Source organism: Pinus tabuliformis, chromosome 6 (assembly GCF_031772625.1).
Source record: "Pinus tabuliformis cultivar Carrire ecotype Pingquan chromosome 6, CPIR1, whole genome shotgun sequence".
NCBI lineage: Eukaryota > Viridiplantae > Streptophyta > Pinopsida > Pinales > Pinaceae > Pinus > Pinus tabuliformis.
This window is the reverse complement of record NC_142292.1, coordinates 1,328,523,610-1,328,667,788: the sequence shown is the minus strand read 5'-3', so window position 1 is coordinate 1,328,667,788 and position 144,179 is coordinate 1,328,523,610. Positions and strand designations below refer to the sequence as shown.

At 39.7% G+C, this 144,179-nt stretch overlaps 1 protein-coding gene across 4 annotated transcripts; it reads right to left on the bottom strand.

Annotated features, from left to right (window-relative positions):
* Positions 1–54,390: 54,390 nt before the first annotated feature.
* On the bottom strand, positions 54,391–124,261 carry LOC149263505 (uncharacterized). Of its 4 annotated transcripts, none has more exons than XM_089426373.1 (7): positions 124,050–124,261; positions 121,970–122,469; positions 121,755–121,836; positions 121,592–121,658; positions 55,794–55,979; positions 55,602–55,662; positions 54,391–55,415 (listed from the first exon to the last, which is right to left on the bottom strand). In XM_089426373.1, exons 2-7 carry the CDS (start codon positions 122,097–122,099, stop codon positions 54,796–54,798), a joined length of 1,146 nt encoding a protein of 381 aa, XP_089282499.1. In that variant the 5' UTR covers positions 122,100–122,469; positions 124,050–124,261; the 3' UTR covers positions 54,391–54,795. The 4 variants fall into 4 exon arrangements, with proteins under 4 accessions (XP_089282499.1, XP_089282506.1, XP_089282502.1 ...); XM_089426380.1 differs by having other exon boundaries at positions 121,970–122,465; XM_089426376.1 differs by having other exon boundaries at positions 121,970–122,459.
* Between the last annotated feature and the right edge of the window lie 19,918 nt (positions 124,262–144,179).

The window sequence follows — 144,179 nt, the reverse complement described above, 5'->3', positions numbered from 1 at the left end:
TGATGGAAATATAACATCACTTTCAGAGTATTAATATGCAACTCAAAACATGACCAGACATCATTGTTGCTAACTACGTGATGGAAACACATCATTATGTTTACATTTTAAAATGCAACAAGTGATTTACAAAAGAATGACCATGAAATGACAACATGTCTAGAAACCATTTCTCACTTATCTTTGTGAATGGGTCACCTCCTTGAGGTGGTTTTGCTTGTCGAACAACTGCTTTACCTATTTCACGTACCGACGCTTTGTCTTTAAGGCGTTGCTCTGAATGGAGCTTCTAGCAAGTGGCTCTCTAATGGCCATTTTTGTCATAATGACTGTAGCATGTTTTCTTCCTCCATATCTGCTTAACCTATTTCTTTTCATGTTATTGAGAGGGTCTTTCACGCCTCATGAGTGTTGCCATCCTTTTCCAACACTTAGAAAAGGTATGGTTAGGTAAACCACAAAAGGTGCATGTTTTCTAATGCCTTAATCTTCATTCATTGTTAACAACATGATCAAAATGAACATTTGAAGATCGAAAGTGGTTATACCTTCCTTTGCGGTTTTTGATGTCAGCATGGTGATGAGAGCTTGCCTCAGCTCTCTCACTGCAATGGAAACTACCATGGGATGATGGGGATGTTTTCCCATCATTCTCTTTCCTCGACGAAGTCTCGGACAAATCTAACACCTTTGAGCACTCTCCTTTCCTGACATACCCAAGTCCTACCTGACGGGGTAATTCCTCTACTTGGATGGGATTGACAATGCCTTGGCCATTAACTCCCAAGCCTTTCCCTTCATATCCCATTCTCTTCAGTAATTTGGATCCAATTCCTGTGGTATGATTTTCAAACACATCGAAATCATCATCTGGAGATATACATGAAGATGGAGAACTACTTTTTACCTCACATGGGTCTCGCTGCAGCTTTTCCAAGGCCTCTTCCTTTGCTTGCAGCTATAGTAGCAAATTTTGTTTTCCTCCTCCTTTTCATTTAGGTGCATCTTCAATTCATCATTCTCTGTTTGAAGATTATGTCTGTCTTGCTTCAGTTCTTTCATGGCCTCTTTTGTGGCTTGCAACTGACGCTGCAATCGCTCCTTTTCCTCTGTTTCTTTCTGTAGAGTTTCATACACAATTTCCACTTTCTTGGAAATGTCGAGCATGGTCTCGTACATTACTCTTTCATCCTCTGTCATTGCACATTCCATTGTTCACGCTGCAATTCACATCAACGTTAAGACCTACTCTGATACCACTTGATCCAAGGTCTGGGTGTGAAGAAGGACCTTTCCAAGACCTCTTACTTTCGTGATGTATTACAATTTCTTTTAAAAGAACATTAAGGAATACATCTGCATGCGGAAAAGAAGAGGAATATAATAATCATCAGCACATGAAAACATAAGTCATTGATAACGGAGTTCGTCCAGGAGGGACTACGTCTTCGGCCCCCAGTCAAGGTGGTGTAGGCCGCTACATTATGTGCTGTCAAAAGAAGTGATGTACACAAGAAATGATGTCTCGGTCATACAAGGAAGAAGGCCCCCACGCAGGGGTTTCTCTAAGAGATATTCCACAACTAGAACTCTCAATCAAAACTCCTATCAATATGACACAAAACATGCATGGTGCGCAACCTGCCAACATGGCACAAAAGGGATGTCAAAACAAAACACATGCATGACGACATGTAATAAACAAGAGTATCCCAGCAACATACAACAAGGGATCTCAAAGCATAAAGTACATCATATGAAGATTCCTCATAACATGAAGCAAGGAATCATGACAACATGAAAATAAAGAAGATCCTGCATCAATATCAATCTAGGATCTGCAGCATAATGTAAAAGAAGAAATATATGAATAAACTCACATCAACCACGAGCATTTGAAGATATGAATTACGAAGTGGATAAAACAGTCCACGGTGAACATATGTTCACACTATCAATGCGTAGGTACAGTCCGCTACCAATCTGTCACAGCCTCATTACGAATGACCATATGAAGAAGCAGGGCATCTGAAACAAACTGTCAAAGTGCTGAAGCTTGTTGAATATTGATTCCATAGCATCGATTGCAAGAAGAAGAATCAATCACAGAGAATAATCGATCAAATGAAACAATCAAAGAAGCATTAATCAAAAGATGAATCGATCATAAAGAGGAATTGATCACAGAAGAACAATCGATCATGAAGAGAGGAACTGCTTTGGACTCTCGGCTATCTGGCTTCATAGCGTTATGGCTATGTCGTTGCAACTCTCTGCAGCTTTGTGGCGCTCTAGCTGTCTCTGTCTCTACCTGGCCCTCTCGTTCTACTGCTCTCCATCGGCGCGGCCTCCTCAATGAGGTCTCTCTCACTCAGCACAGGCTCTCGGGCTCTCTCTCTGGTATTCAAGCTCTCTATAGCACAGTCTTTCTCTGGCCTTTTTCTTCCTCTGGCACGCAGCTTCTTGGGATTTCTATCATACCACTGCTACACAACCTTCCACTCTCCCCCTCGGCTCTGTATCACCCATCATGTTTTATACGCATTTGGGACAAGGCCGCATACAAATCGGAGGTCGTTTCTGTTTAGAATAGAAGTCGTTTGCTTAGAAGCATCGGTCGTTGCAACAAAACTTTGAAAATAGCCTTCTTTTTGTTTAAATAGAAAATACTCTAAAAACTAATAAATCCAAAAAAATCCCTTTAAAGTTGGACTTCAAAATATTTTAAATTGGCCCTACAAACCTTATCGGGTCTACTTTAATCGCTTATCGCATCGCATAAAGGATTTGGCCAAAACCAGGAATACACTAAAAAGTCTGAATTCCTGGATTACAAATTTTATCAAATCGGATCTATTATTCCATCGGGTCCACATTATATCGCAAGTTGGAATAGATAATCTCCGATTGCCGATTACCGATGCCTATCGTCTCAATTGTCGATTTAATCGTCGTTGTTGATCGGCTTCCTGATCCGACGACTGAGATTAAATCGCATCTTGTTATCGCATCGGCCCGGGGTCCTTCGCCGATATATTAGCATATGCCGACGCCGATCGTCGATTGTTCTGATCGCCGATATCAGCGATCGCTAATTGCAGGGGTCCCAGTCCTCGACCTTTGGATTTCGCCGATTTGATTGTCGATCGCATAAATAACTCTCCGACATCGCCGATTGCCTGCCCCCGATCCTGATTAATCAAAGATCACTGATCGGGGGTTCCAAAGTCCTGTATTAAGTCTGCCCTTGGCACGATTCCTGTTGCGATTTGCCTTATAAGGCCAAAAATCCATTTTTAAAGGAAAATGCCTCATTTTCCATAGGAACAAGGTGACCTTCTTTTCGTGATAACTTCATCATCCAGACTCGGATTGACGAACCATTTGCACCTCCACGATTAGGAAGACGAGCTCTACACTCTAGTCCTAGTTCAACATCATTCTGATCACTTTGATTTTTGAGCATTTCCATGCCATGGTGTCTAAAGATCCACCTGGATCATCATGAATATTATTCCTTCATAGATGGTTTCTCAGGTACAAGAAAGTACCCATTGCAAAATAAGATCAAGAGAAGAATATGTTTGTTATAGAATTTGGCTCTTTTTCATATAGAGTAATTCCTTTTGGTCTAAAGAATGCAACAACACTTTTTTCTAGAATAGTATTCAATGCATTTCAAGAGTATATCTATAACGCGATGACAGTATATTTTGATGCCATGGACTATGTACACATTGTTAAAAGACCATATTCAATTGTTAAGACTCGTGATATAAAGATGTAGACAAATCCAACTGTCTCTAAATATTAAGAAATGCATTTTTCTTACTCCTATAGGAACATTGCTGGGGCATGTAATATCCAAGGATAGAATCAGAGTGGATATGGAAAAAATCAAAGTGAACCTCAATTTAAAACCCCTTGTTAATCAAAATCAAATCAATATCTCCCTGACGCACACAGAATATTACAGAAAATTTATCAAACATTACTCTGATATCACTTTCCCAATCGATGAATTTCTAAAGAAGGATGTTCCATACATATGGACAAAATAATGTGATGATTCATTTCAATTAATTAAAAGAAAGTTGGTTGAGTCCCCTATCTTAAAATTCCCCTACTGGTCAAGTAAATTCCATGTACATGTCAACTATTCTAACGTCATAGTCGAGGTTGTACTAGCACAACCAAATAATGATTTGATAGACCACCCAAATTATTAGGGGAATTTTGAGGTCTAAAATGGTCCTCCTAAGGAAATTATAAAATAATAGTGGCAACAATAAAATAAGATTAGATTACATCTCCAAATTTTAGAGGGAAAAAATAAAAAAACTATTTTTTCAACTCGTATTTTCAACTTATCTCCCTATGGGTTTACTCAAATTTCGAGCGGAAACACTTGTTGGATGCAAAATTTGATTCCTCATCGAGTACCCATGTTGGATACTTTTGATGGACCCTACTACACGAAAAATGAGAAATACATGAAAAACGTGATTGCAATCACGTTTTTTCATGTATTTCTCATTTTTCGTATAGCAGAAACCATCGAAAGCATGCAACATGGGTACTCGTTGGATGAGGAATTAAATTTTGCATCCAAAGAGTACTCCTGCTCGAAATTTGAGTAAAAACTTAGGGAGATAAGTTGAAAATATGAATTGAAAATGTAGTTTTATTAATTTATTATTTTTTAATCTTTTTACTTTTTTACTCCAAAAATGGTGAATCATCCGCCATGGTTGACATCATTATCTTGAATCCTATTGGTTCTTATAAATTTTATTTTGGTTGTACATTTTTCTTAGGAGGCCCATTTTCAACCTCAAAATTCCCCTAATGGCTTTTGCTATTAGAAAACTAAACAAAGTTGATCGAAATTATTTGATGACAATAAGGGAGGCACTTTCCATGATATTCGCTCTCTAGAAATTCGCCATTACCTCCTAGAAAAACCTTTCATTTTTTTTACAGACCATCAAAGCCTTGAGGTACCTTGTCAATAAACTAGTCCATCAAGGTCAAATCTGCCAATGGTTATTGCTATTCCAAGAATTTGAATTTGAAGTAATAGTATGACTAGGAAAGAAGATAGTTGAGTTCAACCATCTATCCCAACTTGAGAAAGGGGAGGCATCAGAAGATCTCAAGGATGACTTACCTGATACTCATCTATTCAACGTTGAAGCAATCCTTGCAAAAATTGCAAAAATTGCTCATTTTTTTCACATAAGGAAAGCACTTGATGGATTGTGTGAAAAGAAAAAGAAGACCCTAGCAATCAAAGCAACACCATTTTCCCTCATAAATGGTGAATTATATAAACTAGGAACCGACGAGATACTTAAAAGGTGTGTATTAGGACATGAAAGGAAACATATTATTGAGGAAGCCCACAAAGGAGGTGCTAGTGGACACTACCAAAGGGACACAACTACAAGAAAAATTATATAAGTCAAATTATGGTGATTGACCTTATCTGAGAGTATCGAATACAAGTCCAAAAATGTGATGTTTTTCAAAGGCTAGGTCGACCATTTTCATGAAATCATATGTCACTCCATTGTATAAACCCAACTATACCTTTTGAAATTTGGGTGATCCACTTTGTCGGTTCGTGCCCCAAAAAATCTAAAAGAACGGGTGAAAAATACATCATTAAAGCAATGGAGTATTTAGCAAAATGAGTGCAAGAAAATCCAATTGAATCATGTACAAAGGAAGTAGCTATCAAATTCATTTACGAAAACATATATCTTAGGGCTATATTGTTCTTTGCTTTGATAATTGCATTTCTTCATTAACACGTTAAGTTCACCCCATAACATCATAACATTATTCATATTTACATCATTATTCAACAACATATGAAACTATATAGAAAGAACATTATCATCATCATCAATGCAGCAAAACATAAAGGAACAATAGAAGAAAAAAATTCACACATAAAGACACCAGGATTGGTCGAAGACCAGAGCAAAACCCACTATGGGGAAAACCCTTTCAAATTATTCTTCTTATTAGATCGTCATTGAATGATTCAGTAAATGAGAGTACAATAATCCATATCTTCAACCATAAACCTATCCAACAATAATCAACTAAACAATATCCATAAAATGAACCCATCAACGCTTATACTCAAAACCATGATTTAGAAGCCTATAATGAATTGTCATTGTCTACAATCAACTGTTGAACCATGCGGTCAATGAGCGAAAACTTCGGAAAACTGAAATTTCATCATTTAAGTCTCGGTCGCATGGTGGAGGAGTCATGTGTGCGACTAGGAAGGTTCCAGCCACTCGCTGGAGTGTATAAGCCAACGACTGCAGTCTGCAACTAAGACTCAGAAACCCTATATGTCGGTCACATGGAGGAGGTGTTGAGTGTGCAACTGAAAATATTCAGTCACACAGATGAGCCAGTTAGCATGCGACTGTGGTCGAGTTATTCATGTGTCATGCCTGCGACTGAGGCCCAAAACCCTAAAACAAGGATGCAAGCTTCAGAACCTGCAATTTCATCTTCAAGCTAACCCATTCCTCCGCAAACGTGCCTCAAACCTGTGCAAGCCAAAAACCAAGAAAGAGAATAGAATAATGTCTCATGATGATGTCCAAATGAGGTTGAGTTCACTTATATTTATAGCCTTTTAAGGGTGTCCAATTTGCTTTAGGGTCGACCTTATCAAATATGCACATGTGAGATTTTATTCATAAGTACACTTTCCCTTATTTGATTTGTGTGATCTTTAGGTTTATTTTGGTCCTCTTGAAAATAGGAATTCAATGCAATCATTATCTCCATCATATGAGCGATCCAAAGTGAAATTTGACCGCAGTTGCATATTTTAACACTCCCTCTCAACTAGGGAGAATTCTACTTGCATCATGTCATATGTATCTTGTCATCAAATCATATCCAATCTCATCATCTCGTATCATCATTGTTCATCTCGATTCATCTCTTTCTTATTCCTATCTAAAAGAAGAAGAACTTGTCATCAAAGGGGAGCCTAATCTACCACCCTATATTCATCGAGGATCCATTGCTACCACTGGAAATCTCTACCAGTGGGGAGCCCAATGCTACCACTCGGGAGCATTGGAGGGGAGTCATATCTACAACATGCATCAACATCGAAGAGCTTAGCTCAATTCAAAACAACATCAGGAATCATATCATCAGGAAGCACATCTCAACCCAGAATCTCATGGGGGAGCTAAATATATACGACCCCATATTGAGAGATAGGTGATATAGGGGAACATATCTCAACCCATCCTATTTCCTATTGATATTCCCAACAATGACCCTTAAGAGTCATGTGGTAGAACACCTACATCATAATCATCTTGGGTTGTACACCCCCAAGTACACTCTCAACCCATTGGCCAGATGGGGAGCGGTATTCCCAACAAGCCCAGCTTGTGGGTATGATGCCAACTGGGGTATACTCTACAAAGACCAAGATAGGGGAGCAACATCTCCAACCCTATGGGTAACAGATAGGGGAGCAACATCTACGGCCCTATTGTTGAGATATCCCTCAACCCCGTGAGCCCTCTATCTCAATTCCTCACCCTAGGAGCTCAGACAGGGGGGGAAGATTTGGCTCAGTGTTCTCAATCAATCCTACTCTTTGTAGATTAGAAACATGTCATCATGCTCATATCTGGTATCAGCTAAAGCATCATGTCGCAATAGTAGTAGTCTCATGTTCATTCAGGACATAAAATCAAATATCATGTTAAAACAAAAATTTATATATAACAAAAGGATACCATAGTCATCCTCCCTCTCAAGGAGTTGTCAACTACAATCCTAAGCTTGTTTCATACAAAAACATTATCTTAATGAAGGTATTTCATTCCCATCTATACATGGGATTCTCTTCCAATCGATTCTCGCTTTTTTCCATCATAATGTATCTATGTCATATCCAGAACCTACTCATACATCTATCCAAAAAGCTTCTTCATCCTGCCTCATAGATAGTCATGCTAGCAACCATTTTACTCAACCTCGATTGTGCTTAAAGATATGAACCTCACATCCAAAAACATCATGGCAGGTCTCATACTAAGGCATCACTCAGATGTTCTCATCTCATCCATTGTCTGTACATCCAAGTAGTCACATATCACATGAAAAATGTCTCAAACCAAAAATAGATCATCATATACAAATATATTGAAGGGTGCTCGATGACAACTCAATGTCTATGAAGTGGCTCAATCATGAATTTACTCGGGTTCTATGCTCAACAGATGCGGACTAGTGTTCAAACAAAACATTAATGCTTTAATCAATTGTCGGTTTCCAAGTCAAGTTCAGCAATACCCTTTCATAACTTCTTGAAATTCAATCGAAGTGTCCAAGGATTTGCATTTTCACTTTCCATCAATTCTTTAATAGCTTTGCAATATAGATTTTATTTTCCCAATTTTAGAAATTGATTCATCATGTCATGATTCATTATTTTGAGCTTCAGAAGCCATCTCCCTCTTACTTTGATCATCAAAGGCTCATTACCTATTAAGAGTAGATCATCAGTATATATAAAAACCAAAATCAAAGACGTACCTTGGACCCCCTTTGAAGTAGAGGTTTGGATCGACACATCTTCTTGGCTTCACCAGATAATTGTCAATGCAGGCATATTAAGATCAAGGAGCTTGCTTCATACAATGATTTCTACAATTATAACACTTGATCAAAGAAATATGTTTAGCCTTACACAAATCAATATTGTGCAATCAAATCAACTACATTAGCTTATCAAAGTTTAGATGTCATATCAGAACTAATATCAAAATCGTCAATATCATAGTATCAATTCTTTAGACCAGGTAGCAGGTAGAGATTTCATATTTTATCATGTCAACAAGATGTCATCATGTCATCCTCATGATCATAATATAAGTCACTAGATGCAAATTCAGGTTCCATCCATTTATTGTGATATTGCTTCATATTGAATCACAATTGTTTATACTTCAAACAATGTGTCACGACTAATGATGTCAACATAGAATACCAATATAACTCAGTGAAAGTCACTATGCCCATATAGTATTGTCATCATGACAAATCATCAGTCGTCAAATTAGTCATCAGGTCAAATCATACATTTGCTATCACAATGATATCTATAGCCCAAAACATATCAAGTCAAAGTTCTAAATCATTATCAAGTATCATGTCAAAACTCCAAACACTACTTATCTATATCAATCATCCAAATCATGTCAAACTCTTGCAACTATTATCAAATACTATCATACACTAGCCTCAATGGATAAATCACAATATTCATATCTCGGTCACCTACAAACACAACTTTAGCCAACATATTCACATTATAGATGCACAAAACTTCATTTTTGTGTCCTGCAGGCATAATTTCACCCATAGGCCTTCTTTTGTGTGGTTAAGAGGCTACAATCGCATCATTGACCTTACTTATGTGCAATTGAGAAGCTATGGTCACACCTGTAAGCTTGCTTTTATGTGACTGAAGCTTAGAGTAAGGTAAAATTTTCTCTTCTCAGATTAGAACTTTACTGTAGACCAACAATATCATATATTTTTCAATTCATGTCCATAAATAATACTTAAACAGTAAAGAATCTTCTATGTAAATGATAATAGGAGTAAGGATCTTATGGAGAGATTATCCTTCTAATTGAGAAGCTACTTCAGTCATCTTCATTCAAGTTATCAACCTATCTATAATATTGTCATGCATTAGAATATCTTATAGATCATAAATTCAAACATATATCCATCATGGTCATAACATGATACCATCATCTATGACATCAATATTTCATCAAGGGTTAGCTAATAGGAGTATACTTCAAGAATCATGATCACAACATTAATTCTTTTGTCACATAACTCAATCCATCAAGTCAGAGCATTCAATTTTACCATATGCCATAATTACTAAACACATCAAAACATAACCACGGTCAACAAAAGATTTCAAATATCAATCTCATTGTTATACTTCTATCATCATGGCTACCATGCTTTTCAAAAACAATATCAATAGTGTCAAGTTACCATACTAGAATCAAGGTGTTATTTATGGGATCAAGATATTCAAAATGATAGATGTTTGCCAAACATCAAGTACACCACTATATCAAAGATCAATATTAAGTAGATTCATAGAATCAATAATTTCATCATGTCTAAAAGGTAAGATACTTATTTACTACCAAGTGCACTATTTCGTTATAAGAAACATGAATCCAAATCAATTTCATACATTGCATGAACCATTTGTGAAGGATACATTCTCGGACTTACCTTGTCATCAATATTGTAGCTAAAACATAACACCATACATACCTTGTAGTGTTTAGATACATGTGCACCTTCTTAGCTAGTATCACTTTGTCACCTTTTCATTAGGTGCCTCTTTAATTTTTCCAACACTATTTCTTCTCTTCCATCACTATCCATGATCCTCAAGAGGGATCCACTTATCATAACTCATCAGGAGGTTATAAGTATCCAAATGCTCAAATATACATGTAAGAAACATAAGTAATAATCAAAACAATAATTGTATCCATAAGTCAAAAGTAAATATACAAAGGAGCATCATAAGTTGGAAAGTACTTATCTTCAATGAGAAGAAATCATCTCCTGCTTGAACCAGCCTTCAAGAGCCATCACTTTGTATTCTCGATATGACAATATTGCCTTCACTATTTCAACTAACTTTATTAGCAACTAGGACTAATAGAGATTATCCCATCTAGGGCTTCGTCAATTCTAACACAAGTGCTTGAGCATCTTCACATTGACCCTGCTAGGGTTTCTAGATTTCATATCTCAAATATTTTCCATAAACTAGGGTTTCTCTCAAACCCTTCTAATATCCATCAAACCCTAATACACAAATTGCCTAGGGTTTCCTTCAAACCCTAGAATTATTTTAGGTCTCCTCCATCCTCTCTTGCTTCCATCAATGGTGTCATCATAGGGGTGATCTCCATGACTTTTCTTCAACCCAACTCTGAAACCATGTTAATTTTTTTTAGGGATATATTGTTCTTTGCTTTGATAATTTCATTTCTTCGTTAACACATTAAGTTCACCCCATAACATCATAACATTATTCATATTTACATCATTATTCAATAGCATATGCAACTATATAGAAAGAAAAATATCATCATCATCAATGCAACGGAACATAAATCAACAATAGAAGAAAAGCATTCACACATAGAGACACCAGGATTGGTCTGAGGCAGGGAAAACCCCACTATGGGGAAAACCCTTCCAAATTTTCCTTCTTATTAGATCATCATTGAACGATTCAATAAATGAGAGTACAATAATCCATATCTTCAACCATAAACCTATCTAGCAATAATCAACTAAACAATATCCATAAAATGAACCCATCAATGCTTATACTCAAAACCTTGATTTAGAAGCTATAATGAACTATCACCATTTGCGGTCAATGAGAAAAAATTTCATACAATTGAAATTTCACCATTTAGGTCTCAATTACATGGAGGAGGAGTCATGAGTGCGACTGGGAAGGTTCCCGTCACTCCCTGGAACCTATAAGCCAACGACTACAGTTTGCAACTAAGACTCATAAACCCTAGATGTTGGTTGCATGGAGGAGGTGTTGATCATGCGACTGAAAAGATTCAGTCGCACAGATGAGTTGGTTAGCATGCAACTGTGGTCAGGTTCTTCATGTGGCATGCCTGCCACTGAGGCCCAAAACCGTAAAACAAAGATGCAAGCTTTGGACCCTGCAATTTCGTCTTCGAGCGAACCCATTCCTCCGTGGATGTTCCTCAGACATGTGCGAGCCAAAAACCAAGAAATAGAATATAAGAATGTCTCATGATGATGTCCAAATGAGGTTGAGGTCACTTTTATTAATAGCCTTCCAAGGGTGTCCAATTTTCTTTAGGGCCGACTTTATCAAATATGCACATGTGGGATTTTATTCTTAAGTACACTTTTCCTTATCCCATTTGAGTGATATTTAGGTCGATTTTGGTCCTCTCGAAAAGAGGAATTCAACGCAATCATTATCTCCATTAGATGAATTGTCAAAAGTGGAATTTGACCGCAGTTTCATATTTAAACACAAAATAAATCATTACAGCAATGGAGTATTGAGCAAAGTGGGTGGAAGCAAATCCAGTTGAATCATATAAAAAGGAAGTAGCTAACAAATTAATTTACGAAAACATAACAATGATATTCGTCTTCTCCCCGACTCTAATCAGTGACAGGGGTACACAATTTTTCAATGCTATAATCCAAACAATGTTACAGAAAATTATGATTAAGCATAGAAAAACTACATATTACCAACCACAGGTTAGTGGCACAATAGAATCATTCAACAAAGCATTACATAAAGAATTTCCTAAAATATGCAACATCAACGAGGATGACTCGGAAGAAAAAATTTCAGTGATCCTATGGGAATATCGAACAACATACAAATAGTCAATTGGATACACACTATTTAAATTATTTTATGGACAAGAAGCAATTGTACCATTTTATTACACAACAATTGCTACAAATATATCGATTGTGTTCAAATATAATGATAATAAGGCTAAAAAGGAACCACTCCACCAATTCCAATGTTTAAGAGGAAGACATACTACATGTATTACACCAACGACAAGTAAAAATCAATATAAAGCATGAGATGATAGAAATTTGCAAACAAGAAAATTAAAAGAGAGAGACTTAATATTATTATAATATAGTCAAGTAAAGGGGAATCCAAGGAAATGAAAAATTGCACGGCTTCGCTCCTTTGAGGTTGAATAACCAATGGTGGGATCACATCACATTTAAAAATTCATGATGACAACAATTTTGAAAAATGAATCATTCGCCATATATCGAAGAGAAAGTGGCCGTGTGCGTCGCACGAGTCAAGAGTTATGTAAAAAAGAAAATGGAATTAATGGTGCACTTAATTCCATGGCTATAAGATCGAGAGACTGACCAGACTCGCCTCCTATTTCTCCCAGATTTTCACCAAATGTTGCATCCGAGTTATCCAAACTCCCAGAGATGCCCGTAGAGACGGGCACTAAGGCTCAATTTGAGAAAAACACAATGATATAGTTGTAGGTTCGGCTCCATAATATCAAACAGGCCAAAATGGATGAGCCAGCCTGCGAAAAACACTTTTAAGCTTTTAAGAAATGGGGTGGGATCCACAAGAAATGGACCATGAATGTGCAGATGATTAACCAAGCCGACATACGGGACTATTTGGGTGTACTGTTGGTCACAGACTTTCAAGGCCTAAAGAAAGAAGTTGTGAATTTTATCATCAGTCAATACCATGATGATACCCTGTGGTTGGAAAAACCACTAAACATTATAGCTACATCCATTCAGAACATCACTTCCATGTCACAAAAGTCCAAAGAAATTCGACTCGACTACTTGGATCAAAGAATTTACAGGTGGAACGATGGCGAAGAATTCCAAAGGGTTAATTATCAGTCAAGTCCAGGATCCTCGAGTGACATGGGCATGCATCATAGTCTCCACGTGTCTTACTACAACTGGATGAGCGTCCAACATAAAACTAAACATTCTTGAAGCCATTGGCCAAATCAAAAGGTCATGGAACCAGTATAATTGAGCGAACCATGTCACCGACATACTAAAAGCTAACTACCAGGAATGCCAAAATTTTGGTACATTTATTCAGTTTCCATCGCTTTTGATTTGGTTAGCCATGATGCAGGCTTCGCTAGTTGGTGAAACAACATTTACAAAAAGTGTCCCTATGATGAATAACTGTAATATTTTTACACACAATTGGTAGAGAACCCCTAAGTTGGCATCCCCGCAAGATTTATTCAGGAAATGGTTAATGAATTTAAAACCTGTGACAAACAAATGGAGAGTCTCACAGAAAATTCGATGAACGTTGTCAAGTACTTCTCATATATAATTGGGTCTAAACAAGATGAATGTATGGTATGTCGATTCCGATGATTTTCAGCCCCGTGAACTTCCATACCAACCTTAAACTCAACAAATTTTCAACAAGCTCAGTCAGCAAATAAATACAGTCTTTCTGATACCACCAACTACTTGGGAACCCAGATGGAAGTATGTTTTCCACTAATAGATGGGGAACGGGAGGAAGAATGGAAAGGCACAAAGGTATATGACATCTTTCAAAGTCAACTTGACAAACCCCTTGCCAGAATCCTCAAAGAAAATGATAAGCAAAGAAGCCAACAGATCAGCCAAGTTCAAGCAGCAAGGAGTGCGAATCAACTGGAAATAGGTCTTAACTGATATTAAACTCGAAAACCAAAAGTATCAATAATGCCTTGAAATAATAGCAAAGCAGGTGTTGGAAGAGACAACAGCAAAGGGAAAGGTGCCAAAGAAGCCAATAAAGACAAGTTTTTTGGGTCATTTTTCGGCCTAGATATTCTACAGTCTTTGTGTCATGCCAGAGGAATTTTTTATCAAAACAATTAAGCAAAATTTGATGACAGAGTAGGACAAGAAAGCACATCAACAAACGACACCCACATAGTCGAGTGCCAAAAGGGGAACACCACCACAAAATTTGACCCAAGGTTAGTCGAGTGGAGGTGATAAGCAGAAGGAACAATCCCTAATATTGACCTTACAACAGAATCACCTCTTGTCACTCCAATATCAGTTGTAGGGGTGAATGATGGTTAACAAACACATAAGAGCAAACAAGTCAGACATCCAGAAATATCATTAGAACTTGTCGAGGCAGTCTACTTAGGCAAGGGAACTCCAGTAAATACTAAACCAAAGATAAAGGATACACTCAATACATGTCAGACTCAACAACAAGAAACTTGGTCGACCCTAGTTGAGACATCCATCTGAACAACAAGGCTAGGATCATCGAAGATGCAGCAAGAAAAGAAGGACAAGGAAAAATCTACCAAACCAAAACAATGGAATAAAATGACCTCTCTACCTTATGATTTTACCTATGCATTTGGAAGGCTTGTTTTTTCTAGTTTAGAATATACAAGAAAAGAAGTTATGGGGAGATGGAAAAAGAAAGCAAACAACAATGACAAACTAAGACAAAGGAATCAACAAGAAGAGGAGGCATGTTGCAAAATCAAAGTGGTTGTAGATTAATGTTAATTCTCCTTGACTCTATAATTACTTGTGAACTTTGTTGGCTTCTTATTAAAGTATTTGTGTTCTCTTTCATCAAGAAATTATCAAAATGTAAACATGAAGATCACAAGAGACAATAGACACAAGATATAGGCTCGATGCCAGGGAGAAACTCCACAACTTGGGGAAAACCCAAACAATCCGTTCTTATAAAATCAAATCAAAATGAGACCTACAAGACCTAAAGACCTAGACCTCTTCCACGCACCAAGTCATCCCTTCCAAAAATTTCTTCAATCAAGTCAACATTTACCAAGTCAAAGATGGTCAATTTACTTCAAGTCAAGATTCTGATCTTGCAACTATAGGTCTGCAACTCATCCTTCAATCCTGCAATTATAGGTCTGAAATTCATCCTTCAATCCTACAATTATAGGTCTGCAACTTTCCCTTCAATCCTGCAATTATAGGTTTGCAACTCTTCCTTCAAATTTTGGCCTTTATGCTCACAAAAACTCACATATCCTTTCCTCTAAAAAGCACATCACTACCTCAGAAAATTTGCATATCCTTTCTACTGAAATTCGTAAATTACTACCTCAAAAACTCGTATCTCATCACAGAACTGAACAAAATTTTTTTGTGGAGGATTCACGCCAATATATAGGTGTTCCTCACTATGATCAACGAGCTAACTTGACCAACATGAGGGCTGACTTGGTCTTATGGAGGACTATTTGACTCTTTTTAAATAAAAAAAATCTTTTCCTTTATCTTACAAAGAGTCCCAATGGATTTTTACTCAAAATTAATCTTTTCACTTAACGAAAACCTAGAATCATGAAGAACATGCTTGACCTTGTTGAAAAATGTGTAACTAGGTTTGGTATTCATAAATATGAAATGTACTTTTGATTCTTGTCTACTGTAAAATGAAAGAAAATTTATTATCATAATTTTTGAGCATGGGTTTCATGCTCAAGGTCTTTTATTTTATAGGTCAAGAACCCATTGAGTGCTTCTAGGGTTTTCCCTAGGTCAATAATTCAAAAGAGTCATTGTCATAAGTTGAATACCCCATCGGGCACATTGTAAATTGCAAAGAAAATCATTTTTGTCCTTAAAAGTGCTGAAATAGCCTTCAAGACCAAGTCGTCCTAAATTAAGGAGCTACATCCACCTTGAGAAGCCTATATAAAGGAGGAAACTCGACCTCCTTGGAACACATTCATCACTCACTCATTCAAGTGAAGGAGGAAGAAGAAGAAGGCAGTGAAGAAGGAAGAGGACGAAGGAGACTTGTCTTTGGGCTATTTCTCTCTCACACATGTGAAGGAAGGTTAGGGTTTTTACAACTGGTCTAGGGTTTTCTTCTACATGTTCGATCTTGAAGAAGGAATAGAAAGAAGTTCATTGAAGGTAACAATAAGCCATCCTCAAGCTCCAAAAGGAAGATAAAATCCAAGCGAAGGTCTGAGGAATCCTCAAGAGGCCAAAAGAAGCTCATGTGTGTGGTAGCAGCTACTGCAAGAGGGCTGAAAATTTCAGACCTATAGTAGAGACCAAAATTCTGCAACTAGAGGTCGAAGTTGTGTTATAGGAAGAGATTTGACTGGGTTTGACTTGGACAAAGGAAGCACATAATCTGGAAAAGTTGGACTTGGTCTTGGAGGGTATTGATCTTGGTCTAGAGGTCTTGCAATTTGTAAATTAAAGAATATATAAGAAGAGAAGAGATTTATAGGTTTTCCTCTCAAGTGGAGAGGTTTTGGTGTTCTTCTTATTTTGGTAGTTGTTTGATAATATACAAACATAATAATAAGCAAAAGAAGCTAATAAGTAAGAAAAAGTAAAAAGACATCAGAAGAAATTATCAAGAAAATAGAAATCACTCTAATCATTGCCCTATAGATTTTTCAACATGGTTTCGGAGCTAAGGTTGGTTGAAGGCATTATGAAGATCTCTACTATATTGAAGAAATTTATAAAGAAGTGTTAAAAGGTAGCAAGTCATCTCAAGAAAGGCATTAAAGAAGTAAGGAATCTCATATTTACTCCAAAGAAGGAAGTGACCAAGACAAAGGACGAAGGACTCTTCTTAGCACTCACTGGAACATTTCAAGATGAGAGCGTTTGGGTGATCGATAGTAGAGCATCAAGAAACATGACCGGTCATCACAAGCAACTAAATACATTGTCAAAAGGAAATTCTTCTTACTCCATAGACCTTGGTGATAATAAGATCTATTCTATGAGAGGAATTGGATCAACCTCGATAGAGCTAGAGAATGGAGGAAATATTCATCTCAACAACATCATATTTGTTCCAGGTCTGCATAAGAACTTACTCTCCATTTCAAGTCTAGCAGATAAAGGTGATAGAGTGGCTTTCATTGATGGAAAAGTTGTAGTATACGGTAAAAACTCAAGCATAGAAAATGCTAGAGTGATTTGGATTCATGAAGGAAGACTTAACAGGTTGTTATCTCCTCTTTCTCAAACTTTAGTTCACACTGAAATCAGCCCATGTGAACTTTGGAATAGAAGATTCGGTCATCTCCATTTCAAAATCCTTCCAACTCTAAATTCAATAGTATATGGTATCTCGAACTGAAAGAAGATCATGAAGGAGTATGCATGGGATGTGCATTGGGTAGGAACACCAAGGGACCATTTGGAAGCAGTGCTTCACGGTCAAAAGAAATCTTGGATATTATTCATTATGGCGTTTACGACTCCTAAATCACTTGGATGTCATCTATATTATGCCACATTTATAGATTACGATTCAAGGAAAATTTGGGTTTACTTAATGAAATCCAAGGATGAAGTATTTACCAAATTTCAAGAATTCAAAGCTGAAGTAGAGAACCTTACAAAAATAAGAATCAAGATATTAAGATCTGATAATGGAGGAGAATACACATCTAAGGAAATCATATCTTTCTGTAAGGAGTCTGGGATTAAGAGGGAGTTGATAGTCCCATATAATCTCGAACAAAATGGAGTTGCAAAACGAAAGAATCTATCCATTGAAGAAAGTGTAAAAGAAATGTTACATGATCAATATTTACTGAAATTTATGTGGGGTGAAGCTGCAAAGCAATTTTATACATACAAAATCGAAGGTCACTAGATAACAAGATTCTCGAAGAAGTGTTCGCTAGGAAGAAACCGACTATAGATTCTCTCTGAATTTTTGGTTTTCATGTCTATATTCATATATCTAAGGACAAAAATAAAGATGTTGAATCCATCTGGCGTGAAGGGAACGTTTGTGGGCTACAGTAACTCTTCTAAGGCCTATAGGATCTACATAAAGGAAGGACATTGAATAGAAGTTAGTCGAGATGTGATATTTGACGAAAGTATTGCATTCAAGAAATCAAAGGATCTCCCTATGGACTCTGATGATGAAGAACTTATGGTATTTGAAGAAGAAGTTACTAGGGAAGAAGAATCAAACCATGAAGATGAAGGTCCCTATGAACCTATACAACCTGCGATAATCCCTGAAACTAGAAAAAGACCTAACTGGTTGAAGTCTACACTTCTAGATGTAGAAGGTCATGAAGCAGTTCAAGGTACATTCAGGGAAAGCAAGAAGCTAAAATGATATTCTGGGTATGTAACCTACATGAAAAAACTAATAGAAGAAGAGCCATCCACTTTGAAGAATCTATCAATCACTAAGAATGGAAGGATTCCATGAATGAAGAATATTAGTCTATAATGAAAAATGGAGTTTGGGATATCGTACCTAGGCGTAAAGATAAATCTATGGTAACTTCCAAAAGGCTCTACAAGATCAAACATGCAGTCGATGGAAGTATTGATAAATATAAGGCAATACTTTTGGCTAGGGGCTTCTTTATGACAGGAAGGCATCGACTATGAAGAGACATTTTCTCCAACATCAAGGTATACAACTATTCGTTTGTTGGTTTCTTTGGCAGCATTCTTGGGATGGAACATCCACCAAATGGATGTCAAGAATGCATTCCTAAATGGCACAATTGGTGAGGAAGTCTATATAGAACAACCCTTGGGATTTGAAGTTAAAGATAGAAAGTCATATGTTTGCAAATTGAAGAAGGCATTATATGGCCTTAAGCAAGCACCAAGGGCATGGTGCGTTAGGATGGATGCATACTTATAGATATTAGGCTTCACAAAAAGTTTTGTTGATTCGAACCTTTATATTAAGGTTGCAAAGGGAGAGTCGGTAATCATTCTTTTGTATGTAGATGATATTTTCTAGACAGGTGTGGAAGGTTGAATTGAAGAATGTAAGAAGCAACTAGCAACAGAATTTGACATGAAGGATCTAGGGTTGATGCACTATTATTTGGGACTGGAAGTTTGGAAAGGACTTGATGAGATCTATCTAAGTCAGGGAAAGAATGTGATCAATATGTTGAAGAGGTATGACATGATGGATTTCAAACTAATGAAAACCCCAATGATCACAAACTTGAAAAGACAAAGGAGTTCTGAATCAAGCCATGTGGATCCTTCCAAGTATAGACAATTGATTGGCTCACTGATTTACTTGGTGAATACTCGACCAAACATATGTTTTGCAGTAAATCTTCTCGGTTAATTCCAAGTGGAGTCAAGGCATGATCATTGGATAGGAACAAAATATATATTTAGATGTCTGCAAGGCACTACCCATTATTGCCTGAAATATGATATGAGGAATGATGTCCACTTGATTGGATATACAGATTCCCATTGGGGAGGCAGTGAGTAGGATGGATAGAGCACTGCAAGAGGATGTTTTAGTTTGGGATCCTCCATCTCATGGAAGAGAAGAAAGCAAGAAACAGTTTCTTTAAGTAGTGTTGAGGCTAAGTATATTACAGCCCGTGAAGTAAGAAGAGAATTTGTTTGGTTGAGTAAGTTGTTATCTGGCCTATTTGAAAGACCAATGGACCCTATAGTGATACATTGTGGTAACCCCAGTTGTATATGATTATCTAAAGACCCAGTATTTCATCGAAAGATAAATCATATCAACAACAAGTATCACTACATTCAAAAGCTAGTACAAGATGGTGCATTGAAACTACAATATATCTCCACCAATGAGCAGGTAGCTGACATATTGAAAAAATATCTTCCTAATAAGAATCTCTGTTTGAGAGGGAGAGATAGGCACATCATTCTTACCTTCACTTGGGAAGACAGAATGGAGGATTGGGTAAGAATTTGACATTCGATACACTTTGAGGATGAGGTAGGGCATCCAAGATAAGAGTAGTTGTGGACCAATATTCTTTGAGGACTAGCTATCCAAGATAAGAATAGTCCAAGGAAGGTCATACTCTGTGAACACCTGGGTGGGGTATGTACCTTGAGAGACAATGATGTTGGTGTTTATAAATCATTGGTCTCACCAGCTTTGTGCTTTGATCTTGTGTAGAGATAGGGTTGTTAGTCAAGGCCTTGCTATATGACAATGTTGATTGATATGATGATATATAGATGGGTTAACAATCTAACTCTTCGTATGAGATCTCTTCAAGATTGAGAATTTCCATGTACCATTTAAGAATACCTCCCTATTTAAGAGGGAGTGTTGAAAAATGTGTAACTAGGTTCGGTCTTCATAAATATGAAATGTACTTTTGATTCTCATATATTGTAAAATGAAAGAAAAATCATTATTGTTATTTTTTAGCATGGGTTTCATGCTCAAGGTCTTTTATTTTATAATTCAAGCACCCATTGAGTGCTTCTAGGGTTTTCCCTAGGTCAAAAAGTCAAAATATTCATTGTCATATGTTGAAGACCCCATCGAACACATTGTAAATTGTAAAGAAAATTATTATTTTCCTTAAAAGTGTCAAAATACCTTTCAAGACCAAGTCGGCCTAAATTAAGGAGCTATGTCCACCTTGAGAAGCCTATATAAAGGAGGAAACTCAACCTCCTTGGAACACATTAATCACTCACTCATTCAAGTGAAGGAGGAAGAAGAAGAAGGCAGTGAAGAACAAAGAGGATAAGGAGACTTATCTTTGGGATATTTATCTCTCACATGTACGAAGGAAGGCTGCAACTGTTCTAGGGTTTTCTTCTGCGGGTTTGATCTTGAATAAGGAAGGGAAAGAAGGTTAGTGAAGGTCACAATAAGCCATCATCAAGCTCCAGAAGGAAGGGAAATAAAATCGAAGGTCTAAGGAATCCTTGGGAGGCCAGAAGAATCTCACACATGTGGCAGCAGCGACTGCAAGAGGGCCGAAAATTTCAGACCTGTAGTAGAGGCCGATATTCTACAACGGGACATCAAACTTGTGCTACTGGAAGATATTTGACTGGGTTTGACTTGGACAAAGGAAGCATATCATCTAGAAGGGTCGGAATTGGTTTTGTAGGGTATTTATCTTGGTTTAGAGGTCTTGGAATTTTTCAATTGAAGAATCTATAAGAAGAGAAGAGATTTACAAGTTTTCCTCTCAAATGGAGAGTTTTTGGCCCTGGCTTGCAGCCTATATTCTATGTTCTTTCTCTTCTTGTTTTGGTATTTTTTTTATACAAACATGGTAATAAGTAAAGAAGCTTATAAGTAATAAAAATTAAAAAGACATCACTGTAGCAGTTATCAAGAAAAGAGAAATCACTCTAATCATTGCCCTATAGATTTCTCAACAAACCTATACTTGAGCATGAAACCCTTGCTTGAATAAAATTATTTGTCTTTCTTCTTTTTACAATTTGCAATAAATAACATGTGTATAATGACAATTTCAAGACCAAACCTAGTGACATACGTCAACACTCCCTCTTGACTAGGGAGGTATTCAATGTTCAGACAACTAATACAAGGATTCTCAATTTGAAATATTCTCATAAGAAGAGTCACAACCAAGGTGCCAATCCAACATACATTCTTTTACAGGACTTTAGGTGCTAAGGCATTGATCCAAAATACATCTTGATCTAGGAATCTAGGTACCATCTAGGCCATTGCCAATGAATCTGTAATAGCTCCGAGTTAAAAATCCATGTAATAAAGTTAATAAATGCAAAATAAGACCAAGGTCATGGAACACGTATTCCAAGCTGAATGTTGGGAAAAAACATAGTGATGGGGATCACTTGTGATTAATTAATGGCTATGGAAATTGGCAAAGGCAATGGAAAAGGATTTGGAAAGGCATGAGGCATTAATTGGCATTTTATTTATGAAAAAATTGGAAAATAAGAGAAAAGGAAGGTAAAAGGTCATAAGTTGCATGTGAGGAGGAAATTGAAGGAAAATAATGGAAAATTAAAGAAAATAGAGGCATGAATGATGAAAAGGCTTATGAGTATCATTTCACAACCTTTTGTTAGATTTATCTTGGATCTCTCTCTACTCTATCAAACTCTTGCACACTTAGAGTTATCTTGGAGCACCCTTAGAGAATTTTGGGATACCTTGGATCAGGAGCAAGAAGGAAAAGGAAGAGCAGGAAAGTGCAAGCGGACAACGGGATCGGCATCTACAATGGGTTTTCTTTGTAGGTAACGAGTTGCATATATGATTTCCTTGTTAATTTTGACATGAATGGCATATGCATTTGGTTATTGACATGGAGGATTTCCTCGATTGACAATGGTTTTTCCTAGCCTTTCCAGTATAGCCATGGTGTTGTGGGTTTTACCCTTTTATTTTATGGTTGGTGCTCATGTTCCTTATGGTTGTGGATTGATTTATTATTTCCTAGAGCCTTGGTTGGAAAAAGGCTCTAGAAGCCTTGTAATAGCTTGGGTTGAGTTACTAGTCCTAGAAGCCTTGGTTGGACAAACACTTTAGAGCCCTTGGTGGGTTCAGTTACTAGTCCTAGAAGCCTTGGTTGGAAAAATTCTCTAGATCCAGGTGGAAATTGTGGGTTGAGTTACTAGTCCTGGAAGCCAGGTTGGAACAAATGCTCTGGAGCCCTAGACAACTTGGATAGAGACCAACCTAGTGATGGTTAGTGATTTTCAACCGTGAGGTGGAATCACTGGTTAAGGGTTGAGGTGGTTGGGCCTTTGGAAACCATGGTTTGGTTTTGATTGGTTTATTCCATGAGGTCCCACATTCATGCTTGGAATATGGGCGGGGGTGATTAGTTGAAAGAGAGATTTGGTTCAGCCCAATCTATGGTCGGGTTGTACGTGGAAGTCCCTGACTTGGTTGGATTTTGCATATGTTAATAAGAGATATGTTTCCCTTGTATTTCATCAGTAAATGTATTTTTTTATCATGTGGCTTTGATGGTTGTTCTATCATTATTATTATGTTGGTTATATCATTGTTTTAAGCATAGTTTATGATAGACTTTAGTTACAGCTCTCATCATGTTTTGATTAGTAAATAAATGGTTAATGAATGTATTACATAATAGATGTTTTTGCACATATTATGAGAGGTCATCGGTCCTTCTTGTTGATTCTCAAATAAGTATGAGACCCCTATGTTCATATGTGTAATTATGACATGTAGATTACATTTTCATGATGCGTTTAATGAAATGTCTATCATGGATAGGCCTGGTTAGGTCAAGTTCTTATCTAATTTTGTGTGAAATTTATTGTCTTGATGCCATTCATTGTTCTGGAAAGTTTCATGAATTTATGGGCAAAGGTCTAGATCCTAGCCCTGAAAAGTGGCTTAGATCTCACAGTCATTGGCACGGAATTGTCTGAAAAAGACTGCAGTGGTTGGGAGGCATGCCTGTGGGAGTGACTGGAGGGTTACAGTCACAGGGAAGGATTTTCATGGGAGCGATTAGGAATTTACTTCAGTTAAAAATAAAGTTAACTCAGGGGTTGGGCACCTGGAGTGGTTGTTTAGCCATCCTGTAGCTCTCGAGGAAGATCAGTTTGGTTTTGGTTTGTCGGTTCCACTTCCTTCACTGTACTCGGTGAGTTGAATCATATCATACTAACTCTTTGTCACATATTTAACCCAGTGGACCAGTTAGCTTGGGTAAGTGTGGGAGGAGGGTGTTACAGAGTGGTATCAAAGCATGGTTCTGTTAGTGTCAGTCTTTCCAGCCTTCCTCCAGTGATCAAATATGCTCTTACAAAGTGGTCTCAGGGTGTAAAGGTCAAATTTTGTCATTTCAGTGAGTCTTCAAGCAAAATTTGGTCACTAGGCATTAGGTCTAGGGTTTGCTTTCACTCCTTCTAAAGTTGTCCAAATGTTGGTCCATGTCATCATTCAGCTGAGTCTATCATCATTCATAGGGTTGTCATTATCATGTCAGTGTCTAATGAGTCATTTTACACCTTGTTCATGCTTCAGTTGCGCCTAGGCAAGGTCATTTCCCTCTCCTAGGGTTTTGAAAGCTAATTTCTCTTGGATGGTCAAATCATTAGCAAAACTTGTATCCAGATGTTCATACACCTTCCCCTATCCTTCATGTACCTTATCAAACACTTTCCATCACTTAGATCCGCCAAATTCCTCATTTTCGCACAAACCCTAGTTTCTTGCTACAACTTGGCAATTTTCTAGGTTGGGCCTGTGTTTTGCCCTTTTGGACCCCTTCCCCTCACTCGATCTCCGCGATTCCACTTTCCCCTGCTTCCTAACATCCCTCCCTACTTCCAAAAATTTCCCCAAGAATTTAGAAGCCTCTTATCCCCTTCATTTCGCTTCATTTCGACAAAATTCCTTGTTTCACACATCGGGATAAGTTTCACTCAAAAGATGTTTCAGAGCAATCAAAGATGAATTTTGGAAAACTGAGAGAGGTTTTTGTCCACAACATGCCAAAGAAGAAAAACCTCCTTCACTTTTTACACAGGTGTCATGGTTTTAGAGAAATGTCAAAAATACAATCATCAGATCCAAGGAGGTTGAGCAAAGCACTAAAACGGAGAAAAAGGCCCGATCCACTCCAAATTTTGGCCAAAGCCTCTTTGACTGAGCATGGTACTTGATTGGGGACTCCCAACGCAAATTTCAAGAAATTTGGAGAAAATTTTGTCAATTGTGAATCTTTTGTGCCAAACACAGCTTTTCCTCCCCAATGCGTAGCGCGCCGCACGCGACCCTTAAGATGGGCAACTTCATTTCATGAAAACTCAGCATTTTTGGATTTGTCATGTTAAAATACACTTGCTCAGCAATTGCCAAGAAATTTCACCAAGTTTTGAGCCTCCAGAAGGTCAAAAAACATGCAAAAAATGACTTTCTGCCACTTTTTTGACACACAGGAAGCAGTCTTGGGAGATTGCAATTTTGGAGGGGCAAATGGACACCAAATTCAGAAATTCCACTTGGGTTGGAAAGTAGACATCCAGACATTTCCAACAAGCCCACTTTTGCCTCATTGGGACACCTAGAAGTGCCTCAAAAGTTGCTACAAATGCGCGCTACGCGTTCAAAATCAGGGCGCTACGCGTTGGGCAATTTTCACATAAATGCACCTACAGCTCAGCAAAACGCAGTTTTGACTGGATTTGACTTTTTGGAGTGGATTTTGATCCTCCTTGTTGTAAATGATGTAATTTTATGATATTTTGACACTCATTTATCTCTTCTAGAAGATTCATTCATGAGATAGGCAAAAATTTAATGAATGAATTGGTTTCCCAGCTTATAGAGGCAAGTTGTTTTGACTGCCTAGTTTTCAGTGCTTAGTTTAGAATTGGTTGAAACAGCTCCTAGGATAGTGAGCTCGACCCCTAGAAGCAAGGAAAGATGTTAGATTGCCTATATTATGTACTTTCTTGGTCATTTTCATGGTTGGACTCTTGAGGGAGAAAGCTTCTATTGTATTACTCATTGTATCTCTGCAATTTTGGCAAAGGAAGAAAGACCAGGGTTTTGCAGTCCTTTTTGGGATTCCTGTGGTTACATGTATTGATGGTGTGTTTCTCTTTGTACTTGTAAGTTTGTTATGTGAATCATCTTCTTACTTTTCCTTCTGCAAATTAGGCAAATGAAGTGTTAAAGTAGAATTCATGATTGCCATGCTCTGCTTTTAAGTTTGCTTAATATCAATGTTTTCATCTGTTTAAGGAGAATTCAAGGTGATTGCTTGCTCTCCTTAGCTCATCACCAGTCATTCTCATCCATCCAACTCTTTCAAAGGCATCAATACAGTCTCCTATCTTGCCCCAAAGAGCCCCCTGCGAAAACTGTGTCCAATCCCCGCACCCAAAATTGCCTTTCCCCGATTTTCCACCAAAATCCTAAAAATCTCAAATCATACCTTTTATCAATTTACTAGCCTAAAATCAGTGTTCTTTATTGGTTATCTCCGCCCTTTGAAGATCTTTGCCGAGATATACCAGAGAGAGCCCTCTCCTGCCCAGTAGGGCTAGCTACGAGGCTAAGTGGTTTGATGTTGCCTTGGAGTTTGCCTTTCTCAGCCTAAGGTGAAATTTCAAGCGCTAACAGGTTCAACACTTGGGCTGGATGGGCAAAATGTGGTTGTCATGCATGGATGTACGTTGTATATGTTCTTGAGGTGTATGCATGGTGGTAGTCATTGTTACAGTTGTGTTGTCATGTTAAATTTGATGATGTTATTTTTGAGGTGTGTTGTCATGAATACATGGCAGTTATATGTGTATTGTTTATGCATGTATGTTGTATATATGTTTGTCATGCATGCATTGTACCTAGTCGGTGTTATAGTTGTGACATCATGCATGGTAACTGGGATAGTGATTGAGATGATTTCGGTTTATTAATGTGATTATATATATATATATATATATATATATATATCATGTTAATCAAGTTGATCTTGCAGATGAGATATCCTCCCCTGAACTACACTGAGATATGTTGGTATGTTTATATTTGGTTTATCAGACATAGTATGCTTGTAGGTAGAAGGTCAAAGATGACTAGCAAAATGGTTACAGTTCACGAGAATCTCTCTACAAATTAGATGAGCAGCATGGTGATGAGTACTCCCTTCACATAACAAACACTTTGAGAAGTTTGAATAAAGAAATAAGAATTTGTAAAGTATATAATGATCATTTAGCCACAAGAGAGACTTTCCAAGACACATGAGAGGAGAGCAGAGTTCAATGATGTCATCCTTCAGAGCTTGTCATACTTGCAGAGATAGGGACAACCACGGATCAGTTATGGGTTGGAGGATAGGACTAATGGAGCACATGGTAGCAAGTCTCATGGTGGGCACAGGTCAGATAGAAATGATACCATTAGAGATGGAATTTTATTGGATACACCTGATAGACGAGGCAATAGACATGAGCTTTACTCTATTTCTAGTTCAGACAGGTACCATAGTCATCATCGCTATCATCCTTACAAGAGGAGTGACAGGGGATATTTTTCAGATGAGTTCAAGAAACAAAGCCACCTACATTTGATGGAGAAATGAATAAGTCATAAGATGCAGAAGCGTGGTTTCTTGGAATGAATTACTTCTCCAGATTGCATGATTACTCAGAGAACATGAAGGCCATAATATCTACATTTGGTCTCAAAGGTAAAGCAGTCATTTGGTGGGAAGATGTAAAGAATGTCAGGGGCATTCGAGAAGAGGAGTTGACATGGAGTAAGTTTGAAAGACTTTTCAGGAAGAAGTATCTATCAAAGAGATACTATGATGATAGGGCAAAAGAATTCTATGAGCTGAAGATGGGATCCATGACCGATGAGGAGTGTACTAGTAGATTCTTGGAGTGATTGAGGTATGTGCCTTATCTGAAGAAGGAGAAAGTGAAGATTCAGAGATTCATCCATGGGTTTTCGGTAGCATTCAAAGACATGATTGAGTTTGATGAGCCTAGATCGTTGGTGGAATCCATTAGAAATCTAAAGCATTGTTATGAACAATCGAAGCGCAGGTCTGAGACTAAGCAAGATTGGAAAGGTAATGAGAAGAATAAAGGAACATGGGATAAGAAGTGAAAAAGACCTCAAGACATAGGTAACAAAGAGAATGCAACATTTCACAAGAAGTTCAATGCATTTGACAGAGGACAGGGACTTTAGTTTGACGATCAGAACAAGGGTGATGTTAGGAAGCCTTCACAACGTTGGACTTGTGGCAAAGATCATCACATGAGAGATTGTCCACAACATCATAGTGGAAGACCGCAAATATATAGTTCTCAGGAGGCATAAATAGTCGGGTATGTTGGACAGAGTATTCCTCGAATTTATGCAATGTTGGATAATAGGCAGATAGATCACCAAGCATATATTATCGAGATGGACGATAAGCTTTGTGATCAAGTTGTTTCTATTTTGATTGACCCTGGATCTAATTATAGTTATGTTAATCCTAACCTAGTGGATAAGTGTGGTCTGAATAAAGAAGTGCATGCAGAGTCTTGGTTAGTGCAGTTGGCTATAAGTACTAAGAAAAGGGTTCATCATTGGGTAAGAGCTTGTGCATTTGAGTTAAATGGTATGCCTATGTCAGTGCATTTGAATGTGCTTCCATTGGGATCATACAATATGTTGTTGCGTATGGACTGGTTGTACCTTCAAACAACCAAGTTGGATTGTTATGAGAAGACCATTGAATGTTTGGATGACAATGGAGAACAAAGAATCTCGCAGGGTAAGAAAAACGCTACATCGGTCATAATGGTTACAACTATGCACACAAATAATAGTCGCAGAAAAAGATGTGTATTCTGGATTTAAGGCATTTGTGGCTTATATCTTTTGAAATGGCCGGAGAATCCACAGTAAAAACCATTTTTCCGTCAACGTTTCAAATCCCAACTGGGATCCATCATCAGGACTGCTTGAATGCTTGATAGAAGAAGAGCTAAATTGAGGGATTTAAATAGTAATGAGGGGAGAAGATTTTAAAAAATGAGATGAATGCTGACATTCATCTCATGAAGAAAGGATCTACACTGCTCTAATAGAGATCTATGCTGCCCTGATGAAGAAAGGATCTACGCTGCTCTAATAGAGATCTATGCTACCCTAATGAAGAAGCCCCAGAAGAAGAAAGGAAGGGAGATCTAGAATGGTGAAGGAAGCCTACATAACGCCGCAAGGAAATATCTAATTGCTGGTCTAGAAGAGACCCTATCCACTGTCCTAAAAGGCACCTATAAGCAGCTCTAAGGAGAGAGACCTATACGTTGATCAAAAGAGCCTTAGCCATATTCTTGAAGGAGATCTGGCCACAAATCTAAGAAGCCCTAGCCGCAGTCAACAGGAGTTCTAATGCGCAGCAAGAAAAGACCCTAATTCGTAGCAAAGAGGGAGCCCTATACGCAACTAAGAAGAGACCCTAAACCACAGCAAAAGAAGACCTAGCCATAGATCAAAGGAGCCCTAACGTAGCAAGTAGAAGCATGTTGACAGCGTGAAAGAATTCGGGTTGCTGTAGGTGACAGCATAGTAATAGAAGTTGTTCTAGGCATGTTTTGAGGATTGTTTGCAAGACAGGGAGCCACAGTCAAGAGGTGAGGTTGTGCGTTAAAGAAATTTGCACTTAAGTCTAAGAACATATCAACATAGGGCTGAATTGTGTATGTGTTTAGGTGCTGCCAAGAGCAGTCAACTAAGCCGAGATCTTCAGGGAGGAAACTGTGTTGTTTGAGGGTCATTTAGGTAGACCAAAATCTACAGCTTGTTGTTGTGCTAGGCCGCAGGCCATAGCACACAGCTAGAGGTTGTGATAAAAGCAACCTAGGGTGGACAAGACCTTTGGAAGGAATCTTGGCATGAGAGAAGGGTCTCCAAGGTAAATCGTTGTCCTAAAAGGACTTATCTTCTGACTGTGTGGTAGACTATAGGTCATGCCCTAACCTGAACACAGTGATAACAACAATGGTAATTGGTGTAGCAGTTGTACATTGGTGCAACAATGACACATAGGAGCAGCAATACATAGCACAACGTACAGTGCAGCATAGTGCACATAATAATAGTGATGGTAAAGCATGATGCAACATGGGACAGCTGCAAGCATGAAGAATCATGAACAGCAGCAGCATGGTAAAGCATGGACAGCAGCAAGTACAGTGTTGCAAGTACATTGGGACAGCAGTAAGCATGGTGCAGAAGTGGCACTATGTACAGCAGTGCTAAACACTGGGACAACAGCAGCATGAGGTCTAGCATTGTGATGATGGGTGCAGCATGGTGCAGCACGATGAGGTGGAGCATGACGACAAGATGCAGCACTATGATAGGTGAAGGAGTCACCTTGGAGAATCAGTTGAAGCAGCATGTCTTCAACTGATCTCATGTATCATCATCCTAGGAGATGAACTATGCTCTTATCTAGATAAGTCAAAGTGTTGACTTCTGTTGTAAATGTACTATCTCTCTCTCTCTCTCTCTCTCTCTCTCTCTCTCTGTTGAACTATTGAAGAACATATAAGAAGAATTGACAAAGGATTTCCCCACATTGGGGTTTGTCCCTGGCTAGCATCACATCTTGTGTCCTCTTGTCTTGGCTTGTCTTCTGCGATTTATATTTATGTTCTATCTGCAATTTACTTTAATGCTAATGTGATTGCTAATCTGGAAAGGAAATTGAGCTAACTGTGAAAATTGAAATAAATTGCTCTAGTATAGAACATACCTAAAACTTAACAAGTATGATATAGTGCTGCAATGTTCAATGAGACAGTTGTAAGATGTTGGGACAACAGTATGATATAGTGCTGCAATGTTCAATGGGACAGTTGTTAGATGTTGGGACATCAGTATAATATAGTGTTGCAATGTTCAATGGGACAGCGCAATGATGAGGCAGTGGCACACTGGGACATCAATGACATTGTGCAGCAGCAGCACAATGGGACAGCAAGCATGGACAGCATGGCGCAACATGGCAAGCATGGATAGCATGCAAAGCATGGTACAACATGGATAGTTGTGGCAAGCACATGAGACATGTTGTATGACAACATGGTTCTACAATGGCACATGTGACAACAGTGCAGCATGGTGCAGCACGGTGAGGTGCAGCATGATGACGAGATGCAGCACTATAATAGGTGAAGGAGTCACCTTGGAGAATCAGTTGAAGCAACATGTCTTCAACTGATCTCATGTATCACCTTCTTAGAGATGATCTATGCTCTTATCTAGATAAGTCAAAGTGTTGACTTCTGCTGTAAATGTACTCTCTCTCTCTCTCTCTCTCTCTCTCTCTCTCTCTCTGTTGAACTATTGAAGAACATATAAGAAGAATTGATTAAGGGTTTCCCCACATTGAGGTTTGTCCCTAGCTAGCACCACATCTTGTATCCTCTTGTCTTCTGCGATTTATGTTTATGTTCTATCTGCAGTTTACTTTAATGCTGATGTGATTGCTAATCTGGAAAAGATATTGAGCTAACTATGAAAATTGAAATAAATTGCTCTAAGCATAGACCATACCTAAACTTAACATGGTATCGAAGTTGAGGTGAAGACAAAGCCGAAGCAAGAGTGAAAGAGCAATCACCGAAGACAGTTGGGAAAGGAAAAAAGACTCAATGGATTCCTCATCCCTCTTCAAATTCACCAAGGGTGAAGTCGGAGCAGAGAATATTATCATAATGGCGCAGCGGAAGCTTTTGATGGCCTACCTAAAGATCACTTCATTGGGAAGTCTGGATCTAAGGGTGGAAGGAAAGGCAGATGCCTTGGTTGCAATATGTTCGGTCATTATGTGAAGGAGTGTCCAAGTGGCAAGGACACATCTCTTGATGAAGATAACAATCATTCTAGGGACATCTTCAATGATTGAAGGAATGATAGGTAATGCAGGTGTTAAATTATGGTATGTTCTATGCTTAGAGCAGTTTACTTATTTTTCTTCTTATTAGCCACAGATTAGCAATCACATATTCATTAAGTAAAGTGCAGATAGAACATTAAATGATCAACAGAAAACAAGCCAAGACAAGATACACAAGATGTGGCGGCTAGCCAAGGACAAACCCCAATGTGGGGAAACCCTTTGATCAAATCTTCTTTTATCTTCAATTGTTCAGCAGAGAGAAATAGTACAAAATCTGAATTTTGTAATTTTATATCAGCAGCAGCAAACCCAGATCAGCGAAGTCAAACTTGGTCAAACTAGCTGAAATTGACCTCTAAAATACTTGGTCAATTTCTAGTCAACTTGCCCTCGAATAGCCCAAAGAAATAGCCCTTGAACAGCCCCAAAAGTTCAGTCAATCTGCAGATTTCTGAAGTCCACTGTAGCGCTAAACTAGGGCAGTCAATACCGGTCAAACCAGAGGTCAGATCGCCTCAATTTTCGTGCCAAAAATTGCAGCCTGCCTAGGAGAGGCAACCACACCCAATCCGCACTTTTGGAAGGTCAATGTTTGGTCAACGCTGGTCAAAGAGATGACCTACTTCCCTAGCGTCCTTCTTTCTGCATCTTCTTTGCCCTAGGACGTCTTCCTTTTCATCCACACGTGTGAGAGAGAGAGAGGTTCCTTTTATGCGTAGGAGAGAGAGAGAGAAGATGAGTGAATTGAATTGTGCAAATGAGGAGAATGCTCCTTGTATTTATATGCAAATGTTGAGGTTGAATAGACATGATTGTTGGGCTTCTGAGCCTACATAAGTTTGTTGGCTGACCTTGACAATTTTTCCATAATCAAAATAAATTCATATCTTATCGAAATCGGATGATCTTTAGATCAACCCTACACCTCTCGATGAGAGAAATCTAGGAAAAATATCAGAAGCCATAAATAAGGTGATCCACATGGAGTTTGGCCCTAGTTGCCAATTTTAACACTTCCTCTCAACTAGGGATAACTTCATCTGCAATCCGTCAGACCGTCGCTGCTATCCATCCATCAAATGCACTAGAAGAAATGATCGAGGATGTATCATCCCATCCTCCACAGACCCGAAGTCAGTCTCAGAGTGTGATCCACTCTCACTGATCCCATATCAGTATCATTGATCCCAGATCAATGGAGGTCATCCTAGCATAGGGAGTACAGTAGATACAGCGATGCGTCCATCGATAGTACTACTATGGTCCCTATCCTCATTTCCCTGCTCATTGATCAGATGAGAGGTACTTCCCACGAGTCCCAGACTGCATGGGTAGGATGCCTCGGCAGGAGAACTAATCAACCTGTCCACAGGAGAACGAATCATCCTGTCCAGTGGATGCCACGAAGAACTAATCATCCTGGCTTACAAAAGAACTAATCATCCTGCTCCACAGTAAACACGGAGAACGAATCATCCTGGCCCACAGTGGAACTAATCATCCCGTTCCACAGTCACCACGGGGTGTCACAGGGGAAGGTTGAACCTTTACCTTGTACATAGTGCACCACCAAGGGATGGTGAGTTGCCCTGTGGTCACATGTCGCTCCAAGAAGTACCCCGTGCCCCCTTGGAGCTCCCAGAGCTCAATACATCATACTCGACCCTCATAAGAGGGTCTCTGAACGACACCAAGTTGTTCTCGGAAAGTCAGGAATTTGACCTTTCCTAGGGGCTTTGTCAAAATGTCGGCCACCTGTTCATCTGTACTGATATGTTGGAGCATCATTGCTCCTCCCTGCACCATATCTCGAATATAGTGGTACCAGATATCGATTTGCTTGGAGCGATCATAAAATACGAGATTCCCTGATAAACGGATCCCACTCTGGTTGTCACAAAGAATCACGGTGGTATCCAATGTAAATCTGAACAGCTCACTCAAGAGCTTTCGCAACCAGACTGCCTCACAGGAGGCCATGCTAGCAGCAATGTATTCTGCCTCGGCGGTGCTCAAAGCCACCGACTTCTGCTTCCTGCTCATCCAGGATATCAAGGCAAATCCCAAAGAGAAAGAGCACCCAGAGGTGCTCTTTCAGTCCACCACACTGCCTGCCCAATCAGCATCAGTTTACCCAAGTAGTCTCGACTCTCACATATCCGGCAGTGTATCTCAACCCATGAGTGATTGTGCCACGAAGATATCTCAACAGATTCTTGGCACCAATCCAATGTGAGTGGTGAGGCTCAACCATATGTTGACTCAATGTGTTGACTGCAAAGCATATATCTAGACAGGAGTTCACCAAGAACATTAATGCTCCGTCGAGTTGATGATACTCGGTAGCATTTCGTAAAACAAGTCTGGCAGCACTACCGCTTAACTTCTTGAAGTCAAGCTCCATTGGGGTAGTTACGGGCTTGCAGTCCACCATGCCGAATCTTTCCAATATCTTCACCACATATTTTCCTTGAGATAGGAAAATCTCCCCTGGTTTCTGCCAGACTTCCAGTCCTAGGAAATAGTGCATAAGTTCTAGGTCTTTCATCTCGATATCAGAAGCCAGCTCCCTCTTACATTCGTGAATGAGAGGGTCTTCACCTGTTAGAAAGAGGTCGTCAACATATAGCACCAGTATGAGAGGCTTGTCATCTATAACCTTAAAGTAAAGGTTAGGGTCGGCTTCACTCCTAGTGAATCCCAGCTTCATCAAGTAGTTATCGATCCTCTCATACCATGCTCGAGGTGCTTGCTTTAGCCCATAGAGGGCCTTCTTCAACCTGCACACATCAGATTCTCGATCATAAATCTCAAATCCTTCGGGTTGCTCCACATAGACCTCCTCTTTGATCGAACCATGTAAGAATGCGGTCTTGACATCCATCTGATGTAGGTTCCATCCTTGCGAAGCAACAAGGGCTATGATCGAGCAAATGGTGGTATATCGGGCAACAGGTGCAATTATCTCGTCATAGTCTATACCTTCCTTCTAGGAGAAGCCACGAGCAACAAAATGAGCCTTATACTTTTCCGCACTTCCATCAACTGCATGCTTTATCTTGTAAAGCCATTTTGAAGTGACAACTACTTTGTCTTGGGGTCTGGGGACCACATCCCAAACATCGTTTTTCATAATGGACTCATATTCCTTGGTCATAGCATCCTTCCATACTTGATGCTTGACAGCATCTGTGAATGACGAAGACTCATTTTGGATGATCGTGCTCATGATGGTCAGGTATCCTTGATACCTGTTTGGCTTCTTACTTTCACGGAAGGTTCCTCTAGGTGCAATGTGTCCTTCAGCATCATCAAGTGTCCCCCTAAGCCATGAAGGCCTCTTCCTAGAAGAGGAAGGCTCTTGCGAAGGAGGATCAATAGGATCCATAGGTTCTTCCATATCGGGCATCGTCTCATCTTCCTTTTCCTTCGGTTCCCCGGTGTCAGCTTCTTTAGATCCCCTTAAAGTAGGAAGATTGTCTACTTTGCTAAGAGCCATATCTTCGTCAAAGGTGACATCATGACTAATCTCAACTTCCCTTTAACCAGCGACATAGATTCTATAGCCCTTAGTATTTTCGCTATAGCCCACGAAGATTCCTTTTTTTCCATATGCACCCAATTTATTCCTTTTCTCTTTCGGCACATGAAAATATACAGGGCTTCCAAAAATTCTAAAATGAGATAAGTCAGGTTTCTTACCGGTGAACATTTCTTCAAGAGTCTTGGAACCCAATGCTTGATGAGAGCATCGATTTTGAAGATATACGGCGGTATTTGCAGCTTTGGCCCATAGAAACTTCGGAAGTCTTTGATCATGGAGCATAGCACGGATAGCTTCCACAATTGTACGATTCTTCCTTTCCGCCGCACCATTCTGCTCAGGAGTATATGGTGTGGTAGTCTCCCTCTTAATGCCAGCCTCTTTACAAAAGTCATGAAACTCATCGGATTCATATTCAGTCCCATTATCAGTCCTTAAGGTCTTGATCTTCTTTTCAGTTTGATTCTCGATCAAGGCTTTGAAGTGCCGAAACTAGGAGAACACTTCATCCTTCTTTTTCAAGAAGTATATCCAAGTCTTGCGAGAATAATCATCTGTAAAAGTGAGGTAATATAAATATCCTCCCAAGGAGTTCACAGGCATCATAATGGATATGTTTGAGTGAACCAACTGCAATATATCGGAGATCTTGCTTTGGCTTGAGGGGAATGGTCCCCTTTTTAGCTTTCCTTCTGCACATCCTGGACATACACCTTCTTGCTCTAATCTGAACTCGGGCATCCCGGTCACCATTTTTCTTACATTGGGTAGAGCTTTATAATGAAGGTGAGCAAACCTCCGATGCCATAGTTCCGACTGAAGAGATGTGTCACAAGTCATGACACCCAGCAGACTTCCACTGACCTGATATAATGAATCAACTCGAAACCCAAGAGTAAAAACATCTTTAAAGTTCTTTTTCCATACACGTACCTTGCCATCGTTGAAGGCCACCTCGCAGCCTTTGTCTTCCATTGCCGAAATGGACATCAGGTTCTTTTTGAGATCAAGTACATATAATACATTTTGTAAGTTGATGGTATTACCTTGACTCAATTGAAGAGTGACATTTCCTATGCCCTTCACAGGATATTTTGAATTATCTCCAAGAACAATTTCCAGGTTGGTTTCCTTCTCTATCAGATTCTAGAGAGCTTCTTTGTAACCAGTGAAGTGCCTTGAGGCACCACTATCAATAAGCCAACTTCCCAGCGAGTCCGGGGGAGCAATAGTAGATAGAGCTGATGGTAGATAATATTCATCTTGCTTATTGTTAACAGTGTTAGATTCATACTTGGAATTTCTTACCTTCTTGAATGGTTGTCCCCTTCCTTGATTTCCAGCACTTCTTTTACCTCTGCCATTTGACCTTCCATTCCTTTGATTGCCTTAAGAGGGATTTTGATCATCGTCCTAGTGTGAGTCCCTTTTATCAGGGCACTCCCTTGCATAGTGACCCGTTTTATTGCAATTGTAACATCGTCCTTTTCTTCCACCCTTTGGTCCGGCCTTTCCTTTGAATTTAGCCTCGGAATTGTTTCTTCTTTAGTATGAGAAGACAAGGCAGAGGGATGACCTTTAAGTATGGTCATTTCTTGCTCTTCCATCCTCGTTTCTTCTTGAATGCATCTGGCCATTAATTCCTCAAATCCAGGAATTACGTTATTGTTGAGAAGAGTAGTCCTGAATATATACCATTCAGATGGCAGTTCTCCAAGAGTTGAGAGTGTCATTTCTCTGTCAGGAATTACTTCCCCAATAGATAGGAGATCGTTCTTGATCTCGGTGATCCTTAAGAAATATGCTTGCGTACTCTCATCTTTGTCCTTCTTAATTTCCTTCAGCTTATTTCTAAGAAACAAGACTTGATTTGCATCATTAACTTTAAATAAACTCACCAATATATCGTAGATTTCCTTGGAGGTGTTCAGCTCGAAAACATAGGCCACCAAGCGCTTGTCGATAGAGTCCCGGATGATCTTCCTTGCTTTGACTTCTCCCTTGGTCCATTTGTTCCTAGCAGCAGCAGATGCATTTGATGGAGGCTCAACAATCTTGCCTCTCACATGGTCCTACACTTCCTACTCTTCTAATGTTAGATCGAGAGACATCTTCCATCCGTGATAGTCAGACTTCTCACGGAGTTTGTCTTCAGCAAGGAAGCGTGTTGAGGACCTCATGATTTTTTTTTAAGATAGCCTTTTCAACCTTCTCTTCGGTGATTGCTCTTGCTCTTGCTCTTGCTCTTGCTTGGGCTTTGTCTTCACCTCAGCTCCAATACCATGTTAAATTATGGTATGTTCTATGCTTAGAGCAGTTTACTTATTTTTCTTCTTATTAGCCACGGATTAGCAATCACATATTCATTAAGTAAAGTGCAGATAGAACATTAAATGATCAACAGAAAACAAGCCAAGACAAGAGACACAAGATGTGGCAGCTAGCCAAGGACAAACCCCAATGCGGGGAAACCCTTTGATTAAATCTTCTTTTATCTTCAATAGTTCAGCAAAGAGAAATAGTAAAAAATCTGAATTCTGTAATTTTATATCAGCAGCAGCAAACCCAGATCAGCGAAGTCAAACTTGGTCAAACTCGCTGAAATTGACCTCTAAAATACTTGACCAATTTCTAGTCAACTTGTCCTCGAACAACCTGAAGAAACAGCCCTTGAACAACCCCAAAAGTTCAGTCAATTTGCAGATTTCTGAAGTCAACTGCAGCCCTAAACTAGGGCAGTCAATACCGATCAAACTAGAAGTCAGATTGCCTCGATTTTCGTACCAAAAATTCTGGCCTGCCTAAGAGAGGCAACCACACCCAATCCGCACTTCTGGAAGGTCAACGCTGGTCAAAGAGATGACCTGCTTCCCTAGCATCCTTCTTTCTGCATCTTCTTTGCCCTAGGACGTCTCCTTTTCATCTACACTTGTGAGAGAGAGAGGCTCCTTTTATGCGTAGGAGAGAGAGAGAGAGAAGATGAGTGAATTGAATTGTGCAAATGAGGAGAATGCTCCTTGTATTTATATGCAAACACTGAGGTTGAATAGACATGACTGTTGGGCTTCTGAGCCTACATAAGTTTGTTGGCCAACCTTGACAATTTTTCCATAATCAAAATAAATTCATATCTCCATAAATACTTATCGGAATTGGATGATCTTTAGATCAATCCTACAAAATATCAGAAGCCATAAATAAGGTGATCCACATGGAGTTTGGCCCTAGTTGCCAATTTTAACAGCAGGTCATCAAGGAAACGACTGACTATTCAAAGAAAGCAAGGAACCCCGGGTATGAAGAATCAACTGTTGATTCTGATAAGATAAAGAAGTGTTATCTTGTATTGGCCCTCTCCTTCAGATTTTGTGGGAATCTGGCTTATTGATTGTACTGCTTCAAGGCACTTCATCAGATAGAAGGGTGCTCTCTCTAATTTGGTAGAGATGGAAACAATTGTGAGATTATACTTGGAGTCAATGCCACCTATCCTGGAAAGGGTGTAGGGAATGTTACCCCTCAAGTGAATGAGGGTAACTCGATTCATTTACGAGAACCTTTCTATGTACCTAATCGCAAGAAGAACCTGGTGTCCATTCCGACAATGGAAGTCAACGGTTTCATGGTGGCATTCATCGATGGAAAAGTACGTGTTTGAAAATAGAATTTCCAAAGATGCTTTTACTCATGGGTTCTGGTTTGGCAATTTGTATCAAGGTGCGGGATGGTCCATTGGGGGTTGTGTCAATTGACACATCTCATCTATAGCGCCAGAGGTCTACTTATTATGGGGCCCTACTCGATGTGAGTCAAATTGTGCCTCGGATGCCTGAATTCAAGAAGAGCATGAAGGTACATGTCTGAGATGTACCGAAGGAAAATCGTACAAGGGGACCATTGCCCTCATTTAGCAGGTCCATAGGTTTGGAACAACCCGAGGGATTTGAGATTCATGATCAGGAATCTCATGTATGCAGGTGGAAGAAATCCCTCTATGGCTTGAAACAAAACACCCTGGGCAAAGTATGAGAGGATTGATAGCTGTCTGATGAAGCTGAGATTCACTAGGAGTGAAGCCGATCCAAACCATTGCTTGAAGGTTGTGGATGATAGACCTCTCACACTGGCACATTTTGGGGACAACCTCTGACAGGAGCATACCCTCTCATTTGCAGAAGTAAGAGGGAGTTGGATTCCAGATTTGGAATGGTGAACTGCAAGCCCGTGACTACCTCAATGGAGCTTAACTTTCAGAAGTCAAGTGGTAGTGATGCCGGACCTGATTTGGGAAATGCCTCTGAGTTTCAGAAACTCATTCTAGCATTGATGTTCTTGGTGAACTCCCATCTGGATATATGTTTTGCAGTTAGCATGTTGAGCTCATATTTGGTTGAGCCCCACTGGATTGATGCCAAGAATCATTTGAGATATCTTCAGGGCACAATCTCTCATGGATTGGGATACATTGCCGGAAATGTGAAGCCGCATGATTATTCTAATGTTGACTAGGCAAGTAGTGTGGAGGATCACAAGAGCACTTCTGAGTGCTGGTGCTCTTTGGATTCTGCATCGATATCATGGATGAGCAGGAAGCAGAAGTCGGTTGCTATAAGCACAGCTGAAACCGAATACAAAGCTACGAGTATGATCTTGTGGGAAGCTGCCTGGTTGTGGAAGCTCTTCAGCACGCTGTTTGTACACATGACGGAGACCACTGTGATCCTTTGTGTCAACCAGGAGGGGATTCAATTGTTGAGGAATCCTGTATTCTATGATTGCTCCAGCAGATAGACATCAAATACTACCTTATCAAGGATATGGTACGTCGATGAGCGAGAAGGCTCCATCGCATTGAGACTGATGTACATGTCGCAGACATTCTGTCAAAGCCCCAGGGAAAGTTCAAATTTGTGACTTTCCTGAACGACTTGGAGTCGTTGAAAAACTCTCTTGTGAGAGTCCTGCATGTTGCATGCATTGAGCTCTGGGAGCTCCTGGGGGCTTGGGGTACTTACTGGAGCAACACACGACCATAGGGCGACTCACCCTCCCTTAATGGTGCGTTGTGTACAAGGTGAATGGCTCAGCCTTCCCCTGTGATACCCCGAGGCAACTTAGGGACAAGATGAATGGTTCTCCTGTCGAGGCATCCTACCCATGCAGTCTGGGACTCATGGGAAGTACCTCTCATCTGGCCAATGACTAGGAAATGGGGTTAGGGACCATAGTAGTACTATTGATGGACGCATCGTTGTATCTACTGTACTCTCTATGCTAGGATGACCTCCATTCATCTGGGATCAATGAAACTGATCTGGGATCAGTATGAGTGGTTTCAGACACTCTCTTATGATATTGATCTGGGATCAATAAAACTGACTTCGGGTCAGTAGAGAATGGTATGAGACATTCTCGATCAATTCTTCTTCTTCATGGTTCAGCAGAGTAGTGCAAGGCACTGATGGCAAAGATAGTACAATCAGACATATGGATCAACAGATGGAGTTTTCCCTAGTTGAGAGGGAGTGTTAAAATTGGCAACTAGGGCCAAACTCCATGTGGGTCGTCTTATTTATGGCAGCTAATATTTGTCTTGGATCCTTCTCATCGAGAGGTGTAGGATTGAACTAAAGATCATCTGATTCCGATAATTATTCATGGAGTTATGAATTTATTTGTGTTATAAGACAATTCGTCAAGGTTGGCCAGTAACCAAATAAACCCCACATGTGCTCAACGTTTTAGTATAAAAGGAGATGACTTGAGAGTCATTTCTCACACACACTTCTATCTTGATTTCTCTCCACTTGTCTTGGGTTTTAGTGGAAGAGAAATCTAGGAATGGAAGCCCTAGACGTTGGAGGATACGAAGCTGCCCCAGCCGCAGTCAAGAAGAAATATGTTGCCCTAATCTAGAGGACGCAGACATGAAGAAAAGCCTTAATGGTATCAAGGAAGAGCCCTAAACCTATACGTTGGTCCCTACTAACGCAGACCTAAAGGTGCCCTAACGCATACCTAAAGGCTGCCCTAACGCAAACCTAAAGGCAACCCTCACTAAGACATAAAGGCAGCCCTAACGAAGCTATCCTAAGGTAGCTCAAGAAGGACGCTGATGTGAAGGGTCAAAGGGACAGCGTGGAGGCTGCCCTAGACAGCGTGAAGGGCTGTGTGGACAGCGGAGCCTTAGCTGCAGCATGAAGGATCAAAGGGACAGCGTGGAGGTTGTAGGGACAGCGCGGGGACAAGACGGTTAAGTGCACCATAGGCAAGCAACCAGGCCGAGGAAAATAGAAGCAATGTGTTACTTCTTGTGGACGGATAGCTAGGTGTGTAAGGGCTACCAGATGCCCTAACCAGTCACCATATAAGCAGCAGTAAAGGCAACATTGGAACAACAGTGTTATGGTCAGCGGCAAAGTAAATAGGACAGTTGGGCTATAGGACAGCTAGGCTACATGGTGCTGCTAACTAGTGCAACAAAGTAAATGGGACAGCAGGGTACATAGCACTGCTAAAATGCATGCGACAGCAAGATGATATAGAGCTGCAATGTTCAATGAGACAGTTGTAAGATGTTGGGTCAGCAGTATGATATAGTGTTGTAATTTTCAATAAGATAGTTGTAAGATGTTGGGACAGCAGTATGATATAGTGCTGCAATGTTCAATGAGACAGTTGTAAGATGTTGGGACAACAGTATGATATAGTGCTGCAATGTTCAATGGGACAGCAGTATGATATAGTGCTGCAATGTTCAATGGGACAGCTATAAGATGTTGGGACATCGGTATAATATAGTGCTGCAATGTTCAATGGGACAGCACAATGATGATGCAATGACACAATGGGACAGCAATGACATTGTGCAGCAGTGGCACAATGGGACAGCAAGCATGGACAGCATGGCACAACATGGCAAGCATGGACAACATGGCGCAACATGGCAAGCATGGTGCAGCATGGCAAGCATGGGCAGCATGGATAGTTGTGGTAAGCACATGAGAAATGTTGTATGACAACATGGTTCTACAATGGCACATGTGACAGCAGTGCAGCATAGGGTGTAGCATGGTGCAGCACAGTGAGATGTAGCATGATGACGAAATGCAGAACTATGATAGGTGAAGGAGTCACCTTGGAGAATCAGTTGAAGCAGCATGTCTTCAACTGATCTCATGTATCATCTTCTTAGAGATGATCTATGCTCTTATCTAGATAAGTCAAAGTGTTGACTTCTGTTGTAAATGTACTATCTCTTTCACTCTCTCTGCTAAACTATTGAAGAACATATAAAAAGACTTGATCAAGGGTTTCCCCACATTGGAGTTTGTTCTTGGCTAGCGCCACATCTTGTGCCCTCTTGTCTTGGCTTGTCTTCTGCAATTTATGTTTATGTTCTATCTACAGTTTACTTTAATGCTGATGTGATTGCTAATCTGGAAAAGATATTGAGCTAACTATGAAAATTGAAATACATTGCTCTAAGCATAGACCATACCTAAACTTAACAATAATACAAACCCTCTATGTGCTACACCAGTTTTCCCGAATTGGGCTTTTCCGGGGACAATTGTTCAAAAAATAATGATGTCCTTTGTGTTATTGTCTCAGTTTATTTCAATGCATGATTTGTATATTTGTGAAAGCTGCAATAGTGTTTACTTCGATGTTTATGCAATTAAATAACTTGTTAATGTAAAGAACAAGTAGGAGATTGTAAACCAGTAATTGCAGTAGGGATTTCTGATGTGTTAGATTCAGGGATTTTGTACTGTTCTTAATTTTTGTGAATGAAAAATTCACTAAGGAATTTTGCCAATTTTTTTTGATATTAAATAAAAAGGAGAAAATATTATTTTGTGGGAGAAAATTGGAAATTATTATTTTAATGAAGAATGGCGGAAAAGTAATATTTTACGAGTGGAAGGTGGGGACCACCAAGGGAGAGGACTAGCAATTATAAATAGAGCTTGGAGTCTTCCATTTGGCATCTTTGATCATTTGACAATTCAACATTAGTTCTCTTGAGCTTCTTAGCCAAGACAATCGTGTCGTTCAGCGCAAGGAATTTCCGAGCAAGTATTCCACCCTCATTTCGGAGAACTTCGAGTGTCTCCCTAGTGAGGCAATTTGGAGATCTCAATTTAGAGTTTCCATTGGGCATATTTGCAAGTTATTTCAGCTAGGTTGAGTTGAGAGAATTCCTGGCGCTGAAATTTTACATTTCTGGAAATGCACAAGGGTTGGACAAATAGAGGTTGAGGAGAGATAAAGGTCAGAGATTGGAAGTATTCCTCAGGGGAGAATTTAGCCAAAGTTGGGAGAGATTTCCAGTGGTGGATTTGGGCTTAATTCAACAGTATTAGTTTTGTGGGGCGTTTTCTGGCCAAATTGGGCGATTTGCACTTATTGGGAGTCACAGAGGATTGGTGGATTCAACCAAAACCCTTTCTGGGTTTTTCTAGGTTTTTGGAAAGGAGTACATCCCCAAAATTGCAGAAATTTCTGGATTGTTTTGAGGGGGTAAATCAGAGCTCCAGTATTGGAGGAGGGTCAATCCCCAAGGGGTCAAATTTGGCAAGTCAAAACCACGGAAAACCCTTTTTGGGTTATTCTGGGTTTTTGGAGAGGAGTACATCCCCAAAATTGCAGAAATTTCTAGGTTGTTTTGAAGGGGTAAATCAGACCTTGAAGTCAAGCAGCAATGCAGTTTTGGAGCAACAACACAGCTTTCTAGAGAAGCTTGCTATTATAGTTGTTGAGCTTTCTTGTATTCATCACCTGATGCTTGTAGCTTGCCTTGTGCAGGCCCAGGTGCATTTTTTCTAACTCATTTGTACCACAACACTATTATTAATAAAATCTTGGCCAGTTTGTGGATTTGGAGATATTTCTAATTTATGTGTATGCATTTTTGAAAAATTCTGTGTTATTATATTTGCATGACTTTGTTATCATTGTAAAATTTCCATTATGAATATTACAAATTTTCACACCTTGCATTGTTGTTGATCATGAAATGCCTTCAGCATCTACCTTATTGTGCTCAACAACATTTGAATTTACATTTTCTTCAACAGCAGCCTCATTTATCTCCTCATCGAAGGCATACTCGTCACCAGACTCCTCTAACCTTCTTGCTCTCCTTGTACAAGCAAAAAAAAATCCCACTTGCCATGGCTAGAGAGGCCTATCAGTGTAAATGAACAAGTAAATAGAAACATGTGACAGCAAATGAAAAACTTGACAATGACAGTTTATGCATAATGTCAATAACTGAACTGAAGATACTCTATGAGAGAGTGTTGGCAGTGATCAGCTAAGCAGTTTGGAATCGTGTATGGCAAAAATGGTGCTTCTAGGGGTGGCAGACGTTGACTTATAGTACTCCACTGTAAGTTTTGGATGGTTAATGTTCAATGGCATTGATTGCATACTTGAATTTTTTAATGTGTCTAGAATTGATTTGATTATGATCCAATCATTGGAAAATTCCCCACTGTTCCTTGTGCTTTTGAAGTGTTTAATGGTCTTGGAGGATTGATTTAATGAATTTAATGAGGTGTGGTCATTGATTGCATCATAGACTGCATAGTCAGGTTTAGGTTGTTAATCACGTTGGCAGGTGAGCTTGATAATAAATATTTGAATTGACTTTGTGTACGGAAAGCAGCACTAGGATATCTCTAGGCTCAATTTTTGGCAGATTCAAATGATATTGCTGCAAACAGTCTTCTGCTATCAATTACCATGTCAAAGATGATAAGCAATCTGTACTTCAAGATTGAATTATGTTCTAGATGTTTACAGACTTATTGTGTCTTTGTCATCGCAGTAGAGACTGTGGCCCAAACATGTGTTTTGTATGACCAAGCCTTGTACTTCGGTGCAGTGAAAGTCTAATTTGGGATGGTTGTTGGCACAGTTAATTTATGGGTTTTTGTTTCACTTGTTTTGGACAGTTTGTAGTAATTTATTACATCTAATATTATATTTAATTGATTGCCTTGATGTTGACATGTTGGGTGTTTGAGTGATTGGGTTCTATAACCACTATCAATCCCTCCTCCACCACTGGCATCTCTCGCCTATATTCACCCAAGCATCCCTGAAAATCAGACTGCAGCAGACAAAGTCCTATACGTGCAAATGGGTTTCTAGCATACTTCTTCTAAAGGATGTTGCCAGATCAAAGATGATTTGCTCAAGTTTGTTGAAGAATCTAGAACTTTGGATAAAATGCAAAAAGGTTTAAACTCAACCTTCTTGTCTTCAATTCCAGAGAAGAAAACTGCAAGCTTCTTCCCTAATTTCACCCCACTTTCATTACACAACATAACATGTAAAACAATTACTGAAGTGATAACTAATAAACTAAAGACCTTGCTCAACACATTCATTTCTTCACTCAATTAAAACAGGGGAGGGAAGAGGCATGCTAATCAAATGGACATGGCAAAGGCCTATGACCAGCACAATTCACAAAATTTAAGACTCATTCTCAAATATTTTGGCTTTTGGAAGGCTTGGGTGAAGTGGGTAGCATGATGTTTTTCCTATGCTTTCTCAATCCAAATAAATGGCTTTACCACTCGATTTCCAGGTCTTTGAGAAGACTTAGACAAGGCTGCCACCATTTCTCTTCATCATAATTTCAGAAGCTTTGAGTAGATCCTTTGAACAGCACACATTAAAAAGGAGATCCTCACAAAAAATTACCCAGGACATATCCCTAAATTTTTTCTTAAATGTACTCATGTCATAGTTGTGGGGGAGCGCCCCCCCCCCCTTCGAACCCGCTCCTGAATCGCGCTCCCTTAAAAAAAATTGCGCTCCCTGCCATTTTCGGGAGTGCATCGGAGAGCGGTCGCTCCGTCACTCCGCGATTTTTTAAGCCCGGGAGCGATCGCTCTCCGGCATTAAAAAATCGCTCCGGGAGCGTTTCGCGCGGCGCCGGGAGCGGTTAGGCAGAAAAAAATTTCGCTGACGTAAAAGAAAAAAAAAAAAAAAAAAAAAAATGTTTTAAAAGCCCAAAGGGCATAAAAAAATTTCATTATCAAACCATTGAGCAAGAGCTTGGCAAAGAGCAAGAGCAAAGGAGCAAGGAGCAAGTACTGAGGAGTGAGGAGCAAGCCTGCAGAGGTAAGTAACTTAGTAATTAAGTTAGTCTAGTCAGTTTAATTTAGTTAGGTAGTAATTTAGTTTATTGAGTTTGAAAATTATGAATTTGAATTAAATTAATAAATTAAATTAATTAATCCCAATAAATTAAATTAATTTGCAAATTCTTGAATCAAAACCCTACAAACATCAAACACCATGGACCTGGCTATATTTCTGGGCATTTTCCTCTTCCTGGTCCCTTTTATGGTTATTATGGTGCTGGAGAGTAGGAAACGGAGGGGCCAAACTGAATAGGGGGATGAAGAAGCTGGAGAAAGTCGAATTGGTGAAAACCCCGGTGAGGAGGAGCTGGAGGAGGGTGAACATGACCCTCAAAAAACTAAACAAGACCAAACTCCATTGTGGAAATATGTTAACAAGGCTGAAACAGGGAGAGGGGGTGGAACCACTAAATTTCATTGCCCCCATTGCAACACTGATTACACAGGTTCATACACCCGTGCTAGAAGACACCTCTGCGGGAAAAGGCCATGGGATGGAGACAAACAAATAGGAATCCAAACTTGTACAGCGGTGTCAGCAGCGGATAGAGCCAAATACATAAGGGAAGAGGAGGAAGCCCAATACAGATCAAAAAAATCAAGGGGTTTCTTTGAACCAAACTCACAATCACAAAGAACTCCTTCAGCATCCTCCCAAGGCAGTGGATATGGAGGCACAGGGTCATCATCTTTAAGGCGTAGAACCATATCAGATTTCCTTGATGAGGGGTGTAGGAATGATGTGGATTCAAAGGTTTACAGGTTTCTCTATGCATGTGGGATACCATTCAATGTTCTTCGCTCACCTTACTGGCACGAAATGGTTTCTACCATAAATGATGCCCCTAAAGGATACAAGAGCCCTGGGTATGACAAGGCAAGAACCGTTGGCCTTGATCATGAAAAAGCAAAAATATCACATTCTTTGAATAGAATGACAAGTTCTTGGACTGACCATGGGGTGCCCATTGTATCTGATGGATGGACAAATGTAAAAGGCAAGCCATTGATAAGTGTTCTTGCTGTGTCTGTTAGTGGTCCCATCTTTCTAGCTGCACATGATTACTCAGACAAGTTCAAGACCGCCATCAACATTGCAAAAGCATTACTTGAAACAATTGAGCGTATTAGCCCATACAATGTCATCCAAGTCATCACTGATAATGCTCCTAATTGTAAGGCAGCGGGAGCAATTATTGAGGATAAATACCCCCAACATATTTTGGTCTGGATGTTTGGTTCACACATTGAACCTTCTGTTGCATGATATTGTCAAGAACAAAAATGAACAATACCAATGGATTGGTGATTTGTACAAGAAAGGCAAACAAATGATAAAATTTATTACAAATCATAGCAATACCCATGGCCTTTTCCGCAGTCACTCGAGATTGGAGTTGTTGAAGATTGCGAAGACCAGATTTGGTAGCTACTACCTCACCTTCAGGCGCCTTTTGAAGGTAAGAGAGGCATTAGCTAGCATGGTATCAAGTCCACATTGGCAAGTATTAAAGGAAAGGGCTACAAATGTAGCTGACATGGGAGGTTTTGAAATGGTGGAGGAGGCCGCTCTTGATGGGCAATTTTGGACAAGTGTGAGGCAGGTATTGGATTTCATCAAGCCAATTTATCACATGATTCGGTTTGCAGATACAGACAAACCAGTGATTGGCGAGGTGTATGAGCAAATGGATATCATGTTGGGGGAAATAAAAGATATTGTTCATAATAGAGATCCCAACTTGTACAAACTGATTCATGATTGTGTGTGTGAATGGTGGAATAGGCTTAATCTTCCACTACATTGCTTGGCGTATATCCTTACGCCAAAATACTACTCTACATCTTGGTTGGGCCAACCTACAGCAGGGGGTGGGGTTAGGACCAAACCCCATTTAGATCCAGAGGTAACTAAAGGATATTTGGAAGCATTAGAAAAGTTGGTACCTGACAGGGAGGAATGTGTCGTTGTGCGCTTTGAAATAGGCAGATACTTCAGTGGCACTGGTTTGTATGGTAACTTCCATGCAATGGACGACAGAGATAGATTTGATACTCTCACATGGTGGGAAACATATGGCGGGCATGGACTTTTGCCAAAATTGGCAAAAAAAGTTCTTTCACAGGTTGTAAATACTTCTTCTGCAAAGAGGTGTTGGAGCACCTACAGCTACATACTTAATGTGAAAAGAAACAGACTCAATGAAAACCGAGCAGAAAGCTTGGTTTATGTGCACTACAACTTGAGGTTGTTGAGTCATTACTGTGATCGGGCTTATGAGGATCCCACATATAAAATTTGGGACAATCACCTAGAGGATGACAATTTGGAGGATGGCATTGTACATATTGAAGAACTGGAAGAGTGAAAGAGAAATCATCGAAGACAGTTGGGAACGGACAAAAGGATCAATGGATTCCTCATCCCTCTTCGAATTCACCAAGGGTGAAGTCGAAGCAGAGAATATTATCAGAATGGCACAGCAGAAGTTTCTGATGGCCTACCTAAAGATCACTTCAATGGGAAGCCCGGATCTAAGGGTGGAAGGAAAGGCAGATGCCTTGGTTGTAATAAGTTCAGCCATTATGTGAAGGATTGTCTGAGGTAGGGACACATCACTTGATGATGATAACAATCATTCCAAGGACATCTTCAATGATTAGAGGAATGACAGGTAATGCAGGTCATCAAGGAAACGGCCGACTCTTCAGAGAAAACAAGGAACCCCAGGCATGAAGAATCAAATGTTGTTTCTAATAAGATAAAAAAGTGTTATCTTGTATTGGCCCTCTCCTTCAGATTCTTTGGCAATCTAGCTTATTGATCGTAGTGCTTCAAGGCACCTCATCGAATAGAAGGGTGCTCTCTCGAATTTGGTAGAGACGGAAACAACCGTGGGATTATACTTGGAGTCGATGCCACCTATCCCGGAAAGGGTGTAGGGAATGTTACCCCTCAATTGAATGAGGTGACTCTATTCATTTACAAGAATCTCTTTTATGTACCTAATTGTAAGAAGAACCTGATGTCCATCTCAGAAATGGAAGTCAAAGGTTTCAAGGTGGCATTCATCGATGGAAAGGTACGTGTTAAAAAATAGAATTTTCAAAGATGCTTTTTCTCATGGGTTCAGGTTTGGCAATTTGTATCAAGTTGCAGCATGGTCCATTGGGGATCATGTCAATTGACATATCACATCTATAACACCGGAGGTCTACCTATGGGGCCTTATCCGATGTGAGTCAGATGGTGATAGGGATGCGTGAATTCAAGAAGAGCATGAAGGTACATGTCTGAGATGTACAGAAGGAAAATCTTATAAGGGGACCATTCCCCTCATACAGCAGGTCCACAGGTTTGGAACAACCCGAGGAATTTTAGATTCATGATTGGGAATCTCATGTATACAGGTGGAAGAAATCCCTCTATGGCTTGAAGCAAAACACCCCGGGCGTAGTATGAGAGGATTGATAGCTGAGATTCACTAGGAGTGAAACTGATCCAAACCATTACCCGAAGGTTGTGGATGATATACCTCTCATACCGGCACCTTATGAGGACGACCTATTTATGACAGGTGCAGACCCTCTCATTTGCAGAAGTAAGAGGGAGTTGGATTCCGAATGTGGAATGATAAACTGCAAGCTTGTGACTACCTCGAGGATCTTAACTTTCAGAGGTTATATGGTGGTGATGTCAGACTAGATTTGGGAAATGCCTCTGAGTTTCATAAACTCATTCGCGTTGATGTTCTTGGTCAACTTCCGTCTGGATATACGTTTTGCAGTTAGCATGGTGAGCTCATATTTGGTTGAGCCTCACTGGATTGGTGCCAAGAATCTTCTAAGATATCTTCGGGGCACAATCTCTCATGGATTGAGATACACTGCCGGAAATATGAAACTGCATGATTATTCGAATGTTGACTGGGCAAGCAGTGTGGAGGATCACTAGAGCACTTCTCAGTGCTGGTTCTCTTTGGATTCTGCTTCGATATCATGGATGAGCAGGAAGCAGAAGTCGGTTGCTATAAGCACCACCGAGACCGAATACATAGCTACGAGTATGATCTCGTGTGAAGCTGCATGGTTGCAGAAGCTCTTAAGTGAGTTGTTTGTACACATGATGAATACCACTATGATTCTCTGTGACAACCAGAGGGGGGATTCAATTATTGAGGAATCTCATATTTGATGATTGCTCTAGCAAATAGACATCAGATACTGCCTTATCTGGGATATGGTAAGTCGATGAGCAAGGAGGCTCCATCGCATTGAGACTGATGTATAGGTCACAAACATTTTGTCAAAGCCCGGGGGAAAGGTCAAATCTGTGACTTTCCCGAATGACTTGGAGTCGTTGAGAGACCTTCTTACAAGGGTCTTGCATGTTGCATGCATTGAGCTCTGGGAGCTCTAGGGGGCTTGGGGTACTTACAGGAGCAACATACGACCACAGGGCAACTCACCCTCCCCTGGTGGTGCGCTAATAGCTATGTACAGGATGACAGGTTCAACCTTCCCATGCGATGCCCCGTGACAACTGTGGAACAGGATGATTAGCTCTCCTGTGGGCCGAGATGATTAGTTCTCCCGTGGCAACTCTGAAACAGGATGATTAGTTCTCCTATGGGTCGAGATGATTAGTTCTCCCGTGTCAACTGTGGAACAGGATGATTAGTTCTCCTGTGGGCCGGGATGATTAGCTCTCCCGTGGCAACTGTGAAACAAGATGATTAGTTCTCCTGTGGGCCGGGATGATTAGTTCTTCCATGGCAACTGTGGGGCAGGATGATTCATTCTCTTGTGGACAGGATGATTAGTTCTCCTGTCGAGGCATCCTACCCATGCAGTCTGGGACTCACGGGAAGTACCTCTCATCTGATCAATGAGCAGGGAAATGGGTTTAGAGACCATAGTAGTACTATCGATGGACGCATCGATGTATCTACCGTACTCCCTATGTTAGGATGACCTCCATTGATCTGGGATCAATGAAATTGATCTAGGATCAGTATGAGTGGTTTGAGACACTCTCTTGTGATATTGATCTGGGATCAATAAAACTGACTTCGGGCCAGTAAGAGTGATGTGACACGCTCTCTTCAGATGAAACTGACTTCGGGTCAGTAGAGAATGATATGAGATATCCTCGATCAATTCTTCTTCTTCATGGTTCAGCAGAGCAGAGCAGTGCAGGGCATTGATGGCAGAGATAGTACAGTCAGACACATGGATTAGCAGATGGAGTTCTCCCTAGTTGAGAAGGAGTGTTAAAATTGGCAACTAGGGCCAAACTCCATGCGGGTCATCTTATTAATGGTAGCTGATATTTTTCTTAGATCCCTCTCATCGAGAGGTGTAGGATTGATCTAAAGATCATCCGATTCCAATAAGTATTCATGGAGATATAAATTTATTTGTGTTATGGGACAATTCGTCAAGGTCGGCCAGCGACCAAATAAACCCCACTTGTGCTCAACGTTTTAGTATAAATAGAGGTGGCCTTCAAGTCATTTCAACACACTTGGGATCTCTTCCTCTCTACTTGTCTTTGGGTTTTAGTAGGAGGAGAGATCCTAAGAGATAACGCTGCCCTAATCTAGAGGGCAGAAGCCAGAATTGCTGGGAAAAGCCAGAACTGCTGGAACTACCGGGAATAGCCGAAATTGCCGGGAACTACCGAAATTGACAGGAACTGCCGAAACTGCCAAGAACTGCTGGGAACTGTCGGGAACCGCTGGAACTGCCGGGAACAACTGCCAGAACTGCCAATGCTGGAACTACTGGGAACTGCTGGAAACTGTCGGGAACCGCCAGAACTGCCGGGAACTACCGAACTGCCGGGAACTGTTGGAACGATCGGGAACTGCGGGAACTGTCGAGAACTGCGGGAACTGCCAGGAATAGCTGGAACTGTCGGGAACTGTCGGTAACAGCCGGAACTGTCGGAACTGCCGGGAATAGCCGAAACTGTCGGAACTGCCGAAGCACTGTCTCCAAAGAAGAGCAACATGCAAGGGACAACTAACTAACATTGGGACAGTTGTATGGTACTTAGCAACAAATACACCAAGCATGCAATGTTACAGCTAGCATGCAAGGGACAGCTAGCATGCAACAGCAAGCATGCTAAGGACAACAAGCATGCTAGGGACAACAAGCAAGCAAGGGACAATAAGCAAGCAAGGTGCAGCCTACACATAGGTCAGTATGGCAACATGGTGCAGCAATGGCACATAATGCAGTACAGTGATGGGTATAGTCATGATTAATGAAGCGTGATGAGATGCAGCATAGTGATGATGGGTGCAACATGGTGCAGCGCGGTGAGGTGCAACATGATGACAAAATGCAGCACAACGATAGGTGAAGGAGTCACCTTGGAGAATCATTTGAAGCCGCATGTCTTCAACTGATCTCATGTATCATCTTCTTAGAGATGATCTATGCTCTTATCTAGATAAGTCAAAGTGTTGACTTCTGTTGTAAACGTACTATCTCTCTCTCTCTCTCTGCTGAACTATTGAAGAACATATAAGAAGAACTGATCAAGGGTTTCCCCACATTGGGGTTTGTCCCTGGCTAGCGCCACATCTTGTGTCCTCTTGTCTTGGCTTATCTTCTGCAATTTATGTTTATGTTCTATCTGCAGTTTACTTCAATGCTGATGTGATTGCTAATCTGGAAAAGATATTGAGCTTACTATGAACATTGAAATAAATTGCTCTAAGCATAGAACATACCTAAAATTAACCATGCATTATTGCTGATATGCCAAAGAAGTAATCCAGTAGAGGGCCTTGCATGACCCCAAACAACAAAACACGATACTCTATGTAGTGCTTCTAAAAGCAAAGATATTGCTTCCACTTGAGCATCGATCCTTAAAGCACTTGTGAAACCAAATTTATTTTTGTGATCAGGAAACACAAACGCCTCTCTAGCCATTATAATCATGTCCATTTTGATAATTCTAACATACAACTCCCAGAGCCCCAGTGGCATCTTGTGTAGCAGAGGATAATTCCACGAAAAAATAAAGGATGTTGACATAGTTAAGTCTAACTATCAATATGTTCCAGTCAGAACATCACCATTTCATGAGCCCTAAAGGTTGTCTTTATCTCCACATATGCTAGACTTCTAATGCATCATTTCTGGTTTTGTTAACATAACTACCTCTTCCTGGACCATGCCCTGTCATTAAGAAATCACAGCAAACTCTTACTACTCCCCAACAATATCGACATCCTTGTGGTCTTCCATTGTTGGAATCACGTTTGCAAGTTTAGATCATTGACCATATGGTTGGCATCATTGGGAAGTTTATTTCAGACCTGGAGAGTAGTACTCTGTGCAAAGTAAGCCCAGCCCTAGGAACACCTCTTGGTTGAGTTTGATGACCCAGAGTCTGTAGTGGGGTCTAGAACTGGAGCTCCTCATGTCTCACAGAGGCTGGTTGACCCATCAGGTAGGTCGAGAAGAAGTCCAAGATCACTGATCTAGTGACTGAAGCGATCTAGGTCTTGTCATGTCATTTGTTGACACCAGTAAACATGACAACAGGGAAGAAGGAAGTGCTCTGCCTAATGGGATTTGGCTGGGGGAAAAGTGATCTCTCTCTACAAAGCAATGTTGCATCTTGAGCACATCAATACAATCTCTACCTAAGTAACATTATCTTAACAACATCTGACATCATGCAGAAGATACCAGATAAAAATTACATTCGAAAGTTATGGGGGACTTAACAATAGAAACTAATGCCTAGAATATTATGAAAACCCACAAAAATGACCTAGTCATGTGCTGCTGTAGACAAATAAATCATTTGTAAAAATGTTCAGAAGAAAAGCTTCCCATGCCAAATGATATAACAATCATGTCCCAATATTTAATAATACCACAACTACATAACCCTCCAGTCCAATTAAAACAAATAATGGTGGTCCTGTCACAATCATTCTCCCCTAAATTCAACCCATTGAATCAAGCTTTATAACTGGCCTGAATCAGGCTCAAATTCAGGCTGATATTAAATGGCTCAAAAAATGAACTGTGTTCAGTGTATGTGAATCTTGTGTCTGGCACAAAGTACTGTGTCCCTCAGGCTGCATCAACTTTAATATGGAACTCATGCTACACCTTACGAAAGTTAAGTAGCTTGAATGTGTGAAAGTTGAAATCAATAAGCTGTATGATGAATTCAGGTAGCTCAACAGAATTTACGCTTCTGTTTTCTCCATTGAAGCAATCCATGTAGCATATGTTCATAAAAGTGGGTAGGTAGATGGGACTTCCGCTTCCTTTTTCGCTTTGAAAATGAGGGAGCCTTCTTTATAACATATTCTGATTGCAACGCATGGTTTTGACATAAACCAGCCTTTTTATCCTCCTTAGGCAAATTATGAGATTTATGTTTCTCACTCAAACCAACCTCATAGATCACTACTCTCTCCAGTAAACCATCTACATGGGATATTCCCTTCTCTTTGTCCTTCGAATCCTCTACACTATTCTTTTCTATTCCCATATCAGAAACATAATGTTGATCAATACTGGTAACTAAATGGGAATTACTCATGTTATGATAAAGTTGGCTGTTGCCTTGTACATTTTTTGTGCCTGGCATTACAGATGGTGAAGTAGACATTGACAACTTCTCACCCGTGTAATGGTTCTCCAAGGGTTTCTTCATGTGAAGAACCTGACGATAGAAATCCCAGTTCTGGCTTTTGGTGTTGATTGCTGGCTGTCCAAATGGGTGACACTTCACATATTCCTGTACATTTGAAGCAGTGGAAAGTCCTTCCAAATATTTCCGTAAAGAACATCCTACATAAATGATAAGATGATTGCAGTTTAATTAAAAAATCCAAGCAAAATCCAACGAGGTCTTTCATACTCAGGTTGTCAGAGGTATCTGGATAACTATTACTCACAAATTATCCCCTAAAATAAGAAATAGAACTTGTTATCAGACAATGGACATTGAGTTTAACACTGGACAGCAATACTAACCTAAAATGTCATCTTGTTTATTGGCAGCTTCAAATGGATCAGGAAACACTGCAGTATGTGGCTGTTAAAAACGCCAAACCAGAAAAAGGCGACAATGCCCCTGTTAGGATATTAAGCTATCAGAATGAATGCAAAAGATTATCCCAAATTTGGCACATAAATAGTATTTTCAAAAATTGACTTTGAGCTTACAGGATTGCACAAAGCTTTGTACGGGGTATCATCAATCAGTAAAGTATTAGATGGTCCATACTGTCCTTGTTCCCATGGAACATCTGGCTTCACTTTATTCCACAATTTGGATAATTCTTTTAAAAATAAAGGCTTCCTTCTATTTTCTGGAAGCCTCAGCCCTGTATCTGTGCAATCAGTTTGATACTGCAAGAACCAGTGAAGCAAGGAAGGATTAACAAATACAAGAAATTTTCATAGAAAAAAGGCATGTGGAGCTTGAACAGCTAACATTCATATATTGAATACAAAAATTTGGAGCATGAAAAATAACATTCACATATTAATATTACAAAATCTGGAGCATGAACTACAAAGAAAAACGACCAGACATGAACTTTCCCTGGAACATGCAAATTTCTCTACACAAGTTTGGTTATGATAACAAAGATGCTTATGTCTTGATTCTTGAATGCAAGCGTAATTTTCAAATATCAGGCACAAGTTGAGGTTTCAACACTTTTCTCATGACAGGCTACAATACTTTCCTTTGAGGATAGGGTGCTGTAATGCTTCTAATAAGGACCACTTGTACAGTGCATTGAGTGAAATTTCCAATTCAGCTCTAACGCTTTTGTAAACTGTTTAATGTGCCAAATCTTGTTTAAGTTGTATGGTCTGTACAAAATCAAGCCATGAACAGATATACGTGCATTCCTATTTTAGAAATCTCTAAAACAAATTTACTATGGCCTTACTTCAGTGTGATCACAAGATCTCAAGATCAGTTTGTCTTACCAGCTTAAGTCTAGTATAAAGTAGGTTCAATCATGGTGATAATCTAAATAGTAAGTAACAAGGACAATATTCCAAGGCCAAATATTTCTTCAGAAGACCATCCTCCAAGAGATGGAGAGGCTATTTGTTATAGATGTGCCTAAGACTTAAATGTGAAAATTTCTAACCCGAAATTCTACTGCAACAACTGATTTATCTCATGTACTTATTCTTCACAATAAGCTATTTACGAAATCCCTTCAGCAAACATTAAAATAAATTATACTGCAGTTATCACATAATTACACAGAGAAAAATACATGCACAAGAACCAATCACATCAACGCAGTTGTTTTTGGACAATTGTCCCTGGAAAAACCCAATGTGGGAAAACCGTTGCAGCAGATGAGGGCTTTATTAATCTTCAGCAACAATTGCTTTACAAGGAATGATTTTACAAAGAAAATGAGAGAAAACCCCTGATACTTTCCCCTGGAAACTTTCTAACACCCTGGAGACGCTTCTCCCACTTCTACGTCACTTTTGCGTCACTCTCTGTGGTTCTACGTCAGCCTGCGTGAGGGTTGCGTCTCCCCTGGACTGCGTCTCCCTCTGCAATGTCTCTCAATACCCCTGCGTCACCTCCTCCTCAGTCACTGAGTGCTGTTGATGCCCTCCTCTTCCTCCACTCTACAACTCTCCCTCTGAAATCGATCTCCTTCTCTTTGAGAATCGATTTTCCTTAGGATATTGAATATTTGTCAGTGTGTCTCCAAATGATCCTCAAGTCTTCTCTTATACTTTTCTTGTTGATGAATCAATGGTCGAGATTAAGTCTCTAATCAACGGATAAGATTAAAACAGACTTGATCCTCGTCTCTTAGAAGCTTCTCACCCTTATCTTTATTAATACCTATTAATATTTTTATCAACCCATTAGAGATATTAATTATTTTAATAACTCCTCATCTTGGTGGAATTTTTCCAAACGATTTCTGGGTCTTGGAGATCTCATGTGCCTTAGCCTCTCCACCAAATTTCAAGGCTAGAGCACATACGATGCTACCCAAAATCAACACTCCCTCTTAGCGAGGAATGTGCTCTAGCAATGCTTCAGCATAGAATCATCACACTAATCCTCCGCATCGGTCCTTTGCGTTGATGCTTGCCCTGATGCCCCACATCCACTGCACTGTTACTTCTTGTACTACTGCCCATGACACTGCCATTGCTACATTTGTACTGCAGCTCCCTCTCAACATGTTGCATCATGCTGCCCATAGCACTGCCACTGCTAACTGCTGCACTGTAACTCCTGATACTTATCCATTTCTACTACTGAAATGGATTCTTCACCATCCCCATCTTCTCCCTGAAATAAACAAACTTTGTTCTTCCTAGAGCCTTGGTGAGGATGTCTGCCACCTGTTTTCCAGTAGGAGTGTACCTCAACTGTACTGCCCCTTGTTGGACACAGTCTCTGACAAAGTGACACCTGATATCAATGTGCTTCAACCGATCATGAAAAACTAGATTCTCAGAGAGCTTGATGCAACTCTGATTATCACACAAAATATTGGTTGCTTCCATCCTTCTCCTGAATAAATTCACAAGCAATTTCCTAGGCCATATGGCTTCGCACGAAGTTGTGCTAGCTGCCATATATTTTGCTTCAATTGAGCTCAGAGCCATGGATTTTTGTTTTCTACTACACTAGGATGTCATTCCTGATCCAATGTTGAAAAAGTACCCAGTTGTACTTTTCCGATCTACTGAACTTCCAGCCCAATCTGTGTCAGTGAACCCACTCAGCCTAATGTCATTGCCTTGGGTGTACAATAGTCCATGCTCGATTGTTCCTTGTATATACCTGAGAACATGTTTGGCTACTGCCCAGTGCACCCTCTTGGGTTCCACCATGAACTAACTAAGGGTGTTGATAGCATAACAAATGTCTAGCCTGATATTGACCAGATACATCAGGGACCCTATAAGTTGCCTATACAAGGTGGGATCAACGTCTTTATCTTCTGATGCATCAATTTTCTTCCAGTTGGTGATCATTGGAGTATCCATAGGTCTATAGTCTTGCATCCTGAATCTCTTCAAGATCTCTGTAGCATATCTCCCTTGCCCAAGGAAGATCTCACCCTTCTGCTGCCAAACTTCCAACCCCAGGAAATAATGCATTTGCCCAAATCCTTCATGTCGAATTATGTGGCTAGGTTCTTTGAGCAATCTTTGATGAGCCTAGATGATCCTTCTAAGCATACCCCTTAGCCACAAACCTGGCTTTGTATTTCTCCACACTATCGTCTGCAGCATATTTGACATTGTAGATCCATCTCAAACCTACCACTAACCTGTCCTGGGGCCTAGGTACCACTTCCCAGACATCATTGACCATTATAGAACTGTATTCCTCCACCATAGCATCTACTCATACTTGATGTTGAATGGCCTCCTGAAAACTAGAGGGTTCCCCAACCTGAGCTACTAGGGCCTGGTATCTGTCTGGCTGTCTTCGCTCCCTTTTATCGTTCCTGGGTGCGCCAATGAAGTCCTCTGCATCCAGTAGAATCTGTCAGAGTTCCTGGCTCGTTCTTCCACTGGTAGTGGGTACATCTATTAGCTCTTCACCTTCCTGAGATTCCTCTTGTTCTGAAGTTTTGCTTTAAAGAGAATAGTTGGTACTAGTTTTTGTTGGTTGAAGCAATTGGACCAACGGATCGTCTTTTCACTGCTCCTCGGAAGGCATTTCTCAAGATTTCCTGAAAGCTTTGTCTTCCATGAACTTTACATCTCGCCGAACTACTACCTTCCTACTCCCTGAAAGATAGACTCTATATGCCTTAGCATTCTCGCTATATCCCACAAGATATCCTTTCTCAGTAGTTTGATCTAATTTCTTTCTCTTTTCTTCGGGTATACAGAAATACGCCAAACTCCCAAAGATCCTGAAATGACTGAATTCAGGTGTCTTCCCGGTGAAGACCCTTTCCGAAGTGATTTTGCCCAATGCCCTATGTGGAGTCTTATTCTGGACATAAACTGTCGTGTTGCATGCTTCTGCCCACAGGAATTTGGGCATATCTTGATCATACAGCGTTGCCCTAGTTGCTTCCACAATAGTCCTGTTTTTCCTTTCTGTTACTCCATTTTGCTCTGGACTGTAGGGAGTTGTCCAATCTCTTTTGATGCCTTCCCTAGCGCAAAAATCAGTGAAGTCCTTGTCAACATACTCTCCACCATTGTTTGAGCGCAACACTTTTATCTTCTTTCCTGTCAGATTCTCTACTACAGCATTGAACTCTTTGAATCGACCAAAAAACTCATCCTTGGTTTTCAAAATGTAGATCCAAATCTTCCTGGAATGGTCATCGATGAAGGTGACGAAGTATTCGACACCATTAAGAGTTTTTGTGGACATAGGTCCGTAGATGTCTGAGTGTATCAATCCTAGAACACTCTGAGCTCTATTGTTACTTCTAGAGAACGTTGCTTTGGCATACTTGCCTAGAGTGCACCCTCTGCATACATCATCTCATTCGGTACCTAATTCTGGAACTCCTGATACTATTTTTCTGAGAATCCTCAGAGCCCCATGGTGTAAGTGTCCCATCCTCCTGTGCCATAGTTCATTCAAATCTTTATCTCCATTGCTACCTATCAATGCCATTGGAGATTCTAGCTGTAATCTATACAGCCTGTTACTTCTAATTCCAATCTGGGCCTTCCTTTTCCAACTCGGGTGTTTGACATATACTTTCTCCTTAATGAAGAAAACGTCATAGCCCTTGTTTTGAAGTTGAGATACGGAGAGTAAATTCATCCCCAATCCTAGCACATGCAGCACATTGGTTTCTCAAAGCCGCTCTCTTGCTTCGGTTTGAAAGACTATAATAGCTCTTCCTACAGGGGTACACTTTACCTTATTTCCCATGGTGATCTGAAAATTCATCCTTTCTTCCTGATAATTTGAAAAAAAATCAAATTCCTGTCATATGCTAAGAAGCTCCACTATCTATATACCAAACCTCAAAGGAGCCAGAGCTTGCTAGGCAAGCGACTTCTTCTTCCAGTCTGGAAGCTAACATGGAATAATCGTGATCCATGTCCCTCGTGCTTTCTTTTGGAAATATGTGCGAGTCCCTTTGAGTTGATGCCTCTGCATCATGCTCCTGACCCATAGCCAATTCTTCTCTCCTGTTGCCGGATTTCTGCTTTGATACCATGTGAAAATTTCTAACCTGAAATTCTACTACAGCAACTAATTTATTTCACCTACTTATTCTTCACAATAAGTTATTTATGAAATCCCTTCAGCAAACATTAAAATAAATTCTATTGCAGTTATCACATAATTAGATAGAGAAAAACACATGCACAAGAACCAATCACATCAACACAGTTGTTTTTGGACAATTGTCCCCGGAAAAACCCAATGTGGGAAAACTGGTGCAGCAGATGAGGGTTTTATTAATCTTCAACAACAATCGCTTTACAAGGAATGATTTTACAGAGAAACTGAGAGAAAACACCTGAGACTTTCCCCTGGAAACTTTCTGACACCCTGGAGACCCTTCTCCCACTTCTGCGTCACTCTACGTGGTTCTGCGTCAGCCTGCGTGAGGGTTGCGTCTCCCCTGGACTGCGTCTCCCTCTGCGTTGTCTCTCAATGCCCCTGCGTCACCTCCTCCTCAATCATTGACTGTTGTTGATGCCCTCCTCTTCCTCCACCCTGCAACTCTCCCTCTAAAATCGATCTCCTTCTCTTTGAGAATCGATTTTCCTTGGGACACTGAGTATCTGCCGGTGTGTCTCCAAATGATCCTCAAGTCTTCTCTTATACTTTTCTTGTTGATGAATCAACGGCCGAGATTAAGTCTCTAATCAACGGCTAAGATTAAAACAGATTTTATCCTCGTCTCTTAGAAGCTTCTCACCCTTATCTTTATTAATACCTATTAATATTTTTATCTTCCTAAGTTTAAACTTAGGAACTCATTAAAAATATCTGGGTGGAATTTCTCCAAACGATTTCTGGGTCTTGGAGATCTCATGTTCCTTAGTCTCTCTGCCAAATTTCAAGGCTAGAACACATCCGATGCTACCCAAAATCAACATTAAAGTTATGAGAACTCCTCTCAGTGTTATTCCAGAGGAAATGCATTGGTGTGTCAATTCACAATCAAAAAGGTTTAGGCAAGCACATTAAGTCTCACTGCTCCAACCCAAATTCAATTTTGTTATTATTCCATTTCACAAAATATAAACTGGCCAAGTTAACTTTGGTGTTTAAAAGGACAGTTACCTTAACATTCTTTTCAGAATTAGTTTACCCTTCTGTTGGGAACAAGGAACCAAATATTCGTCAAACCTTAAACAGGCTGGCTCTGTCCCTGACAGTAGAACTAGTCTCCAATGTCATCAGGCACTTTTTTACAGGAAAGTCATCATTCAGGTCACACAAATACCACTTTTATCGGCAAGAGCACAACTCAACAGCATACAAACAGTTACCAAATCTGTGGTTTGAGTTATGGATTTGAGATTAATAAAAGGATACTTAAAAAACAATTCAGAATTACTCTACCATTCTTTTGGGAACAAGGAACCAAATATTTGTCAAACATTAAACAGGCTGGCTCTGTCCCTGACAGTAGAACTAGTCTCCCATGCCATGAGGCATTTTTTTTGTTATAGGAAAGTCGTCATTCAGGCCACACAAATAGCACTTTTGACAGCAAAAGCACAACTCAACAGCATACAAACAGTTACCAAATCTCAGATTTGAGTTATGGATTCGAGATTAATTCATGGCTAACTAAAATTTAAATATCCCTGAAGAGAAATTTTAAACTCGTACAAAATATTGACAAATTGCACTAAAATTCCTAACAATGTGAAACAGTAAAAAAACCTCAAACCTTGAAATTCATTAAACTCATATATTCTATACGCTTAAAAAACTTAAAAGCAATAAATTAATTTTTCTGTCACGTGTCTTTGTTAGCTTCAGCAATGTATATATTTATTATAATTTATTAGTAAGTGTCCTTGGCATCTATTATTTTAACTTGATATTGACTGGAGTAGAGAAGTAAGGGATCTGCTTACCTAAGTGCTAAGTGTTGATTTTCCCTTGCCACTTCAAAATCAAGTTTGTCTATGATCACAATCACAAACACATTAAAATGCCACAACACAAGCACTTTGCACAGTGGAAAACGTACAACCATGAATCAACTTAGTACATAGGGCAATTTTTACCCCAAAACTTATTATATTACAATTTTAATACAACAAACATAGGGCTCCCGTACCAGGGATCATGGCCCTTACAATCAGCCCAGATACAAGGACAACTAGGGCTTGAGATCAACTACACTTGAACAAGATACACATGACTTACTTGCTGAAGGAGCGCTCAACTCAGCCTGTTTGGTCCACATACCTTGAACACTTCTGGCAGGTCCTTTGCCACCTCTTCTGCTGCTCACAAATACATCTGCTGCTTCAGATCTGCTTGCATCTTCAGCCACTCAAACTGTCTCTATCAATCTCTTAGCTGCTTCAAAGGTGACTGATCATAGGTCTTCATCAAACTGCTCTCTAACAACCTTCTTGCTCCTTCAAGATAGCCTGCTCTTAGGGTCTTCAACTCTGCCCTCTTATCACTGATCTGCTAATCCCAAATCACTGAACTAGGGCACACAACCAAACTGCCCACTAACTGACTTCTGCTGCTCCAAAAGATCAGTTCATAGGGTCTTATAAGGCTGTCCTTACACATTGACAAGTCTGGTCTTTTGTCACACAACTTAGGGCTTCTTCAACTGCCTTCACACAGTCACTTTGCTGCCTCAAAGATGACTGTCATAAGGTCTTCTAAACCTGCCCTTTTATCAGTCCTCCAGCTGCCCCTTAGATGACTGAACTTAGGGCACAATCTACCAGCCCCCACAACAATGATAAGACTGCCCTCTATCACTGTACGTAGGGCTTTACCAACCAACCATCTTATCACAGATTTGACTCACCAAACCTCAACTAGAGCACAAGAATTCTGCCCTCTTACAATCCCTTAACTCCTTATAAGGTGATTGATCTAGGGCTTACATATGCTGCCCACACATCTGTAAATTGTCTCCTCAATTACACAGAACCTAGGGCACAATAGACTACCCTTTTAACAATGATATGGCTGCTCCTTATTCACTGTACTAGGGGCATGAACTGCGATCCTAAACTCCACTTAGGACAGACCTTTACAACTCAACTTCCAGCACCTTCTACCACGAATCTGATCCTGTCCAAACCACGCACTTCTGTTCACACTGAACACTGGTTTCAGCCCTCTTTAAGTTCAGTTTACCCACATTAAACCTTGTTGATTTGGGGTAGCATCGGATGTGCTCTAGGCCTCAAATTTTGCGGGGAGGCTTGGCCACATGTATTCCAAAAAACCCAGAAAGCGTTTTGGGAAATTCCACCCAGAAACAATTTTATTAAAATAATTAATATTTTTTAATGGGACCCTAAGTCTAAACTTAGGAAATTAAAAATATTAATAGGTATTAATCTAATTGTGGGTGTAACTTCTAGAAGAAGACGAGGATCAAGCTAAAATGATCTTAGCCATTGATTAGCTTTTAATATGGGTCGTTGAATGTCAACAAGAAGATTATTTAAAGAAGCTTGAGGGTCATTTGGAAAACACACCGAGAGATCAAGAGATCGAATTTCTAAAGTGAGAAATTCTCAGGAGGAAATTCTGGTCGAAGAGATTTCTTGCAGTTGAGGGCAGGGATAGCATCCAAAGAGAGAGAGATTTTCTCAGCCAAAGAATCATGAGCAGAGAGTTATCCAGCAGCTCTCACGCAAACATAGACGCAGGGCCACGCAGAGGCAGTGCAGAGGGTGAGAGAGAGTCTGAAATTTTGCAGCAGAGTCAGTTTTAGAAGTCGGAAGTCGGGGTGTGAGACCGGGAGGCTAAGAGCAGTGACTCCTGGCAGCAAATCGATCGCTTGCTTGGTGACATGGTGCTTAGAAGGGCTGACGCAGGGATTGTGTGAGGGCTGCGCAGAGGCAGTGCAAGGCCCGCTAGAGGCAGCTCATCCAGTGTCTGGATCAGCCGGGATTTTCTCAGTTATTGTGTGAGGTAATCTCACAAATCTTTTTGCCAATATTTCTCTCTCTATAACTGAATAACCCGTGAGGTATTCAGAGATGTATTCAAAATGTGCTACTGCTTAATAATAATAAACCCTCAGAACTATTGCACTGGTTTTACAGCATTGGGTTTTTCCGGGGACATTTGTCCAAAAATAACAATGTTATTCTGTTGTATTTCTTTCTTGCTCAATCTCTTGTTTCCGCATATAAATTAATTAAGTGAAGGTTGTAGTGTATGTATTTCGATATTTGGCGTAGGAAACTGCAAATAACTTGTTCATGTAAATCTAACAAGTAGGAGAAATATCATCAGTTGCTGCAGTAGGGATTCCAGTTTAGGAATTTTCACATGGTGTCAGAGTTGCAGGTGAAGCAAGAAGGCAGTGCCAAAGATCCCGGTGCTGAGCAGAAGAGGGAGATCGAAAAGTTGCAGGGGGCAGTAGTTCAAAACCCTAGAGGGTTTGCGCAGTTCTAGCCGAAGGGCTGAAATTTCGAGGCAGTCTCTCTCTAAGTGAGTCGACGGAGAGAAGGGCTTCCAAATTGAATTTTTATCAGGGCAGAGGGAGCAGTGTTGAAGCCTCAGCGTGAGGAGAGATGGTGGGACATAGATTTTTCTACAATCAATTAGTTGGGCAAAAAATTGTCAGAAGAAAGAGGAGAAGCACGGTTGAGGGAATTTCTTCCTCGGAGAATTCCTAGCCAAGGAATTTGAATTCTCTAGAGCAGAGCAACTGCAAGGGGCAACAGTTTTACTAGATCCAGCAGGGAGTGTGTAGGTTAGCCCAACAACAATGCAGAAGAGAGAGGAGATTTTCGACATTTGTGCCATAAATGGAAACCAGTGGCTTGAGGGATCAGGACAGGTTGGATGGAGCATCCAACTACGTCATCTGGAAGGCTAGAATGTCATTCCTTCTAGATGAGCATGCCCTCAAGACATATGTCGACAGCGTGGTCGTTGTCCCTGCAAATGCAGATTCATTGAAGAAGTATCGATCAGAAATTGCGAAGGCCGAGAGGATGATCCTTGATGGAGTAAAGGATCACGTAGTGTGTCATGTCGCTAGCAGAGGAACTGTTAAGGAGATGTGGGATGCCTTGGCAATGCTATATCAAGGATCTTCCAAGCAACGGAAGATGTACTTGGAGCAAAAGCTAAGATCTGCTCAGATGCAGAAGGGGGAGCATGTGGATCCATTCCTCACGAAGAATCTAGGGCAGTTAGCATTAGTAAGATTCTTCTAGACTTGATAACAATTTGTGAAGTGCTTTTACAATTTATCTTAGCTTGATCTTCTTCTTATTAATAGTGTGTGTGTGTGTTTACTTCATCAAACTGCTAGTAAAAAGAAAGAGACAAGAACTCAAGAAGTTGGCATTCTGCCAAGGCCAAAACCTCTCCCTCTTGGAGAGGAAAACCCGCACGTAATTCTTCTTATAGAGATTCCAATTGACGAACACCAAGACCATGCCCCTTGACCTACTGGGCCACTCCAAGACCAAGACACCAATCCTCTTCTTTGTCACTGCTGAGATCATCATCATTGTTGTACCATTGAGGCCATCACTACTGCATCATCGAGATCTCCATCACTGTTGCAACATCGAGATTATCACTGTTGTACCACCAAGATCCTTACTGTTGTATACTCATCGAGATCTTCATTTCAACAAAGAGATCTGAAATATATATATATAGGAGAGTTGCACTTAGTTTTACCAAGACACTGATCTTCCCCATTGAGGTCATGACTGTAGTTATACTAAGATCATCGAAATCTTCATTTCAACAAAGAGATCTGAAATATATATATATATATATAGGAGAGTTGCACTTAGTTTTACCGAGACACTGATCTTCCCCATTGAGGTCATGACTGTAGTTATACTAAGATCATACTTGCATCTATTATGACTGCTTCTGGACTATATACCGAGACAGAGTGTGTCTTCATGAGATCACTGCCTTATCACAATAATGTCGAGATTGAGAGGTTGTTTCAAAGGTCATTGTATAGATAGACCTAGACAATGAACATTGAAATCCTTGTCATCTCTGCTACCCATCCGAATTTACAGTCATGTACCCATCCAAAATTCAATCCTGCACCCATATGAAATTACAGTCCTGCACCATACGAAATTACAGTCCTGCACCTCATACGAAATTTCAAAGATGTCTGAAATTCTTCTCTCTTTTGCGGATACCCCAGCTGGGTATATATAGTGGTTATGTCTCCAGTTTGAACCGACTTATCCAAGTGAACCGACATGTCATCCTTTAGTTATTTAATATATTTTTGCAGGCCGACATGATGTCTTTTCAATGTTCATCGCTTTGTTTGTAGGCTTCTTCTTTAAAGGATGGTGCTTGTCTTGGAGGGATGCTTGACACTAGGTTGACTCATGTTCATTACATAAATGCTCAAGAAGAGCTCTTCAATATAATTTTGACTCTTTGACTTTCCTAGACCTATAGAATGAGCAAGAAACTCATTCATATAATTTATAAAAATAATAATTTTTTTTCTTGACAAGTACAAAGATCAAAATTACATTGACAAATACCGAACCTAGTTACCCTTTTCTTCAATACCTCCTCTTAACTAGTGAGGTATTTACAATGGTACTTGGTTATTCTCAATCTGAAGAATTTCTCATAAGAAGAATCGGATTGGTAATCCCATCTGTATAGCATCATATCAATCAGCATTGTCATAGTGCAAGGCCTTGACTAACAGCTCCATCTCTCCATGAGACCATGAGCTACAATGCTGGTGAGACCAATGATTTATAGACACCTTCATCATTGTCTCTCAAGGTACATACCCACCCGGGTGTTCACTAAGTATGACCTTCTAGGACTATTCTTATCTTGGGTTCCCAACCCTCAAAGAATATCGGACCTCTTGCTCTCTTATCTTGGATGCCCTACACATCCTCAAAGAGTATTGGATGCCAAATGATTACCCAATCCCCCCATTCTTTCTTCCTAAGTGAAGACAAGAATGTTGGGTCTATCACGTGTCTACATTTCCATTCATGGCCTTCATCTAGACTTATGGTTGTTAGTCTTGGTCTAGTGCATGACACATGAAATGGAAAAACACAATTGTCACTCCTTTGTAATCAGGGGTGATCTAATTCAAACTCCCTCTTGATCAGGGACCTATCAGAGCTCCCTCTTAGCTAGGGACTCTTCTATACATCAGCAACTTCTTTCTTCATGGGTCCTTCAGCTGCTTGATCAACTTCTCTCCTTGATGTCATGAAATTTAGTTGAGCTTCTTCCTTGTAGGGCAACAGCCATCAATCATCCTCCTTAGTTCATCATGGCATTCCTTTCTTCATGGAAAGTGGCCTTCTTCGCATATGGAACCTTCGTTATATGACTACTTATTTCTCATCATGCTTCTTCCATCCACCACATGAATGCTAGTTGTACTTGTATTTACAACTCTTGTTTAAGTAGTCCTGCATTATCCAGATATTTCGTCTCATCACGCTATCCAGGTCAACACATGAGATCTAACTAGGTAGCTTCGTCTCCCTCTCTCCAATGGGCAAAGGTGACCCAATAGTGTTGCTAACCTGGTCATCCCCTCTGGTATGTCTAGACAACTCCGCCTCTCTCAATCCAATGCGTAGGGGTGGGCTGATAACGTTGTAGATCCTGTCAGTGCGCCTCTGAAGCAAACTATGCTGGAATCCCAACGTGTGGTCTCTAAGCTGCCCCTCATCAATGGTTATCCCAAAGGATGGTTGCACATCCTCCTCCATCATGGGCTCAACATGAGCCTCCAACTACTCCTCCATAGACAACCCAACATGCGAGACATGCTCATCAGTCAGTTGTAGGTGGTTGTCGTTCTGAAGCTCTATCATAGACCAGGATGCCTCATCAATGGATATGTGCTCAACTACCTCCTCCAATCTGTCTATTGGGGCTACCAAAGGAAACTCCAAAAAGGGTGACTTCTACTTAATACTAGGTGTATCCTCATGCTCCTCTTGTGTGCCAGTAGCCTTATGCTCAACTGGTTGGAACATATCTAGATGAACTTCCTCCTCCATGGGTATATCCTCTCTCATCTCGTCATTACCTCCACCTCCCATCTTCACCTCTACAATATTAATACTAGCGTTTCATTCAACAATCATGCTCCTCTTATTTTCTTCATCTGCAGATCGGCAACTACTGTTTCTTCTTGCTGACAACCACTTTTCGAGCTACCCCACCAGTTTCTTGATGCTCCTAGTAACATTTTCAAATTTCTCCTACTGAGACATTTTTGGGCATAAGTTCAATCTGGAGAATAATGTGGGACTCGTGTTTTAGCCTCTAGAATTCTAGTCCACAATAACACTTGAGCATTTGTGTGATTTAGACCCACATATGGCCAAAATCATGCACTAATAACACTGTAATATTCCTAGGGAACTTTACAGTAAATAACAAAGCAAACATAGACATAAAACCACGAAAATCAAACACGAGTCAGACCACAAAATTTCACCAAAATCTGCACTGCTAAGCCATTTTATTATAATAAGAAGAGGGTACAATGAGGTGCTGGAAAGAGTGCACCTGGGCTTGCTCAAGGCAAGCTAGCTAAAGCCCAAATGAACAATAATAAATCCCTCTAAAATTTGTTGTTGCTCTCTACTGGCTCTACGCTGAAACTACCAAGCAAATATGTTGTTGGCTGCAAAGAACTGTTGTTAGGGCCTCCTCGGATGCTCAAAAAATTCCGGGAAATTAACCCCGAGCTCTCCACCAATAACCCACAAAAACCCACAAAGGAATTCGCTAAATGTTGACCTTGGAATTCAGGCCCAATTTTCCCCTAGCTCCTCTAGCTGTTGGCTAAGTTGGGGCCCTTGTTTGAACCCTTAAATCTGCCCAGAAAATTTTGCCAAATTATTGTTGGCCTCTCCTCAATAAACTCAGAAAGGGTTTGTCCTAGTTTTGACGCTCCAAAATTGACCCCCAAATGTTTGGCCCTCCTCCACAAGCAAAAGATGTAACTTGTCGCAAATGTTGTGGTTGCTTCTCTGCCAAAATGCTCGAAAAGCCCCCACAACACTTCCTCGGACTTCACCTCGAGTTTCAACCCCTAACTCCTTTCACTCCTCAACCTCCAAGCATGCTTCCTCCAAGAACTACGCAGTCCCTTTGTTGCTACTGCCAATCCTCTCCACAAACTCGCACTCCCTGCTGCTAGTACAAACTGGTATAGGTAGGACTCCCTCCTTGGGCTGGCACTTGAAGTCCACCGAAAGCAAGGGTTGAGATCTCCAAACAGAGACACTCGTCTGCTAAACAACGTTGCAGACTTGGCTTCAGCTCAAGCGTGTTATATCAAAGACACAATTTCTGAATAGATGATTGAATGACCAAAATGAGAACCTCTTGCTCTATTTATCAAAGAGCCTACAAGATGCCCATGTGGGCCCAGCTCGACTTTCCCCACCAACTTCGCTCCAATGAGAGAGTCTTCCACATGTGGGTCGTAATTCTCCATGGGGTGGCCCCCACACTCCACTAGAGCCGCAAAACAACGTTGCAGACTTGGCTTCAGCTCAAGCGTGTTATATCAAAGACACAATTTCTGAATAGATGATTGAATGACCAAAATGAGAGCCTCTTGCTCTATTTATCAAAGAGCCTCCAAGATGCCCATGTGGGCCCAGCTCGACTTTCCCCACCAACTTCGCTCCAATGAGAGCGTCTTCCACATGTGGGTCGTAATTCTCCATGGGGTGGCCCCCACGCTCCACTAGAGCCGCAATATTTCCCTTCCTTCCTAATGTTTGGGCCCCACTTAATCCCAAAATTCATGTGGGACCTCTGAACCCACATCTCCTAAGTGCAAACATGAAATAAGACAAAATTGGGCAAGATTGATATTTCCCTTAACAATATTGCTAAGCGGGAATATCACACCTCGAGAGAAACCTGTTCCATGGCCTTCACATCCAAAACATGCATGTCGTTCAAATAATTCCCTTTTCCTTCATCGCTACCACCAAATATCACCATCTTGCTATCGTCGATCAGCGTTGCAATGCGGCTCTCATGGACACTCGGCGGATAACCTTCCATGGTCGACTACGTCCATTTTGTTGATTTGGGGTAGCATCGGATGTGCTCTAGCCATGAAAACTGGTGGAATGGCTAAAGCACATGAGATCTCCAAGACCCATAAATGGTTTGGGGAAATTCTAGTCGGTTAAAGAGATATTAAAATAATTAATATTTTTAATGGATCTCCTAAGTCTAAACTTAGGAAAAATAAAATATTAATGGGTATTAATATAAAAATGGGTTAAAAGGTTCTAAATGACATGGATCAAGCCAAATCTAATCTTAGCCGTTGATTAGAGATGTAATCTCGGTCGTTGAAGACTCAATAGAAAAAATATAAGAGGAGGCTTGAGGGTCAGTTGGAGATACACTAGAGTGATCAATCAATTCGATTTTCTAGAGCGAGGTTTGCTAAGAGAAATCGAACCAATGACAAGAGTTGCAGCGAGGGGCAGTGAGTACGAGGCAGAGAGGCAGAGATAGTGTCGGAAGACTAGCGCAGAAGCAGAGAGGCAGACACAGAGCCAGAGGGAGCCTCGCAGAGGCCAGAAGGGCCTGCATGACCCACGCAGAGGCTATAGAAGTGACGCAGAGGGCCAGAGAGGTTGCACAGAGCCTCAAAGGGCGGACGCAAAGGCGCGGAGGGCTGATGCAGTGCTTCAGATTGTGTTGGAGAGGGTTTTGTGGGGCAGACTTTTAGAATATCTACTTTTGAAGAGAGGTATTACTGCCAGATTTTTTATCTCTGTTGGGTGAGCCAATTTGGCACCCAGTGTACTCAAGAAAAGTTGCTTAATAATAAAACCCTCAGAACTGCTACACCAGTTTTCCCAAATTGGGTTTTTCCGGGGACAATTGTCCAAAAATAACGGTGTCCCTTGTGTGTTTGTCTATTTCTTTCAGTTGATCTGTAGATGGTTGAGACTGTATTGTGTTTATTTTAGTGTTTATATGGTTAAATAACTTGTTAGTAATTAAACAAGTCGGTGAAATAAACCAGAGAATACAGATAAAATTTCTAATGGGTAATACTTAGAAATTGAACACATTCCTGCACTGCAAATCAAGAACGCGGCACTCATTTAATTTCTTGGACCCATAGGTTCCTTCAAATATAACCATCACCCATCATGACAGTGTTGCAGCTATCTTGGCCATCTGGCTACTCTCCAATTGGTTGGAGGAATCTCCATTTCAAGGTTTTCAAATCCAATGCCACCACCTCACCGAAGTGCAATCCATTGTAGTTCCCTTTGCACACTTTTGGTGGTCTTGTGTAAACACCAATATATTGGTCTCTTTTTTTATGTCAAGCTTTCCTTAATAACAAACACTTCTTAAGCAGGACCTTGGCCCCTGCAAGTATTTCTATATAAGTCATCATGAAACCTCTAACTGCAACCATCAACCAACAAAAACCTTTAAATATTTTTGGCTGAAGATGCTAAGCCACTTTTGTTGCATATTGCTCCATATTTCTCTTCAATAGGTGCTTCTGAAAATTCTAAAACAAGGTTTATGTAAGGATCCATCTTGAATTAAAGGGGACATAGAGATATTAGCATGCACACGAGACATGCATATGATAGCTACATATGCATGCATCGTCTGCACTGCACTAGTATATATATTAGTTAATATTGAAAAAATGTTCGTATTTAGGGTAACGAATTAACTATTGAAATGAATACCTAACTTACAAGAATATAGTAGGGTGCTTGATATATGTACCACCACCATAATACATATATATAATTATACTTTATAAAATTAAAGATAAATGCGATGTAGTGACTTCACCACAAAGGAAGTATGTACCCTACTACATACAAAGGAACTATACACAAAGGTATTATGTACAAAAAAGTTATATATATATATATATATATCTTATTCTACAGAAGAAACAACATATTCTATAAAATCAAAGGAAAGTGTATATATATATATATATATATATATATATATATATATATTAAATTGTGAATATAATAAAGAGAAGAATATATAAAACCATAATACTATGAAAATAATTCGATTTAAACAAAAGTGAAACATAATATAGTGATAAAGGAGATATTGAATAAATAAGAGAGCATTGTCAGAAATCGGGAGGAGAGAAGGCGGTGACCGCCTTTGCAACTTTTGAACTTATCAAATTAAAACTATGGAGAAATGGGAAGCAGCGAAGTAATCTCTGGGGCATAAAAGGAGGAAAGGTACTGTGAAAAGGGGGAGAAAAATTTTATACAAAGAGAGGCAGAGGAGGAACTTACAAGAGAAAGACACAGAGAAGAATTGAGCAGTTGTTCTTGAGGCTTTTGGGCACGGGGGCCAAATTGATTCAAATTTGAAGTATTTTGGAGCTGGGTACCAAGATTGTACCCAGTTTGGCTGGGAGGTTTTTGCTCTTTCAGTAACAGGTGCGGGAACTAGAGCAAATCAGAAGCATCTTCAGCCACAGAAACCCTAAGTAGGTACTCAACATCAAATTGATAAATTTTGTTACTCTAAATGGTTATATCTTGTTAAAAAATTCAGATTTAAGGCTTTACAGTTTCCATTACTGCTATGTTTCCCAATGTAACCACAAACCTCCAATCCCTTGGTAGGTTTTTATTCCTTTGGGCTCACTTCACTCTCCGCTTCCTAGTTTTTAGAGATTGCTCCAAATCTACAATTTCCTTTTCCTTTCGCCACCATTAATGATGCCCATGAATCAATTCAATCTACCATTCTTGCGTAATTCCTTTTAGATTCTTCAGCCTTCCCAATCTTCAAGAAATTTTTTGTTACAATCTTCTATTTGTCCACTAAGATCTTCAAGTCTTCTAGTAACTTCTATAAACAATTTCTCTTGTTGATTCGGAAGCTTCTTTTTTTTCTTTTTTCTTTTTTTCTTAAAATAACCCTTCAGGCTGGCAGAAAAACCAGCTCTAATACCATTGTAATATTCCTTTTTATTATTTTGCTAAAAAATCCCGAAAATTATTACAGCATAAATTTTTGCCGAAGGTACTAATAAAATGCAACACAAATCGACACAAATTGTACACAATAGTTAAGGCAAGGAACCCTATTTTATTTTATTTAATAATTAATTGTCAAAAAAGATATTACATCAAAAACTTAGAAGATATATTGGGTTTCTGGTTCTCGGACTTCTACAATCTGACCTCTAGCAACTCGACCCTTCTAAGATATAATAATTTGGCCTTCTAAAGCGCAACTAACGACCTATAGCACGATAATTGGCTAGGGTGTGTCTTTCAACATCGAAACCAACCACCACCAGTTAGGGCGTTATTTCAACACCAACACTGGGAAATACAATGAGGGTTTCTTCCTCCCACCTTAAGCCACAAGAGCTCTCAGGACTATTAACCAAATATCAATACTCATTCATGCCCCCATATGAATGCTCATCCTCCTTTTTATAATTTTTCTCCTCCAAACACCATGGGCGAATACCATGGGCCACATTTTTAATAATAAAGTGACTTTATAAGTTTTATTGCTTTTTCAAAAGTCACTTATCCCCTTTTTAATTTAATTATTCACTATCACCTTTAAGATGACATTAAATACTTAAATTATTTTTCTTGTTTCTACTATTCTCGAAAAGGGACATTATAGAAGATCTCCTAAATTATAAAAAAAATCAAAATCATCACTTATTCAAGGAAAATGCCAAGCAAAATTAAAAGCAACAACTCAAAATCCGACTCCTCCAAGTATCTCCACTTGCATGTGACACAACTCCCAAAATAGTTGGGGATTACAAGGCTTAAAACAACCATATTGAGATTAGCCGCCACTTTACAAAAATGTAGGCACAAAACAAAGTAATTGTCCCCTCTTCAATATTACAACCCTATGGTGCCCACTTACCCATTTAGTGATATGTTCTAGGGTGAGTGTGCATTGTAAGAATAGCAGGAATAAGTTGGTAGTTTGTTTATAAGTTTATAAGTTTGGTTGGTTCGTTTTCTCTAAATAATGATCCCTTCCTAGTTTTTAAGAGGTGCTCCTACATTTTAGGAGGTTTTCTCAAGCAAGTACCCATTCCTAATGATTACTACTAAGTTGCTTGAAATAATTGTGTAATTGATTGATGATTGATGATGGCATTTTGGAAATTTTAACCAAATACAACTATAAAATGGCTATCAGAGGAGATTCGCCCCTTTTTTAAGCAAGTTTTGCATAGCTTTAAAAATTGAAAATGGGTTTTGAACCAAGCCACCTATCATACAAAGGTTCGAACCAAAATCGGTTCAAACCATATCAAACTAAATTTAATGAAACAAAATTGAAAAAATACATAAAATAATTGATTTTAAATGAAAATAAAAGAATACATATAGAAGGTTTCAAACCATGATTCAAAAACATTAGAGACAAAATATGCAAAGTTTGTTCATCTACATGCCATGTAAGGGTGCATATATCACAATGGTATTGAGTGCAATACATATCATCTACAAAATACATAATCAATACGACTTTAATTGTCCTCTAGAGTCCAAAAGAAATGCTACAAGTTACTGGGCCACTGGCCTACTACAAATCACTAATCGTGATCACTCATCAAACTCATCACAACTACTAAACACGAGATCACCACCAAGAGTTACATAAACATCAGTTGGCTCAAAGTATAAGGACTCCTCAGCCTCTTCTGCAACAACAATAACGCTAGGCCTAGCAAAAGTAGAAGCACGAGTTGGCCTAACTACACGACTAATGCTTCCATTACCATGTGCCATGCACGGTGGTTTGCTTCCTTCAGCTTCTAGTTCGACTAACAGATCTACATTAGGATCAACCACAACCCCCAAACAACATTGCATCATTATTAAAATAAAGACCCAACATAGTTGGTTGAGTCTCCTCCACCCATTCTAAAGTTGGATCAATATAGTCCAACACATGGTATCAGGACTTTTGTTCATCAATTGGTTACACCTTAGTTGAAGGGTGTACTACACGAAGATGAGGTCATTTAATCGTTTTTGTTTCAAACAGTTTCTTTTCTTTTTGTGAATCCACTCGAAAACCACTTGCACTCACGCCTAAAAGCCCTGCAAGTTTGGCAAAGAACTCTAATTGCAAACTTTTGAAATTGAGGACATTGGATGCCAAATGACTCCCACCAATGTACTGCAAATTAAAGACTAAAGCCAGTTCATTGTTCAACAATTTAGATGGTAAGTTTGGCTAAGTATTTACAGTTTGAATTTTAAACAATTGAACTTAAACAAACAAACAAAATGGAATTGCTTACCTGGTTGATCCACATCTGTTGTAATCTTTGCATGGTTTTTGCCAAATGTATTTGTGGCCCTAGTGAAAGCATTCACTTGGTAATGTATTTCCAACTATTTATACTCATTAGGGACCATGCACTGCAAGCACTTATACAACCCATATTTGACCTCACTAGTCTGATTTTCTCCTAACTGAGCTCTATAATGATACCTTGGGTTCAAGAAATACTTGGTTGCATGTATAGGACGATGGAGTTGATTGTTCCATCTGTTATCAATGATCTCCCAATAGGCCCATATTTACCTACTCTATCTTTGTAGGTTGTTGGCATCTGCTCCTTTGCCTAATCCATAGCCTCATAGATGTAGCACATGGCCAATTTTTCTCCATCCACCAATTGCAACACCTTAACAAGGGGCTCACCAATTTTCACAACCTCTGCTGCTTTTTTCCAAAAAATGTTGTCAAAAACTTTCTTTTTGGTGTCTTTTCCATCTTGTCTGCAAGCCCGCCAAGATGAATTCCAATCATCATTGGAAAAATTTCCAGCAAGTTTTGTTGTTGGGAAGTGAGAGATTACAACATGAGGAAGTCAATTACAAATCTTGTGATGGCAAACCTAACAAGCTCCTTGCCTCCAGTGTTTTTCCTCATTAATCTCAAAACCCATGAGTCATTAGATGTATTTTGTGATACATTGGGCATGCTTTACAATGTTCTTTACCCACTCCACTTTGTTGTGTCCTCAATCATGAGGTCTATGCAATGTGCAGCCATAGTTTTAAAAAATGGCTAGGTTGAACCGAAAATCAGTCAAATCGGCCAGTCAGACCCACGAGCCTACTAATTGAATTAAAAAATCCAATCCAAGGGTCAGTTATGAGCAGTTAAGTACCAAACTGGCCAGTCTAGTACCTAACCAATCGGATCTGTAAAAAACCATCTTAGTTAGGTAAATGTGTGACTCGACAAGGCGATGCGATGCGTGGGCGGTTTTTGAGGTGGCTTTTTGGAAAACCATGGGCAGGTTCCCTCCTAAGTTTGTCCCCTTAAGCTTATAAAAGCATGCCTAAGCTCCTATTTGCCTCACACATATCATTTCTAGTGTTTGTGAGCATATGAGAGCTTGGACAATTCTGCAACAGGATTGAGTTTTGAGCAACAGCAGCAAGTTTGCAAGTTCTTTGTCATCTTGGAGCCAGTTTGGAGTTGTCTAGTGGAGTTGGCATTTTTGGGAGGAGGCTTTAGTAGCTGGTTTTCATTCCTAGGTATGATTTCTCTCTTGAAAATTTTCAAATTTGATTGTTGTCCATGGTTTTAATCTTTATCCCCTATTTCGAGTAAAAAACAACCCCTGTTTATAGGCTACATATGTCACTTTTTTGGTTCTTGAAATTTATCATAGGTTTTGCATTTTTCTTTTCTATTTGCATATCTTTCCATTCAAATCTGAAATTTCATCATCCCCCATGGCACCAAAAGCCAAAGATGTTGCATGGGTTCATTGTGATGTTGTTGATGGAAAAATGTTGTGCAAATATTGCAAGCGCCCAATGGCAAGGGGGGCATCTATAGGTTGAAGCAACACTTGGCTGGTATAAGAGGGGCCACATAATCCCGTGTGATGCACCAGATGAAGTGATAGGACCTATTAGGGAAGAATACCTTGAAATTTTTGACAAGTTTGAGGAGGCAAAGGCTAAGGAAGAAGTTATACAAGTAGAAGTTCAATTAATGGTCAATTCATGTTGACCAGTAATTTGAATTTTGTAGTAGGCCAGTGGCCTAGTAGCTTGAGTTGTAGCATTGTTTTTGGATTTTAGAGGCCATTTAAGTTAGAACCTCATTGATTATGTATTTTGTTGATGATATGTATTGCACTCTATGACATTTTGATATATGCACTGTTACATGGTATATAGATGAGCAGACTTTGCATATTTTGTCTCTAATGGTTTGGAAACATGGTTTGTAATCTTAAAAATAATGTTTTTCATTTAAAATTTAATTATTTTATGTATTTTTTTCAATTCCAGTTTATTGAATCTGATTCGATCCAGTTTGATCTGCTTTTGGTTCGAATCTCGGTTAGATAGGCAATCAGTTTGAAACCTAGTTCCAATTTTTAAAACTGTGTAGCACATGGGGTCCAAAATATGGTCATATATTTGGACTCTGGTATCTTTCCAGCAAGAACATAGTTTAAGGCATTATTTGTGATGACTTGCACAACATTTTTCTCTCCCACTGTCTTAACCATCACATCCAAAAGCTCAAATAACAAGTTGGCATCTTTCACCCTATCGGATGCATCCACTGATTTCAAAAACATGGTTCCTTGAGGGAAAGAAACAAGGTAATTTATGATAGTGTGGTTCTTTCCAACAGTTCATCCATCTGAGATGATGGAACAACCTATTTGTGTACATGACTCTATAAACTCAGTCAGCTATTCTTTAATGAATAAAATCTCCTTTTGCAAAAGAGATCCCCAGATCCCCTCAAGTCACGCACAATACAGCCTTTGAAGCCCTTTCCTGCAGATATAATAGAGTACCACATAGCTTGGCAATAAGGTGGTCGAGCAGCATTAAAGGGGATAGTTGCACCATAACACCATCTGGCAATGTATTGAAAAGCAACATCTTTGCATTGCTTTTTCCAATGTATCCAAACTGGGATGAGTTAGACTTGAATGGGAGGCAATGGCATTAGCAAAGGTGGAGGTCAGGGAAGGTGTGAACTAGCTCTTAATGTTCATCCTCTTACCTTTAGCTTGACTATGACACCCAAGAGAGGGAGGAACATAATGGAAGGGGTCATGAACATTGGTGGAATGGCTAGAGGAGGAGTCTTGAAGGTCAAAATCATCACACCCACTCACACTTTTTATAGCTTCTGCCCTCTTCCTTGCACTTTTTACTTATATAACCTTTTCCCTAGCCTTCTCCTCCCCAAACCTTTCAAGGTATTCTACCCTAAGAAGCCCTATCACAGCATTTGGTGCTTCACATGGGGATACTTGATCTCTTATGCCAACCAAGTGTTGTTTCAACCTATAGATTCCCTCCCTTTCATTGGGTGCCTGCCATATTTGCATGAATTTTTCATCAATAACATCACAATGAACCCATGCAGCCTCTTTAGCTTTTGGGACCATGGTGGATGATAAAATTTCAAATTTGAAAGAAAATAAATCTGCAAATAGAAAAAGAAAATGCAACTAAGTAAAATGCAAAACCTATGACAAATTTGAAAACAAAAAATACGCAAATTTAGACTAAAAAGAGGGGCTATTTTTTACTTGGACGAGGGGAAAAATTAAAAAAAGGGGACAGCAATCAAATCTGGAAGTTTTTTAGAGAAATAGCATACCTGGGAATGAAAACCAGCTGCCAAAACCTCCTCCCAAAGATGCCAACTCCACTGGACAGCTCCAAACTAGCTCCAAACCAGCTACAAGATGACAAATAACCTCCAAACTTTCCATTGTTAGAGACCGTTGGCGCAAGACTTAGTGTTCTTGCAGAACTCTCCAAGCTCACATATGCTCACAAAAACTCAAATGAGGGGCGTGAGCCAAATAGGAGGGGAGAGTTGCTTTGATAAGTTAAGGAGGGCAGATTTTGGAGAGAAACATCAAACAACCAATGGTTTCCCTAAAAACCATTTAAAAATATACCTTGTGGATCCCCTACCACATTGCACGCGTCACCTTCCTAGCTAGGCCAGTTTGGATTGGAACCGGCCGGTTAGTACCAGTTAGGTACAAAACCGGTCGTCGCACGCATCACCTTCCTAGCCAAGCCAGTTTGGAACGGAACTGACCAATAGAGACCAATTGGTACCAATTAGGTACCAAACCGGACATAACCAATTGGAACGGAACTGACCAATAGAGACCAATTGGTACCAATTAGGTACCAAACCGGACCAGTGATGCAGGAATCGCCCCCCCCCCCCGCGGATCCAAACCCGGAACCGCGGATCGGAGCGAAGCGTTTCGGAATCCAAGTTGGAAGCGCGGATCGGAGGAGGAGGTGGCGCGGATCCGTTTAAAAAATGCGATTCCTGGCATTTTGGGTTGCGGCCGCCCGGAACCGCGGATCGGAGGGCGGTTCGGGCACGGGGTGGCGCCACGCTTCCGGCCCGGAACCGCACGCCACCCAGGCGCTTCCGGATGCAACCCCGCGGCAGCGGATTTTTAATTTATTTTTTTTAAATTTGTTTTAACATGTAACTTAACTAGCATGAGGGGGTGGGTTAGGTGAGTTTAGGGTGAGTCTAGGGTGACTTTAGAAAAGAATAAAGCCCCCATTCTCTTCTCATTTTCTCACTTTGAGTTTATGAGAGTTGGAGAAGAGAAGAGAGGAGAGGAGAAGAGAAGAGAGGAAAGGAGAGGAGAAGAGAGGAGAGCTTGGAGGAGTGAAGAAGGAGGAGCTAGGAGAAGGAGGAGGAGCTTGGAGCAAGAGCTTGGAGGACTTCATCTACAAGAGCTAAAGAGGTAAGTTCAAACCCCAAACTCCCTTGTTTTTTTGAAAAAAAAATTGTATTTTTCTCCTCCCTCTCCTACTCTTTCCCATTGTTTCTACTTGCTCCTTTATTTACAGGTTGTCCACCACCTATATCCATATTCCAAGATGGTGTTCTTTTGGCTTCTATGTATCATTCCACTCTTGGTTTTAATGATGGCAAGGGTGAGGAATAGAGGGGAAGAGGAAGGGGATGAACTTGGTCCTAATAGTAGTGACCCAATGTATGATGAGGAGGAAGGGTTTGAAGAGGAAGGGGATGAACTTGAAGAGGACACTGAAGCACAAGATGGGAAAGGTACATCAAATCCCTTGTGGACCTTTGTGACCAAACTTGAAGGGGGAAAGGGTGGTGGATCTTACAAATGGATGTGCCCTCATGGTTGTCATGGAGGAAAACCATATACGGGTTCATATACCCGTCTGAGGAGGCATCTTTGTGGGGTGCTAGACAGTGATGAAAAAAAGGGTTCCGTGGGGGTAACCATTTGCCCAAACATTTCAAGTGAACAAAGACAAAAATACATCAAATTAGAGATGGTTGCACAAGGAAAAAACAAGAAACAAAAAACTCATTCTGAATCAAGTGCAACCTCTAAATTTGGTAGTTGCCCATCTCCTCATGGTACTTTTGCAACCTCTGGAGGTAGAAAAACAATAGGGGATTTCCTTAATGTTACTGGGAGGGATGATGTGGATGGAAAGATAGTCCGTTTTCTTTGTGCTTGCGGTGTACCATTCAATGTGCTTCGCTCTCCCTATTGGCATGAAATGGTAAAGGCCATCAATGAAGCCCCAAAAGGATACAAGGCCCCCAACTATGAGAAAGCTAGAACAGTGTTATTAGAAAGAGAAAAAGCTAAGGTTCAAAGAGCTTTGACACGTTTTACATATGAGTGGGTGGATTCTGGGGTATCCATTGTATCAGATGGGTGGACAAATATTAGAAACCAACATTTGATAAATGTTCTTGGTGTTTCTTCTAGTGGTGCAGTATTTATTGCATCTCATGACTCCTCCTCCATCAGTGCAACTGCACCAAACATTGCAGATCTCCTATTGAAATCAATCAAAGATGTTGGTCCGAATAATGTGGTTCAAGTGATCACAGATAATGCAGCAAATTGTAAGTTAGCAGGAAAAATTATTGAGCGTACTCATCCACACATCTTTTGGTCTGGGTGCCTGGTTCACACATTGAACCTTTTGATGCATGATATTGTGAAACACAAAGAATGTGGGTGGATTGCTGAGGTTTACAGGAAAGGGAAGCAGCTCATTAAATTCATCACAGGGCATACAAGGGTAAACTACTTCTATGGCACTTACTCCAAGTTGCAATTGCTTAAAATTGCAAAGACAAGATTTGCTAGTTATTACCTCACCTTTAGGCGGCTAGTGAAGGTGAGACAAGCTTTAACTAATCTGGTGTGTGCTGAAACATGGGATGAAATTAACAATGACACAGATGGTGCTAATGAAGTCAAGGACACTGTTCTTGACAGTTACTTTTGGTCACAGGTTAAATATGTTTTGCAATTCACCAAACCAATTTATTACATGATCAAGTTTGCAGATTCAGATCGACCAGTAATTGGGGAGGTGTATGAGCAAATGGATAGCATGTTGGGGCAGATTAAAGACATTGTTGAGCCTAGAGATACCACCTTGTACAATTATATTCGTGAAGAGGTGGTAAAACGATGGGATATGCTAAATGTTCCATTGCATGCATTAGCATATGTTTTGACACCTAAATACTATCATCCATCATGGCTTTCAAAACCAGCACCTGGGGGGGGAGTCAGGAGAAAACCACACCAAGATAAAGAGGTTCACGAAAAATATATGGCTGCATTGAGTAGATTAATCCCTGATGAGGAGGAGGCTGCATTGGTACGGAGACACGTGAGCAACTATACGAGCAGCACTGGTCCATTTTCGAGCATGCATGCAATTCAAGATCGAGAGAATTTTTCTGCTCTTGAGTGGTGGAACATGCATGGAGGGCCTACTCCACTTCTACAGAGTTTGGCATTGCGGGTGCTATCACAGGTGGTAAACACTTCTTCTGCAGAGAGGTGTTGGAGCTCTTATTCTTTCATCCACAGTGTTAAAAGGAACAGGTTGAATTTAGACCGGGCAGAGAGCTTGGTTTATGTTCATTACAACTTGCGATTGTTGTCCCATTACTGTGAAGATGCAAAGTCTAATAAAGACTTGTTGACTTGGGACAAGAATCCAGAGGAGCCCAATTTGGAGGATGGAGTGTTGCGACTAGAGCAATTAGAGGATTCTCTTATCCAGGTATGTCCATTGTGGTATGAATTTTCCAATTTTCCCTTATAAAGAATTCATGTTTTTAATTTTTTTGTTAACCAGTGTTTTTTTTTGCATGAATTTTTTGAGCGATTCTAGGATGATGACACGGGTGTTGATATGCCACCACCCCCACCCCCATCTGGTCCCTTGGTTTCTACTAGAGGAGGTTCTTCTTCATCAGTTCCAGTGCCACGACTTACACAGGGACCATCTTCTTCATTGCCACCACGTGGAGGCCCGCCATCACGTTCTATTCGTGGTGGAAGGAGGAGAGATTAGTAGATATATTCACAATCTACTTCTTTTTGTCATAGATTACTCATTAGACTTGTAGACTTGTGAATTTGAATTTTGAACCTTTTTGGCTTGGCGGTGACCAAGTGACATATTTTGTAAACATTATTATTTGAATTTTGGACATGACAAATGTTGACAGTTGCTCACTTGCTAGATAAATCATAATATGCTCTATGTTTTATGTTTTATAATATGCTTAAATGTTTTATGTTTTATAATATGCTTAAAAATTTGATGTATGTTTGTAATAGCTAGAATATAGATGATTGTTGTACATACTAGTAACTACAATGGAATCATGGATGCCATATCTATCTTGATTTATGCAAAAATATGCATGTTTTCATGTCTTCTACAATTAATTTGGTATTTGGGATGTTTGTTTTGAGTATAAATGCAAAAAAATATAAAAAAATATATATATATAGCAGACGCTTCCGCGGACGCTTCGCTCCCTAGATTTTTGGAAAATGACGCTTCCGCGCTCCGCGCTTCCGCTTCGCTCCCGCTTCGTGCAACATTGAACCGGACATAACCAATTCGTCCCCAAACCGAGTTTATCTGTTGGTTCATTGTCTTGCATCAGCTGACCGACCAGTGTGACCAGTTACTGGTTCAAACCACTCAGTTTGTAAAACTATGGGTTTTGGTGGGATTTGAATATACCTTTAATGACATGCAATCAATCTTTGGAACTAAGTGTGAGTCTAGTTTCCAAATTTCTTCACATATTTTCCATCAAACATGTTTTCTAGAAGTTACACTTCCTTTTGTGGTGATGTGTTATAATTGGAAACTAGGGTTAAATTGATATAAAGATCATCTCATTCAGACAAACAAAAGTGTGATTTTGAATTTATGCCCACACATGTGCAAATTGATCAGGTCAACTTCATCATTATGTAGGCTCAAGAAGCCCAATGGATGTGTCTCTTCACCCACAACGATTTGTATAAATACAAGAGACCTCACACCTCATTTGGACATTCATCATTCACACATTCTTCTCTCTCTCTTCATCATATTGGTTCGTACAGCTCTTGGGCAGCCTCTCTCTCTCTCACACGTGCGGGTAGGAGGACAGGTTTTCTAGGCAAAATTACAGGCCAAATTTCAGAGTTCGGGGACAGGTTTGACCAGCATTGATTGAGGTGTTTTTGATTGAGCTTGACTTCGGTTTTTGGGTCAAAGATTTGATTTTCTCAGGCCGCATTGCTGGGCACAAAAATCGAAGAATTCTAGGTTGTTTGACCTGCGTTGTCTTCAGGGTTTATTGTTGTTTGACCGCAGAAAATTACAGCAATTTTCTCTCTCCTTTGACTAAGTTCGACTGAGTTGTTTTGGGTTGAATTTATCCTCTTGATCAAGCCGACTTTGACCAAGGAAGACCAAATTGTTTTGAGAATGTTTTGGTGTTGTTTTGACCAACGTTGACCTTTTGGTTAGGGTTGAAGTTGACTGCAGTTCACTGCAAAAATTTACAGGGTTGTTGACTTTGTATTGGGCAAGTCTATTTGACTTTTGTACTCTCTCTCTGCTGAACTTTTGATTTAATAATAAGAAGAATTGATCAAAGGGTTTTCCCCACATTGGGGTTTTTCCCTGGCATCCGCCAAATCTGGTGTTCTCTTGTCTTGGCTTGTCTTCTACAGTTTGTTTTATGTTCTATCTGCTTTTACTATCAATGTGATTATTGTGATTGCTATTGAAAATTGGAAATTGTTATTGGGTTGCTAGGAACATTGAAGTAAATTGTGCTAAGCATAGAACACACCATTGTTAACTAAAATTAACATGGTATCAGAACACAGGTGAAGAGAAAGCCCAAGCAAGGGTGAGAAAAGCAATCACTAAGGAAAGTTGTCGGACAAGAATATTGGTCTAGCTTCAATGACAACTACATCATACTTCAAATCCGAGGACAATCTCAAGGAAAAATCTAACTATCATGCATGGAAGATGTCTCTGGATTTGACTTTGGAAGAGAATGATGCTATGGACTATGTAAAGGGAAGAGTGGTGGAGCCTCCTTCAAATGCACCTGTTGCTGCAAAAACAAAGTACAAGAAAGGTGAGGTCAAAGCTAAGAAAATTATTGTAGATTCCATTCACAAACCTTTGGTTGCCTATATTTCTGATCTACAAACATCTAAGGAGATGTATGATAAGTTGGTTGGGATGTTCAAAGTAAACAATACAAATCAAGTCCTCTTTCTCAAGAAAAAGTTGAAAGACATCAAGATGGATAAAGGAGAGTCCATTCAATCCTACTTCATAAGGATTACCTAAATCATGAATGACCTTCTATCTATTGGATAAGTTGTTGGTGACAGGGAGCTCACTCTTATTGCACTTGGAGTTCTTACAAGAGCATGCGATGTGTGTAACACCACCATCCTCAACAATGACAAGATTCTGGGTTTCGATGAATTATTGGCTAGATGCACTCAAGAAGAAATAAGGATGACGGAGAGAGATAAGCCCTCAAATGAAAATGATCCTATTGTGTTCTCCGCTCATGGTAAGAGGAAGAACAATGTTGATCCAAGGAAACAAGGTCAAGGATTTAAGTCGGTATTCAAAAAAGGAAGAAAAGGAAGATGTTACAATTGTAACAGGTTTGGCCACTATGTTATAGAGTGTCCTCACAAGAAGGATACTCCAAGGGATGATGATAACAACAACCACAATAACTACAAAGGCAATGGCGATCAAAGGAACAACAAGTTCAACAACAAAGGAAAGAGGAATGCTCCCCCTGCACGATATGGAAATGGTCGTCCTTTCAAAAGATCAAGAAATTCTAGGTATGAGGAAAGTAATGTTGTAGAAAAACAAAATGAATTTTATCTTATTTTCGCTTTATCTATTGCCTCTCCTCTGGATACGTTGGATCATTGGCTAATTGACAGTGGAGCCTCAAGGCACTTCACTAGGTACAAAGAGGCCCTCTCGAATTTGGTTGAAAAGAAGAATAACTTGCAAAATCATACTTGAAGATAATGCCACCTACTTCGTGAAAGGAATAGGTACCGTCACTCTTTACTTGAATCAAGGTCAAACCATTCATCTACAAAAAGTATTGTATGTGCCCGATTTGAAGAAGAACCTGGTATCTATATCTGTGATGGAAGATAAAGGCTTCAAGGTAGCATTTGTTGATGGAAAGGTACGTCTTTGGCAAAGAAACCCTAAAAATGAATTTACACTTGGATTTAGGGTTGATGGTCTTTGTCAAGTTGGAGGAAGTCCTTTGGGAGCCATGTTTTGCGACACTTCTCTTCAATCTGAATTTTGGCACAAGAGATTTCAACATGAATCATGAAGGTGTTTGTAAGGGTTGTGCAGCTGGGAAACTTACAACGGGACCATTCCCCTCAAGTGAAAGTCAAACTTCTGATATTCTTCAATTGGTCCATTCCAACCTATCTGGTATGTTGCCCGTAACATCATTAAGAGGATACTTATACTATGTTATTTTTGTGGATTGACTTCTCTCGCAAAACATGGATCTATTTCTTGAAGAAGAAGCATGAAGTATTCAAACAATTTCGTGCTTTCAAAGCCTTGGTGGAGAATCAAACAAGGAAGAAGATCAAAATATTGAGGACCGACAATGGGACTGAATATGAATCAAATGAATTCAATGACTATTGTAGAGAAGTTGGCATTAAGAGGGAGACAACCATTGCATACACTCCCCAGCAAAATGGAGTTGTTGTAAGAAAGAATCGAACGATTATGGAACGATTATGATCTAGGACTATCGAAATTCTTATGGGGGAGAAGCTACAAATATTGTCGTATATGTTCAAAATAGTTGTCCACATCAAGCATTGAATTTCAAGACACCCGAAGAGGTTTTCACTAGTAAGAAACTTGATGTTTCTCATTTTAGAATATTTGGTTGTCTTGTATATTTTCATGTGCCAAAAGAGAAGAGAAACAAGTTGGGAGCATGCGGGAAGAAAGGAACTTTTGTGCACTACAGTGAAAACAGCCCATAGTGAAAACTCAAAGGCATATAGAATCTATGTGCCTGGTCAACAAGATGTGGAAGTAAGCCATGATGTCACATTCGCTGAAGACAATGCTCTTGGGAAAGCCAGAGATCTCCTCATTCCAAGAAAATAAAATGATGATGCTACAGGAAAGCAGGAAGAACCTCCATCCGATGAGCCTATGCCCAATGTTGAAGGTCCAATGGATCCTACTGATCCACCTCCTAGTGATCCCTCTACCTCAAAAAAATATCATTTTGGCTCAAAGACACTCTCGAAGATGTTGAAAAGCATATTGCTCCAAGAAGGACATTTTGTGAAAGTAAGAAGCCCACCAGGTATCAAGGATACCTTGCCGCCATGAGTATCATTGTTCAATCTGAGCCTTGTATATGTTCGAAGAAGCTGTGAAACACCAAGTATGGAAGGATGCAATGAATGAAGAGTACAAATCCATCATGAAGAATGTTGTCTAGGATGTGGTTCTTAGACCTAAAAACAAGTTTGTGGTCACGTCTAAATGGATTTATAAAATCAAACATGGAGTTGATGGGAGTGTTGAAAAATACAAGGCCAGGTTCGTTGCTCGAGGCTTCTCTCAAAAGGAAGGGGTGGACTATGATGAGATATTCGCACCAGTTGCCCAATATACCACTATTCATTCAATTATAGCTCGTGTTGCCTCTCAAGGATGGAGCCTACACCAAATAGATGTTAACACTGGTTTCTTGCATAGCTCACTTAAGCAAGAAGTTTACTTGGAACAACCTGAGGGGTTCGAAGTACAGGATTGAAGGACACACGTATGCAGGTTGAAGAAAGCCCTCTATGGGTTGAAGCAAGCCCCCAGGGCTTGGTATGAGAGGATTGATAGCTATCTTATGAAGTTGGGATTTAAAAGGAGCAATGTTGACCCTAACCTATATTTCAAGGTTGAAAATGGCAGGCCTCTCATTCTGGTCCTTTATGTGGATGATCTCTTTCTGACAGGTGCAGACCCTCTCATTTATCAATGCAAGAGGGAGTTGGCTTCCGAGTTCGAGATGAAGGACCTAGGATTGATGCACTACTTCCTAGGCCTGGAGGTCTGGCAAAAGCCAGATGAGATTTTCTTTTCTCAAGGAAAATATATTGTGAAGTTGCTCGAGGGATGTGGGATGGTGGACTGCAAGTCCGTGTCTACTCCGATGGAACTCAACTTCAAGAAGCTATGTGGAAGTGTTGTTGGGCCCGAATTGGCAAACCCTTCCAAGTATAGACAACTTGTGGGGGCCCTGATGTTCTTAGTAAACTCTCATCCTGACATATGCTTCGTTGTGAACACGTTGATTCAATTTATGGTCGAGCCTCATCACATTCATTGGATTGCTGCTAAGAATCTCTTCAGATATCTCTCGGGTACAATCTATTATGGACTATGATACACTGTCGGATATTTGAGGCTACATGGATATTACAAATGATGACTAGGCTAGTAGTGTGGTGGATCATAAGAGCACGTCTCGATGTTGCTTCTCATTGGGGTTTGCTTCAATTTCTTAGATGAGCAGGAAGCAAAAATTGGTTGCACTAAGCATCGTCGAGGCCGAATACATTGCAGCTAGTATGGCCTCTTGTGGAGTTGTTTGGTTGAGGAAGCTCTTTAGTGAACTATTTGAACACGTGTTGGATACTGTTGATTTTGGGTAGCATCGGATGTGCTCTAGCTCTGAAATTTTGTGGAGGGGCTAGAATACATGAGATCTCCAGAACCAGAAATCGTTTTGAAAAATTCCACCCGGATGAGGAGTTATTAAAACAATTAATATTTTTAATGGGTTCCTAAGGCTAAACATAGGAAAATAAAAATATTAATGTGTATTAATAAAAATATGGGTGAGAAGGTTCTAAGTGATGAGGATCAAGCCAGTTCTAATCTTAGTCGTTGATTAGGCACTTAATCTCGGTCGTTGATTCATCAACAGGAAAAGTATAAGAGGAGGCTTGAGGGTCAATTCGAGAGACACTCGAGAGATCAAAGAGTTCGATTTTTCTTGGGCAAGATTTGCTGAGAAAATCCAACAAGTGATCTGTTGCAGCAGAGGGGCAAGGATAATTGAGGTTGGAGGATCTTCTCTAGGACCTCGAATACACAGCAAAGAGAGGAAGAGAGACGCCAGAGGAGGTAGCGCAAACCCAGGGAGACTGGCGTTGGGCCAGGAAGGGCCCACGCATTTCTAGCGCTGGGGTAGAGCCACCCTCCAGCAGAAATCCGAATTCAGCCAAGGAGCAGCAAAATCAACCAAGAAGGCTAACATCAAAGCTCCAGGAGGCAGAAGGAGGCAGCGCAGTGCTGACATAGTGTCCCAGTGTGCTCCACGCAGACCCACACAGCTACTGTGAAGGGGCAGCGCAATTGTAGCCGAGGATAGCCAATCTAGTTGCCGGAACAGAGAGATTTTGCCAAGTGAAGTGAGGTAATCTCAGTTAGGTTTCTGCCAGTATATTTTTATCTCTGTAACTGAATTGTTGAGAAGGCATCCAGAGTTGTATTCAGAACTACTGCTTAATAATAGAAAACCCTCAGATTTGTTGCATCGGTTTTCCCGCATTGGGTTTTCCCGGGGACATTTGTCCAAAAATAACGGTGTCCCTTGTGTATTTGTCTCACTCTATTTCAGTTCATGATTTGTATGTATGTGTAGTCTGCAATAGTGTTTTCATCGTTGTTTAAATAATTAAATAACTTGTTGAATGTAAAAACAAGTAGGAGATGATAAACTAGTGATTGCAGTAGGATTTCTGATGTGTAGATTTAGAAATTTTCACATGGTATCAGAGCATTGCAAATCATAGGAGACTGAAGACATCAGCCGGGAGATCCAGAGAATTTATTGTAGAGAAGAAGTTGTCCCGAGTGACAACATCGTTTGAGAGGCAGAGGAGCAGTTGAAAGAGTGACGCAGAGCCAAAGAAGTGACACAGAGGCTCATGCAGTGCATGCATCAGCATTTCAAGCCTACAGAGGTGGACGCAGAACCCGAGAGGAGCCTACGCAGTGACTACGTCAACTCTCTGGGCCAGCACAGAACCTAAGAGGTTTGAATCAATGAGTTGTCGGGGTTGGAGGAGCAAATTCAATATGAGAGCTTGTGGGACATTGTTGCTGTTGGTGCAGAACAGTGTGTGTGGAGACAGAGCCGAGGTAGGGGGAGTCACTGCCTTGACAGATTTCTAGCCAAAGAAATCTAGATCCGAGTTGTAGCAACAAAGGAGGATTGGAGAGGAGTGATTCAACATTTGGACAGAGGATTTCCGTGAAGGAAATTAGGACCCATAGGGAGTCTAGAAGAGCTTGTTCCTTAGAGGGTTTCTTGCGCCAAAGAAATCTAGATCCAAGTCTTGCTGGATTAGCAACAAGAGAGGGAGAAGAGAACCTGTCCTATATTTTTTTGAGCAGAGATGGCGGTCAATGGAGTAAGGGATCAGGACAGATTGGATGGAGCATCCAATTTTGTCATCTGGAAGGCCATGATCCTAGCAATCCTGGGCAAAAATTGCATCAAGGATTATGCCTTGAAAGTAGTTGTTGTTCCGGTCACCGTTGATTTGTTAAAGAAGTACGAGGAGGCCCAGGCGAAGGCCAAGTGCATGATCCTAGATGGGGTCAAAGATCATGTAGTACCACACATTGCTGAGAAAGAAACAGCAAGGGAGATGTGGGAGACGTCAACCACCTTGTACCAGGGCACTTCCATCTAGCGGAAGATGCTATTAGAAAAACAGTTGAGACATTACCAGATGCAAAAAGGAGTGGACAAAGATCCCTTCCTTCTCAAGTTGCAAGGGATTGGCGACCAGCTGATTTCTGTGGGGTCTACACCAGAGCCTAAGTTCATGGTCAAGACTGCCCTGAATGTAGTCACCGAGGACTGGGAGACAATTGTCCAAAGTATTTTGGGCAGAGCAACTCTCCCCAGTTGGAAGGAGATGTGAGTAACTCTTCAACAAGAAGATCTCAGGAGGTTGACCAAGGCAGGGAGAAGTGGCAAGGGAACCTGGGTCAAGAAGGAGGAGGAGGAGGAGGAGCCAATACTTGCATCGTCGGGACAGCAAGTGCAATAGAAGAGGAAGAAGAAGGACATCACCAAGGTCAGATGCTTCAACTATGGGGAACTGGGGCATTATGCCCCTCAGTGCCCCCAGAAGAAGGGCAAGGGGGAAGCTTTTGAATCGAAAGTTGCTCCAGCAAAAGCGGACAAGGAAGGCGAGGATGGCAATTGTGCCATGAGTGCTCATGCACCTCTGGAGAAGAGGTGGGGCAATATGGAGTTATAGTCGAGAGGACTACATGAAGGGGGCAAGATCCTTGAGGTGCCCAAATTCTTGAATCACATATGACTACGGGAGCCCTTAACAACAGTAGCAAAATGGCGGGTGTTAGTTATGAAGAATTTCAACCCCCACTCTGATTATCAGTTTTCCTTATCACTCCATGCATTTAGTTTTAAATCCAAGCATGATAAAAAATTCTAAAATCTGAAAATGACAATAATTTCTAAAAACACAAATTTAGAAATTTATCAACCGCTGAAATTGCAGAAATAAAACACAGCAAAATTATGACAACCATACACAAAAAATAACACAGTGATTTTTGGTCAATGTGACCCTAGAAAAACCCCCTAAAACTCTTGGGGAAAACCAGTTTGAGAGCTCTTCTTTATTTATGAAAATGCTTTTACAAAGAAACTGAAATCCACAGTAAAAATTCCAGCAACCACAAATTACAACTTATCATGATTTCCGAGCTTGAACTCCACCTCGAAAATCGTGCCAATCAACAAACAGCGAAAACAGAAAATTTTACAACAACAAAATAGCGCTAAATGTTGTACGGCCTGCCTCGAAAAATGTGCCCAAAACTTGTTGTACAAGTTGTACGGACCGTACGGATTTCAACAGTACAACTGCCTCAAAATTCATGCCCAAACTTGCCTCAAAATTTGTGTCCTTGCTGCTGTTCCTCTTCCTCATTTTTTGTGGTGTCCCTCTTCCTCGATTTCTGTGTCTTTCTCCTGTTGTACGGTTTTGCCTTAGGATGCGTGCCAATAAATGTTATTGTTCAGATTTTCTGAAATGTATTCTTGCTTCTCTCCATCACTTCCTCACTGCTAAGAAATTTTCTCCTTGCTCTCTCTTCTCTTTCTCTCAAATGCTCATGAAAGAATGAATGATCTTTTCCTCTTCTCTTCTCCTTTTATTCTCTAAATGACCTTTTGGGTTACCCTAAGATCTAATGGTTGAGATTCATTTAAATCTAGGGATAAGAATAAATGTGTATTTAATTCTCAGTTTCTATTTTTTAACTCACCCACTTAAATAAAGACCCACATAGCCTTTTATTTCCATAGTCACTTTTTCACTTTCTAATTCTTCATTGAGTTTAATAAAGTCACCTTTAAATTAGAATATAACTTTACAACTTACAAAGTCACTTTTAAATTAGAATGTAACATTACCACTTATAAAGTCACTTTTAAATTAGAATGTAACTTTACCACTTATAAAATCACTTTTAAATTAAATTGACTTTAGCACTTATAAAGTCACTTTTTCAATTTCTAATTCTTCATTGAGTTTAATAAAGTCACCTTCAAATTAGAATATAACTTTACCACTTACAAAGTCACTTTTAAATTAGAATGTAACATTACCACTTATAAAGTCACTTTTAAATTAGAATGTAACTTTACCACTTAAAAAATCACTTTTAAATTAAATTGACTTTACCACTTAAAAAGTCACTTTAGGAGAAAAGTACAAATAAATTTGGACACTTTTCCCTAGGCCAAAGATCAAAGCCTTAGGAAACCACTTGTCCTCTAGTACCCAAATTTTAACACTCCCTCTTACCGAGGAAAGTGTTCCTCACCACTCCCATCTTGTCCCTGAAGTAGACATGCTTGCCCCGTGGTAAGGCTTTGGTGAAAATGTCCGCTCCCTGCTCATTTGTGTAAATGTACTCAAGCTTGACAACTCCCTTTTGGACATAGTCTCTAATGAAGTGATACTTGATCTCAATATGCTTTGACCTGTCAGGAAAAACTGGATTCTCCGTGAGTTTTATGCAACTCTGATTATCACAGTATATTACTGAAGGTCTCAATGCCTGACCAAAAAGACCAAATAAACATCTTGCGAAGCAATATGGCCTCACAACTAGCCAAACTAGTAGCCATATACTCTGCCTCAACTGAGCTCAATGCAACTGACTGTTGTTTCCAGCTGATTCATGACACAATTGTCGAACCCAACCCAAAACAGCACCTGGAAGTACTCTTCCCATCTAAAGCACAACCTGCCCAATCTGAATTTGTGTACCCTGCCAGTCTCACTCCATCACCCATCTATAATCCAGACCAAAATCCACAGTCCCCTGCAAGTAACGAAGAATGTGTTGCCACCAAGTGCACTCTCCTAGGCTCACACATGAACTAACTTATAGTGTTAACTGCAAAACATATATCTGGTCGAGTGTTGACTAAATACATCAAACAACCAATCAGTGGTCTGTATAGAGTAGGATCCACCAACTCGGAATCAGAAGCGTGAAGCTTCTTCCAATTAGTGATCATAGGTGTAGACATGGGTTTGCAGTCCTCCATGTGAAATCTGCTAAGAATATCCACAATGTACTCCCCTTGTCCCAGGAAGAAATGCCCCTCCTCCTGCCACACCTCCAATCCCAGAAAATAATGCATCAAGCCGATATCCTTCATCTCAAACTCTGAAGCAAGATCTCTCTTGTAGCCCTCGATGAGTCTCTCTACACCAGTGATGATCAAGTCATCAACATACAACACCAGAATGAAAGGTTCCTCACCCACCACAATGAAGTATAGGTTCAGATCAGCCTCACTCTTTGTGAAGCCCAATTGCTGCAAGTATGTATCAATCCTAGAGTACCAAGTTCTAGGAGCTTGCTTCAGGCCATAGAGTGCCTTTTTCAATCTGCATACATGGGACTCCTTCCCATGCACCTCAAAGTCGGGCAACTGCTCAATATAAACCTCCTCCTGAATTAAGCCATTGAGAAATGCGATCTTCACAACCATTTGGTGGATCTTCCAACCCATCTCTACTGCAATCAATATAATGGAGTGAATAGATGTATACCGAGCTACGGGAGCGAAGGTCTCTGTTGGAAATAATACTGAGAGGGGGGGTGAATCAGTATTATCAAGTCAATTATTCCTTTTTCAAAATCAAATGATATACGCTACTTCAGTGAATTGAACCTGCGTATATACGCAACTATACAGAAGTAAAACCGCGTATACAATGCAAACCCTTTAATTTACTTTATCTTTCTGATGTTGATTGTTAATCTGTATTTAAGCATCAAATAACCAATAACCAGAAACAGTAAAACAGAGCAGAAAAACAATCGCACACAAGAACACAAGATATAAGGTGGAAACCCAATGTGGGTGAAAACCACCTGTTGCAATTCGTCTCTATCTTTTCTTTAATTAGAAACTTCTTTTTACAATTGTACTGGTGCAATCCTTTACCAGTACGCAGGCTGCAACCTGCAGAGAGCTACAACCCTCTCTCGTTTTCCAGCTTCTCCTGGAAGGGAGCTACAACCCCCTTAGCTCTTGCACTAGCTAAGATACTAGTACGTAGGTGCTGGCCTACAGAAGGCTACAACCTTCGCTTTCTTTCAGGGACCACGTTTCATAAATTTTCAGACTGGATCCACAAATAACATCAATCAAACATCAAGAATTTCTGCATCACCCAATCACCTTTTCACCAATCAAAACTGAATCAAAATAAACACTTCTCTGACGACTAGATCACAGTAACAGTAACCACACACCAAATCTGAACCCAGAACACTGCAGCAATAAACAGAAGCAGCAAGATCACAACTCAAAATATATATGCTACTTTAATAACCTGAAACCTGCGTGCATACGCTTCTGCGTATGGAACAACCTGCGTATATGTTGTTTGCCTTCACTGAACAAGCGTATATACGCGCCTTCGCTTTACTGAACCTGCGTACAGATCTATAAAGGATAATTCGCTCTTTCAGATATTCAAACACCAATTAACCCAGATTATCAGTTTTATAGATCAAGCAAGCGCCACATGTAACAGATCAAAATCATACAGAGATATTATCATTCAAGCTTAAAGATTATGATCCATCAAGAGAACTTATCCTTCTCTTTGCGCTAAGGTTCCTCCTTCATTCAGATCCAGATCTGCACCATAACCCAATTACCAGTATCCCAGATCTAGCACTTTATCAGATATTCAACAATAATTCAGATAATCTTTTGCCACATGATCTCCTTCCTCTTTTATAGTTTTAGGCCTTCCACAATAGCACGGTCCAAAACCATAATAAACCAATACCACGGACCCAATACTTGGGATCAAAACTTCTGACGAGGTACCATGGTCCAAAACCATAAGTTCAAATACCAAGGACTAACTACCACGGACCAAAGGTAAGTTCTCCAACATATACGTGCTTTTCCTTGCATGAAAGTGCGTGTATACGCATACGCGCCTTTGAAACGTCTAACCCGCGTGTATACGCGTCTTCGTCTAGATGAACCTGCGTATATGTCATTTCCTTCATTCTGAAAGCCTGAACTGAGATCTGTTACCAAAGAGAGTTGCCATCAAGGACAACACCTGTGCCATAGCTCCAAACCTGTGCCATAATGCCAACAATCTCCCCCTTTGGACTTGATGGCAACCCAAAATCCTCAAAGTCATTCTCCCCCTTTGACATCAAGGGCAAAGGGTTGTGCTCCCCCTGAGTACATGCTGAAAATTCTGCCCTGTTGTGCTGACCATGCTCCCCCTGACTGTAGGCAAGATCTGCAAAAGATGTTCTTCAAGAAGAACCAAGACATATACATCATAAAAGACCTTCCTATCACCAAAAGACTCAATACATACATCCATCACCCAACCAAGTGGGGATCATCCACCCAACCAAGTGGGGATACATCATAAATTTACAGATGACAACCAAGTTCATTACATGTTCATCCCAGGCATAGTGGGGAAACCAAAATAGGCCGTTACATGACCTTGACACCATAAAGAGATACCACAAAAGAGATACATGACATAGAGACGAAATATCTAGAACAAGACTTATGAAAGTCACCAATAACTGATAGCAGCAACATCTGTCAATCACCATTCAGATCAGCAACCAAGATTTCCTTCTGTTCTCCCTCTGCCTTTGTTCCACCTGAACCCAACAACAGCTGTGACTAGAACCAAAAGCTTCTAAGATAATGCATTATTAGAAGATTATCTGCTCCCCTTGAACCTGTGCCCGATGGTCTCTGTCAGACCCATATCAGAATATCTTCAACCAGAGCCTGTCCCTACTGATATCCATCACACCTCCATATACGCGACTGTCTATGCACAAACCGGCGTATGTACGCAGATCCTCCTCAAGCAACTCGCGTACACCCATTTTTCTCTGAAACAGACAAGTTTTAACAGCAAGATGATGCATCAACTACTCCCAGCTTATGTCTGAGGTATTCAAATGTCTCCCTGGGCAGTGGTTTGGTGAGAATATCAGCAACTTGTTCCTTAGAAGGAACATGCTCCAATTTGACCTTTTGTTCCAACACTTGTTCCCGGAGAAAGTGATACTTGATCGGTATGTGCTTGGTCTTTGAATGCATGACTGGGTTCTTTGAAATGCTGATTGCACTTGTATTATCACATAAGATGGAGATAGGTGGTGTACAAGTGATTTGAAAGTCCTGCAAGGTTTGCATCATCCAAAGAAGTTGAGTGCAACAAGATGCAGCAGCCACATATTCCGCTTCAGCTGTAGATAAAGCAATCGAACTTTGTTTCTTGCTGAACCAAGATACTAATCTGGAACCCATAAAGAATGCACCACCACTTGTGCTTTTCCTGTCATCCACGCTTCCAGCCCAATCTGCATCTGTATAAGCATGAAGAGTGAGATCTGTATCTCTAGGATACCATAAGCCATAGTTTGAGTTCCTTGAAGATACTTGAAAATTCTCTTCACTGCCTGAAGATGAGTTTCCTTTGGATTTGCCTGAAATCTTCCAACTATTCCCACTGGTCTGGTACCTGTCAAATAGAGTAGACTTCCAATCATAGATCTATAGGTTGGTTGATGTACTGCTCCTGATTCATCATTTGCACTGAGACTGCATCCTGTAACCATAGGGGTACATACTGGTTTCGAATCTTCCATGCCATACTTCTTCAGAATCTGCTTGAGGTACTTGGTTTGAGACAAGAAGATACCGCCTTCATTTTGTTGGATTTGCAATCCAAAAAAGTATGTCAGTTCTCCAAGCAAAGACATTTCGAATTCTTTCTGCATCACTAAGGCAAAGCTTTGACTCATAGCTTCTTCATTGCTGCCAAAGATAATATCATCTACATACACAACAAGTATTAACAATTTGTCATTTTCAACTTTTATATAGAGATTGCTATCTGCTGAACCTTTTGAAAAACCTTGTTGATGAAGATATTTGTCCAAGCGGTAGTACCAAGCCCTTGGAGCCTGTTTAAGACCATAGAGAGCTTTTTTCAGTCTGCATACAAGATTTGGATCATTCCCAAGAATGAAACCATCTGGCTGCTCAATGTATACTTCTTCTTCTAAGTCTCCATTCAGAATGGCTGATTTCACATCCATTTGAAATACTTTGAACTTCTGAAAGCTTGAGAGAGCAAGGAACATTCGGATGGCCTCAAGTCTTGCAACAGGAGCAAAAGTTTCTTCAAAGTCTATTCCTTCTTGTTGAGCATACCCTTTGCAAACAAGTCTGGCCTTGTTTCTGATTACTTCCCCGTTTTCATTCAACTTATTTTTGAAGACCCATTTTGTCCCTATGACATTCTTATCTTTTGGTCTAGGAACCAACTCCCAAGTGTTTTTCTTTTCGATCTGCTCAAGTTCTTCATCCATTGCCTTGACCCAACATTCATCTTTGCATGCCTCTTTTACATTTTGTGGCTCAGTGGAGGAGAGCAAAGCCAAATAGCTTGAGGCTTCTGCAATTGTTCTTCTTGTTTGTATACCTGCCTTTTTCTGCCCCAAAATTTGAGATTCTGGATGATTCTTCTGAACATACCTGGATGGAGTCTTCTCTTCTATCCTTATATGTTCCTTTGGTGCCTCTTGAGGTTCTTCTTCATCATCAGTTTGATTTGGAGAGTAGTCTTTATCCTCTTCGATATTTTCATAATTTACTTGCCTAGGAATGTATCATTTTTCATCAACCACTACATCAATGCCGTCAACAATTCTTCCAAGTCTTTTATTGTAACACTTATATGCTTTGCTGTGGGGAGAGTAACCAAGGAGAATGCCTTCATCTGCTCTAGGTTCAAGTTTGCCAAGTTGTTCATCATTATTCTTAATATAGCATTTGCTTCCAAAAATTTTGAAATGCTTTACCGAAGGAGTCTCACCATACCAGAGCTCATGAGGAGTTTGAGTGCAGTTCACTCGGACATTTGTTTTGTTGAGAATAACCGCAGCAAATGCAGCTTCACCCCAGAAGGTTGCAGGGAGTTCCAGACTCATCAAGCATAGCACGAGCCATTTGTTGAACCGTTCTGTTCATCCTTTCCACCACTCCATTTTGCTGAGGAGTTCTAGCTGTAGAGAATTCCCTTCTTATTCCATGTTCTTCACAGAAATCGAAAAATTCATTTGAGGTGAACTCCCCACCTCTGTCAGACCTGAGACACTTAATTTTGTGATCTGATTCATTTTCAGCCAAGGCTTTGAAAGATTTGAATTTTTCGAATGCTTCGTCCTTGTGTTTCATAAGTCCTAACCAAACCATCCTAGAGAAGTCGTCAATGAATAATATAAAGTATTCTTCTCCTCGAGGTGACCTTGTCCTAAATGGACCACATACATCTGTATGGACTAGTTCAAGAGGCCTGCTGGCTGAGCCTTCCTTCTCAGGGAAGTTGGTTCTGGTTTGCTTACCAAACTGACATGATTTGCATATGGTGTTGTCTGGAATTTTGATATCTCGGAGACCACGAACTGCTTGCTATTTGCATGCTTTCCTTATTTGTGAAAAGCTTAGATGCCCCAACCTCCGGTGCCATAACCAGTGTTCATCATCCTTGCTCAAATAGCATTGTTGTTGTCCTTCTTCAAATATGTATAAGTTATTTGGAGTTCTTCTGCCTTTGATCACTGTTTTTCCTGTATCAAGATCACGAACACTACATCCATTTGATCGAAATATTACCTCGGTTCCTTGATCGCACATCTGACTGACACTCAGGAGATTATGCTTCAAGCCATCAACATACAAAACGTTTCCAGCTTTGACCCTTTCTTTCAAATGAGCAGTGCCTTTTCCTTTTATGATTGCGGGGGTATCATTTCCAAAAGAGACTTTCTTTCCCTTTTCTAAAACACTATATGATTCAAGTTTTTCTTTATCACCTGTCATATGCTTCGAACATCCACTGTCGATGTACCATAGATTTTCCTGTCCTTCTGCATAAAAAAGTATCCCACATCTTTCTGGTTGTGGTTCCTTCATTCTCCATGTTCTGGCATTCGGGGTTTGTTCCTTCTGAGTTGTCTTCCGAAACCTGCTCCTGCATTCAGACTCTTCATGACTGAAGTTATTACAAATAGAACATTCAATTTCACTTTCAAGGGCGGAAAAATTGTTATAGGTCCTCTTCGTGATTCCAGACATACTTCTTTGTTTTTGAGCTTCTCTAGTCATGATTGTCTTATAGGCAACACAATGAGCTGCTTTGTGACCAAAGTTATGGCAAGAGAAACATTGCCCATTGAAGAAACTTCTGTGATTATCAAATCTATCATCCAACCGATTGTAGTTTCTACCAACATCCATTCTTGATGCAAATTGGGAAGATTTTACCTGTGGCTGGTTGTAGCTTTTGTTTGTTCTTAAGGTAGTTTGCCCCCGATTTTCTTGATAGTCTTTGTTCGTTCTTGAGGTAAATTGTCCCTGATTTCCCTGATGATTTCTATTAGGCCTTTGCTCGCTCCTCCTTGTTGCATTAAGATAACTTTTGGAGGTGGATGCTTGAGATGCTTCTTCATTATATCCCAGACCTATCTTGATTAGTGGAGAACGCTGCACATTGATAATCTCATCCAGAGTTTCAGATCCTTTAACAAATTTAAGATTAAGAGCTTTTGTTTTCTCAATCTCTTTTCTAAGACCAACAATTTCACATTCCAATTTTTCAAGATGTTTTTCCCTTTCAGCCAGTTGACATTGCAGAGAATCAATAATCACATTTTTCTCTTCTAAGCAAATTTTGAGATTAGAAACCTCTTCATAAAAACCTTTTTCATCTATAGCATCCATGTAATCATCATCTTCAAAGGCCATTAAAAGTTTATAATCATTACCTCGTTCATCTTCGTCACTATTTGAAAGTCCATCACTATCTTCATGAGTGTAATAGCTTTTCTTATTTGCATTTTGTTTCTTGTTCCATCTAATAGGTTCCTTCCCCTTGTCAATCTTATCCTTATGAGGACATTTGGCAGCATAGTGACCGACTCTTCCACAAGCAAAGCATTTGAAAGGTAACTTACCTCGGAATCGTCCAGCACCCCGTTGAAGATTTTTGACAAAATTTGATTCTTCTTCTTCTTCTGACACGTGTCCTGACTCATAGTAATCTCCTTTGCCGGAAGCCTTGAAGGCAGCTTCTCTCCTGTCTGATGGACCTCCTTTTCTCATTTCATAAGCAGTTAGAATTCCATGCAGCTGTGACATTTTAAGGTTTTGTAGATTCTCTTTTTCTTCTATTGCAGAAACTTTAGATTCAAACCTAGGGGACAAAGATCTTAGAACTTTTTCAACCACAACAGCCTCTTTTATTTCTTCACCCAAGTTTTTCATACAATTAACAATCTCATCTACACGAAGAAAATAGTTAGCCACACTTAAATCATTGTACATTCTGAGATTTTCATACTGAATTCTGAGGGTTTGATGTTTTGCTCGTTTTACCTGATCATCTCCTTCATAGCTCAGTACAATCTTAAACATATTTCTTTTGCGGATTTAAACTGTATAACCTTGACAAATTCTGATTGAGATAGGCATCCTAATAGAGCATTGACCGCCTTTGCATTTGTTTCATATTTCTTCTTCTCAGTCGGATCTGTAGGAGTTGCTGATGGAAAAGTATACCCTGTTTCTATGATATCCCAGACTTCTGTACCAAGAGATTGAAGATAGGCAGTGACTCTTACCTTCCAATATACGAAGTTTGTCCCATCAAAAATCGATGGCCTGATTGATGCTTCCCTCTCGTAGTTGCTCATGATGAATGATCTTCCTTCAAGCGATCAAGCTTCTTCTGAAGGACCTGCTCCGATACCAATTGTTGGAAATAATACTGAGAGGGGGGGTGAATCAGTATTATCAAGTCAATTATTCCTTTTTCAAAATCAAATGATATACGCTACTTCAGTGAATTGAACCTGCGTATATACGCAACTATACAGAAGTAAACCCGCGTATACAATGCAAACCCTTTAATTTACTTTATTTTTCTAATGTTGATTGTTAATTTGTATTTAGGCATCAAATAACCAGTAACCAGAAACAGTAAAACAGAGCAGAAAGACAATCGCACACAAGAACACAAGATATAAGGTGGAAACCCAATGTGGGTGAAAACCACCTGCTGCAATTCGTCTCTATCTTTTCTTTAATTAGAAACTTCTTTTTACAATTGTACTGGTGCAGTCCTTTACCAGTACGCAGGCTGCAACCTGCAGAGAGCTACAACCCTCTCTCGTTTTCCAGCTTCTCCTGGAAGGGAGCTACAACCCCCTTAGCTCTTGCACTAGCCAAGATACTAGTACGTAGGTGCTGGCCTACAGAAGGCTACAACCTTCTCTTTCTTTCAGGGACCACGTTTCATAAATTTTCAGACTGGATCCACAAATAACATCAAGAATTTCTGCGTCACCCAATCACCTTTTCACCAATCAAAACTGAATCAAAATAAACACTTCTCTGACGACTAGATCACAGTAACAGTAACCACACACCAAATCTGAACCCAGAACACTGCAGCAATAAACAGAAGCAGCAAGATCACAACTCAAAATATATACGCTACTTTAATAACCTGAAACCTGCGTGCATACGCTTCTACGTATGGAACAACCTGCGTGCATACGCTTCTGCGTATGGAACAACTTGCGTATACTCTGTTTGCCTTCACTGAACAAGCGTATATACGCGCCTTCGCTTTATTGAACCTGCGTACAGATCTATAAAGGATAATTCGCTCTTTCAGATATTCAAACACCAATTAACCCAGATTATCAGTTTTATAGATCAAGCAAGCGCCACATGTAACAGATCAAAATCATACAGAGATACTATCATTCAAGCTTAAAGATTATGATCCATCAAGAGAACTTATCCTTCTCTTTGCGCTAAGGTTCCTCCTTCATTCAGATCTAGATCTGCACCATAACCCAATTACCAGTATTCCAGATCTAGCACTTTATCAGATATTCAACAATAATTCAGATAATCTTTTGCCACATGATCTCCTTCCTCTTTTATAGTTTTAGGCCTTCCACAATACCACGGTAAAAAACCATAATAAACCAATACCACAGACCCAATACTTGGGATCAACACTTCTGACGAGGTACCATGGTCCAAAACCATAGGTTCAAATACCAAGGACTAACTACCACGGACCAAAGGTAAGTTCTCCAACATATACACGCTTTTCCTTGCATGAAAGTGCGTGTATACTCATACGCGCCTTTGTAATGTCTAACCCGCGTGTATACGCGTCTTCGTCTAGATGAACCTGCGTATATGTCATTTCCTTCATTCTGAAAGCCTGAACTGAGATCTGTTAACAAAGAGAGTTGCCATCAAAGACAACACCTATGCCATAGCTCCAAACCTGTGCCATAATGCCAACAGTCTCCTCATAGTCAACTCCCTCTAATTGTGAGAACCCTCTCGCCACAAATCGAGCCTTGAACTTCTCGATGTTGCCATCAACAACATGCTTTATCTTGTAGAGCCATCTGGAAGTAACAACTGATTTACCTTCAGGCCTCGGCACTACCTCCCAAACATCGTTCTTCATAATAGAAGAATACTCCTCCATCATGTCCTCTCTCCAAACCTGTTGGTTGGCTGCCTCCTTATTACTAGAAGGCTCGGAGTCAACAATGCTTGTTACCAATGCCATGTAACTACAGAACCGCTCAGGTGGTTTAGTCTCTCTAACCTGTCTCTTTGGCCCAGCCACTGATGTGACCTCGCGCAAGGTATCTTGACGCCACTTGGGCTTCCTCTTCCTTGAGCATACTTCTCCCACCGAAGTGAAAGAATCCTCATCATCATCAGAAGCCTGAACTCCTGAAGGCCTGTCAACTGACCTCATGCCTGAACTACCCTGTGAACTGCTCTGCTCACTGATGGACCTGACACTATAATCGATGTACCTCCTGATCCCTAACCACTGGATCCCTGTGACTGAATCAACTGCTCCTGAGGGTTTGGTGACTCAAGATACTCTAACTCCCATGACCTCCTGAAAGCTCTCTCCTCCTCGAACTTCACATCCCGCCTGACAACCACTTTCCTCTGCGTAGGAATATCAATCCGATAAGCTTTCGAGGTCTCGCTATAGCCCACAAAGATGCCCTTGTCTGTTGTGGGCTCTAGCTTGGTCATGTTCTCCTTGGGGACATAGGAATATGTAAGGCACCCAAAGGTACGAAAGTGCCCAACATCAGGCTTCTTCCCAGAAAAAGCCTCCACCGGAGTCACATTCCCCACGGCACGATGTCGACTCTTGTTCTGCAAGTACACAGTAGTGTTGCAGGCCTCTGCCCACAAAAATAAAGGTAACCCCTGATCATGAAGCATGGCTTTGGCAGCGCCTGCAATGGATCTATTCTTCCTCTCCACAACCCCATTCTGCTAGGGGTAGTAAGGAACTGTGAACTCCCTTCTAATGCCTGCCTCAGCACAAAAATCAACAAACTCACCAAGGGTATACTCCCCTCCATTGTCCGACCTGAGGACCTTAATCTTCCTACCTATCTGGGTCTCCACAAGAGCTTTGAACTCTTGAAACCGCTTGAAGACATCACTCTTGGTCTTCAAGAAATAAATCCAGTTCTTCCTGGAGTGGTCATTAATGAATAAAACATAGTACTCATAACCACTCAAGGATACATGAGACATCCGACCACTCACATCGGTATGAATCAAGTCAAGGATCTCGGTCGCTCTGTTGTCACTGCTGGGAAAAGGGGATCTGGCAAACTTCCCCATAGCACATCCTCTGCATACATCAAGGTGGTCAGAACTGAAATCTGGCACACCAGTGGTGATCTCCCACAATGTACTCAAGGCCCCATCACACATGTGCCCCATCCTACAGTGCCAAATCTCACACAACTCTGAACTGCAAGATCTGTTGTCGGTCTTGTCTTGAGTGTTGCTACTCAATGCTATCAGGGGCTGGAATGAGAACTTGTACACCTTGGCATGGCGCACACCAATCTCTCTAGCTAAAGACGTTAAAGTTCCCCTAGTATATATAAGCACCTGCCCTCTCCTAAACCATACATCATACCCTCTGTCCTCAAGTGTTGAGACGGATATCAGGTTCTTCTTCATTCCAGGCACATATAGAACATCTGACACTTTCAAGGCAGGTTTGGGTCCCCTATCAAATGTCAATGTCCCCACACCGACTGCTCTAACAATGTTGTCATCACCAAGTACTACTTCCATATCAGTATCACCCTCTGAAAGCTTTGAGAAGAACTCTCTGACTCTTGTCATGTGGTGGGAAGCGCCACTATCAACATACCAAATGCTAGAAGGTGCTCTACTAGTAGCGGGGAATGCACTCCCTGTGAACCTGTATGGCAGGTGATCCTGCACTAGTGGCCTCACAAGCTATGAATCCAAACTCCCGATCAAAGCTCTCTGAGAAGCTCTCTATCTCTACAGAAGTTGCCAAGGGTTTGTCTTTCCCTTTCTTGTTCTTCTTCTCCGGACACACAGCAACATAGTGTTCCAACTTTTGACAATTCCAACATTTGACTTTGGAATAGTCCTTCTCCTTGTTTTGTTGCTTGCCTTTACCTTTGCCTTTGTCTCCACTGTTGGAAGCTTGCTTCTTTGCTCTGCCCTTCTTGCCTCTTGCAAACAATGCCACATTGTCATCCTCCTCCACCTATTTGGCTACCCCAAGATGGTTCTTTCTGATCTCATTCTGAATGCAATCATCCCACAACCTCTCCCAATTGGGAAGGTTTTCCCGTGCAACAATGCCATCCACAAAATTCTCCCAAGTCTTGGGAAGACCATTCAAAGCAATCCTCACCAACTTAGTGGGTAAGTGATCTTTGAGAAGTATGTTGTAGCACTGTCAGTCTTGGCCATTTTAATGGCCTTTAGTTTCTCCTTTAGGACCAATTTTCTGTTTTCATTTGAGCTTTGGTAAACACTGGTCAAGGTTGTCCACATCTCATGTGCATAAGTCTTTCATCTCACATGAGGAATGACATGGTCTTTCATTCCTTCCAGAATCATTCTTTTTGCCTTAGCATTATTTTTGTTAAACTTTGTCAACTGTACAAGGTTAGCAGGTACTACTACTGGGTTCTGTGTGGTATTTACCATAATGCCCCAAACTTCTGCTTCCTCAAAGATGCTCTGGATTCTCTCCTTCCATGCACTGTGATTGTTCTGCCCATCCAACCTGTCTTCAACTCTCAAACCCAAACACATGTTTCACTGTCCTAACAAACTGAAATTTTCAAATCTGTGGTAAAGGTTTCTGTTTTTTGTGTAAAAATCAGTTTGCTGTAATTTTCACTTTGTTGTCCCAAACTGCCCTTTTCAGCGAACCTGGCTCCGATACCATGAAGAGTTTCAACCCCCACTCCGGTTATCAATTTTCCTTATCACTCCATGCATTTAGTTTTAAATCCAAGCATGATAAAAAAAATTCTAAGATCTGGAAATGACAATATTTTCTATAAATACAAATTTAGAGATTTCACAACTGTTGAAATTGTAGAAATAAAACACAACAAAATTATGACAGCCACAAACAGAAAATAACATAGACCCTCGAAAAACCCCCTACAACTCTTGGGGAAAACCAATTTGAGAGTTCTTCTTTATTTCTGAAAATTCTTTTACAAAGAAACTGAAATACACAGTTAAAATTCAAGCAATCACAAATTACAACTTATCTCAATTTTCGTGCTTGAACTCCACCTCGAAAATCATGCCAATCAACAAACAACCAAAATAGAAATTTTTACAGCAATAAAACAGCATTAAACATTGTACGGCCTACCTCAAAATGTGCCCAGAACTTGCAGTACAGACCGTACGGATTTTAGCAATACGGCCACCTCGAAATTTGTGCCCAAATCTACCTCAAAATTCGTGCCCTTGCTGCTGTCCCTCTTCCTCGATTTCTGTGCCTTTCTCCTGCTGTACAGTTTTGCCTTGGGATGCGTACCAATAAATGTTGATGTCCAAATTTGCTCAAATGTATTCTTGCTACTCTCCTTCACTTCCTCACTGCTCAGAAAATTTCTCCTTGCTCTCTCTTCTCTCTCTCAAATGCTCATGAAAGAATGAATGATCTTTTCCTCTTCTCTTCTCCTTTTATTCTCTAAATGACATTTTGGGTTACCCTAAGATCTAATGGCTGAGATTCATTTAGATCTAGGGATGAGAATAAATGTGCATTTAATTCTCACTTTCTATTTTTTAACTCACCCACTTAAATAAAGACCCACTTAGCCTTTTATTTCCATAGTCACTTTTTCACTTTCTAATTCTTCATTGAGTTTAATAAAGTCACCTTTAAATTAGAATGTCACTTTACCATTTATAAAGTCACTTTTAAATTAGAATGTAACTTTATCACTTATAAAGTCACTTTAGGAAAAAAGTACAAAATTCAAATAAATTTGTACATTTTTCCCTAGGCGAAAGATAAAAGCCTTAGGGAACCACTTGTCCTCTAGTACCCAAATTTTAACACTCCCTCTTACCGAGGAAAGTGTTCCTCACCACTCCCATCTTGTCTCTGAAGTAGACATGCTTGCCCCATGGTAAGGCTTTGGTGAAAATGTCCGCCACCTACTCATTTGTGGAAATGTACTCAAGCTTGACAACTCCCTTTTGGACATAATCTCTAATGAAGTGATACTTGATCTCAATATGCTTTGACCTATCATGAAAAACTAGATTCTCCGTGAGTTTTATGCAACTCTGATTATCACCGTAAATTACTAAAGATCTCAATGCCTGACCAAATAGACCAAACAACATCTTGCGAAGCCATATGGCCTCGCAACTAACCAAATTAGCAGCCATATACTCTACCTCAGCTGAGCTCAATGCAACTGGGTGTTGTTTCTGACTGATCAACGACACAATTGTCGAAACCAACCCAAAACAGCACCCGGAAGTACTCTTCCTATCTGAAGCACAACCTGCCCAATCTGAATCTGTGTTCCCTGCGAGTCTCACTCCATCATCCTGTCTATAATCCAGACCAAAATCCACAATCCCCTGCAAGTAACGAAGAATGTGTTTTGCAGCCACCCAGTGCACTCTCCTAGGCTCACACATGAACTGGCTCATAGTGTTAACTGCAAAACATATATAAGGTCGAGTGTTGACCAAATACATCAAACAACCAATCAGTTGTCTGTATAGAGTAGGATCCACCAATTCAGAATCAAAAGCGTAAAGCTTCTTCCAGTTAGTGATCATAGGTGTAGACATGGATTTACAATCCTCCATGTGAAATCTGCTAAGAATATCCACAATGTACTTCCCTTGTCCCAGGAAGAAATGCCCCTCCTCCTGCCACACCTCCAATTCCAAAAAATAATGCATCAAGCCGATATCCTTCATCTCAAACTCTGAAGCAAGATTTCTCTTGCAGCCCTCAATGAGTCTCTCTGCACCAGTGATGATCAAGTCATCAAAAAAACAACACCAACATGAGAGGCTCCTCACCCACCACAATGAAGTATACATTCAGATTAGCCTCACTCTTGTGAAACCCAACTGCTACAAGTATGTATCAATCCTAGAGTACCAAGCTCTAGGAGCTTGCTTCAAGCCATAGAGTGCCTTTTTCAATCTGCATACATGTGACTCCTTCCCATGCACCTCAAAGCCCTGTGGTTGCTCAGCATAAACCTCCTCCTGAATGAAGCCATTGAGAAATGCGGTCTTCACATACATCTAGGGGATCTTCTAACCCATCTCTGCTGCAATCGATATAATGGAACAAATAGATGTATACCGAGCTACGGGAGTGAAGGTCTCCTCATAGTCAACTCCCTCTACCTGTGAGAACCCTCTCGCCACAAATCGAGCCTTGAACTTCTTGATGCTGCCAAGTGCAGTATGCTTTATCTTGTAAAACCATCTGGAAGTAACAACTGATTTACCTTCAGGCCTTGGCACTACCTCCCAAACATCGTTCTTCATAATAGAAGAATACTCCTCCATCATGGCCTCTCTCCAGACCTGCTGGCTGGCTGCCTCCTCATAACTAGAAGGCTCGGAATCAACAATGCTTGTTACCGATGCCATGTAACTACAGAACCGCTCAGGTGGTTTACTCTCTCTAACCTGTCTCTTTGGCCCAGCAACTGATGTGGCCTCGCGCAAGGTATCTTGAAGCCACTTGGGCTTCCTCTTCCCTGAGCATACTTTTCCAACCGGAGTGAAAGAATCTTCATCATCATCAGAAGCCTGAACTCCTGAAGGCCTGTCAACTGACCTCATGCCTAAACCTGTCCCTGTAGATGCTGAAGTACCGTGCGAACTATCCATTAGTGGACTACCCTATTGTTAAAATTGGCAACTAGGGCCAAACTCCATGTGGGTCATCTTATTAATGGCAGTTGATAATTTTCTTGGATCCCTCTCATCGAGAGGTGTAGGATTGGTCTAAAGATCATCCAATTCCGATAAGTATTCATGGAGATATGAATTTATTTGTGTTATGGGACAATTCGTCAAGGTCAGCCAGCAACCAAATAAACCCCTCATGCGCTCCACGTTTTTGTATAAATAAAGGTGCCTTGAATCATTTGAGAACACAACTCTCATGATCTCCCTCTCTCCACTTGTTTTGGGTTTGTCTTCTCTCAAGAAAGACGTTGTACAGAAGGTCATCTAAAAGAGCCCTAGACGCAGTGATCTAGGAGAGCCGTAGTCTTGGAGGAGATCTGGCCACAGATCTAAGAAGCCCTAGCTGCAGTCAATAGGAGTTCTAATGCACAGCAAAGGGAGCCCTAATCCGCAGCAAAGGGAAGGCTCTAATCCACAACAAAGGGAGCCCTAATCCACAACAAAGGGAAGGCTCTAATCCACAGCAAAGGGAGCCCTAATCTGCAGCAAAGGGAAGGCTCTAATCCGCAGCAAAGGGAGCTCTAACCGCAGCAAAGGGAAGGCCCTTATCTGTAGCTAATGGGAGCCCTAAACCACTGTCAAGAGGAAGCCCTAAACCACTGTCAAGAGAAGCCCTGAGTCAAGGCCTTAGCCGCAGCATAAGAAGGACTTCATCCGCAGCAGAAGGGACCTTATCATAGCATGAAGCAACGTGGGCATGGACAGCAGCAAGGCAAGGAAGCCACAGTCACAAGGAGGAGAGATTCAGGGTCGTATATGTATGCGTTTGAGTGTAGGTAAGTGTTGTCAGCTTACCCGAGTTCATGAGGAAAGAAACGTTGGTGTTTAGGTATCATTTGGGAAGGCAGAGTGCTACAGCTAGCTTTTGTGCTAGGCTGCAAGCTAGAGCACACAGCTGAGGTTGTGTCAAGGACTGTCAAGGGTGGACAACACCTTCAAAGGGCAACGTGGCATGAGGGAAAGCTCTTCAAGATAAACTGCAGTCCTAAAAGGACTTATCTCTTGGCTGTGTGGTAGCCCTAACCTGAACACAGTCATAACAGCAATGGGCAACAATACATATGATCAGTATTGCTAGACATAGGTGTTGCAATGGGACAGCATGGCAATGATGAGGTATTATAGAATGCATGGTAAAACATGATGCGACATGGGACAGCTGCAAGCATGAAGAATCATGGACAGCAACAACATGAGTGTTGTATGGGACAATAGTATAGTACTTGATGCAGCTAGGACACAAAGCAGCAATGGTGCAGCAAGCACAAAGGCATAGCATGGTGCAGCCGTGGCACTAGGTAAACACTAGACTAGCAGCAGCATGAGGTCCAGTATTGTGATGATGGGTGCAACATGGTGCAGCACGGAGAGGTGCAGTATATGGACGAGATGCAGCACATGATAGGTGAATGAGCCACCTTAGAGAATCAGTTGAAGCAGCATGTCTTCAACTGATCTCATGTAGAGATAATATATTAGTCGAAGTATTGACTTCTGTTGTAAATGTACCATCTCTCTCTCTCTCTGTGCTGAACTATTGAAGAACATATAAGAGGAATTGATCAAGGGTTTCCCCACATTGGGGTTTGTCCCTGGCTAGCGCCACATCTTATGTCCTCTTGTCTTGGCTTGCCTTCTGCGATTTATGTTTATGTTCTATTTGCAGTTTACTTTAATGTTGATGTGATTGTTAAAGATATTGAGCTAACTGTGAAAATTGAAATAAATTACTCTAAGCATAGAACATACCTAAACTTAATACCTGTGAACTGCTCTGCGGACTGCCCTGCATACTGCCCGAAGAACCACCCACTTGACTCTGAGAGCCATTGCTCACTGATGGACCTGACACTGTAATCGATGTACCTCCTGATCCCTGACCACTGGATCCCTGTGACTGACTCAACTGCTCTTGAGGGTCTGGTGACTCTAGATACTCTAACTCCCGTGACCTCCTGAAAGCTCTCTCCTCCTCGAACTTCACATCCCGCCTGACAACCACTTTCCTCTGCGCAGGAATATAAATCTGATAAGCTTTCGAGGTCTCGCTATAACCCACAAAGATGCCCTTGTCTGTAGTGGGCTCTAGCTTGGTCCTATTCTCCTTGGGGACATAGGAATATGTAAGGCACCCAAAGATACGAAAGTGCCCAACATCAGGCTTCTTCCCAGAAAAAGCCTCCTCCAGAGTCACATTCCCCAAGGCATGATGTGGACTCCTGTTCTGCAAGTACACAACAGTGTTGCAAGCCTCTGCCCACAAAAATAAAGGTAACCCCTAATCATGAAGCATGGCTTTGGCAGCCCCTGCAATGGATCTGCTCTTCCTCTCCGCAACCACATTCTACTAGGGGTAGTAAGGAACTGTGAACTCCCTTCTAATGCCTGCCTCAGCACAAAAATCAACAAAATCACCAAGGGTATACTCCCCTCCATTGTCCGACCTGAGGACCTTGATCTTCCTACCTGTCTAGGTCTCCACAAGAGCTTTGAACTCTTAAAACCGCTTGAAGACCTCACCCTTGGTCTTCAAGAAATAAATACAGGTCTTCCTTGAGTGGTCATCAATGAATAAAACATAGTACTCATAGCCACTCAAGGATACATGAGACATCCGACCACTCACATTGGTATGAATCAAGTCAAGGATCCCGGTCGCTCTGCTGTCACTGCTGGGAAAAGGGGATCTGGCAAACTTCCCCATAGCACATCCTCTGCATACATCAAGGTGATCAAAACTGAAATCTGGCACACCAACGGTGATCTCCAGCAATGTACTCAAGGCCCCATGATACATGTGCCCCATCCTGCAGTGCCAAATCTCACACAACTTTGAACTGCTAGATCTATTGTCGGTCCTGTCTCGGGTGCTGCTACTCAATGCCATCAGGGGTTGGAATGAGAACTTGTACACCTTGGCATGGCGCACACCAATCTCTCTAGCTAAAGAAGCTAGAGTGCCCCTAGGATATATAAGCACCTACCCTCTCCTGAACAACACATCATACCCTCTGTCCTCAAGTGCTAAGACGGATATCAGGTTCTTCTTCACTCCAGGCATATATAGAACATCTGACACTTTCAAGGCAGGTTTGGGTCCCCTATCAAATGTCAATGTCCCCACACTGACTACTCTAACAATGTTGTCATCACCAAGTACTACCTCCATATCAGTATCACCCTCTGAAAGCTCTGAGAAGTACTCTCTAACTCCTTTCATCTGGCGGGAAGTGCCACTATCAACATACCAAATGCTAGAAGATGCTCTACTAGTAGCGGGGAATGCACACTCCCTCTAAACCTGTATGGCAGGTGATCCTGCACTAATGGCCTCACAAGCTATGAATCCAAACTCCCGATCAAAGCTCTCTAAGAAGCTCTCTATCTCTGCAGAAACTGTCATGGGTTTGTCTTTCCCTTTCTTGTTGTTCTTCTCCAGACACACAACAGCATAGTGTCCCAACTTTTGACAATTCCAACATTTGACTTTGGAATAGTCCTTCTCCTTATTTTGTTGCTTGCCTTTACCTTTGCCTTTGCCTCCACTGTTGGAAGCTTGCTTCTTTGCTCAGCCCTTCTTACCTCTTGCTAACAATGCCACATTGTCATCCTCCTCCACCTGTTTGGCTACCCCAAGATGGTTATTTCTAATCTCATTTTGAATGCAATCATCCCACAACCTCTCCCAATTGGGAAGGTTTTCCCGTGCAACAATGCCATCCACAAAATTCTCCCAAGTCTTAGGAAGACCATTCAAAGCAATCCTCACCAACTCAGTGGGTGCAATGATCTCACCTACGGCTGCCAACTCATCTCTCACTAAAGTGATCTTTGTGAGGTATGTTGTAGTACTGTCAGTCTTACCCATTTTAATGGCGTTAAATTTCTCCTTTAGGACCATTTTTTTGTTTCATTTGAGCTCTAGTAAAAACTAGTCAAGGTTGTCCACATCTCATGTGCATAAGTCTTTCCTCCCACATGAGGAATGACATGGTCTTTGATTCCTTCCAGAATCAATCTTTTTGCCTTAACATTCTTTTTGTTAAACTCTGCCAACTGTACAGGGTCAGCAGGTACTACTACTAGGTTCTATGTGGTATTTACCATAATGCCACAAACTTTTGCTTCCTCAAAGATGCTCTGGATTCTCTCCCTCCATGCACTGTAGTTGTTTTGCCCATCTAACTTGTCTTCAACTCTCAAACCCAAAGACATGTTTCACTGTCCTACCAAACTGAAATTTTCAAATTTGTGGTAAAAGTCTCTGTTTTCTGTGTAAAAATCAGTTTGTTGTAATTTTCACTTTGTTATTCCAAACTGCACTTTTCAGCCAACTTGACTCCAATACCATGAAGAATTTCAACCCCCACTCTGGCTATCAGTTTTCCTTATCACTCCATGCATTTAGTTTTAAATCCAAGCATGATAAAAAATTATAAAATCTTGAAATGACAATATTTTCTGAAAACACAAATTTAGAGATTTCACAACTGCTAATTGCAGAAATAAAACATAGCAAAATTATGACAGCCACACAAAAAAATAACACAATGATTTTTGGTCAATGTGACCCTAGAAAAACCCCCTACAACTGTTGGGGAAAACCAGTTTGAGAGCTCTTTTTTTTTCTGAAAATACTTTTACAGAGAAACTGAAATACACAGTAAAAATTCCAGCAACCACAAATTACAACTTATCTCGCTTTTCGTGCTTGAACTCCACCTCGAAAATCATGCCAATCAGCAAACAGGCAAAACAGAAATTTTTACAGCAATAAAACAACATTAAATGTTGTATGGCCTACCTCGAAAAATGTGCCCAAAACTTGTTGTACAGACCGTACGGATTTCAGCTATACGGCCACCTCAAAATTCGTGCCCAAATTTGCCTCAAAATTCATGCCCTTGCTACTGTCCCTCTTCCTCGATTCTTGTGCCTTTCTCCTGTTGTATGGTTTTCCCTTGGGATGTGTGCCAATAAATGCTACTGTCCAGATTTGTTGAAATGTATTCTCGCTACTCTCCTTCACTTCCTCACTGCTCATAAATTTTCTCCTTGCTCTCTCTTCTCTTTCTCTCAAATGCTCATGAAAGAATGAATGATCTTTTCCTCTTCTCTTCTCCTTTTATTCTCTAAATGACCTTTTGGTTTACCCTAAGATCTAATGGTTGAGATTCATTTAGATCTAGGGATAAGAATAAATATGCATTTAATTCTCACTTTCTATTTTTTAACTCACCCACTTAAATAAAGGCCCACTTAGCCTTTTATTTCCATAGTCACTTTTTCATTTTTTAATTATTCATTGAGTTTAATAAAGTCACCTTTAAATTAGAATGTAACTTTACCACTTATAAAGTCACTTTTAAATTAGAATGTAACTTTACCACTTATAAAGTCACTTTTAAATTAAATTGACTTTACCACTTATAAAGTCACTTCAGGAGAAAAGTACAAATAAATTTGGACACTTTTCCATAGGCCAAAGATCAAAGCCTCAGGGAACCACTTGTCCTTTGGTATCCAAATTTTAACAAGTTAGTGCGAAGGATGATGGAGCAATAGTGGCCGAGTTAGAGAGCTAGAGTCTAAAGCAGCGCAGTCGATGTTGCAACAGTGCAGGAAGCACATAGCAAATTGCAGCAGCAGAGGGTCAACACAAATTAGCAACAGCGGTAGCTTCAGCATCACAAGGTATCCAGACTAACCAAGATGTCAGTTTTTGGGTGAAGTTTCAATTGCTTACTTCTTAGCAACTGAGTTGCGGTGCAGCAGTTAGCAGTGGTAGTGTTATGGGCAGCATAAGGCAGCGTTTTGAGAGGGAGTTGTAGTACAGATCTAGCACTGATAGTGGCAGAGTCATGGGCAGCAGTACAGGAAACAGTGGTGCAGTGGATGAAGGGCAGCTGGCCAAGCATCAACAGCACAAAGGACCGATGCAGTGGATCAGTGTCGTACTTTTGTTGAAAAGTGTTAGTAGAGCACATTCCTCGCTAAGAGGGAGTGTTGATTTTGGGTAGCATCGAATGTGCTCTAGCTCAGAAATTTTGTGGAGGGACTAGAATACATTAGATCTCCAGAACCCAGAAATCATTTGGAGAAATTCCACCTGGATGATGAGTTATTAAAATAATTAATATTTTTAATGGGTTCCTAAGTCTAAACTTATGAAAATAAAAATATTAAGGTGTATTAATAAAAATATGGGTGAGAAGGTTCTAAGTGACGACAGTCAAGCCAGTGCTAATCTTAGCCATTGATTAGGGACTTAATCTCGGTCGTTGATTCATCCACAGGAAAAGTATAAGAGGAAGCTTTAGGGTCAGTTGGAGAGACACTCGAGAGATCAAAGAGTTCGATTTTTCTGGGGCGAGGTTTGCTGAGAAAATCGAACAAGTGATTTGTTGCAGCAGAGAGGCGGGGATAGTTGGGGTTGGAGGATCTTCTCCAAGACCTCGAATACACAGGGAGACTAATGCTGGGCCAGGAAGGGACCACGCATTTCCAGCGTTGGGGTAGAGCCACCCTCCAACAGAAATCTGAATTCAGTCGGGGAGCAGCAAGATCAGCCGAGAAAGCTGACGTCAGAGCTCAGGAGGCAGAAGGAGGCAGGGCAGTGCTGATGCAGTGTCTTAGTGTGCTCCACGCAGGCCCACGCAGCTACTGCGAAGGGACAGCGCAGTTATAGCCGGGGACAGCCAGTCCAGTTGCCGGAACGGAGAGATTTTGCCAGGTGAAGTGAGGTAATCTCACTTAGGTTTCTGCCAGTATATTTTTATCTCTGTAACTAGATTGCTGAGAGGGCATCCAGAGTTGTATTCAAAACTACTGCTTAATAATAGAAAACCCTCAAAGTTGTTGCACCGGTTTTCCCGCATTAGGTTTTCCCGGGGACGTTTGTCCAAAAATAACGGTGTCCCTTGTGTATTTTTCTTGTTCTATTTCAGTTCATGATCTGTATGTATGTGTAGTCTACAATAGTATTTTCATCATTGTTTAAATAATTAAATAACTTGTTGAATGTAAAAACAAGTAGAAGATGATAAACCAGTGATTGCAGTAGGATTTCTAATGTGCAGATTCAGAAATTTTCATAGATACCGCCGTGATCTTCTGCGACAACCAAAGTGGAGAGAATCCTATGTTCCATGACCGCTCCAAGCACATTGATATCAAGTACCACTTTATCTAGGATATGGTACAACATGCAGCAATAAGGCTTGAACACATCAGCATTGATGAGCAGGTCACAAATATCTTGATGAAGCCTTTGGGGAAGGTCAAATTCTTAGCCTTCTAAGAGAGACTTGGAGTCGTGGAAAGACCCTCCCATGAGGGTCCCGCTTGAGTTGGACATTGAGCTCTGGGAGCTCCTAGTGGCTTGGGGTACTTCTTGGAGCTATGAGCGACCATAGGGTGAATGGTTCACCTTCCCCAATGTGGTGCATTGTGTACAAGGTGAGTGGTTCACCTTCCCTTGTGATACCCCATGGTGACATGTCTGTAGGGTGAGTGGTTCATATTCCCCTACTAGACACGTGTGGGGCGTGAGTGGTTCACCATTCCCTAAGATTGACATATGCACAGGATGAGTTGTTCACCTTCTCCTATGGCATATGCACAAGATGAGTGGTTCACCTTCTCCTGTTGATGCCCCAGCATACATCCTACCCATGTAGTCCGAGACTCATGGGAAGTACCTCTCATTTGGCCAATGAGTTAGGAATCGTGGATAGGGGCCATAGCACTACCGATGGACACATCGTGTACTGTCGAACTCCCTATGTCTAGGATGCATGGTGTTCAAAAACTTGATCTGAGATCATTTGAGGTTCTACCTCTGGACTGACTTTAGTCAGTGGAGAGTGGTAAGGTCTTGTGATTCACTCTCGATCGATTCTTCTTCATTATTACTTCTCGGTTCAGCAGAGCAGAGATGAGATGACAGAGATGGTATATGACGACAGGATGGCATGATGACAACAAATGGATTGGCAAGTGGAATTATCCTTAGTTGAGAGGAAGTGTTAAAATTGGCAACTAGGGCCAAATTCCACCTTGGGGCAGCTCATTTGATGGAGATGATGATTGCATTGGATTCCTCTTTTCGAGAGGTCCAAGATTGATATAAAGATCATCTCATTCGAACAAGCAGAAGTGTGATTTTGAATTTATGCCCACACATGTACAAATTGATCAAGGCGGCTTCATCATTGTGTAGGCTCAAGAAGCCCAAGGGATGTGTTTCTTCACCCACAACGAATTGTATAAATACAAGAGACCTCACACCTCATTTGGACATTCATCATTCACACATTCTTCTCTCTCTCTTCATCAGATTGGTTCGGATAGCTCTTGGGCAGCCTCTCTCACTCTCACACGGGTGGCTAGGAGGACAGAATATCTGGTTCAGACTTCAGGGACAGGTTTGACCAGAGTTGACCGAAGTGTTTTTGACTGAGTTTTACTTCAATTTTTAGGTCAAAGATTCAATTTTCTCAGGCCACATTGCTGGGCACAAAAATCAAGGAATTCTGGGCTGTTTGACCTGCATTGTCTTTAGGGTTGACTGCAGTTTGACCGCAGAAAATTACAGCAGTTTCTCTCTCCTTTGACTAAGTTTGACCGAGCTGTTTTGGGCTGAATTTATCCTCCTGATCAGGCCGAGTTTGACCAAGGACGACCGAATTGCTTTGAGGATGTATGGGCGCTGTTTTAACCAGCGTTGACTTCCTGGTTAGGGCTGAAGTTGACTGCAGTTGACTGCAAAAAATTACAGGGCTGTTGACTTTGTATTGGGCAAGTCTATTTGACTTTTGTACTCTCTCCTCTGCTGAACTTTTGATTTAATTATAAGAAGAATTGATCAAAGGGTTTTCCCCACATTGGAGTTTTTCCCTGGCATCCGCCAAATCTGGTGTCCTCTTGTCTTGGCTTGTCTTCTACAGTTTGTTTTATGTTCTATCTGTTTTTACTATCAATGTGATTATTGTGATTGCTATTGAAAATTGGAAATTGTTATTGGGCTGCTTAGGAACATTGAAGTAAATTGTGCTAAGCATAGAACATACCATTGTTAACTAAAATTAACATGATGGGTAAATATACTACACCTAAAATGCATTTTAACATATTATGGATCACTTAATTGTGCCTTATGTATCTCTGTAACTGGTGTTTACGTCTAAATGTTAGGAGAGGAGCCTTAGACACACAAAATGTACATTTTATTATGGGTGCTCCCCCACTTATGATTTCCCTAAACTTCAGTAATTTTATGTCAAGCCCTAAGGCTAGTGGCTAGGGTGCTCTGAGGTCCGCTGAATGAAAAGAGTGAGACAGCTAGAAGAAGGGAGCACTCTATAGTTTCTGCATTTGGAAATCAGAGTTTGGGCAGCTAGAGGTGGCTGCTAGAATTCCTTGCAGGGTTTGGGCAAAAGACCAGATTGATGTAGCATAGTCACTACACAAAGTACGAAACTGGGCATAATGGACCCAAATACTCCTGCAGTGGAATCAAACCACGCTGACTTAGTATAGCCTGAGAAACAATTTCTTCTTGAAACATCACTCTTACGCATTCCTGCAACAAAAAATAGGAGTATAAAATCCACAACAACACAGGCATGCAGACCCTCACTGCATTTATTCTCAGACATTCTCTCATGAGTGTCTCAACACACAGACATTCTTCACTCAGGAATATTTATTCCTCAAAGCATTCTTTTTCAATATCGAATATATACAAGACCTCTCACTTCTCATACTCTCAGCATCAATATACCAAGCTTCTCTCAAAGTCCTCACAGCACAAAACAAAGCATTTTCAATGTCTAATTCATATGGAACAACCGTCTAATCATTTCAATGACAAGACCAATACACTTTCATCATATGCCTCAACGCTTTATCACAGAACTTTATATCTATGCATGGCAGGCAGCCATTATTCAACTACAGGCTATTCACCTCTAGACTGTGCATTCTCTTGTTTTCTCTATCTAATTTTATTCTATTGAAATTTGAACAGTAAGCCTGGTTTCTTATTCTTCAGACTGTCAATAGAGCCATCACCTTTAGGTGTTCTACTCTTTATCCTCATATTGTTGTCTCACAACAATTGCAATAGTTCTTCATTCAATTCGCTTCCCATTCTGGCTCTTCTTGGCCTCCAATTTTGCAATCACTCCTCATAGCCTCCTGGCCTTCCTCAAGATCTTTTGTCTGCTCGGTCCTCCTTTCGAGAACGGCCTTCATAACCATCCCTTGCTTCCTTCTCCCAGGTCTTCATGACCTCTTCAGTGCTGCCAAATCATCCCAATCACTGCTTCCAATCAGATGTCTTCACAATGTCACTGCCAAGTCCCGCATTACAGATCTTGATGAGCTTGGGGGCAGAAATCCGCAAGCCATTTTGTTTTTGAAGTAGGAAACCCAGAATTCAAATCTACATCTTTTGATAGATTCTCAAGGTTGATCAGATGTTTCTGATTCCACTTTCAATTAGAAATCCCTTCTGAATTTCTGAGAAGCAATCATTCCTTCATTCCCAACGATTTGAAAGAGTCCTTCCATTCGATTTAGAGCCGACTTGGTGGTACATTGTTCATATGGTGATTGAAAGCTTTGTTCCAGTGATTCTTGGGGAACTATACCACAATATTTGAGAGCTATCAACTCTTGCTTCTCTCTTTTTTCATTCCAGCATCGAGGAGGATATTCCAGGGCTTTCTATCTGATCTCCAAGTGCCTATATTGGATTGTTCAGCGCATGATATCAAGTATCTATCACAGGAAACATATAGGATCTTGTGACAAGTGACATGGCCATTTATTGAGGTTGCCTTGGTCATTAGTCCAGCTATATTTTTCTATTGGCTGGGCTGAGCATTGTAAGCTTCCAGGTCCTTGAATATGTGCAGATTTGATCTGGCATAACAAATAAGAAGAATTTAAATTTTAGACCCACCATACCATTATCTACCAGTGTGTTGTTTATACATTTTTGAAGGAAAGTTATCTAGCTTCCTAGTTATCCTTTGTTTGTTGTTTTACGTTTCTTTTATTCATTTCTGAAAGAAAAAGAAAAAAATAATAACAGATCAGATCTTTACAGTGGAAATGATACAGTGCAGAATTGAAATTCAGCTAGCACATATTTTTCACAAAGGCATTAAGCAAGAATAAGCTTCATAAATGCAGAAAAATACTTGATTAAAAGAAAGATAAAACGGTCACTGGAGGGTTTTAGGATACATAATGCCTATGTGAAATGGATGTGCTATTTTGCTAAACAATATGGCAATTAACATTAGATAGAATCGACAATTTTGCAACAAGATAAGATAACATAGAGAATTTTGGGATAATTTCTTGTTTTTGCTGGGATGATATATTTTCTATTGGAGATCTGACTTTATCCTCAGCATCCATATTTGAAAGAAATTTTGGACTAATCAAGTGTTTTTAGTGCAAGTTTCTTCACTTATGTTTTGTCTCGTGCATGTGTGCTCTAAAATCTGACGGAAGTTACCATATAATCACAATTTGTACAAAGATTTCAAGGAAATATATGCCATTACAATTTGTCATGAGAATTTTTAAGTAATTAGTTTACGCTAGAGTCTAGAAGTGGAATACTCTTTAATAAATTGCCTGCAAGCCAGTACTGGCATTCTTCATTCAATCTATATAATTTATTTCATCTGCAGTTATTGTGGTCTACTGGTGACTGGGTGTCACTCCGGCCAATGCAATATTGCGTTGACTGTACTACAGCTGTACACTTTGTAATTTGCTCATTGATGATTGCTAATTTCAAAAATCGCATGCTAAACTAGGTCACTGAGACATCAAAGATCCTTCTCCCAACACTAAGAAGGAAACATGCCAACCATCCTAGTGGAAAAACTGTTCTTTTGAGGTTTGTCCTTTTGTTATGCTACCAGGCCAATGCTAATCTGAGTTGGAGCTTTTATCCTTTTGCCATTATATATACGCCTGTTGGCATTCCTGGGAAAAGTTAAAACATGGCCACAGGCTCTGGTGAATACACGCCATTTGTTTTAAGTTTTAACACATATACATACCCTACTTTGCATGAGTGGTGTGCCATTGGCTTAAAACTTTTCATGGGTGTTACTGTTGCCAGAAATTCCTTTGCATGGACAATTAGACCCACCAAACACCATAAATCAGTCCATGTTTTTCAGTTAATGAAATGCACGTGAAGCTAACATCTAACAATCCGGACTCTGCATCCTAAAAAGTTCAAACTTCACAAATAAAAGCCTTTCACCATATTTTCATGGCAAACTTCAAGACTTACCCAACAAAATAGCAGTTTTTCTTTTAAATCTCCAAATATGAAATCTACCAGCTTGTCAACATTCTGTCTGGGTAGCAAAAACAGAAACTAAACAAAATCAATCAACATCCATTAACCAGTTTTATGCACACTAAAGACAAGATAGGGTCACACAGAAACATACTGTTGAGCAGATGACCATATTCCTACAACAAAATTCTGAAAGCAGAACTCAATGAACTGGTCGCAAAAAGGCCTTTTATAAACTACAAACAAGAATAGAAAACGAGCATCAGCATCTCAAGGAAGAAGAGAACATGAACCAGAAATACTCCAGACATATTGCATGCCTTTAAGTTCAAAATATCTTTCTGCATTTAACATTTTGATATTACTTACCAAATTTATTATAACCAACTTTCCCATCAGGAGGCGGATCTTTGGGACGATTCTCAGCCGGATGGAATGTTTCCACGAGCAAGCCGTTCATATCAAGTACAACCAATTTCTTTTCTACTGGCACAGTCATCGCTCGTCTGCTCCCACAGAAATTCAGTAGTACTAAACCTTCTCCTTGTGCTCAAAATACCAAACCAGCAGCCAACTTCCTACTTTCAAATTTTAAAATGATGCCCACAGTTGTAACCTCAATAAGCTCGTAGTGAGAAGTATAAGTTGTAGAGGCTCTGGGTCATCGATAGCAATTTAACACAGCAGAAAGACACAACAATCTACGTTGTGGACTGAACCCATGAAAATCACTGGAGAAAGGTGTAACAACCATGCTCTGAACCGAGTTCATGAAAAGCGTTGTCAAAGATATTTCCACATTCTCGACATAACGACCACTACCATTTGCAATTAAGAAGGCATTCTTCGTCTTCCTTCACTGCAACTTACTTTCCCAATATTCAGATTAGTCCAAGAAGAACGGAGGGCGTTTCAGTAAACAAATGGCATTCGTTGCATTGAACAACATTCATGAGAAAGAAAAGTAATCCCACTTAAAAGGCATTCCGTCGCATCTAACAACATTTCCCAAAATACACAATCACAAACATTTAAAAACACACAGAAGACTTGATTTTCGAGGCATCCTACTAAAGAGCTTCTTCTTTACTATATGGAATTAAATTCCTCCCCTTTATCCCTAGCACAGATCCATGATGCAAGGCAAAAACTTCTAAAATGATGTAAGGAAGAAATTTCTAAATAGGCTAAAGCCATTGCAATTTCTAGTCAAAACTGATGTGACTGCAGAAAGGTTATCAAAAGCAGGTCAAAATCTCGAGCTTGGTCAGTAGCACATATGCAAGGACTGAAGAATATCCTCCTTTCTTTTAACTTTATGGGTCACATGCAACTAAGGTTTATTTTTTCTTTGTTTCAAATGACACTTATCTTTTTTATTTAAGAGTATTTTGCTATATATTCTCAGAACTGTAAGGGAGATCTACGATACTGACTGCAATTTGAAGAATATAATATTTTCTGGAAACATTAGAGATCTAAGCTCTAGTTTATGAGGAATGTTATATAGCACAGTTGTGGATAGGCGGAATTTTTCAGGGATTGAAGAAAAAATCATGATATATTTCTCCAATCTGATATATTTCTGAATAGCATCTAAATAATGTAATTTCAATTTTGATAAATAACAGTAAGCTTAAAAAAAGGACCAAAACTGATGTAATTAGATTTGATAAGAAACCACATCCATCAATTTATTTTAGCAAATTTAGTTAATAGACAATTTTGTTTGCTTGGTTATGAATTTTAAGGAATCCTTTAGATTTCGGTGTTCGACAGTTTTAGGATCTGCTTAAAAAAAAGGAAAGAACAGGCTGCACAAACTACTATTTTTGAAATAAGTAAGCCTACTATTTTTGAAAGAAGTAAGTATGTGGAGAGAATAGAAAAGAAAGAACTGCTTTTCATATTGACTTGTCGAGGCTGTGCCTGTGTCTCTGCTGAATTTTCTTGCTGAATCTTCCTTAATGAGTTGCGTATTTGACACACATTTTGTCCGTTGTATCAAATTATTTTAACCCACATTTATTAAACTCTAAAAGGGTAAAAAAACACGAGACGCAAACCCCAGTCAACGTTTTTTAAAGTTAAAACAAGAAAAAGTTCGAATTACCACTGTCCTGGGTTATTACGAGATTGCCCCCCAAAGTTTATGCGAAAGCATTCAAGTAAAGACCCTTCTAAATAATGACAGCTTTCAGGTAAAAGATATCTACATTGACCTGAAAAAAACACTTCTACGTTCGCAAACTATCAATAAATATTAGGCTGTTTCTACCGTTTACGCTCAAATCTCACAAAATACCCTTACTGTTCTCGAAGACTTATCGTAAACATAATGTCTCTGACTTTCAAAAAATGAACTCAGAAGTTCTGAAATCACTGAAGCTAAAAACAGCATCTCTGAAGACCTGGAAAGGGGGAAAATCAAAAGCTCAGAGGTTCTTACAAATTTAGGATGCTGGAGTAGTCCCACGCTTCCAACATGGATAACAAATTTTACCTCATGAAATTTAACTAAAACAGAGCTCCAACCGTGATCTCTTTGGGATATTCCAACGCTTTTAACTGTATATTCTCCTTCATCCAAAACGGACAAAAATAAAACCTAAAGCGATTTTCTTTTGTCGTCGAAATTAGTAAGTGAAACCATATTTAACCGACGCTCTGCGAAATACGTTGATCAAATTTTACAAAATCTAAATATGGATGGATTTTAATAATTGAAATGAAATGAAATCTAAATATGGATGGATTTTTTTTGCTTTTTCGCTAATTTAATTATTATTATTTTCTCATTTGAATTGATGATGAGTTAATTTAATTTTCTAACAATTTTTTTTTGAAAAGACAATGTCAAGAAATCGATGTTAACATATTTCTATAACTTTCTTTAATGTTTTTGAATGCATCACATTCCAAAATTCTTTAATGTTTTTGAATGCATCACATTCCAAAATGAAATGGTTTTCCGATTCCACTGAGTCAAACGTGCAAAATGTACACACCCCTTCTTCCTAGAGTTTTTTAGGCATTTTCCACTGTCTTGTTTCACACCGAAGTTGATGGGAGTTGGCTCTTAATTGACCAATAAAAACATTTGCCCTCCATGCAATGCTAGCTCCAATGAACTCTTTTTGTTGTAGATCACAAGTAGGGTTGAATTCCTAAATGTAGTACTTATTCTTTCTACCCAACTCTTTTCCCATAAGCATTTACAAAACTTCTCCATAATAAAATTATTTAGCTTCTTGCTATTTGTGGGACAGGCATTGAGGTAGATATTCCATTTTTGCATCCATATGTAGTTTTGTCTCGTCCATGTTTGTTGACACCTAATCCTCTTCGATTGGGTGAATTTGGAATGTGAACAGTCATCAAGAAGATGAACTGATCAGTAACATTCATGTATATAACAATAGCTACCTAATGAAATAAATGAATCAGTTTTTCTGCCAAGTCTAGAGTTACTCCTGGCTTGACATGGTATCAGAGCTAGCCCCTTTTTTAGCTCTTGTCCCTTGTAACTCCCCTGTCTGCTCTCATATAGCTGAGTAGCTCCTGACATAGTAACTGCCCCACTATGCAGCGCTCCACTATGCAGCGTTGTCCATGCTGTTTGACTATCCATAAACATGTGCGTTAAAATTTTTGAAACCTTGTATCCTGCTATTAATATCATCTATGCACCACTTCTTTTCGTTTCTGCAGCTTTCCATATCCATTTTGAAGCCTCTGCTGCGTGTAAAACCCCGTGCCTCTCGCATAAACCTCTGCTGCATGTAATGGTGTGGCTGCTCTTCGTTGGAAGTCCCGAGACCACACGAACCTCTCTGGCATCGCCTGAGATATCGAGCAACTTGTCTATTTCCTTTTCCAACTGCTTCCTTATGAAATCCATGGAGTGAGCTGTGACCCTCTTTCTCAGCAAAACTCTGAGCGTCTTCTGTTGATACGCCTCGTAGATGCTTTGAATATACAGAAAATTTCCACTGTACAGTGATAGAGCTCCATATATAAATTCCTTGCTCGAAATTGCTCGGTTTGTGCAAGGAATTCTCGAGATGCCTGAAAGGATCATACCACCTTCCCTGGGCTTATTGTTGTTCGGGAAAGGAGAAGTCCTCACCCTGGTTGTTATTCACGAAAAGCAAGGTCCTCACTGTTGTACAGTGACATAGCTCTATGTATTAAATTCCTTGTTCGAAAATTGCTGGGTTTGTGAAAGGAAGTTTCCCGCTGCCTGAATGAAACCATTAAAAGGATCATACCGCGCCGTTGTTCATGGAATGGAATGTTCTCACCCTGGTTGTTCTTCATGAAACGCAACCTTAAGACGTGGATAATTCCGTTTGACTCGAACAAATTTCGAACGCACGATTCCAACGAAAAAGCAGCCTTGTTTGATTGGAGCTTCAATCTCTGGAATAAGGAACGGGTCAAGCAAGGATACAAGCTGTGAGAAGAAGCGGTAACCGTCGGACCCCGTTATTGAAAACCTTGCAAATTCGATGGTCACTCTGCTCTCAGTATATGTATATTGACCAGCATATGTTTTGAATGCGCTGTCCCATTAAACTATATATATATTGAACAACATATATATATATATTGACCAGCGTTTGAGTTTTGAATGCGTTTTGGACGCTGTTTGAATAGTCTGTACATATGTAATATGGTGAAGATCTTTGGAGGGATTTGAAGAAACAGTACATAAAAGTATTTGAAATCTTTTTGCCCTTTTGAGTACAATTTCACTGTATATCAACAGAAGTATTTTTTCTATCAGCAGAAGTTTTTTTACAGAATGCATTCAATCATCTCTATGGTAGGGATAGTTCTTACTGGCAAAGAGAACTATCCTGAATGGTCCCGGATGATAAAACACACCCTCATCTTCAATGAGTTGTGGAAGGGAGTGTGTGTCGGAGAAGGAGACAATGACCCAGTACAGCCTACATCAGACAAAGAGCTCGTCATTTGGGATAACAAGAACAGCAAAGCCTATGCATTAATCGCAGCATCTGTAAATGAAGAAGTAAGTTGCCATATTTCATCATATTCAACTGCCTTTGAAGCTTTACAAAAGCTCAAAGAACTCTATGACTCACATTCTGCACTTGAAGTTGTTCAGCTCATGATTAAACTCTTCACTCTTGAAGTGAAAAATAATGATTCTCTTGCTCTTGCATCTGAAGTAAAATCCATAATGCATGATATCAAATCCACTAAGGTTGAGCTGGATATCCCTCTTATTGCTTTTCTCAAGGCACTCTATCCTACTTACTCCAATTATCTTGAGTCTTTACAAGCAAATGGAAATCTTAAATATATAACCTTTGACTCTCTTGTGAAAAAGTTTGTTGAAAGAGAGAAAGTCTTTGGAAAGAAGACAGTCCCTGAATCTTCTGAAGAGACTGTTTGCCTTGCTCATAAAGAAAAGCATCCTGCTCAAGATTCTACAAGAGGAAGAGGTGGACGAAGAGGAAGAGGAAGATACTTCAGAGGCAGGGGGGGCAGACATTCTCAAGGAGAAAAAGCAGATTTGCATTGTATTCACTGCAAAAGAAATGGATCACATGATGCATCCACATGCAAGCTACCATGGGACAAAATTGAGCAGAAAAGAAACCAGCAGAAAGGTAAAACTGATGATACAGACAAAGGTAAAGCACCTGAATCCGCTCACTATATTGAGGCACAATGTAACATTGGAGTAAATGAAGATTTGTTTAATGCTTCACTTGCTTCTTCGAAAAATGATTGGTTGCTTGATTCAAGAGCAACCTGTCATAGGAAAGATTTTTTTGAAGATTTCACTGACAATGTTGATGGAGCAGTATACTTTGCAGATCAGTCAAAAATCAAGCCATCAGGGATTGGCACAATCAGGCTTAAACTGCCTGGTCTTCTAGACTTTCTTCTGGATCATGTTCTATATCTCCCACAGCTCAAGAGAAACTTGATGTCCTTGGTCCACATCCGCCAGCAAGGTCACTCCATTCATATGTTTGATGGCAAGCTTGAGGTAAGAAAAGCATCTGACCACTCACTTGTCATGAGGGGAATAGAAGAAGAAAGGCTTCTCATGATGAATGGAAAGAAGCGATGAAAAAGGAGTATGATGCCCTCATAAAGAATGGCACTTGGAAGCTGGTTGATCCTCCATTTGGAACCAAACCAATTGGCTGCAAGTGGGTCTACAAGAACAAGTACAAAGCTGATGGCTCACTTGACAAGCACAAAGCTAGGCTTGTGGCAAAAGGTTTTGCACAAAAGGAAGGGGTCGATTATGAGGAAACTTTTTCCCCCATAGCAAAATGGGCCGCCATCCGGACACTCTTTGCACTAGCAGCTCAGAACGGTTGGAAAGTCCATCAAATGTTTGATGGCAAGCTTGAGGTAAGAAAAGCATCTGACCACTCACTTGTCATGAGGGGAATAGAAGAAGAAAGGCTTCTCAAACTACAAGGAACCTCTGCTCATGCACAACATTTCTCATATATTTCTCATCATGAAGAAGGTACACTTCCATCAAGTTTATTATGGCATGCTAGATTTGGACATTTAAACTATGACAGTCTCCGCTTATTGAAGAAAAATGGTGTTGCTGGTTTGCCTACAATTCCTAGGAAACATAAGCAATGTGATGCTTGCATTCTAGGAAAGCATAGCAAACAGTCTTTTCATGATTCACATTCAAGAGCACATTGGAAGCTTGAACTCATTCATTCAGATTTATGTGGTCCAATGCTTGTTCCTTCTGCAAATGGAAATAAATATATCATGACATTTATTGATGATTACACCAGAATGTGTTGGGTTTATTTATTGAAGAACAAATCTGATGCTTTTCAAACATTCAAGAATTTTCATAAATGGATTGAAAATGATGCACAATCTCATATTGGGTCTATTCGCACTGATAATGGAAAAGAATATACATCAAATGAATTTGAAAACTATCTTCGCCAACATGGGATCAAACATCAAACAACTGTGCCTTATAATCCCCAACAAAATGGTGTAGCTGAAAGAATGAATAGAACAATCTTGAATATGGTACGATCCATGCTTTTCTTCAAAAATGTAAAGATAATGTTTTGCGCTGATGTTGTTCTATGTGCTGCATATATAAAGAATAGATGTCCATCTAATGCTATAAGAAACAAGACTCCTTATGAATTGTGGTATGGACATGTTCCTTCGGTAAAACATCTCAGGATCTTTGGTTCCACCTGTCATGCTTTGATACCAAAGGTACATAGAAACATACTTGGTGCTAGAAGTCGTAAGTGTATCTTCCTGGGGTATTCAAACACCTCTAAAGCATATCGCCTCTATGATGAAGTAAATAAAAAGTTTGTTGTATCTAGAGATGTCATTTTTCTTGAATCATCCAAATCTGACAATGTTGTTGAGCGGCAACTTGATCGCTTGGATAAATTCGTAAAAACGAAATCATTTCAAGAATTTGATAATCAGATTCCACATCTTGAAGGGGGGATTCCTATACTAGATCAACATGTGGAATCTTCTTCTGAAGAACAATCTCCCCTGCATGAAACTCCAACAACGGATGATGCTTTAAGTGATGTAATTGATAGAATTGGGAGACTCAATCTTGATTCAATCCCAACTCAATCAACAGAGCAGCCTGGACCATCTCAGAAAGGTCCCCCAAAGTGGCTGACAAAGACACTTGAAAGTGTTCATCCTGATGAAATTGGAAAAACAGGAACCAGAAATTCAAACCGACAAAATGGAGGTGATGTAGATGACTCTAATTCACCTGTTGATATGGATGTTTCTTATGATTGTGAATTGAACTTGTCTACAGATTTTGAACCAACTTCCTTCAAAGAAGTTGCTTCTCATGATGAATGGAAAGAAGCGATGAAAAAGGAGTATGATGCCCTCATAAAGAATGGCACTTGGAAGCTGGTTGATCCTCCATTTGGAACCAAACCAATTGGCTGCAAGTGGGTCTACAAGAACAAGTACAAAGTTGATGGCTCACTTGACAAGCACAAAGCTAGGCTTGTGGCAAAAGGTTTTGCACAAAAGGAAGGGGTCGATTATGAGGAAACTTTTGCTCCCACAGCAAAATGGGCCACCATCCAAACACTCTTTGCACTAGCAGCTCAGAACGGTTGGAAAGTCCATCAAATGGATGTAAAAACTGCCTTCTTGAATGGAGATCTAAAAGAAAATGTTTTTATGCCCCAGCCTGAAGGATTTGCTGTGAAAGGACATAAACATAAAATATGCAAACTTGTGAAGTCCTTGTATGGCCTGAAACAAGCACCACGAGCCTGGTATGAAAAACTAACTGAGCATCTTCTGAAACTCAACTTCAATCATTTTGATCTTGATGATGCAACTTTATTTGTCAAGAAAGTTGGCAAAACAGTTGTATATCTTGTGGTATATGTAGATGATCTTTTAATGACAGGGAACAATGAAAGCTATATTGCATCCATAAAGAAAGAATTAGGAAAAAGTTTTGAAATGACTGATTTGGGCTATGTTCATTACTATCTTGGCATTGAAGTAACCCAACATCCAAAATCCATATTTCTTTCTCAAAAGAAATACATTGGAGATTTGTTAAACAGATTTGGCATGACAGAGTGCAATCCTCTTTCTACTCCAATGGAACAAAACTTAAAGCTCACATCTATTGAAGGAAAGGAATTTGAGGATGCAACAAAGTATAGACAGCTTGTAGGAAGTCTCATCTACCTCACTACTACCAGACCAGACATTTCATTTACTGTTGGAATCCTCTCCAGGTTCATGCAAAAGCCTTGTGAGGGACATTGGTCTGCTGCAAAAAGAGTTCTAAGGTACTTGAAGGGAACTCAAGACCTTGGAATCAAGTATACACAGGTGGACGACTTCAGCTTGATTGGATACTCTGATTCAGACTTCGATGGAGACAAAGAAACTGGAGTATCTACTTCAGGATATGCTATGAGTCTTGGATCAGGAGCTGTCTCTTGGAGATCACGCAAACAATCGGTTACAGCAGATTCCACAACAGAAGCAAAATACGTGGCAGCAACTGAAGCAACGAAAGAAATTGTGTGGCTAAGGAAAATTCTTGAAGATTTGCAGGTAAAACAAGTACAATCAACTCCACTCATGATTGACAACACCTCTGCAATAAAGTTGGCCAAGAACCCAAAGTTCCATGATCGTACAAAGCACATCAATATTAAATATCATCTGATCCGACATCATGTTGAGGCCAAAACAATCCATCTCCGTCATTGTTCCACAAATGAGCAAATTGCAGACATCTTCACCAAAGCGCTTGGAAGAGAAAAGATTGAAAGATTCATAACGATGTTTGGACTCACCAACATCCCTTCAGATTAAGGGGGGGAATGTTGACACCTAATCCTCTTCGATTGGGTGAATTTGGAATGTGAACAGTCATCAAGAAGATGAACTGATTAGTCACATTCATGTATATAACAATAGCTACCTAATGAAATAAATGAATCCGTTTTTCTGCCAAGTCTGGAGTTACTCCTGGCCTGACAATGTTTCCTTTCTTTCATGCATGCCTTCATCAAAGATAACATTAAGCCATCTACCCACTCTCATTTGCTCAATTATAAAAAGATTAAAAAGAAAAAGCAGAAACAATAGTGAATTATTAAATTACGAAGTAAATGATGAGTTTATAATAAATATCAAAATACTTATTTTATATATATATATATATTATTAACACAATAATAATAATAATAATTATAATACTTATTATTTTGTTAATAATCATAATATATATATATATAAGTTAAACATATATGCATTTAAAAAATATGGAACAAGATTCTTCACCATAGAGATTTATCCCATTTTAGCATGAAGATTTTTAATTTATAAATAAATTTTGTTACAAAATTATGGTTTATCAATATTATATGTCCAAAAAACCATAACTCATTTCACATGACACTTGTTCATGTGCAATTTTTATAATTAATTAATTTAATTAAAAATTATATAAATACTTTGAGAATAAATTTCAACTTTTGATTTGTGTATACTACTAAGAATATTCTAGAGTACTTCGTCCACTTAATAATTATTGATAACCAAGTTAAAATTATAAAAATCCCAATCCAAAATAAACACGCTTATCAAGCGAATTAACATATGTATTAACAAATTAAAAAATGTATTAAGATTCACTTAAATTAATTTGTTTGGATGACACTGTGTTTATTTTTCAATTATTTTTAGAAATGTATTCAATAGATTGTTGGAAATGTGTTGACATGTGCATATAAAAAACTCTAGATCCAACTATTTGAACTTGTGATTGGTTAAATAGTAAATTGTAATCTTAAAAGTGTTATAATAAATTATCAATGTTACCTCTAACAATTAGGCTAATTCTTTTTCAATACAAGGAAGAAAATTTAAATAAACTAGCATAGATCTATCTTAAATACGGATCTAATATGGGCCAAAAGGGATTCAATTTTTTTTATGAGCAAAAAAATTTATGCTAATTCTTTTTCAATATAAGGAAGAAAATTTAAATAAACTAGCATAGATCCATTTTAAATACGGATCTAATATGGGCCGAGAGGGATCCAATTTTTTCACTTGCAATTTTTTTATGAGCAAAAAAAATTATATTTTTTTAAATTTTAATTTTGGGCAACATGAGCAAAATTTCAACTTTGATGATGAACCAACAACGTTAAACATCATATTAGGTTGTAGAATGAACTTTTCAGCTCAAAAGTTAATATTTTATGTTTAGAATAAAATCGCAGTAAAATTTATCATTTACACATTCACATTAATAATGGTTAGTGGATGGTGAATAATTATAGATATCATTAATGAATTAACCATAAACCAATTAAAATATATATATTTGTGAAATTTGTTAAAAAATAAATAAATAAACAAAAACTCAATTTAAATTATTAAAATTAAAATTTCATAAAATTTATGTTGTATGTATGGTGTATATAATAGAAAAGAACCAAAAAAAAATGAAAACCATGATTGGAACTCATGATGGTTTTGGTAGCAAAATTTTATGGTATATTCAAATGAGAGATTTGGAAACTTATTCATTGGATCTCCAATATAAGGCTATTACATTTGTGAAATATTTCATATTATAGTTAAGAGTTTAAGCAATTTTATTATTGAAAACTATTTAAGTGGCAATTAAATATATTTAAAATTATAAAGGAAAAAAATAGAAAAATAATGGAAATTACAATCGACATTAGATTTAGAGTTTGATGTCATCTTCCTATTTTTTACAATGACAAAGAATATTCAGTGTTTATTAAATCCCAACCATTCATCTAATATTTATTATTGAAAAAATCTATATTTTGGAAACCCAATTTTGAAATGGGTGCACCTATCAATCTAAACGTCCACATTTGTAGTGGATGGTGAACATCAATAGGAATCAACAATGAGCGAGTTAATCATAAATAAATCAAAAAACATATTTGTAGAATTAATAAAAAAAATTAGATTGAAAAAGAAGGTGAAATTATTAAAATTAAAATTTCATAAAGATTGTGTGGTATTTGTGATGTATCGAAGAATAGAGAAGAGCAAAAAACAATAACTACAATTAGAACTATTAGTGTAAATTTTTTCTTTCTTTGGTTTTCAATGCAAAAAATGTTCATGTCGCTTTTGATTGGATGGAAAAAATCACTTGTTGTGGATCAGCAAACTATGAGAAGATGAGGATGCCTAGGATTGCAATGTAATAATCATTTCTAACAAAGATTCAATAAGTAGCATAGCTTTGTTATAATCATAAGAAGATTAATACCAGGTTGTTGTGAGGCACCTATTCTTGGCAACAAATGTACGGTTACTACCATTACAAGAAGTTTTGGTTGAAGAAGATGGAGGAAATAAAGGATGAGCAAATGCAAGACTCATTGTTGCGTACACTACAACTTGATGGTTTTGGCAATAGAATTTTCTAGCATTCAAACAAGAGTTTTAGGATCTTATTAATTGGATTTGCAACATAAGTCATTTGTTGATTTTTTGGAGTAGTAGTGGACAGGTGTTCTAGTCTCTAAGGTGTCAAAGAGGCTAAGGAACACTAGATCTCCAAAACCCAGAAGAGGTTTTAAGAGAAAACACTTAGAAACCTTTCAATTAAATTAATTGATCAATAGTTAAAAAGTTCCTAAGTCTAACTTAAGAAAATTGATTAATTAATGGGTATTAATTGAGGAAATCGATTTTTCTATAGAGACTTCCTGAAAAGTGACTTGACAAAGTCTAAGATTATTTGAGCCATCAATCATGATTAGATCTTGGTCATTGAAGCTCTAGCAAGTGATTATAAGAACAAGTTGAAGGGATTGGAGAAGACATATCAAGTGAGCAAGGCAGTTCGAATTACCTAGTTCACAGTATTTAGCAGGGTGGAGTTCGACCCAGGGAAGAGACAGTAGCAGGGGTTACAGCGGTGGGAATTTCCGGAGAAATTCTCAAGAGGTTTTCCAATGGTCTAGGGTCAGGACAGGAGGTCGAATTATCCAGTAGAGGAGGTCGTATTTTGCATTGTGGGTTAGCAAAATTCCTAGTGCAAGTTGTCGGAAGAGAGATCGATTTAGTTGATAGTGCCCAGATCTAGTCCCGGGAGGCAGAGCGAAATATTTCCAGAGGTAGAGGAAGGTGGGACAACTTGCCTGGAAGGGTTTCCAGGGTAGAACGAATTTTCTGAAGTTACAATGCGCATTTATGGGCAGAGGTGCGAGTGTTGTGAAGGAATATGAGTAGCCCAAAGAAGGCCAGATCAAATTGTTGTGAGGGAAAAGCATTTTCCAAGTATATTTCCAATTGAGATAAATTGTTGGGGCTAAGCCACATTGGCTAGAAGTTGTAATTCTCTATTTTTGTCGCATAATAATACAAACCCTCATCTACTACATTGGTTTTCCCTTTGAGGTTTTTCCAGGAACTTTCGTCCAGAAATAACGATGTCATTTTATTGTGTGTGCATCTATTTCTCAGTTTTGTAGTTTTGTTTATGCAGCGTATTTTTATTTGTGAAGGTTGCATTAGTGAGTTATTCATTATTTGTCATTAATAATTAACAAAAGACAAAAAAAACTACAATTAGTTAGGAGAATAATTTCAACTTGTTACATTCAAGGAATTTTCACATGCTATCAGAGCGACAAAGATCGGATCAGAGGCTTTAGGTGAAAGGAAGCGAATTGTGCATCTTTAGAGGAATATTTGAAGCATGAATTTCCAGATCTATGCAGGCCAACCAGGCAGTACGAGTTGCAGGAGGCGGAAATTCAATTTCCAATCCAAAGTGGAGGAAAAATTCGGTTTGGTAGCAACAGGCAATAGGATTTTCCAAAGAGGGTTTACAATGAGCAGATCAGTTAATTTGCAGAGAAGAGTATATCTAGCCTAGTGAATTTGTAGTAGCAAATTAGCGCAGGGAAAGAAAGATAAAAGCGCACATAGGGAATTTCCAAAAATTCTCAGAGGGTTTCCAGTTTTCTAGCAAGAGGAAAGGAGGTCGTAATTTCTAGCAGAAGAAGGTCATAGAAGGAAAATAGTTTTTCCAATGCGAACTTGCCAATCCAGTCAGTGTGTGCTTCAAGGATAGCAGTGTGCTTGCCAATACCAGAGGAGGACATCCAAAGTTAGAGCAAGTTACCCAAGAATGAAGTACCAAGCAGTGCGAGTTCCAAGAAAGTGTCTAAAGGCAAGTGTGAATTTCCCAGGAGCATATTTGCACATTCCAGAAAGAGTGCGAGGAACAGGCAGAAGGTCGAGTTAGTTTTGCGAGAAGGGGAAGGAGATTTATTAGTTTTAATTTCTCCAGTTATTTGAGTATCATAGATTTTTTTGCATCTTTCCATAGATTAGATGGTCATACGAGATTTCCATAAGAAGTCATTTGAGTTAGCCAAAACACAGTTTTGTGCAACAGATCGACTTCCAGTTGTCAATGTCAAGTGTTGAAGGAATTGCAAGTTATCTAGTGTGAGTTATAAAGCGAAAAAGGGTCTCAGTTAGAGATAAGACTTGAAAGGAGATATAATGGCACTAGACCCAAGAGGAGGAGGAATATGACACTCCAGTATGTCAGATCGGGCAAGGTCCAAGGGAGGAGCAATAAGAGATCTAGATCTAGCCATGGAGGGATTGATTAGTATATCATATCTAATTATTGTAAGTCCTTCACATGGATAAGTGTCAGCAAGGTGCAGCCAGATACTTGAGAGACAGTGTAGAGCTAGTTGCAGTTAGATACCCAAGAGACAGTTGCGGAGCCAATTGAACACATTTAGATGCTTGGTAGACAGTACAAAGCTAGTTGCATTTAGAGACTCTAGGGACAAGTGCAAAGCCAATTGCAGTAACATAATAAATCATAAAGAGTTTGAAACTCAGAGGGAGTTTAGCTTCAAAGGGAGAAACCCTATGGAAGCTTGATTATCAAGTTCTGAGTAGATTTGTACACACAGTTGCAGTGGTTGCAGCAACACAGAAGTAGTGCGGAGGCATCAACAATGTGAGATCAAAGTATGCGCAGTAGCATGGTGTACAGTGTTTGCTAGAGAATTTTCCTCACAATGATTTCCAGTAAAAGGGATTTAATTCAGCTTGAAGATGTGAAGAAAGGAGGTATGACAGAAGTTAGACACCAACATCGTGGATCCATATGGCTACAACATGTTCCCACAAACCAACAGGTGGTTGATATACTCATGAAGACTCTAGGGAGAGCCAAGTTCATCTATTTCAAAGAACATATGGATATAGTGGAGAACACCTTCCTCACATAGAGGGAGTGTTGATTTTTTGGAGTAGCAGTGCACAGGTGTTCTAGTCTCTAAGGCGTTAGAGAGGCTAAATAACACGAGATCTCCAAAACCCAAAAAAGGTTTCAAGAGAAAACACTTAAAAACCTCTCAATTAAATTAACTGATCAATAAATTAAAAAGTTCCTAAGTCTAACTTAAGACAAATGATTAATTAATGAGTATTAATTAAGGAAATCGATTTTTCTCTAGAGACTTCTAGAAAAGTGACTTGCGGAGTCTAAGATGATTTGAGTCATCAATCATGATTAGATCTTTATTGTTGAAGCTCTAGCAAGTGATTATAAGAGCAGGTCGAAGAGATTGGAGAAGACATATCAAGTGAGCAAGGGAGTTTGAATTACCTAGTTCATAGCTTCAGCAGCGAACAGTTCGAGCCAAGGAAGAGATAGTAGCAAGGGTTGCAACAGTGAGAATTTCTGAAGAAATTCTTGAGAGGTTTTTCAGTGGTCCAGGGTCAGGACAGGAGGCCGAACTATCTAGTAGAGGACGTTGTATTCTACAGTGTACGTTAGCCAGATTCCTAGTACAAGTTGTCGGATGGAGGATTGATTCAGTTGCTAGTGCCCATATCTAGTCTCGAGAAGCAGTATGAATTGTTTCTAGAGGCAAAGGAATGTAGGACGAATTGCTTGGAAGGATTTCCAAGGTAGAAAAAAAAATTCTGAGGATGTAGTGTGCATTTCTGGGCATAGGCCCCAAGTGTCAGGAAGGAGTGAGAGTAGTCCAGAGAGGGCCAAATAGAAATGTTATGAGGGGAATTTTCCCAATATATTTCAAGTTGAGATAAATTGTCGTAGCTAAGGCACATTACCTAGCAGTTGTAATTCTTTATTCTTGCTACATAATAATATAAACCCTCATTTGTTGAACTAGTTTTCCCTTCAGGGTTTTTCCAAGGACTTTTGTCCAAAAATAATGATGTCATTTTATTGTTTGTGCATATAATTCTTAGTTTTGTAATTTTGTTTCCACAACGTATTTTTATTTGTGAAGAATGCATTAGCATGTTATTCGTTATTTGTCATTAATAATTAACAAAAGACAAATAAATTGCATTCAGTTAAGAGAATAATTTCTAGTTGTTGCATTCAAGGAATTTTCACATCATTTACATATGTTAAATATTCATATTGTGGCCAAGTGTTCGGGTAGTTTTATTATTGGAAACTACTTAATATTTAAAATTTTAAAGGAAAAAATGGAATAATAATGGAAAAATATGTCAAGATTAGGTTTAGAGTTTGATCACATCCCTCCATTTCTTATGACAACAAAGAATACTTGATGTTTATTAAATCTTGCCATCCACCTAATATTTATTATTAGAGAAACATATCTTTTGGTACCTCGATTTTGAAATAGATACACATGTAAATGTAAAGACTAGTGCCTTTTCGATGGAGCTATGAAGTTAGGGTACAATTAGAACAAAAGAGCTTGAACGTGTTGGATTAGACATAATTATTCCATAACAAAATAATATGCAAGAATAAAGTGAGAGCCTTAAACAAAATGCACCATCAAAAACATGCAATATGATACTATGCAATCGATAAATAAAGAAGGCACTAACATCATTTATGCACTCAATAAATAAAAAAGGCACTAACATCATCAGGAACAATATAAATGGTAGCAACAAGGTCCTTCATAATTCAATATTGCATGGAGGATTGGGGAGGTTTTAACAACATTTACCTTAACCTCTTGTTTTGAGATTCTACAAAGATTATTCCAACAACAAAATAATGACAATTCTTGCAAAACCTTAATAATCCATTAAGATAATAAAGAAATGAAGAAACCACAACTTGTGTTAGAAATCATAAAGTAGAGGATTTACAACAAAATTGTAGAAATTCCTTGTAGATTCAAACTGTTAATTGTAATATGCTAAAACAATAGACTTGAATTTACTCTTCTCATCAACGAAAATAATAAACCATTGATGAAATCACAAAGCATATAAGAGAAATAATTCAATCACACATAACACAATGATTTTATGGGGCAAGCCATAACTAAAAACCCCTGCTATTTGTATATTGTACTAATAAAAAAATATGAAAAGATTACAATGCTTTGCTCAAGTCTAAGAAACCTTTGCACTATCTATATCTATTTCACTACTTCCTAGACAAGGTCAAGCCAATACTTGGCCAAATTCTTATTTGCCCAAGTCCTTATTTCCTTGTTGTTCCTCAAGTAATTAGCCTCTATTTAATTGGGAAATTCCTCAATTATGAATCGTGCAATCCTCATAGGCCATTTTCTGATTGCATGCACCATCAATTTATTTAGATTATTTTACAACTGATAATACATTATCTCTGGACTCCAATCTCAACTGGGTCTTTCTCTGATCTGACATGCATGAGTTAATTATGAGTGAATCTTCAGTTTACTAGTTGATCATTGTAGGCAGCACCACACTGCACTTCAGGAAGCACCACACTACTACAGGTAACACCACACTGGACTTCAGGCAACACCACACTCAGGGAGTGTTGCATTGCTAAACCTCCCACTAATTCCTCCATCAATTGGAACTAGTTTAACGCAGTTAAACTGAATTAAATAATTACAACTCAAAATAAACCGAACTAGTGTTCCTAATTGTAGGAGACGCTCTACATGACTCTAGTTAGACCCTCAACTCAAATTAACTAAGCCAACTAAGTCAAATTAACTTAGTTAACTATTACAAGTTGCCATGAGATGTGGAATTACAATTTTATTCCTAATTTAATTCAAGGACAAAATTAAATTAGGATTTTCTTGTTGCATTTTCAACAAAATTCTCCAACAAACCCTAATCCAATAAACAACCCGAAAATAGCATCCTCGTAAAAAACTTCATGAAAGCACAAAACATGTAGAGAAAACTGGTGGAGGCACCCATGGGAAAAAGAATAATCAAACTTGCTTGAATATAATGATGTTACAAATGAGGGATGTAGTATAATTATACCACTCAACTAGGGTTGAGGCACTAGCTGCAAGGAGAGGCACTAGCCCCAAGGAGGAGACTAGGTTGACCTTCCCTATATTATAATAAACTATAATAAAGAGTAATAATGACGTGAGTAACCACTACTACCCACAAATCAACTTGTTAAAAGCCTCTACCCGCAAAGTGGGTTGGCACATGGTCATAAATCATTATAGCCAAACAAGGCATTAGATATGAATTTAACATTGAATTGTAGTTCATTCTTTTCAAGATGAAACATTTTCCTAGTGTAAGAGATGGTGTTATAGTTCTTTTTGTATTTATTTCCAAGTTTAGCTTTAGCTTTGGATTTCACGCCAATTAATAATAGATTAAATTTACAAAAATAGAAATAAGATGGTAGAAAAATGAAAACAAAAATTAAAAATGATGAAGTAACGCTAGGATTTGAGCCCATATCACTTGCCAAAAGGTGGGAAGTTTACTTTAGCTGCATTACCACAAAAATCTACCATTAAAAGTATATATTTGAAGTAAAACTAGACTAACCTAATGCAAATAAAAATTGCCAGAAATAGAAAACAATAAAGAAAAAAGTGGAAAATGGTAAGAAAATGTTGGTACTTTAACCCAAATCACTTGTTAAAAGGAAATAGCTCTACCTAAGCCACATTCCCACAAAAAGCAATCATTAAAACTGCAAACTTATACTAAAACTAGCCTAAACCATGAATGCAAACAAGTGAATAATGCACACCTAAGATAAAAATCAACATTTAATACTAACAAAAAAGTGAGTATTGAAATATATATGGATACTACGATTTGAACTTGAATCTGCTCGTGAGGGTACAAGGGTCATCCTTACACAATACCCATGAATTGAATATGCACACTAAACAAATGCCGCAATATGCTTTTTTCTTCTCTCCAGTGAACCTGCAATAATAAACATTCTCAAATTGATAAAGGAAAAGAAAAGCAAAAGAGGAAGGAAGGAGAACGGAAGGGAGAAGTCATTACCTTCCACCATGAAACCCTATCCTCCATGCATAGATCCCTAAACTTGCAACAACATATAATAATAAACATTAGCAAATCAACAAAAGAAAATAGAAGTAAAAGAGGAAGGAAGCAGGAGAAGGGAAGCAAGAATCCATTGCATTCATCATGGAGGTTCTTCCATGAACCTTATCCTCCATGCATGAAACCTTAAACCTAAGAGGAAGGATGGAGGAGAAGGGAAGGGAGAAGCCATTACCTTCCTAATGGAAGTTCTTCCATAAAACCCTAGTCTCCAAAAGGAAGAAACCTAAGGAATGGAAACCCCAATGGAGGGAGAAGAAGAGAAGAGAGAAAGAGAAGAATTGAGAAAATAATGGGAGAGTAGGGCTCAAAAAGGTTTTGAGAGGGAAAATAAGAGATTTTAATAAAATAAAACAAAATACGTTCACATTTATGAGGCTTGAGACAAGTGGCATATTTTAGCCTTTGATAATTTTTAAATGTCTCTTTGAAAAGTTTCACTCACTTTTATTTAGTTTCTTTAGAAACCTAATGTGAAATATGACATTAAACCCAACACTAAATTCATTGCTATATTTAGTGCAAGCATCACCAAATTCAACATCAACCCATGAAAATAGTGTCAAGTTTTCATCATAACTACAAAAAAACAAATCACTAAAAAGGTAAATGGAAGCTTAAAAGGAAGCTAATTTAGTTTTATTACAGCGAAGTGAAGATCAACCAAAATATCTCAACACTCAACCTTAAGTTGAACAAGGGGCCACAAAGGAATCACTGCATGCATAGATTATCATAAAGGTTCACCATACCACCCCCTCACAACACTAAGCCGAGGTCATCAAAAACCATACTATTAACAAAGAAAGCCTTCACAATCAATTGCGAGATTGATCATGCTAAAACAGGGTTTTAGTTGCACAAACTCATATTTATCAAGGAGAGGATGATCAATTGAAATAAGAGTCCATGATGAGAGAGACTCTAATTCTTTCGAAGGTTAAGCATGAAAGTCAACAACATCGATAAGACTGCCAATGACCCAGTTGGGGAAAGACGACAACAATGAAGTAGTAGGATCATCGTCATCCAATGTTGGCCACTCTACATATAATATGTTATCATTAAAATAGATATCAATGCATTGCACATTTAGAAAGGGACCATCACTAGGTTGCACATCTAGAGGGTTCACCACTAAATTGCGCATTTGAAAAGGGGTCATCATTGAACTACTCATTGAAAAAAGGCTCATCATTGGGTTTCATATCCATGTCAAAAGAGGGAAGACTCAAAGAGAACTCCAAAATAGAAGAGGGATTGGTTGAGCAAGTAGTCCCATAAGTACTTGATGGCTATCCATAAAAAGAGCTCAAAAATGTACCCATGAATGCACAAAGACTTTATGAAGAACATGGTAATATCTACTACAACAAGTTGAGAGTCACAAGAAGTAACTCTATTGAAGAAGAAGAGACATATTGCATGGAGATGTGTTGATAATAATCAACAAAAGGAAGTGATGGAAGAAATCCATGTGGACCATCAAGAACAGGCTCATCAAAGATACCTTGATGACGTTTAGTCACACGATGAGTGATGGGGTCATAAAGGCATTATCCCCCTGAAATGACTCACTATACCTAATAGTAGTATAGTGAAGAGTATACTATATAGGTGATATAATTCACCTTCCTTGAGGCAAGTGGACCTATTCGCTTGATCCATAAATCATAATATGTGAAATAAATGGTTTTTTCCCTTCCAGTCACTCAAAAAGCTCCATACCATAAATAACACAAGTAGGTGTGTCTTTGATCATAATTGTTGCATTAACAACCACTTCATCCCAGAAGGAAAGCTTTGTGCTCTGAGAGTGAAGCATACAACTAGCCATGTCTATGATTGACCTATTCTCTCACTTGACCATGCCATTCTACTGAGGAGTACAAGGGATAGTTTTTGCCAACATAAGCTATGAGAGTGGAAAAACCAATAAAAAGCATTATCAATGCATTCTCCTCCTCCATTGACTACAGATGCATGATCTTCTACTTGCATCAAGCTTTGACAAGGTTTTTGAACTCCCATAGTTTGGTAAACACCTCATCATTGCTTTAATGGTGTATACCCATAGAAATTGAGAAATTTGATCAAGGCAAGGAAGCACCTGCATCCCTTGAGAAAAAAGGTGGCCATGGGATATCACTATGTGTTAATTTAGGGAGTTTATAGGCCCATCTTGAGTTGTTCTTTGGAAAGGACTATCAGTGATGCTTACCCATCACACATCCCTTGCAAACACTACTAGGAGAGTTGATTTGTGGAGGACCTTTGGCACGTTGAAGCCTAAAGGAGACTCATGTGCCTTAAGGAGCCATAACTGGTATGACAAGGATGAAAGTGCCATAACTTATTATCATCATCTCCATTGGCCACCATTGTAATTAAATCATTTGAAACTAAAGGCAAAATAGACTTCACAACTTATACATGCATTTAGTTTCATCACAGTATCTAGATGCAACAAATTTATCCTCACTGATGTCCTTAACAAGCCCTTCATCTCACTGGAATTCCATTTTTATTAGTGTGAGTGTTGTGATAGATAGAGATAAGATTAAATCCCACTCTTGGAAGATGGAGAACATCTTTGTATTGAGCATTATAAATTTGAATAATGCCGCAAAAATAGATTGGGAGAGTGGAGCCATTACCAATAGTCACCTACTCACCTTATGTCAATCAGTGTAATTAATGGAAGGGTATCAGTGCTTCATCATTTTTTTGGTATCCCTAGAATATACAATTCATTCTTGAGTGGAGTTGAACAACCATATAATAGTGTGCAAAACCAAGAGTTTGAACCCACCAAATCATAATTTCTAACTAATTGTCAAGCAATATCTTGAATATTTTGAAGTCATATGTGAATATATGTCCCTCCTTGTAGCAAGATGAGTGCATTAGGTTTTTCATTTTGGAAAACCTTAGAGTGTCACCTAAAGGCTTAAAATAGACTTCACAACTTATACATGCATTTAGTTTCATCAGAATACCTAGATGCAACAACTTTACCCTCATTGATGTCTTTCAAAAGCCCTTCATCTCACTGGAATTCCCTTTTTATTAGTGTGAGTAATGTGATAGATAGAGAGATGATTAGATCCCACTCCTCAAAGGTGGACAACATATTTTTATTGAGCATTATTTTGAATAATTTCACAAGAAAAGATTGGGAGAGTGGAGCCATTACCAATAGTTACCTACTCACCTTCATGTAAATCAATGTAATTAGTGGCAAGGTGTCAATGCTTCAACAATTTTTTTGGTATCCCTAGAACATACAATCATTCTTGAGTGGAGTTGAACAACCATATAGCAATGTGCAAAACTAAGTGTTTGAACCCACCAAATCATAATAACTAGCTAATTGTCAAGCAATATCTTAAATCTTTTGAAGTCATGTGAATAGATATCCCTCCTTATAGCAAGATAAGTATACTAGGCTTCACATTTTGGAAAACCTCAAAGTTTCGCCTAAAGACTTAGTGTGGGCAATTAGTGATTGGTGTGGACATGCTCCTAAGGAGATTATTCACCAAAGTTTCCCAAGGTGATTTGATGTTGGATAAGACTACAAAATACATCTTCAAAAAATCAAGTTTAGAAGGAAAAGAGAAATTCTGAAAAAATAATAACATTTTTTTGAAATGCAAGA

Coding starts and splice junctions, on each gene's coding strand:
- LOC149263505 (XM_089426373.1), bottom strand. CDS start 122,099: ATGACTGTGCCAGTAGAAAAGAAATTGGTTGTACTTGATATGAACGGC. Junction 121,659..121,754: donor ATATGGTCATCTGCTCAACA/GTATGTTTCTGT, acceptor TTTGCTACCCAG/ACAGAATGTTGACAAGCTGG. Junction 55,980..121,591: donor AAAAACTGCTATTTTGTTGG/GTAAGTCTTGAA, acceptor TGGTTCTTGCAG/TATCAAACTGATTGCACAGA.